Source organism: Jatropha curcas, chromosome 9 (genome assembly GCF_041381405.1).
Source record: "Jatropha curcas cultivar XTBG-Jc1 chromosome 9, XTBG_Jcur_1.0, whole genome shotgun sequence".
Classification (NCBI taxonomy): domain Eukaryota; kingdom Viridiplantae; phylum Streptophyta; class Magnoliopsida; order Malpighiales; family Euphorbiaceae; genus Jatropha; species Jatropha curcas.
Window position 1 is genome coordinate 24926870 of NC_143159.1, and position 117631 is coordinate 25044500.

Sequence of the window (117631 nt, forward strand, 5' to 3'; positions counted from 1 at the left end):
TACAGCCATATACTTAAATTAATTTGCAACGATTAAGAAGATATATTTTTATCTCATAAATTTTACTATATATAATTGTCATTTTTAATGACAATCAACTTTTCGTTTGTAGAAAAATATTTTTTACAATTTCGTTGTTTAGAGCGTTCAGAAGAATAAATCAAGAAAAATCAAATCATGTTTAAGGAAAATGACGTTTCATTCTTAAAAGAGTAAAACATTTTTTAGCCATTGACAAATTTATTATAACCCTATAAATTTATTACCACAAGTTATAGTTCACCACCGATCATCATCAATCACCACTATCGGTTACTGGCAATTTTCATAATTTACTATTTTTTTATTTTTCTTATAGTTAACAATATTTTTTTAAAAAAAAAATATAAAATTTATATAATATTAATATTAATATTTTTATAGTAAAAATTTTAATATTTTTAATTAATTTTCAATAGTCATTTGAAAACTATTTTTTACAAACAAATGCAGGGTTAAGAGGACTTTAGCAATGTAATTTTTCTGTTGGGCCCGAAACAGTGAAGTGGATTATTATCATCGGTTATCATTATCAATTGTCATCCCACGCGGATCCCAAAAGCGTGCTGCAATCTCCTCCACACTATTAGCTGCTCAAGTCAGAGACTCGTTAAATAATCATAAGATGCTAAAAGAACACAGAATTGGGGGGGGGGGGGGGGGAAAGAAAAGAAAAGAAGAAACTATCTTCAGATACTAATGGTCAGTTTTCATAAAATAAAAAAAAAATTAAAAAAAAAAAAAACACAAATTCTTTGGGCTCAGTTCGGTTTCATGAAGCCCAAAGATAAGCCTAAAAAAAAAAGGCCTGAAAGTAAAATCGACCATTCAGTTCAGTTCGATTATTTAGAGCTGTTCAGTTTTGCTCCCCAGTTCATCTCAGTCTAGACCGAACCAAATGCTCATCTCTAGCCGCTACAATCCAAAATGGAAATAATAATTAACCAAAAAAGGATAATTACATCACTACTTCAATGTCAAAGTTTTATCACTGAATGGACTTCTCTTCATTCTTAGTTTTGATGGGGAGATTCACAGTAAAATACTGCACTGGAATGATATAATTTCCTATGAATGATTAACATTTCAGTAATTACGTTTCTAAAAAAGCACGTATTGAGGACTTACAAGACTCCAGTACTGCATATTTGTTGATCATGAATTCATGATTAATTCTAACAGAATTAAAGAAAAGGAAAACGTACAATGCTTTTCTTACAGTAATCTATATTAAATAAGTAAAATCCCAAGATAGCTGTAGGGAAAAAATAAAAATAATAGAAGCCTTTACACTGAATTTGGCAAAAGTCGTTATCGTTGTCTTGTTGCTAGCTTTCCAATGGAGTGTAGATACACCGAGCCAGAGACAACACTGAAAAAATAAAAGATGTAAACAGTATCAGTAAACAAAAACAGTAAAGCACCTTGCATTTGAACATTGCAATAAATAATACTACTACACTCCACGTGTATTATAAACAAGGCAGATGATGCACAGACTATAGTTAAAGCAGATGAAGTGTGTGCTATAGTCAGCTTACGTTGAGCCAAGGAAGAAAGCAAGGGATAGATGGAAGCCAAACAAGAAGACAGAGACAACTGCTGTAAGAAGCATTGCCACTGAAGTAGCATAGACCTGCATAGCATTTGAAAGTTAATTAAATAGAGGAACAACACTTCAAAGATCATAAATATGCTGCTGATCCATTTCCTTGTCTTTTTCAATACTCAACACCAAATCTATTAAGAGTTAAAATAATAAACAAGAGAAAAATCAGACCCAGTTTTCCTCAAGAATGGTACCTAATATTCCACCTTTTTTTTTTTTCACTGAAATAGCACAATATGATATTTTTGAAATCATACTGAATTCTAGTAGACAGAAAGAGAAGAGAAGATCATCTTTTATGGTCACTATCAATAATTAATACAGCCTTTATGGAATGAAATATCATAGATTTACTTTGCTTTTATGAAAATATTAAAAAATGTCTAAAAGTTCCAAGAGTATGTTTTTACCTTTACAATATTGTCTGCATACTTCATTACCATGGATACCGCGATGCCACTGCACAGAACATGAGCTATTATACATATCGTCTAAAGATGACAGATGGAATGCTTTAAAAAAGTGCCATAAATGTTCATCAAGTAGAAATATGATATATGCAGAATTAAGCAATCCTTTATTATTCATCAGCATTTTGCTTCTACCATAGTCGTGTCATTTATGCTACCAGTAACTAAGCTCATAGATTTGTTTCTCAAACACCTAATAATGCCAAGTCTTTTTTTCAATTTTTCTTTCTGTTAATACATTGGAGTGAGGATCTCATAAAGCAACGAATAATTTCTATAGCGGCATATATAATAGTAGTTTACAATGATTTAAAAAAAAAAAAAAATGAAAACTTTCAACCACAAATGGCTTTCTAACATCGCACCATATATCATTAATTATTACCAAGATTTCAAAATTTTCTCAGCAACCAAAAAATTAAATTTGCTGCCAAAAAGTGAACGATTGACAAACAAGACAAGCAAGAAAAGACAGATAACAAACCTGAGTGCATGATTGAGAATCATGAGAACTGTAACTAATGAGTATCCATGGAAGAACCCTCTGGAAGATAAAACATAAATATAACCAATTTACCATTGTGAAGAACAACAAAGCAATATAATTTATTATAACCAGGCTTTGAAAAAGTATAATCAAATCAGCATAATAAGGAGATCCTACAAAGTAAATAAAGAATTGGAGTTCAATCATAATCAAGAAATAACGGGAGATCAGATTTACTTGTTCAGCACTGCATCAAAATCTTGAATCACAATGGCAACAGCATTGAAGACCATTCCAAAGACATATAACCAGAAGTTCTGCACATTTATGTTTCTTGAAGGACGCTTTTTAATTATAGCCTGTCAAAAGCAAAGTTATATTGAGCGTTTATGCCATCCAGAGGAGAAATTCCTTGATCGAGAGAATTCTTAATGTTTGAAATTAATAACTAACTATTCAAGCCAATTCTTGGTCATAGCTGATGAAAATATGTAACAGATAAATTAATATTCTAAACATCAAGCAAAACTCCAAGTAATAAAGGCAGAAACTCTCTGGACTTGAAAACACACCTCAGTGTACACTCCAGCAAAACCACTTAAAAGGGCCATCACCTGCAAAGGAAGCGCTTATTACTAGCCCGACAAATGAATAGGCAGAGCTTTTTTTCTATTTCAATATGCTGTCTTACAATGGACTAAAAGCCTAAAAATGTAAAAGACTCACAATGGCCATTATCCATCCTTGATAAGGAGTTTGAAGAACATGATCAGAACTGCAAAAAAGAATGACATTTTCTACAGCAGTCATTCAATTAAATCAATAAAATAATTTGAATTTGAAATGAAGTTTATACTATAAAGAGGAGAGGAAAATGTCAAAAGGCCCATCGGGCCTTAAGCTACAAGGGTAAGAAACCTATTTCACAAAATCCCGAGCTACATCCCAGCTTAACAGCTTAACAGCATTTGAACAAGGGACCTTCATTCAGATCATTTGTTCCATTTTATAACAAATAAACGCCTGTTTTAACACTTGATTCTCGATCATGGTCATTATCCACAGATACATTAATTGGTAGCTTAAATTTTATACCCAATTTCCAAAGAAAATTCATTATCCTATACTTGACTAAAAGCCAGGTGCATGTTTCAAACATACACATTGTGCATGTCCATCAGTGAGGAAAAAAAAAAGTGGAACAATCATATAAAACTAGAAAATGAAAACAGCACAGTGATGAAACTTACGAAGGGTTCAACTGGGCTGTGGTACATCCTGCACATAATAGAATGAAAGCTGCCCATTGAATCTCACTTAACCTGAAAACAAAATTAGAACATACAATGTGCATGAATCTTGTAAAACCATTATTATTTAAGTGTGTCTTCAGCTTAAGTAAATATTAACCACCTCGTCTATCTGCTAATCTTTTTAAAATATGTTCCACCATAAATTATAATATTCAGGTACATGGTGCAAACTGAAAAAACTTACTTTCTCTTAAGTATCATTTGATATAAAACACCAGTGCTGATAATGTTAAGGTTCTTGAGTATCTGGTAACCCGGAGCATCTACATAGGCAAAGATGTAATACTGCCACAAAATTACAAGGAACAAATGATAAGGCCTTTTGAAAGAACATCCAAACATGAATGTCCTGTTATTGCTGATAATTAAAATCAAAAAACAATTAGCATAACCCACCTGGAGCAAATTCTTGACTAGGTAAAGTGCTGCAGGAATGGGATAAACACTAACTTCATCAAAGGTGGTAGTCAACCTGGATGAATAGAGAGATTCACGAAACATGAGACATTGCACAATTCTAAGTAATTTAAGTCAAGGAACAGTACCACTAATAGACACAATGAGCAGGCAATAATATTGCAGTTGTAAAGCCAATCAAGTTAATACTATAGATGTGCAAATATTTGAAAATTTTCTAATCATGATAGCAGAAAATATTATTCATGCATGACAAGGATATAGTCCCATAATATGTTTGTCTGAAAAAGAAGAAGAAGACCACTTGAGATTTTAGTGGAACAATTGTTTTTACATTCTGCTTGGTTGCTTCTTTGTCATAATGTAGTCACACAAGGATGCCCTTAACTTACAGCCAAACAAGCAATAAGGAAATTAAAACTATAACCTCACACAAGATGGTGAACCATTGAACTGTTTCAATCATCCTATGGCATAAAAAATTCTCATTATTGCAAATTTTCTCAAGAGGGGAAAATGAAATCGCAAATTAATAATAAAAAGATGGTAACCTGTTATCGTTTGTAACACCTTCATTTTTCCAGATTCTTGCCAAGGCAGCAAGTGATAAGACACATTTCAAGGTCTCCACCTATCCACAGAAAGATAGATAAAACTCTAGTATCAATAGACTTGGACAGTATATATTGGGAATCACCTAAGAGTGTGCCTGTGTGTAAAAGCAGTTCTTAACTGTTGTTTAAGGAGCCGCTTCTGATCTATATTTTTTTTATCTCAAATGAAATATATAATATGCTCACCAAAAAATTTGCTGTAGTAACACTATATTCATACTTTCCAGCTCTCTTGGACCAAACAATAAGTATGGCTTGTGAACTTGTGAGAATAGTCAATGCAAGTGTAACAATGGTCCTATTCCAATGAAGAAAAAGCAAAATTCACACAATTAATTATAAGAAACACAATACACACTTCCTTAGTTTGTGCCAAACTGCCAATGATAGTAATAACTATTATTAATATCAGATCTTACTTGCATTTCCACTTCGATCTTTCATTGGAGCCTCCTGCCAAAGTACCCGCATTACTTACAGGAACTGCAATTCAAGGGCAAATAAGCACACCGAAACGACAAAATTTTCCAGTTAGATCTTGAAGGAGCAGTTATAATACTCGAACAGCAGCAAGATTAACATAAAATGTTGGAAAAGAAAATGCACCTGAAATAGAATTGTTTCTTAAGTTCTCTATGTCATCACCAGAAGTAACCTCATCTTTATCCTACAAAGATAACGTATCATAAAATTTTTAGTACTATACATCACATCTCTCTTCACTTAAAAAAATGCAAAATAGTAAGAGCTATCCATTTTAATTTTCCACTAATTAAACTAAATACAAACCATTAACACTGTTCAAAACTATCCATTTCAAAAAAAAAAAAAATCTGGGAAAATGCAAATCAATGTCGAGTTCACTAGAACTGATAGAAGATAAACCAAGAGAATTAATTAGGATTTGATTTCTAGTACAAATTAAGAGAGAAATCGAAAGAAAGCATACCTCGCTCTTGATTTTCCTGTACTCCATTTCTTAAACAAAGCAAATTTACACGCAGATCTCTCTCAGTTGGTAATGTAGAAAGTGGAAATCAACGTTTCTATTTCTTTTGAACACTTTCAACTTCTATCTGTTGCAGAATGTGTCGGTGATTTTCGCCATATTCAAAATTGCAAAATCAAATAAAAGAAGGATGCAAGTCTGAGGAGGAGAAAATTGTGCTGTGCGCTTGAAAACTCGGACAGCGAGAGTAAGGAACGAGAAAACAATTGGAACTGGAGATACGGGGAAACGACATAGTTTTTGGCAGTAGCATTACGACTAGACCAAACGACAAAAAAATAAATAAATAAAGCTAGTACAAACATTTCAGATTTTTTTCAACTTTTTTATTTTATTAAGGGTAAGTTACTATGAAATCCCTGAGGTTATGCCAAAATTATTAATTTATGCTTACTATTTGGAGAATTTACTGCACAATTTTAAAGATTTAGTCTTATTCAACTGCTTAGTCCTCAATTCCAAAAATGTGAGTTTTTTAAGTAGAGAATGGATTTTGGAGGGGTATTTATAAGGAAACATGGTAGGTGAGGTTGTGTGCAAGGCAGCAAGCAATGTGAGATTTGGACTACAAGAGTTTGAAAAATGAGTTAAAAAGAGTGTTTTCGAGTGATTTTTTTTTATCAGGGACTGGCTAGGGGGTGGTCAGCCATTCCTGACCGGTGGTCAAGGTCGGCCTGTCGAAGCTAATTAGCTATCATGGCCGACCATCCAGGGTTGACCGACGGTCAAGCTTGGCTAACTAGTAGTGAGGACCCCTATTGGTCAGTAGGTATGGTTTGATTCTAATTTTTGATTTGGGTGATTCAAGGTACAATTCAACTCCAATTTTAGCTCATGATATATCTTTGAAAAGCTCTAGATATCGAGTTTCTAATCCAACTTGAATGATCCAAAAATTTAATCTATAACTCGAGATATAATCCAAAGTGTGAATAGAGGTCACTTTTTTAGTTCTTTTAATGTGCAGTAATTTTGTGCTCATGATTCCGGCTCATTTAAATTCTAATTTTTGCCTGTAATATACCATTGGAAAAATATTTTTTAGCATTTTCTAATGGTATAAATTATGTTCTAAAATCCAATTTGTGGGAAGTGTTATGTTGAAAGAGTAAGCAAAAATCACATTTGTCTACTAGGTTAATCTCCGGTTTTCGACGGAGTCATTATCGATTTGAACTACACCTTTTGTGATCAAATTTTATTAATATGAGAGTGTGAAAAGCACGTTCTCACAATAGGTAATGACATATGAGCATAAGACTCCAGATAGTTGTCATGCTATACAAGAGCATATTTTACCTTGAGTGACACCATAAAGCTATTTTAAGCATTGTTCGACTGGAAGTTTTCTCAATCTAATGGACTTCGCACACAAGTATTCTAGGTCCAACCAAATCATTCCATTTCTCTCTTTTTAGCCTATTAAAATAGTTCCTTTTCATCAATGATGTCCTAATTTCTTCCAACATCACAATCAAAAGACGTTGTCTTTGCTTCTCTAATATAGCCATTAAAGGTCTCAACATTCAATTCAATAAGCAACTCAATTCAAGCTACAGTACTTGCTTAATTAAGTCCTACACTGCAAACCAATTATCAATCTAAGGCAAAACAAAGCTAAAATATTTCGAACTACATGGCTCAAAGGCCTTAAGCGGCCAAACAGGCTGTGAGCCAAAATTTTTCAAGCTATGCTACTAGAAGGCCTTAAGCAAGCAGACAGGCTACATATCAAGATATTTTGTGCTACTCACTCGAAGGACTTAATAAGCAAGCGAATAGGCTTTGATCCTAGCCAAAAAAAAAATGGCTAAGATATTCCAAGCTACATCATTTGATGACCTTAAGCAGGTGAACAAGCTACATGCTAAAAATTTTCTGAGTTGCGTTGCTTAAGGTCTTGAGGAGGCAAAAATATTCCGCATCGAGATATTTCAAGCTGCATCACTTCAAGGATTTAAACAGTCGAATAAGCTACGAGACTAAGGCAAAACAAAGCTAATATATTTTGAGTTATATCACTCAAAGGCCTTAATCAGGTGAACATGCTGCAATCTAAATATTTTCCAAGTTACATCGCTCAAAGGCCTTAAGAAGATAAAAAAGTTTATGTGCAAAGACATTTTGAGTCATGTCGCTCGAAAGCCTTAAGCAAACAAATAGTCATGAGCCTAAGGCAACACAAAGCTAAGATATTCCGAGCTGTATTGCTCGAAGGCCTTAAGTAGGCAAATCTACTATGAACCAAAAATTTTTGAGTTACGCTCCTTAAAGGCCTTAAGTGGGTGAATAGGCCTTGCCAAAAATTTTTGAGTGATGTCGCTCGAAGGTTTAAACAAGCAAATAGGTTATGCACTAAGATTTTTTGAGCTATGTCGCTCAAAGATCCTAAGCAAGCAAATAGGATACATGCCAAAAATTTTCCAATCTATGTATAGACCTTAAATATATGAAAAAAGTTATTATCCAAAAGATTCGAGCTATATCACTCACCTGTCCGAGACCTATACAAGCAAACATGTAACAATCCTGAAGCAATTAAAGACCAGTACTGAGCCAAAGTAGCTCACTCCATTAAAAATAGAAACTTAGTACATTGCCAAACAAAGGCAAACTAGATACTAAAACAAAAACTAGACACTAAAACAAAAGATAATACTTCAACAAAACTTAATGTTAATTTGGACATAAATAACCTAAACATACGAGGATAAAACGAACTTATTAAGAGTTATTTTATTATTAACACATCAAGATATAATGTAGTGGTAAATGCATTATGACCTGGCAATAGATCCAGTTTGAATCCCTCCTTCCCCAATACTAAAAAAAAAGAGTTATTTTATTATTAAAACTTATCATAAAAACTCCAAAATATGTTAGACAAAGGTAGAAAGGTCACTTAAAATTGCAAGTTTGCAACAGAACAACATAAAAGCCTAAAAAATTAACTATATAATAACTAAAATAAAATCCAAATAATGAATTTCCTTAACATGAGAAAATGAACGGTTCTTCAATTCATATATAGAACACAATATATATTTTACATGCTATTTATATTAAATAATAAATGTATAATAGAAATTAATAATAGAGAAATAGAAAAGTCACTTAAAATTATAAGTTTATAATAAAACAGCAAATAAACTATAAAATTACTCATATAATAACTAAAATTAAATCTCAAAAAACTATAAAATTCATTACATAAAATTAATATTAAAGGAATAGAAAAGGTACTCATAATTCATAAACTAAAGAAAAATTAATTACATAACTGAGATTAATAATAGTGAAATAAAAAAAAAAAGTCACTTAAAATTGCAAGTTTACAACAAAACAACAGAAAAACTACAAAATGCATTACATAAATAAAATTAATATTAGAGAAATAGAAAAGATACAAAAAAAAAAAAAAAAGAAAAATAATGTTTTCAAAGAGATCACTCCACATAGAATGAGAAAGTATTTCCTTAGCATATATATATAGTTTGACTTAATGACAAAAAAAAAAAAAAAAAAGGCCTGACTTTTGCATTTTTTTTTTTAATTTTGACTAATTTCTTTTAATTGTTCATTTAAATAGAACGCTTAGCGATTATTGAATGCTTGTGGAGCCAACTTTTAAAATTGACTGCATGTCAATAATTTTTTGGACCGAGAGCGGATAAAGATCAAAATTGATATTTTTTTCGTTTCAAAAAAATAATTCACTTTCTATTTTCACACACGGATTAAGAAAATAATAATTATTATGATTAAAGAATAATTTTATTTATATAACTTCTCATTATGCCATCTTAAAAAAAACACATGGACAATTAATAAATTGAATAATAAATAAGAAATAATGAAGGTTATTGAAAATAAGATAAAATTTAATAAGGTTATAATAAATAATTTAAAAATTAACTATAATGCAAAAAAGGAAAATGGACTATATTTTGAAACAAACAGGAAAGATGAATTATCTTTTTGAGACGGTGAAAATATAAAATAATAAGTCCAAAATTAAAAGAATTGGTAAAATTAAAAAAAAAAAAAAAAAGGCAAAAGTTGATTTTTTTTTTTAAGTGATTAAGACTTAAGAATCTTGCAAGAGAATTTTAAAATAGTTTATGTTTATAGCTGACACAATCTCAGAAATTGTTCATTTTTCCGATTAATTTTCCCGCAGGCAACAGTGAAAATTATGTCATTCCAATTTGGCCAAATATATTCCGTTTTTGTTTGAAAAATAACTATAAGACTAAAACCTTCTTTAAAAAAGAAAAAGAAAGTAGTGTAAGATTAAAACGATTTCACCAAAACTTCATAATATAAATGCTTAAATTTCTTGGGAGGTTACAGAAATGGAGGTAATCCTCTCCCTTAATTAAAGCAAATGACTAAACTAGCTGGTATATAGTCCTACTAATTATTATTCCCGGCAAAGTATGCCAAGGGTCCAACAAAGGCAGCATTAATATAAGTAGCAGGTTCTGAGTGACTATAATCAGATCGTTCATCGGAAAAATTATCACTCTGATCTGGACCACCCACAATAGCTCCAGTTAAAACATTAGGGTTAGGGCTTGATGAATAGTAATAAGGTTGGAAACCACCATCACAACCTATTGCTTCTTTGTGGCTTGCAATTGAAGGCAGTGAAGATCCCCTGTGGTGAATTCTCTCTGGAAACTGAGTCCCAAATCCTACCATATAAGACATTTGTTTTGGGTTTTCCCCAAGTATGTAATCCACCTATAAGCCGCCAAAAAAAAAAAAAAAAAAAAAAAAAAAAAAAACGAAAGTTAGCAAGTTGAACTAATGAATTGAATTGAATTAATTCTTCTAAACCTAATCAAAAGGGTGCAGTGACTTGCCTGTCTCTTTGCTAGGTCTAACAGGGAGTCAGGGGTGACCAAGAGACTGCCACAATTGAAGGTTTGCTTTGTAGCTTTCATGTACTTGGCATATGTTGTGAGCAAGAATGTTATGGATGTCACATATTCAAGGTTACTTTGAGGTAGCTTGTACATGAGCCCTCCTGCCATTTCATTAAAATGATTTAGCCAATACTTTCACATTTAAAAAAAAAAAGACAATCATATATGATCCGATTGATTTTTTCACTTACGAAAAAGAGAGATCTCGAGTTTGAAGATAAAAGCTTTTTAAAAATATATATATATAAATCAACTTATGCAGGACCCATGACTCTTACGAGGAGATATTACACAACACTAGTCCTAGATAATAATTCCTCTTCCGTTACAAGTAATAATTGGCCACCCCTTCTTTCGTAATGTTTTTTGGTACCTTTTGTATATTGCGTAGTAGTAGAGGGAGAGTTGGGTAAAATCTTGCACATGAAATTTTCTGCTTCTACTTTATACTGCTCAAAATCCTTATTATTGTTGAGCAGAGCTATCTGCAGAGGAAAATAAAAGAAAAAATTTTAGAACAAGAGTTTTCACTTTTAAGTTCATAATTATTTGAGACTTACACTTGATAAGAGAACATGAGCACCAGCATATTTGTTGTCCCAACTGAAAACATCTGGTCGGTCATCAGCTCCCAAAGATTTTATAAGATTGTAATATTCTGTTTCATTTGTTGCCTTCAATAGCCATGCTGCTCCCCATAGTAGTTCATCCTGCAATTATATCCATTACAAAACATTAGATACCAATTTTAGTTCTAGTCCAGTAGGCCGGGAATACCTCCGGCAATACCAAAAAACATGGTAGCTAATCTTTTTACCTTATAACCAGAATATGAGCAATAAAATGGGCAAACAGCTGATCCAAGAGAATCACTATAAGCACCCTTATATTGCAATGCAAATTGCAAAACATTCTTTGCTGTATTCAGAAGCAACTTAGAGTAAGTTGGATCATCCGTTCTAAAAACAATAGAGGCAGCAGCTAAAGCAGCAGCTGTCTCGCCGGCAACGTCAGAGCCGGGATTGCGGGCAGAGACAGAATAGACAGAACGGACAGTGTCCATATCTTCAGGTCTTTCCCAGCACTTGTGATCAACATTAGGGTCACCTACACCAACATAGAGCTTGCCTGGAGTGGCTCTAGCACATTTTAGTAGATACTCTGTCGCCCATCGGATTGCTGCCTTCGCATTTTGTAGTTCAGAGCCCATTCCATTACCATATTCGAGAGTCCCCCATGATAGGATTGTAGTAGTGAAAGCCATTGGGAAATTAAATTTTACGTTATCTCCAGCATCGTAGTACCCTCCTGTTAAATCCACCTGGTAAAAAAATAACAAAAACCCATCATTAAAACTGGTAAGTGGATATTGAAAATTGGTAATTAAGTAACTTACTTGAGCAAGTGAACCATCGGAGAGGCCAGAATTGGACCTCCAAGTGATTTTTTGTGAAGTGGGAAGTCTCCCTGACCTCTGACCTTGAAAGAACAATATGGATTTTAGTAAAGCATCCTTGTAATTGGGACTGCATTGGACAAAACCGAGCAGAAAGAAGGAGAAAGAAAATAAAAGGCAAAAAACAACTCTACTCATTGTTGTTTTTGGTATCTTAGTACCAACAAAAATGTTTTTGTTTTTTCGTTTTGTTTAGGTTTATGTTATGACTTTGATGCAACAATGGCATGGGCTTTATATAGGAAAGTCCTGTTAGGTCTTCACACAAACCGAAAATCAAGGTTTCCAAATTCATGGATTGGTTTCTTTATTTGACTTATACATATATATTTCCTTCTTTTCATTTGATTGACAGTTTTTAATTTTTCACGAGAATTAAAAAAATGATTAAATCATCTTCGTTATATAAGTTAATTAATACTTAATATATTGAGATAAAGTTCAATGTAAATATTTGGACAAAAATAAAATTAGAATAAAATAATTAACTACTTTAATGTTATAAAATTATTGTCTAAATAAAATAAAAAATTCAAAAAAATTAAGATTTTAAAATTCTTCTGTATTTTTTCTTACTACCACAACTCCACGCATCGATCTTTAGATGTGATACTATTTTTTGTTATGATTCGTGTGTTCATAGTTACCACTCTTTATAAATATTTTTTCACGAATTACAACTCTAACTTTATTAGAGATCGTCAGTTGTTCCAATGTGTTTTATCACTTTAGAATTCAACCTTTTAACTCTTTATTGCTGTTATGTAATGTAACAATTTTATTATTTTTGTTATTTTCTAATGTTTGAAAACTAGATTGGACTGATTAATCTGCGAACTTTGGCTGACTTTTTTTAGTTTGGTTCGATTTCAAAAATCAGAAAAGCAAAAACCGGGTTAGAGCAGTAAAATCGGACCAACCGGTAGGACGCGATCTTTTTTGGAAGGTGGTTTTTTTTTAAGTTAATGTTTAAAGGCGGGGTCCATTCCATTAAATGGACATTATTTTTGTAACTCCTCCGTGCTGGAAACCAATTAATTATATTCATGAAAAAGCACACGTGTCCTTCATGCAAAGATCAATATCTTTTTACCCATAAATATTTTTTACGTAAAAATTAAGTAAATGGATAAAAATATAGCCTCTATTTAGATAAATAGATTTCACAAAATTTTATAAAATTTATTTATTCAAAATTTTGATATCGTAAATTTTATTTATAAATTTAATTTATAAATTTGGATGTAACTAAATTAAATTTTAAAAAAATATGAAATTTCTAAATAAATTTTATAAATTTAAACAATTCAAAATTCATTTTCCTAATTTAAAAAAAAATATGCTAAAAATATTTAGACAATAAAAACAAGTGAATTTCAGTTTTGAATTTATTCCAAATATGAAAAATCATTATACCAAATAAAACATTAATATTATTCACCATGAGATTTTATTTGCATCGTACCGTGATAATGTATTTATTTTCATTTACAACAAATACAATATCAAAATATAATAAACTTAAATTAAGAAAATAACAGTAATTCAAAAGATAAAAAAAATTCAAACGCTCCAACATGCAAATTAAGTTATTATTGACTACGTACAAAGATTAGTAAAAAAAAAAAAAAAAAAACTGATCCTATATCCAACCATGCACGGGTTGATGGTTTTTTTACATTAATGTGAGCACTTCTGTAAAACACCAAAAATAATAATAAGCAAATTACCTACTTTCACGCATATAATTGTAGATCTTCGTATTTACTTTGTCCCAAAATATAAATCATTTAAGTTTTTTTATAGAAATTAAAGAAATAATTAATTCTCCTAAATTATAATAAAATCAATGTTAATTTGACCAAATTATCTCCTATCTCAAACCAAGAGTTATTTGTTAAGGTAATGATTGTATTTAATGTAAAAAAGGGTAATATTGTAAAAATATCTTTTATTACTCCTTAAAATATCAAAACGATATATTTTTTGGGACAAAATAAATACCTAAAAATGACTTGTATTTTGGGACAAAAGGTGTATCAACTTATTAGTTTGCCTTTTGTTTTGGTTCAAATAAGAAAAAAAGCTTGAATTTTGACATTTTTACAATTTTATCTATTTTTTTAATTTTATTAATTATTACCATGAAATATTATTTCTTTTAACAATTTATAATTTTCCTTCATCTGTGCCTAAAATTTACTAATCTGATAATTAAATGGGTTCCATAATAAAAGTCAAAAAACGAAAAGACATGAACTTTGATATTTTACAATTTTGACCAAGTCAATTAATTCCGAAATCCAATAGGGGTTCTTTAAAAGCCAATAAAATTCTATTTTCGTCTGTAATTACTGCCTCTACTCCATAATACTTATCACATTTGGAATTTCACGTTCCTTCAGAAAATGAATAAATGTGTTTAAGCTACAATAAATTATCGAGTAAATTGACTATATTACCCATAATTTAATACTAAGTTTCCAAGAAAATCATTAGATGAAAGTAATAATTATTGGTTATATATAAAGGGTAAATATGAAAAAAAAAAACATTTATTACTTCTTGAAACCACAAATGTGACAAGTACTTTGGAATAAATTATTTTCTCAAATATAACAAGTACTATGAAACAGAAGTAGTACATAGCATGTTATTAGATAAGGTGTACTCTATCCGTCTCAAAAAGATAGTTTATCTTTCTTTTTTTGGTTTGTTCCAAAATATAATCAACTTTCATTTTTTACATTATAATTAATCCTTAAATTGTCTATTATATTCTTATTAAATTTTATCTTATCTTCAATAACCCTCATTAATTCTTAGTTATTATTCCTATATAATACTTCATTACTCATGTGTTATTTAAGATGCACATAATAGAAAAGTTATATGAATAAAATTTTCCTTTAAATATATTTTTTAATCTGTGTAAAAATAAAAAGTGGACTATCTTTTTGGGACAGAGGAACTATAATTAATCCTTTTTGGAAAATCAATAGAAGATATAGAATTTAGCCTTAAGGAGTTTTTTGTAATTTTAGAAAATTAATACAATTATTAATTATTTTTTAGTGAAAAATCCGCTCGGCGTTGATTAAGTCGTGCACAGAGCTCACTTGTTAAGTCAATTAGTTAGAGCATCTCCAATGCAACCATGTATTGCTCTATTTTATTTGCCACGTCTGAAAAATTGAAAGTTATCTTCTCCAATGCAACTGTCTTTTTGGTTTGTGAGTCTGATGTGTCAAAAAGAAAAATACACACTGTTTATCACGCTCTCTATTTCCAGAAACTCTATTAGATAGCATGATTCATATGTTCATTTTTTTTCTTATTTATTCATTTTTTCTTTTTTTTTTTTTATTTTTACGCCTTCTCTTTATTCGCGCTCAAACTTTTTTTCGCGTTAAAACTAATTTCTTCTTCGCGCTAAAACGGAAAATATGGAGTTGTTTTTCGTGTTTAGGCAAAAAAATATAGAATTATGGTTGGTTGTCCATCTAACAAATTATCAATACTAGAGGTGCCAAGTACGAAATAAAGTGCAAAAGAAAAGCCCTAGCAATTGGATCAAGGTAATATTTTTTCTTCATTTTAATTCTTTTATTAGTCTTTTGTTTTAATTTGATTATCGTTGTATGATCAATATGTGTAATCAAATAGCTCTAGAATTAACCTCAAAAATTAATGTAAAACTAGCTCTCAATTGTCTTTAGAGTTCCTTTTTTTTTTTTTTTTTTTTTTTTTTTTTTTTTTTGCCACCTTTTAAAAACTCGTCTAAAATCCATATCTCTCTCCTCTTGCACCCCTCCGATTGTCCCTGTGATTTAAACAAATAACTAGAAAGCATGAAACACACAAAAACGGAGTTCCAGCATTGTTTCTCCTGGCTTGTTAAGAAACTTATCTTTTTATCTTGCTTTGGGCTAGATTTCATATTGTTCAGTTTCCGACGAACATAGTTTCATATAAAACATATGAAGTTAACGTTGCAAAATTATTGTTGTTCTTTGTTTGTATTTGTTTGAGTTGATTGTCATTTGTCACGCAGCTCTGTAACAGTTTGTTTTTTGTTTATTATATTTTTATACGTTTAATTTTAATTACATATAGTTTTTGAAAAATAAAATTCACATCATCAGAGAAAGTTTTAAAATAATCAGGAAGCATTTGAAGGTATTTTTAAAATCTAACAACTATAAATGTACATTCAGCCACATTATCACCTACAGCTTCTATTTATTAAGATATATCAGTCACAATCCATGGTTGCAATTGAAGATACTCTTATATTAATAGGTTTTGGACTGCATATGGATGGCGAATATAATTGTTTAAAAAAAATTATAAAACTAAAAGTGAAAAATATTACTGGGTTGTTGATACAAAATCTATGCATTTCCGTGTTGAATAAATTAAAGTTATAATAATTTTGTAAATTTACTTTATTAGAATAAATAATGTTTTTATGAAGTTCAAATATTTTTTTAGAAGTGTTGAAAAAAATTTTATGTGGTGTTCGGTTCAATTTAATCAATTTATTAATGTGTAAAAGTCAAAATAAGTGCAAGTGCTAAATTTATACTACAAATTAATGAATCATTTAGCCTTGAACTTTTCAATGATATCCAATCTTTTCAATTATTTTAAATAAATTTAGAAATTGAATTAGTTTAAAAAATCAAATCTGACCTTTTTAATTCCAATAAATAAGTTGAGGTGGTATTTGATACTCTTTTTATCGAAAATATAAGTCTTTTTTACTAATTATTTTATCCCAAAATATAAGTTGTTTTGAGTATTTTAAACAGTAATAAATAATATTTTTTCAATATTACCTTTATTTATATTATATAAAATAAATATTTTTATGAGTAACTATTGATCTCGAGATAAATGATAATTTAATTAAAATTACTTTAATTTTATTATAAGTTAAAATAAAATTAAATCACTTATATTTCGAGATAGAGAGAGTAATCAAGTAATCAACTATTATCGAAGTTCAAATGTCTAGGTAATCCTGCAATGGATAAAGACGAAGTAATTTATGAACAAAAATAGAAACGTAAGTTGCATTAATTTTGGTAGTCGAATTTCAGTTATAAAAGGCGTTATCTTGTTGCATGGAAATATACACCATTTGACTTTTACAGTAAATAACAAAAAAATATTAATATGATGAAATCATAATTTATTTTATATTTTTTCAATATTTCCTTACAATTTTTTTCTAAATTAAGAATATAAAAGATAATAGTAATAAATTTATTGGTAAATATATTAAATAAGAGTATATAAATATGCAAATTATTATTTTTTTAAAAGTCAAAATAAAACTAATTTGAAATAAATAAAAAAAACCTATTTTTATGCTTTCATCTCACTTTCATCAATTTTACAGATAGATGAAAGAAAAATAAAAGATGAACTCTTTTGATAGGGAGGAAAAAAGGTTACGTGTTTAAGGTGTACTCACTATCAGTTTTGTGGCAAACTTTTTTGAAAATCGGGTAAAACTATTTTTATTAAATAATCGTAATAAATTTATAAGTCCATTCTTTGAAAATTTTAATTTTATTATTTTTACATAGATAACAACTTGGCATAGAAAAATGGAATACTATTAGAAATAATGCTATGAAATTTATTGATTGTCAAAATATTTTTTAAGGTAACTTAATATGATTTGTTATTAACTTTTCTATTTAAATACAAGTTCTATTGGCTAAAAAATAAATAAGATTGTCAAAGAAGAAGTAACAAATTAGATTATATATTAAATAAGGTAAAAATATTCCTATCGTTTTTCTTTATTTTATTTAGTTTTTTTTCTAATAATTTTCAAACCTATAATCGTTTGGAACAAAATTTGAATTTTGTCTCTCAAATCTGTAGATCTTGAGTGTTTTTGCTACGCTTTTAGTGGGGTTATTAATTTCTTTCATTTCATGTGGTTATTTCTCACTGTTGAGGTGTTTGTTTTTATGTGGATCGTTTATTTCCGAGGTAGTTTGAAAGACAAGATGAATTATTGGTTGCTTATAGTTAGATACTTTAAATCTTCAAATTCGGGTAAGTTTCATTTATCAATGGAGCCTGGTAGTATGACATGTTCCTCCATTAAAGTTTGGTATATTAAAAAACTCTTCAACGAGCGTCAGTTGTAACAAGTTTTAGAAAAGACAATATTCGATACAATATTGTACAAGTCTTTTATAATAAACACACTCTCGGATTCTCTCCATATGCTCTCTATTCTCCTTTATTTCTCTCCCTAGTTTTTTATCATTTTATAATACGTTATCAGCACAATTTCCTTCTACTCGTTGCATGGCTCTTTTGATCAAATCACTTAAAGAAAGAGGACAAGTTATAGTTTGCAACAACCAAAGTTAAGGTTAGTGTTTTCAAATTTGGTTACACTCAAAAGGTAATTTATTTTTATATCTCTATAATTATTTCAATATTATTCATGATTTAAAAGAAAAATTATTAAGTAGCAATTATTTAAAATTGGCGTATGATAAGATGCGATATTTTATGGTTATGTGTTTTTGTTTGGTGATTAATTGTTTCCGCAGTTGCTTTGACTAATCATATTGAATCAACAGACCTAAAAATTTTAAGTACCAATGTCATCCACTTGCTTTGAAACAATCAGATATTTGTTTCCATTAAGTACCAATTATTTGTTTGGATCTATTATTTTAATTGATTATATTAATTGGTATATGTTTTAATTAAAGTTGGTGGAAAAGAACGGATAATAGTTCTATGATTTTTCTAGTATTGCAAAGCTATTGTGATATTTTAATTCCATGTTTGAAAGCTACTGTGATGAAATTGCAAATTGTTTTATGTTTTGATTTTGAATGTTGGACAATCGTTTGCCGCAACAGTTTTGAACAATAATTATACCAATAACAAGAGAATATGCCTATATACAAGGAAAGATATTCCTGTGCATCACTAAACATGGGATTCATAACACATCGTGCATGGCCATTATTTACATATATACAATACACGTTGTGCAGGTAATGTAGCAAGTGTCAAGATTGACGAACAGTAACAAGTTGATGACCCTATGAAGTTTGATTGCACATGTATTCATAAATTAATCTTTTTACTTGTTAATTTATATCTGTATGTTTACATTATTTGCTACATATGTCTATATGGTATAATCTTGTCATCTTGATAATTAAATTATTTATTTTCATCTTATTATCTAATATAATTAGATTCATGACATTAAATCTTATAGATCTTGAATTTATAACCCTTGATATTATGGGCACGAATTATTTATTATGGATATTAGATGCTATGTGTCTTTGAAGACACAATAGAGAATATAAATTACAAATTTATAATTGAAATATTTTCAAAGGTAATAATTCTCTTCTATTGAATATTTGAAAATTAAATATTTGTTTGTTCTTTGAAATGGTTGAAAAAAAAAAGGTATAATTACTAAAGACTTATCAATCAATGGATGCCCCTATATTGTTGCAAAGCTTGTAAAACTGTAATTTATTTTAATTTTGCAATATTAAGATTATTGTCTTATTATTATAATTATTGCTATATATTGACATAAATTATCCATGTACTATAAATTTTGAGAATTGAGTGATTTATTTTTAAATATAATTAAGATATTACCATTATTATTATATTTGGAGCCAAATTAGCCCTTGATCTAAATTGTCAATGATATTTATACCTCGAATATGCTCCTGAAGTAGCAATATCGAGAGAAAAATTTTAAGATATATTTTGAATTTATTTTATATCTTTTTTATCATTGAACAAAATAAACAGATCTTAATTAAAAATCATGAAGCTCGTCCAACGATATGCTCCATTCCTTGAAGTGAATGAACCATATATAATAATAATGGGCGTGGGATGAAACATTCTCTTTAGTGAATGCAATAAATGGACAGGACAATAAATAATGACAAAGATACAATTGTCATTAAGAATATTAATAAGATCATAGTTGAAGTAATGATTGTAGCAATTATTGTGGCCACATAACTGAAACGACCCGAAAATTTAATTTCGTAGAATTTTCATTTAAAAACTAAATTTTTTATTTCAACCAATGAGATTATACCAGCTAATATTTTATTATTGCTAAACTGGACCCATAAACCAATTCAATTTTTCGAAAACCAAGTGGAAAACTCAAAAACCAAGCAAATCGAGCCAAATCATTAAATTAGACCAAACCGGTTCGAATCGAACCGGAATGGTCTAGAAGCCCCAGATTTTTTTTTTTTTTTTTTTTTCCTTTCTTTTCTTTTTCTTTTCTTCTTCTTCCTCGTTCCAGCGTCGACCTCACCTGGCCCTCTCCTCCTCCCGTTTCTTTTTTTATCACCGGAGACCAGCGCCACGCCATGCTGTCGCCTCCACGCCGCAGCGGATTCCGGCCTCCCTTCCTCTCTCCTCTTTCATTTCTGGCGCACGCAGAAGGCGCAGGAGAGCCGCGACTTCCTTCGATCGGGAAACCGCGTCGAGTCTCCTGCTCCTCGACTTTCCGGCGACACCAGCTCATCACAGGCCCTCTCCTCATCTCTAGCATTTCTCCAGCCACCATCCTATTCATTTCCGACCAAGTTAGCATCGACAGGATTGGCTTTTGAACAAAGGAGCTGCTGCCGATTGTTTTAACCAGAAAATTTCGATTTCCGGCGTGTATCGCAGCTGGGTAAGTCAATTTCCAACCTTCATCAATTTAGTTTATGAGCTCCTTGATTAAAGATGAAGGTTTTGAATCATGAATAAAACTATTGCATAAACCTAGACCCTAGCTCCTGCTGTCATACATTTTTTTAAAAGGAAAAATTTGATTCTCTAATTTAGTTTAAATTATTAGCTAAGTTAATGGATAAGTGTAGCATGAACAAGGGAATTTTAGTCAAGAATAGATATAGCATGATTATGACAGCAACATTATCGCTAGTACTTGATCTATTGCAGGAATTTATAAATTTAGCTACTGTTTAGGCGAATGTGAATAGAAATTTTGAATTTTTGCTCTTGAAATCGGTATATAAATGATTCCTATATTGGGATGGTTAGATTATTACGTTTATTATAAATCCTTGTGAAGAATTAAGCATTCTTTAGGTAAAAAAAAAAAAATAATAATAATAATAACTAGTTAGCTATATGGTCAAGTTCTCGATATCCTAGGAAGGAGGAATTGAATTGTTTCCAGTTTGAATGAGTAATAAACTGAATTTTTATTAAAAAAAAAAAAATGTGCAAAACCTGGGGATATATTATGGGTACTAAATTGAAAATCTTGAATTCTTTGAGCTAGCAGTAATCATTTAGTTGATTTCTTGAATTATAGTGTTTGGGATGAATATGCGAAGTCATAAACCAAGTTCTTAATGCGATATGAGCTCAAGTTTAAAAAAAAAAAAAATATATATATATATATATTTTTCTTGGGCACAGTAGCTATTTCAGGTACTTCGTACCATTTTAAATAATTGGTATGGAAACAGATGTATGTATATATAGTTATATTTTCAATACTCTTATGTTGGTTAGTGTTGGTTACTGCTTGATAGCAATATTCTTGCAAATTTAACGATTCAATTGTAAAACTCTTTAGCTATATCTAGAAGTGGTATCTTTATGTCAAGACGGAGAAATTTGTGAAGCTTTAGTTATATGTTTAAGTTTCGAGCTGGGCTATCTAGTAGAAGTATTTATTAAATTGTAATTTAATTGAAATGTTAGTTCTTAATAGTTAGTCTAGAACTTTAATAAATATTTAATGATATTTTACATAACTTAAGCAAAGAATTATTGATAACATTCCTAGATTAGTTGAAAGTATTTTAATTTGTAAATTATGGTTGATTGGTGTTATACTATTGGAGGCGGATGGGTTGTGTGTATTGATTGAGAAATATATAATAATACTGTGTTATCTAAACAGGTGGATAGTCCAAATTATAGGGGAGGTGCTGCCGAAATTTCGTTAGAACTTAAACTAGTTTTAATTAATAACATAATTAAAAAAGTTTATTTAGATTAATTCTATAACCTAATGCATAATAAATAGAGTGCTCTAATTATTTATTTATTATCTTTATTATTCATTTAATTATTTAAGTATTTAATTATTTTCATTGTTGTTGTTTATTGTTAATGGTATTTATTTAATTATTTAATTGCATTTGAGAATGGATGTCTCATTGTGCATTGCATTACGATGTTCAACTGATCAATATGTCTGCATTTGATTGCAATGTTTGATTAATTGTGTTGTGAAAATGCTATGCTTTGTTTGTGTGGAATTGGGATGAAGTGGACCACCATGGGTTTGTGAGGACGGTCTGTGATATGAATCCTGAATACGATATGATATTTGACCGTCGGCCGGAAAAATGGGAGATCGGCGCCCCCGTGTGCACCTGATGATATGGATTGTATGGAAAACCACAGAATGGCTTCTTGTTGTTGCGCACCTGATAATCTAGATTTGATTGTAGCCCGCAGGGTGGCCTCCTGTTGTGAGCACTTGATGATCTAGATTAGATGGAGACCACCGGGTTGCCTGCTGTTGGTATGGAAAAGAAAAGAGAGAGTGGAAAAACAATGAGAGGACTGGTCAGTGAGGATTAGACCAGTTGGCCGTATGGGGGATCGGCTCCCTGGTGCACATGTACGAGAGGGCGAGCCATGTGTGAGGACGGCTCGTTGGGGTTTCAGGTGGTGCCACTGACTAATTACCACTTGCTTGATTACTTGAAGGTGACATTACGTGTGAGTGCTGGTATGTGCCATTTGTGTGACTGGCTGCGTGAGCATATAACTAGTCGGATGACTAGATTGAAATGTTTACATATTTGTGTGACTGCGTGTGTTGTGCAATAATTATTACTCCTTAGAAAACTCACATGTCTTGTTTGATTTTTTTTTCAGGAAGTAAGTTTTTCTTTAATTCGATTTAGGCTATGTTTCTTCGGCGCAGGGCAATAGAGAAATTTTCCTAGTTCCATAATTATTTTACTATGTAATTATGTGTATAAAAAGCCATGTATACCGAACAGTTAGTGACTCCGCAGTTGTAAGATTTATATATATTTAGTCGTGTATTAACATAGACAAATTAATCCTGTAAGCCCATATTAGAATGTGATGTATTGTAAATTGGGCCCGAACTATGGAATGCTGTAGGAGATAAACTTGGGCCGAGAAATAATAAAATATTGAGGTTTATTTTTCATAATCATATGGGCTGAATGTTGAAATTTATACCGAGATAATAGATTCTAGTGTTTCAGGCTGACTACGGGCCTCGGGGGCCTTAAGCTTACCTGGGCCCTAGTGCCGGTCCGGCCCATGGAATCGGGTCGTGACAAAGTTGGTATCAGAGCTTAGGTTAGGGTTTTAGGATACAACTGCGGAGTATAAGAATTTTCTTTATGTTGGGATCGGCCGTAACCAACATAAGGAAGGAAACTTTGTGATTTTCCTCTCTAGGGATGGTGGACGCACTAGACCCTATGAGGTGGGAAAACCCACACCTATTGTGTAGATCAATAGACTATAGAAGAAGTAATTTAAGGTTTGAAGTGAAAGCAGTAGACAATAAGATAAATCCATCGCAATACCTATAGGGGCTAGAGTTGGTATCAACCCTTAGGTTAGGGAATAGAGTAATACTTGATGGTAGTGGATTGGCCTGATCACCCAGTACACTACTTTTCATGTGAGCTCTATTCCTACAGTGAATAGGATAGTATAGAGAATAAATAGGTTTTTCATTTGTATGGCGGATTGATGAACGGTAGGTGATTAGGAATCGGTATTTTAGTATTCAGCCCGGCTACTGAATTTCTTTAGAAGTTATTCAAAAGATACTCTTTTTATTGTTTTATTTACTTGATAATTGATGATTAAATTTAAAACCCCATTTTAATTTTGAATTCAAATTGTGTTATGATAAATAATTTGAAATTGATTATTTATATAGAAAATTATTTTTTTGAAAGTTGTCTATTTATATCACGGGGCCAATTGAATTAGATCATAAAATAAAATGCTTATAAGGATAGTAAAATTTGAAAGAAGATTGGAAAAAGAAGAATAAGACTGGTGGTGATAATAATAAGTAAGTAGACAGTTAGTAGTCAAGTTGAGAACATGAACGCTGGAAATGTTGAGTAGCCGATTTTGGTATAGGAGTTAAGTGGCGATTAGATTTGGAATATAGGACTATTTAATGTGTAAAAGAGAAAGATAACATTAAGAATGAACTTGAATAGTTTAAGGGTATAAGGAATTTTATTAGTATTGATGAGTATTAGGTAAGTCGTGAATAGTGATGATTAGTAGTATGAAAGAAACCAAGTAGACAATTAATTAAGAAGAATATTTAATCTCCTTAGGATGAACTAATAGCAACATTAGTGGAATGAAAAGTTATTAGAAATATAAGAGCTAAGAGAGATGAAAGGTGTTATTATGAAAGTCAATTAGATGATAAGTTTTAGGGTAACTTGAGAGATTAAGTTAAAGCGAAAGTGATAGTTGAGTTGAAAGCATTAAAATCCTTGTAGAGGCATGATAACTGGTGATGCAATGAGATCATTAGTTTAGGAACTATCTAATAGTTGCACCAGTCTATAGTAAGAATATTATAGGGGAAGTAAGACTTATATAGGTAAGAACCAAGAGAGTGAGCTCAAGTCGCCCTGTGATACTAAAAGACAATGAAAGTTACAAGACGATTTTTCTTAAAAGTTTTAAATTAAAGAAATAGTTTTCGAACTTTTGATTAAACAAAGATGTAGTAATAACATATGTAAACTAAATGAGTTAATTCTTATTATAAGTAAATCAAATTTCAATTATTTTTAGTTTTCGTAAGCTATGTATTTAATCCTTACCAATATATTTTGCTTTCATAGAATGTGTGTTTTGGTTAGATTGATGGAAAAGCCTTCTGACATTACCATTGTGTATTTTCAACTTTATTGGAACATGGTTTTCATGGACAAATATGTAATAAAATTTAATTTTTCAAATAAAATTAAATAATCTTGAGAAAAATATGTATTATTATTATTATTATTACTATTATTATACATGTTACTGCTAAACTCGGTTTTATTGAACGACTTTCTAAGGATTTCAGTAGCTGACTGATAATAGAAATTGGAGGTTATAGTAATAGACTTAAGTTTCCTGTGAGTTTTAATCAAGTGACAATAGATGTAATAGATGGTTGAACGAATACATTCTGAGTGTGATGGAACCTTGTTTACTAGTTTAAGCGGTTTGAATTATCATGAAACCTCTCATTCATTTATTCTTGAATGTCAATCAAATGATAATTTGTTTGTTAAGTATCCTTACATGCCTTCTTTTCTAGTTGCATTCCTATTTCTTGCTCATTTCTAAAATTCGAGGACGAATTTTTATAAGGGGGGCAGATTGAAACGACCCGAAAATTTAATTTCGTAGAATTTTCATTTAAAAACTAAATTTTTTATTTCAACCAATGAGATTATACCAGCTAATATTTTATTATTGCTAAACTGGACCCATAAACCAATTCAATTTTTCGAAAACCAAGTGGAAAACTCAAAAACCAAGCAAATCGAGCCAAATCATTAAATTAGACCAAACCGGTTCGAATCGAACCGGAATGGTCTAGAAGCCCCAGATTTTTTTTTTTTTTTTTTTTTTCCTTTCTTTTCTTTTTCTTTTCTTCTTCTTCCTCGTTCCAGCGTCGACCTCACCTGGCCCTCTCCTCCTCCCGTTTCTTTTTTTATCACCGGAGACCAGCGCCACGCCATGCTGTCGCCTCCACGCCGCAGCGGATTCCGGCCTCCCTTCCTCTCTCCTCTTTCATTTCTGGCGCACGCAGAAGGCGCAGGAGAGCCGCGACTTCCTTCGATCGGGAAACCGCGTCGAGTCTCCTGCTCCTCGACTTTCCGGCGACACCAGCTCATCACAGGCCCTCTCCTCATCTCTAGCATTTCTCCAGCCACCATCCTATTCATTTCCGACCAAGTTAGCATCGACAGGATTGGCTTTTGAACAAAGGAGCTGCTGCCGATTGTTTTAACCAGAAAATTTCGATTTCCGGCGTGTATCGCAGCTGGGTAAGTCAATTTCCAACCTTCATCAATTTAGTTTATGAGCTCCTTGATTAAAGATGAAGGTTTTGAATCATGAATAAAACTATTGCATAAACCTAGACCCTAGCTCCTGCTGTCATACATTTTTTTAAAAGGAAAAATTTGATTCTCTAATTTAGTTTAAATTATTAGCTAAGTTAATGGATAAGTTTAGCATGAACAAGGGAATTTTAGTCAAGAATAGATATAGCATGATTATGACAGCAACATTATCGCTAGTACTTGATCTATTGCAGGAATTTATAAATTTAGCTACTGTTTAGGCGAATGTGAATAGAAATTTTGAATTTTTGCTCTTGAAATCGGTATATAAATGATTCCTATATTGGGATGGTTAGATTATTACGTTTATTATAAATCCTTGTGAAGAATTAAGCATTCTTTAGGTAAAAAAAAAATAATAATAATAATAATAACTAGTTAGCTATATGGTCAAGTTCTCGATATCCTAGGAAGGAGGAATTGAATTGTTTCCAGTTTGAATGAGTAATAAACTGAATTTTTATTAAAAAAAAAAAAAATGTGCAAAACCTGGGGATATATTATGGGTACTAAATTGAAAATCTTGAATTCTTTGAGCTAGCAGTAATCATTTAGTTGATTTCTTGAATTATAGTGTTTGGGATGAATATGCGAAGTCATAAACCAAGTTCTTAATGCGATATGAGCTCAAGTTTAAAAAAATATATATATATATATATATATTTTTCTTGGGCACAGTAGCTATTTCAGGTACTTCGTACCATTTTAAATAATTGGTATGGAAACAGATGTATGTATATATAGTTATATTTTCAATACTCTTATGTTGGTTAGTGTTGGTTACTGCTTGATAGCAATATTCTTGCAAATTTAACGATTCAATTGTAAAACTCTTTAGCTATATCTAGAAGTGGTATCTTTATGTCAAGACGGAGAAATTTGTGAAGCTTTAGTTATATGTTTAAGTTTCGAGCTGGGCTATCTAGTAGAAGTATTTATTAAATTGTAATTTAATTGAAATGTTAGTTCTTAATAGTTAGTCTAGAACTTTAATAAATATTTAATGATATTTTACATAACTTAAGCAAAGAATTATTGATAACATTCCTAGATTAGTTGAAAGTATTTTAATTTGTAAATTATGGTTGATTGGTGTTATACTATTGGAGGCGGATGGGTTGTGTGTATTGATTGAGAAATATATAATAATACTGTGTTATCTAAACAGGTGGATAGTCCAAATTATAGGGGAGGTGCTGCCGAAATTTCGTTAGAACTTAAACTAGTTTTAATTAATAACATAATTAAAAAAGTTTATTTAGATTAATTCTATAACCTAATGCATAATAAATAGAGTGCTCTAATTATTTATTTATTATCTTTATTATTCATTTAATTATTTAAGTATTTAATTATTTTCATTGTTGTTGTTTATTGTTAATGGTATTTATTTAATTATTTAATTGCATTTGAGAATGGATGTCTCATTGTGCATTGCATTACGATGTTCAACTGATCAATATGTCTGCATTTGATTGCAATGTTTGATTAATTGTGTTGTGAAAATGCTATGCTTTGTTTGTGTGGAATTGGGATGAAGTGGACCACCATGGGTTTGTGAGGACGGTCTGTGATATGAATCCTGAATACGATATGATATTTGACCGTCGGCCGGAAAAATGGGAGATCGGCGCCCCCGTGTGCACCTGATGATATGGATTGTATGGAAAACCACAGAATGGCTTCTTGTTGTTGCGCACCTGATAATCTAGATTTGATTGTAGCCCGCAGGGTGGCCTCCTGTTGTGAGCACTTGATGATCTAGATTAGATGGAGACCACCGGGTTGCCTGCTGTTGGTATGGAAAAGAAAAGAGAGAGTGGAAAAACAATGAGAGGACTGGTCAGTGAGGATTAGACCAGTTGGCCGTATGGGGGATCGGCTCCCTGGTGCACATGTACGAGAGGGCGAGCCATGTGTGAGGACGGCTCGTTGGGGTTTCAGGTGGTGCCACTGACTAATTACCACTTGCTTGATTACTTGAAGGTGACATTACGTGTGAGTGCTGGTATGTGCCATTTGTGTGACTGGCTGCGTGAGCATATAACTAGTCGGATGACTAGATTGAAATGTTTACATATTTGTGTGACTGCGTGTGTTGTGCAATAATTATTACTCCTTAGAAAACTCACATGTCTTGTTTGATTTTTTTTTCAGGAAGTAAGTTTTTCTTTAATTCGATTTAGGCTATGTTTCTTCGGCGCAGGGCAATAGAGAAATTTTCCTAGTTCCATAATTATTTTACTATGTAATTATGTGTATAAAAAGCCATGTATACCGAACAGTTAGTGACTCCGCAGTTGTAAGATTTATATATATTTAGTCGTGTATTAACATAGACAAATTAATCCTGTAAGCCCATATTAGAATGTGATGTATTGTAAATTGGGCCCGAACTATGGAATGCTGTAGGAGATAAACTTGGGCCGAGAAATAATAAAATATTGAGGTTTATTTTTCATAATCATATGGGCTGAATGTTGAAATTTATACCGAGATAATAGATTCTAGTGTTTCAGGCTGACTACGGGCCTCGGGGGCCTTAAGCTTACCTGGGCCCTAGTGCCGGTCCGGCCCATGGAATCGGGTCGTGACAATAACTAAGACTAAATTTTACCACCAAAAGTGGTACAAATAACGTGACATATGTGGATATTGATTATGTACTTATTGTACACTAAAATATTGAAAGACAAATTTGACTTCGGTAGTAGAAAAATATTTAAAGGCTCTAGAAGAGCAAATATTTAAAGGCTCTAGAAGAGCTAGTATTACTACCAAGAAAAATGAATGCATAATGCATTATTTCAAAGATGTTCTCAAAACGGATATCACATAGAGATAATGATCGAAATAAATATGGTTGTAAATTAGAAGTTTGCAAATCCAAGTACTTTATTATTTCACATGATCAGTTTTGGACCATCCCGATTAATAATGATGCAAAAAGAAAATTTAATCCTTATATGAATATTTATTGAAAAACCAGAAGTTTCTTCAATTGTAATGAATTTTTCATGTTTAGTTTATTTTTAAAGCAAATTAATTATTAAGCAATCACCAAGAGTTCAAATTGAACTGTTTCTATTTTCTAGAATATATAAAGGAAAATTATTGATAAATTTATTTGGATATATTATGGATGCATCCAAAAGATAGTTACATGATTATTATTATTAACTTACAACCTGAAGTTACCAGAAGTCTGCATGATTATTTGCGCAAATAATTTGATTAAAAATACAATTTTCATATTATGCTATTAAGACAATTTATCTTGAGAATGATAGTGAATTCACACATCGGCCTTTAACGATTATTGCATGTGTTGATTGAAATAATTATAAAGCAACTTGTTGTTGCTTTTATTTATGCTCAAAAATAATTTAGTAGAATCATTTATACATGATTGCAATTAATTGCAAGACAATTATTATGAGAACGAATCTCCCTATTTTAAGAGGGACATGCTATTAAATTTAATAGCACTTACCCGCATCAAGCCAATAAGTTATTATAAGTTCTACTTTTTATAATTGGTTTTTAGATCACGAACCAAATATTACCCATTGAGAAATATTTAAATGTGCGATATATGTTCTAATTTCTCCATTATAGCGCATTAAGATGGATCCTCAAAAGGAGGTTGAAAATATATGTCGGGCAATGATCTATAATTAAATATTTAAAGCTTTTGAATAAGAAATTTATATATGTCAAATTTGCTAATTGTTATAGATCTCGATATTAGGGGAAGAAAAATAAGCAGTTAGAAAAACAATTGATTGGAAAAAAATTATTGTTATTATATCTTGATCCTTCTCATACAAGGTAGTGTGAATTTAAAAGTTTTAAAGATAATTCATTTGCAAAATGTTGCAAATTAGTTGCCAGATATATTTATTAGATGAAAGGAGATAACTAAATCTCACGTACTAGCTAAAAATGCTCCTATTAGAATTAAAATTCCTGACGGACAAACTGCCTATGCTAATGAGTCTAAGGCACGCCTGAAGCGTGGTAGACTAATTGGTTCCAAGGATAAAAATCCTAGAAAAGGAAACGAGCAAATATTCAAGATGGTCAAGCTCTAGAAGAGCAAATTATGTAAGAATTTTCTAGACATGACTAATAAGTTTTCTAAAAAAACTCAGATACCTAAAATCAATAAATGTTATGAGATCTCTATAAATTATGTCATGTTAGGACAAGTATAGAACTGATAAAAAATAAACGTCGACCATATTTTGTATATAATATAGCGCCTGATATTGTGAAAAAATGAGGATCTTGAGTTTAGTCTATTGAGAATATAGATATATAATTGATTAGCCAAAAATAGAACAACGCATATGATATTTAATTTACTTGAAAAGTAAATTTTGAAAATTTAATATGGGCACCAAGAGATGTCAAGCTAGTAGAATATAAATATGTATTTGTGTGAAATTGAAATGGGGTCATGAGATGTAAAGCAAATTTGTTGCACAAGTTTTTCGCAAAAAACTGACATTGATTGTGAAGATAAATACCCTCATATGGTGGATGCAATTATAATTTTATATTTGATTAGTCTGACAATTTATGAAAACTCGAAATGCGTCCAATGAATTAATGGATGCCTATTTATATGGCTAACTTGATGTAGATATCTATATGAAAATCCCGGAAAGATTTTAGTTGCTTAAAGCATAAAATTAAATTCTAGAGAAATTTATTCAACTAAATATTATAAAGCTCTATATAGTAATAGAATATTAAGGAGCGATAAGGTACATTATTCTAGAAATCCCCAAGGCAGCCGATTTGAGTAAATAATTGAGGGATAAGGCTGATTTATAGGAGTGATAAGGTTTAATAATTAAAGAATATGTGTTGTAATAGGAGTCCTAGAATAGCTTAATTCCTAGCAGAATATTAGTTTAAAAAGACAATTGCTTTTGTATTATGTTAGAAAAAATACAGAACATTCAATAATAATTACAACACTTTTCGTTCATTTTTTTCTCTCCAAATTCTGTTTTTCATCTTGGTATCAGAGCCTTTATGCTTCTGTTTTCGCACTCTCATCATGGCTACCTCTTCCTTGAACGTAAGCAACTTTGTTACCTTGAAGCTTTCGCAAACTAATTACCTGTTATGGAGGGAGCAGGTCATTGGTTTAGCTGAAAGCCAAGAACTTTATGATCATTTAACCACCAAACCCCCAACTGCTGTCGTTGGAACAACCAATTCTGAGGAAAACAAACAAACCAAGCTTGGCAAAAATCTGACAGGCTACTTCGAGGGTGGATTGTTGGAACGCTCTCTGAAGAGTCCTTGGGGTTAGTCATAGGTCTCGATACTGCTTATGCAGTTTGGGAGGCACTCAAGGAAGCCTATGCCAAAGATTCACAAGAACGTGAATTTACTTTGAGGCAGCAACTTATGTATCTACGTAAGGATGACAATGTCTCAATTGGCGATCATATTCGGAAATTCAAGTCATTATGTGATAATTTGGCTGCAATCGGTAAGCCAATGGCTGATCAGGAGAAGGTCTACTGTCTTCTAACTAGTCTTGGGCCAGATTATGAAACTTTCACCACAACTATGTTGAAGCCGCCTAGACCATCGTATACGGAGATGATCTCACAACTCCAGAATCTTGATCAATGGCAAATGTGGTTCAGTTCTTCCCAGCCGACGCACCTGGCATTTTACTGCACTTCTTCTCGCAACAATAATCAAGGGCGCAGTTGAAGCAATGTGAATTTCTCTTCAGCCGGTAGAGGTTTTCAGGCGCAGCAACGTGGGAGCAAGGCTAATGGAGGCGCGCCTGAGTCGCAGCAAACACAGCTGAGGACGTTACCACCTGGTCTTCGTCGTATGACACCCGAATAAAGGGAACTGTACCGCAATGAAATCTATCAGGTATGTAATAAACAGGGACACATTGAGAAGATCTGTTGGTGGGTGATTAGTGCTGCTGATCAGTTGGCAAAGCTTCCACAAGCCTTGGCAGCCCTGACCTTGGATAACACAATTACGGACATCGATTGGACTGCTGACTCAGCAGCTACTGACCATATGGCTGCAAATCAAGGTATGTTCTCTACCTTAAATCAATATAATGATTTAGTAATAATTGGTAATGGTACCATGATTCCTATCATTGGAATTGGTGATTCATGTGTGGAAAACAATAGAAATTATATAAAGTTAAATAATGTTTTGTTTGTTCCACAAATGAAGAAGAATTTGTTATCTGTGGGAAAATTGACAAGTGATTATCCTATAAACTGTGATTTTACTAATAGTAATGTTTTCTTAAAGGATCGAAAGACAGGGAAGGTAATTTTGGAGGGCCCAAAGAAGGATGATCTATATATACTTCCTAATCGGCGTGCAACGGCGAATTTCTCTCAACGATTTCGATCGTGCAGTGCTGATATATGGCATCAAAGGCTTGGACACTCTCAAGCTTCATCTATTGTTAGGTTATCAAATAAGGGCCTTATTAGTGTTGATGGTCCACTTAAAATTAATAAGATTTGTGATAGTTGCCAATTAGGCAAATTTAGCAAGTTTCCTTTTACTACAAGTACAATTTCTACTACTTCTATGTTTGAACGGGTTCATTGTGATTTATGGGGTCCTGCACCACTTTTGTCTATTGCTAGATATCGGTATTATGCTTGTCTTGTGGATGATTATACGAGATTCATGTGGTTGTTACCTTTACGTGCAAAATCTGATTTTTTTACTGCTTTTGTTGCATTTGAGAATTATATTAAGCGTCAATTTGGCGCTGCAATAAAAATTCTCCAAACCGATGGTGGAAGTGAATTTGTTAATAAACAAATGGCTGAACATTGTTTAAAAACAGGTCTTGTTCATCGACTTTCTTGTCCACATACACCCGAACAATCAAGAGTTGTGGAAAGACGACATCGCATGATTCGGGAACTTGGAATGTCAATGATGTTTCAAAGCCGAGTACCCTTATTTCTTTGGGCTGAGGCTTTCACATCCGCTGTTTATTTGATTAATCGCTTACCATCATCTGCTTTAAATTTTTAATCTCCATTTTTCCGATTATTCAAAAAACATCCTGACTATTCAATGTTGCGGGTGTTTGGTTGCAAATGCTTTCCATACACCTGGGACAACAAAACAAACAAATTTGATCCTAAATCTTCTCTTTGTGTGTTTGCAGGATATACAGAGCAGTACAAGGGTTATAAATGCTATGACCCAAAACAGCGGAAGTTCATAATTTCTCAACATATCACATTTGATGAAACTGACTTTCCGTATAAATCAAAAGAAACTCCAGATTCTCAGCTTGTTCTTAATCTAATTGATTGATGGATTATGCCGTCGAAAACTGTCACTAATTCTGCATGCAATTTTATTCCAACGATTTCAGGAGGGACTGCTCAAAATCCTCAAGTCGCAGCTGATTTAACTGTCATGCGAACTCAGTCAGTTGATGCGTCTGGCGGAACGGAGGCTTTACAAAATAATGAAGAAACTCGAGTTGACCAGGAGCGGCAAGCCTCTTCCGACGAATATACTGCACAGCCACCGACGGAAAATCAGTCCGATGGGAACAATATAGACGTCGAAGCTGATTCGAATACTGAGGAGAATTATGAGGAGGCTGCACAATCTCATCCTCAGCAATCTTCAGAAAATAACACAGTCTCTGTTTCAACTGAAGGGAGTTGTGCGAGTACTGAAATTTCAGCAGCTGCTACAGATATTGGTGTAACAGAATCGGATGCATCAGCTCAACAGGCACCTCGACAGCATACTATGGTAACTCGATCTCAGCGTGGAATAGTGAAACCCAATCCGAAGTGTGCCTTGCTTGTTACAACGATAGATTCAATTCCAGCAGAACCCAGAATAATAAAAGAAGCAATTGCACATCCAGGATGGAAGAAGGCAATGGAGGAAGAGATTTCAGCCTTGAAAAAAAATTGTACATGGGATCTTGTGCCAAGAACAAGAGATATGAACGTTATAGGAGCGAAATGGGTTTTTAAAGTAAAGCTTATGCCTGATGGTACTTTGGAACGCTTGAAAGCTCGCCTGATAGCAAAAGGATACAATCAAGTAGATGGAATTGATTTTCTTGAAACTTTTTCTCCTGTTGTGCGACCAGGTACAATTCGCCTTGTACTTTCTATTGCTGTTGTTAAAAATTGGCAGGTACAACAGTTGGATGTCAAGAACGCATTTCTTCATGGCTATGTGAACGAAGATCTTTACATGTCTCAGCCCCCTGGATTTGTTGATTCATCAAAGGCGTCATATGTCTGCAAACTAAAAAAGGCGTTGTACGGATTGAAGCAAGCGCCACGGGCCTGGTTTGATCGCTTGAGTAAATTTTTAATTTCTCATGGTTTTATTTGTAGTTTAGCTGATCCATCACTTTTCATTTGCCATTATGGTTCAGAAACGTTAGCTTTATTGGTTTATGTGGATGACATGTTATTAACTGGGTCTAGTGATAAATTAATCAAATCTTTTCTGGAGCTTTTATGCAGTGAATTTAACATGAAAGATCTTGGTCCTATTCATCACTTTTTGGGAATGGAAGTTATAACAACGGCAGATGGGTTCCATCTTTCACAAACTAACTTTGCTCTTTCTATTTTAAAGAAGTTTCAACTGCAGGATTGTAAGCCAATGCCAAGCCCACAATACACGAAGCATGATTTCAAAGAAGCCAAATCACTGGCCGATCCTTTTGTCTACAGAAGTGCCATTGGAGCACTGCAGTATCTCACTCTAACGCGGCCGGATATTGCCTTCAGTGTCAACTATGCGTCACAATTTATGCAAGCTCCTACAACCTCACACATGAAACTCATTCATAGAATACTACGCTACATCAAAGGATCGCTCGAGCTTGGAATCAAAATAACAAAGGATTTGACGCTTGAGCTTAAGGCTTATTCTGATGCTGATTGGGCAGGTTGTCCCGCAACACGCCGTTCAACAACTGGGTATTGTACCTTCCTCGGCAAGAATATCATTTCCTGGTGTGCCAAAAAACAAAGTACCGTATCTCGTTCAAGTACGGAAGCTGAGTATAGAGCTATGGCACATACAGCAGCTGAACTCACATGGCTCACGTTTTTACTTCAAGAACTTCGGGTTCCTAGTTCAATTCCAGTTTTATATTGTGATAACTTGAGTTCATTGTATCTTTCTGTAAATCCAGTTCTGCATGCTCGAAGCAAGCACATCGAGTTAGACTATCATTTTGTTAGGGAAAGAGTTGCTCAAGGACTCCTCATTACAAAATATGTTCCATCCGCACAACAACTCGCGGACATATTTACCAAATCTGTCTCCAAGTCTGCCATTCGATCTGTCATCACCAAACTATGTCTCAGCCCTCGCCATAGTTTGAGGGGGGGATAATAGAATATTAAGGAGCCATAAGGTAGATTATTCTAGAAATCCCCAAGGCAGCCGATTTGAGTAAATAATGGAGGGATAAGGCTGATTTATAGGAGTGATAAGGTTTAATAATTAAAGAATATGTGTTGTAATAGGAGTCCTTGAATAGCTTAATTCCTAGCAGAATATTAGTTTAAAAAGACAATTGCTTCTGTATTATGTTAGAAAAAATGCAGAACATTCAATAATAATTACAACGTTTTTCGTTCATTTTTTTCTCTCCAAATTCTGTTTTTCATCTTATAGATTGCAGATAATGATATCCATGAAATATTGAAAAATGCTTGAAGCAAGCAAATCGAGACCCCGAGAAATATATTCAAGATTTCTATATGGATTAAAGAAATCTGAATACATTGGTATAATTGCTTTAATGATGTTTATGGCTAAGAAAATATTATATTATTTTATGATTATATTATTTTTATAATATTTTATTATTGAAAGCATACTTTTGATATTTACTTTATATACTATCATGAGTAAGGTGATCTCTTGATTTGTGAATATCTATTGAAAGGATATTTTAATAATATTGTTATATGTTAATGAATTTTTATAGAGATATTTGAATATGAATTTGTCTATTTGATTATAAATATTATTGGAACTCTTGAAGAGCTTTCAAAGATTATGAATTCCTTAAGGAAAGAGTTTGAGATGAAAAACATTGAAAATACAAAGTTTTGTCTTGAGCTGAAGGTCGAGTATTTCATAAATGAAATTTTGTCCATGAATCCACATATATGACTAAGTTATTCAAATGATTTTATGTGAATAGTAGTGAGATCACTTAATGAGAAGATGACCATTTTTCGACTTTGAAAAAATTATGAAGAATTTATTGGTCTGAAGTACCATATCTTAGTATCTTGCTAGTCATATGACTAAATATAAGCATTTTATAAATTTATTTGCAAGATATAGTTCTTCTTAAATGTGAAGAAATTGAATAGAGTTAAATATATATTTGTAAGATAGCTAAATTTATTTGCAAGATATATATGAGTTATATTATAACAAACATGAGGGGAAGTAAATATGCATTTATACTCTTTTTCCCTTTAACCAAGGTTTTTTTTCCCACTGGATTTTCCTGATAAATGTTTTTAATGAGGCAATATTTCAACTCATATTGAAGAAAAGAATAATGTACTCTTTTTCCATCATTAAGATTTTTTTTCCCACAGGATTTTTCCTTAGAAGGTTTTAACGAGACATATTTTTTGAAGAATGGACATCCAATGGGGAGTGTTATAAAATAAATAGACGTCTTATATAAGCTAGAAGTCTGTATTCTTAATTATTGCGAACTCTATCTTCCTGATTTGTGTAGGACTCTTTCCACTTATGTAACTATATATATGTGGTTTCGCATCAATAATAAACGCACTCTCGGATTCTCTTCATATTCTCTCTATTTTTATTTATTTTTCTCTCTAGTTTTTTATTATTTTATAACAAAATAAAAATTAATAGAAAATTATGTACAATATTATATTATAACTAAAAATTAATAAAAAAAATTACAACAGCATTTACCATGGGTCAGACCAACGTTAAAGTCCAAATAAACTTAAGGCTGTTGGGGCCTATAGTAAGCCTAGGCTAATATTTATTATTCATCAAGCCCAATAAAAATGTCCACAAAGTAAGCTCAATGTAAATATTTATCTAGCAAGTCCAATTCAAAAACAACTAATCATTTTTCCAAGGCCTGAATGTATATATATATATATATATCATTCATCAATTTTCATATTTCTCGGGCATGTATATATTCACGATAATATTCATTAGACTTGCCAATCAATATTCAAAACATGCTCGCACTTGCAGACTCAAACTCACTATGGTTTACACATTTTTGAAAAGCCTGTTACTTAACTAACATAACTATTGTAATTGCGGATATCACTCAAGAAGTTCCAACTAAATACAGATTATTACTCAGAACTAATAATTTCCTAAGCTGGCTAAGTGGAGGAAGGTGGAACAAGCTTCAAACAGTTGGAGAAACAATGATATGGATTCCTGAAAATTAGGTGAGCCAACTAATTATAGGAGATTACAAAAAGAAGAAAAATAATTGAGCTAGAGGTGAACACCTCAACTCCATGATTTTCCAAAGAAAACAAAGCCAACTTATTCACAATGTTTCTTTTACAACTTTAAGGAACCAAATACATATATCTCCAACACAGAAAAATTATCGTTTAGCAATGTCACATATTTTATAAGTATTTATCAAACAATTTCAAGTGTTCCATAATTTTAACATATTGGCCATACATATATTATCTAATTAAATATATCTTATATATAAAGTATCTCTTTTAAGAAATGCTATGTTTATTATATTTATGTAAAACCGATCAAATACTTATGCTTATTTTAAAGACAGTCATATAGATGCTACGATAATTATAAAAAGGGAAAATTATAATCGTATCCCATACTTTATAAAGAAAAAAACTATTTCGCCCTTAGTTTTTATTTTTTGCAAAGAAACTGTTATACCCTTGTATTTTTAATCCGTTAAACTAGATAGTTCTTCCGTCTAATATTTAGAATTTTAAAGTAAGGTCAAAGGAAAACTTGACCGTGTAAAGAGAGAGAAAATTTTTTTTCCCAAAATTCCCTCTTCTTCTACCTCTCTTTCTCTTCCATTATTCTTTTAGTCATCTTTATTATTTCAGTTTATACTTAAACTGGACAATATATTGATTAAAATGTTTAAATACGATATTGAACTTCATTCATGGTATTTTCGATTATTTTAAAGTTAAAAGAAACTTACTTTATTGCATTTATGGACCTGATTCTGGTGGACTATTAACCTCCGGCGGCACCTTTCTACTCCGGTGGTCGGATGTTGGAATGGATGTTTCATAGAAAACATATTTTGCGCAACAGACAAGCCCAATCAAAGCAACCCCTCAAATTTGGATTTTTGATCAATCTGATTTGGATTTCTTCTTCAATACTTTTTTGTGTTTCTTTGCTTCTGTGTTTTCTTGTTGGAATTTATATCACTATTTGGCATTCCATGATATTTCTTTATCAGCCATTATCATTATACTTTTTTTATTCCTTGTATTCTTTGTATTTCCTTATGGGTATTTTTCTTTAAAAAAAATCATGATGATTATAGCTAGTTGAAAGTGTTAGGCTATATATGCTGTTTAGTTTTCTGGGTTCAAGTTTAAACCTTGCAGGTGGTAAGTTTTTTAGCATCAACATTTTTGGTTAGCTCTAGAATTGAGAACTAAGTGCAATTATTGTAATATATTGTTTTTTTTTTTATTTGCTTCACTGTTCTAAAGTTTCTTTAGAAGTAGAAATTTCTATGGTTGAATCACTTCATTTCATCAAAAACATCCAAAATCTAATTTTTGAGAAATTAGAGATTGAAGAATGTGGAGTGAGGGTCAATTTCGTCATTCTAACACATTTAAAAATCACAAATATTAATCGAATGGGTAATATAGTGTAATGAAATTTAAAATACAAGGGTACAGCAGTGTAATTTTAAAAAGACAAAGGTAAAGTAAATTTTTTTTTTTTTTTTGGCCAAATATAGGAGTAATTTTCCTTTATAAAAAATAAAGATACCTGTAATAAAATATTTCTTTTATTAATGCTATGACGACTAACACTGTCAATTTTAACAGTCATATCAGGTGATTTTAGTATATTATTTCTTCTATTAATACTGTAAGGCTTTACACCGTCAATTTTAATAGTCAAATCAGTTGATTTTAGACCACAATCTATGGATGTTATAACTGTTATGAAAAACAAAAATAACTTTGGCATAATACCTCTAATGTAAGGGCTTATACCATCAATTTTTGTAGTCATATCAAATAATTTTAAACGACAATCGTGCAAAGACTGCAGTAATTATGAAAGATAAAATAAAAAATATCAACCGATAAAATTAAAAGAATCGACAAATTAATAAAGAAGAGTAAAAATTGAGGATTTTTGTAGTCATTTGGCTAATATTTATAAGTTATTTTAACACATTTATTGAACTGGCATTAACAAACATTGTTATAACAGTAAGACATATTATTTTAATCTTATTATTCTGTCATTAACAAACAGTACTCTGGCAATAATCTTTATTTATATTATTTTCACAAATCTATTGCTCTGACACTAACCGGTAGTCTTCTCTCTTCGGGCAATAACGCTAGCTACACCAAAAAAAGTAAAGAAAGAAACGAATTCATGAATTGAAATGCCTTGATTTGCGCTTTGGTGATCAGAAGAACTAAAAAGATTTTCCTATATAAAGCCCTCTGTCATTGTTCAATCAATGGCATAAGAGAAACCAAAAAACAAAAATATTTTTGCTCGTGTTAGTACTAACTAAAGGTACCAACCAAAAGCAAAAATGAGGAAAATCTCTTTCTGCCTTTCATTATCTTTCTCATTTTTTCTATTGGGTTTTGTCCAATGCAACCTCAATTACAACGATGCTTTAGCAAAATCCATATTGTTCTTTGAAGGACAGAGGTCAGGAAAACTCCCCCCTTCACAAAGAATCAATTGGAGGTCCTCTTCTGGCCTCAGTGATGGTTTGCTTGCCCATGTAAGTTAGTTAATTTTCATGTTCATTTATTTCTTGAAATTAGTAAAAATTGTTTTATGCATCTCGTTTGTGCGAATATAATATTAAGATTTTTTCATTTTTAAAAAATTTATACTTTTTTTAAAATATTTATGGGTTTTAAATATTTTTATTCATTTTTTTTCACTAGGTGGATTTAACAGGAGGTTACTATGATGCTGGAGATAATGTAAAATTTAATTTTCCCATGGCCTTCACCACTACAATGCTATCATGGAGCACTATTGAGTATGGCAGAAGAATGGGCCCTGAACTGCAAAATGCAAGGGCTGCAATCCGATGGGCCACAGACTATCTACTAAAATGTGCCAGAACCACTCCAGGAAAGCTCTATGTTGGTGTGGGTGACCCCAATGTCGATCACAAGTGCTGGGAAAGACCTGAAGATATGGACACTGTCCGTTCTGTCTATTCTGTCTCTGCCAGCAACCCCGGGTCTGACGTTGCCGGCGAGACAGCTGCTGCATTAGCCGCAGCGTCCATGGTTTTCAGGAAAGCTGACCCAAATTACTCAAAGTTGCTATTAAGTACAGCCAAGAATGTTTTTCAATTTGCATTGCAATATAAGGGTTCTTATAATGATTCACTTGGATCAGCAGTATGCCCATTTTATTGCTCATATTCTGGTTACAAGGTAAAACAATTGGTGATGTTCCGAGAGCTGTAATAAATCGTAAATGTAATATAATTAATGGCATTTCTAGTTATAGTGATTCTCTTTGAGATGGATGTAATTGCAGGATGAGCTACTATGGGGAGCAGCCTGGCTATTCAGGGCAACAAATCAAATCTATTATTACAATCTTGTAAACTCTTTGGGAGCTGATGACCAACCTGACCTTTTCAGTTGGGACAACAAATATGCTGGTGCTCATGTTCTATTATCTAGGGTATGTCTCAAAAAAACACAACTATAAGTACAGAACTATTTATGGTCTGAAAAATCTTGGGCTAAAACTTCTATATTTTCCTATGCAGAGTGCTCTGCTCAACGATGACAAGAATTATGAGCAGCATAAAGTAAAAGCAGAAAATTTCATGTGCAAGATTTTACCTAATTCTCCCTTCACAACAACACAATACACACAAGGTATCAAAACATTACAAAAGGAAAGGGATAATTCAATATTCCCATAAGTTGATTTAAAGAGAATATTCATCCATTTTATAAATTTATCACTTCTTCAATGTTCAAAATAGTGGCTAACCATTTCATTGAAATGGCAGGAGGACTCATGTATAAGCTACCTCACAGTAACCTTCAATATGTAACATCCATAACATTCTTGCTCACTACATATGCCAAGTATATGAAATCTACAAAGCACACCTTCAATTGTGGCAATCTCATGGTCACCCCTAATATCCTCTTAGGCCTAGCAAAAACACAGGCAACTCACTTCACTCTTTAAATTAGGTCTAATTAATTTGCTCTGTAATTCTATTTTTTTTAGAAAAAATTAATTTAGTATTTTACTTTGCCTTTTTCACCCTTATAGGTGGATTACATTCTTGGGGAGAACCCAATACGAATGTCTTATATGGTAGGATTTGGGCATCATTTTCCAAAGAGAATTCACCATAGAGGATCTTCATTGCCTTCGCTTGCAAGCCACCCACAAACAATAGGTTGTGATGGGGGTTTCCAGCCTTTCTTCTATTCAGCAAACCCTGACCCTAACATTTTAATTGGAGCTATCGTGGGCGGTCCGGATCAAAATGATTGTTTCCCCGATGAACGATCAGATTATAGTCATTCTGAACCTGCAACTTACATTAATGCTGCCATTGTTGGACCTTTGGCATATTTTGCTGGGAGCTGGAATTAATGAAAGTGCTTACAAGCTAGTTATGTTTTCTTTGTAAACAAGTCTTTACAAGGGAGGACCTTGGATAAAAAGATTGTAAGGCCAATTGTTAACTATTTTTTATATAATAAATTAGTTTAAACACTACAAGCCTAAAAGAATTCTAAACTAGGATTAGAAGTAGTCCTAAAATTTCTGTTCCAATTTGGTTCAATACGCTCGCTCTATGGATATTCGATTTTCCAAGGCCAGTATACATTTTAAGTGTCAATTATAAGTACTTAGGATTTTTATTTGTAGAAGGGAATAAAATCACTTTAAACATGTCTAAAAAAGATTTGATTAAACATTTTTGCTGCACTATCCAAAATTAAATCCAATAATATATGCATATTGGACCTTCAAGCAATTATAAATAGAGATGGTAATGAGTAGGGTTCGGATTGGATAGTGCAATACCCATACCTAAATTTTATTCCATACCCAAATCTTATCCCATACCCAAATCTTTATATCTTATCCGCTATCCTATTAGATAATGTTATATCTATTCCTTGATTATAAAGTTCTTCTTCTTATCATAATACTTCACTCAAATGTAATTAGAGTAGATTTTTCAGGCCCGTAATAAGTCTGAATCACTCAATTCAATCACATCTAATTGGAACACAGGAACTGTAAGCTCAAATTATTTTATATAACAATCTTGTGATTATACTATATTAGACTCAAATCCACTATTTAAATATTTCATAAATGAGGCCCGATTGCATTACACAATATTTATAATATGGGCTAACTAGTTCATGCTTTCATATAAATGCATAACTAAATACTTACATAAATTTATCAGTTATAATCCTATAACTGCGGAGTTCACTAACAGATAAATATAAATAAATTTTAGTATATATAATGATATAATTTAAATAACCACTAATTCTAAAAATTACTTTTCTAGCTCTGCGGGAAGGAGACAGAGCTTTAACCGAGACATAGAAGTATCTATTTTCTGAAAAAGTTAAACAAAAACATGTGAGTTTTATGAGGAATAATAAGTATTGCACAACATATGCATTCACACGAATATGTAAATATACTTATCCAGTTATCCGACTAATTATATGATCATGCAAGCAATCACACAAATGACATAATAGCATTCATACATGACACATCCTCTCATGACGTGTGCACCAGGGAGCCAATCCCCTGTACATAGTCGACCGGTCTAATCCTCATTTGACCAGCCTTCTCTTTTTTTATATACTCTCTTTTCTTTTTCATACCAACAAGAGACCACCCTGTTTTTTTCCATATCATCCATATCATATCATCAAATGCACACGAGGGCACCGATCTCCCCATACCTGACCGACAATCAAATTTCATATCTTATTATTTCCAGGACCGTCCTCACAAACTTATGGTGACCCACTTTATCCCAATTCCACACAAACAAGGCATAGTAATGTGACAACATAAATAATCAAACAATGCAATTAAATGCAAGTACATCAAACAATTAAATATCATAATGCAAGTGCACAATTAGACATTCATATTCAAATACAAATAATCATATAAGTAACAAATGCTAATAATATAATAAATGGTACTTGGAAAATAAATAAATATTAAAATAATTAAATAAGAAAGGATTATCCTAAATAAATTCTACAACCTATATACAATTAAATCTAATCTAAATTCTATCGAAATTTCAAGAGAACTTCCCCTAAAAATTTGATAAACCAACTCATTCATGGGCAATTCACAACAACTATCCCGTCCATTTTTTTATCATCTAAACATTTACTCAATTCACACGGCTCATTCGTCAGGCAATCAATCAATTTAAACTCCCACCTTCCTCCAATCATGCTCCAATGATAATATCAGCCATTAATATTACTATAATATTTCATTTTTAAATTTACATTTTTATATCATAAATAATCACTATTCTTGGCTTGATATTTTCACAACTATCTTTGACCTCAATTCATCAATATTTACCTAAACATCTAGGTATAATATACGTATCTCGATTTCTTTTTTTTTTTTTTTTTTTGAAAGAGCGTATCTCGATTTCTACTAACAGATAAAACACATTAAATATTCATATAAGATTATTTGCTAAATCATAAGCTTACCAATTAACAGCTTTAAGGTAATTAAATTGTTAAGTTGTTAAAATTCACTTTTAACAAGAACTAATTATAACTACTATTTTCTTAGATTGGATGCTTACATCAATATCAGAAGTGGTTAGGCCTTCCAAGCCTTAGTTTATCAGAACTACGCATCTAATATCCGTTGACCGACTAAACACTCATTTTACTTTCTTATGCACAACCAATTAGCTTTAGGCTAATCATTATCTAATTAACTATTTAAAACAATTATTCTAAATTTTCAAAATTAAGTATATTTATTTATCAAGGTTCTCGTTAACCTAACGATTAATTATTTATTTATTCGAAATCAACTTATTTAGCTAAAATTTTGAAATTTGAAATTTATACCAAAAATTAGGAACCGGGTGTTAGAATGTACCAATCAAAAATCAGGCTAAGATTCCACGATCCGCAGGAGGAGAAGGTGATTCTGTCTCTTGTGGCCTCGCCGGAGACTCGCCGGCGGGTCACCGGGCAGCCGCGTACGGTGGTCGGAAAGTCGTGGATGCTCGAAATTGAACGCTCTTCATACCATCTGGCTCGGTTTTCACTCAGGGGTCCGTTTTTGGCATTAGTTGCGCGAGATCGACCTTCTATCTGACCGCAGCGGCTCGACAGGAGCCAAGTGCCACCGTTGACATCGCCGTTGATCGACGAAAGGAGACCATGGCTCGCCTGTGTTGCAGCTTTCGCCTGAGTTACGAGCGAGGAGAAAACTCAACGTTGAGCAGTGGCTGGACGCTGGTGGCGCTGCTGCGATTCGCTCGAACGGAAACAGAGGAAGAGAGGAGCTGAGGCGCGACGGCAGGAAGAAGGCGGCGCAAAGACTCCGTCGGACTTACCTCTGGTGACCGGAAAAGAAGAAGGGAAAGAAAGAGAGGGGGAGGGCGGCGAAGGGCTGTCTAGACCCAGCCAGAAGAAGGAAAAAGAAGAAAGAAAAAGAAAATCTGGGCTTACAGACTATTCCGGTTCGATTCGAACCGGTTTGATCCAATTCAGTAATTTGACTCGATTTTTGCTTGATTTTCAGGTTTTTCACTTGATTTTTTAAAAATTCAAACTGTTTTACAAGTTTGATTTAGCAATAATAAAATATTCTTACTAAATTTCATTCGTTAGATTTTATAATTAAATTTGTTTCATTAATTATCCAAACACTCCAAATCACCACTATCATCATTATTTTAAATCATTATTTGTAAAACTGGAATTTAAATCAAATATTAAAATTGAATTTTACATTTTAAAATCTAAAATTTTAAAAATTTGACCAATTCAAATTCATATATAAAAACTAGGGTGAAATCATTTTGAACTACATTATATTAAAACAAAAATAAAGACAGTAATTGACAAATAAAAATAAGTCTGAGACAATAATTGATAAAATTAAAAATGATAGCTAAATTTACTAAAAACGTCATAGTACAAACATTTTTTTAGTGATTTAACCATATAAAAAGTAATTAAATAAGAGTTATTCATCTAGTTTTTGAAACCCAAATTTCAATTCATTTAGATTGTTAAACCCGAATTTAAAGGGGAAATTTTGAGGAAGACACGACTTCTGCCAATCCTCCCTGTTGCAATCCACCTTTCAATTATATAAAATCTATTTTTTCTCCCTTTCATTGAACCATTAGAAATTAATTTGCTTTGTTGAAATCAATTACATCTGATTTACAATTTGAAACAACACAAAATGGGAAGAGACACAATTAGCTAACCAAAATAGAATTTTATTTATTTAAACATTTCAACTGTGTCTATCAAGCATCCAGACTCTGCCGTTAACCTGGATTCTAATTTCCGCATAAGAACAATAGTAGAAAGGCTAAAATGTTGTACCAAAATTCCATTAAAAGAAATATAAAAGTCCTCACTTGGATTTTTCTCCGGAGGTCAATTAGACTCCCAGTTAAATTTTAGACTACACAATAGGAGGTAGTCTATCTCCCTTAAAACTTTTTTTAAGGATACATTGAGATACAGTCCTTCATATTCTAAAAACTTAAAAAACGAAAGTCGAAATCTTAAATTTCTAGAAATACAAATGTTGAGATGATAATTAAGGTAAACTTAGCACATCCTAGTTTCGGATGGCAACATAGACCACAATTTAGTGTCAATCATAGAGAAATATTTACAAAGGAAACAAAGCTGATAAAAAACTCCAATTACTTAGAGCTTCCACCAAAATATGCCAAAGGTCCAACAATGGCAGCATTAATATAAGTTGCAGGTTCTGAATGACTATAATCAGATCGATCGTCGGGGAAACCATCACTTTGATTAGGACCACCCACAATAGCTCCAATTAAAATGTTAGGATTAGGGTTTGCTGAATAGAAGAAAGGCTGGAAACCCCCATCACAACCTATTGTTTGTGGGTGGCTTGCAAGTGAAGGCAATGAAGATCCCCTGTGGTGAATTCTCTTTGGAAAATGAGGCCCAAACCCTACCATATAAGACATTTGTATTGGGTTCACCCCAAGAATGTAGTCCACCTATTAGGAAAAAAGAAAGTCAATAATGAAATTAATTTTTTTAAAAACATGCTTTCATAAAGTAAATTTAGACCTAACCAAAACGGTGTAGTGTAGTGACTTGCCTGTCTTTTAGCTACGTATAAGAGGGAGTTAGGGGTGACCATGAGATTGCCACAATTGAAGGTGTGCTTTGTAGATTTCATATACTTGGCATATGTAGTGAGCAAGAACGTTATGGATGTTACATATTGAAGGTTACTTTCAGGTAGCTTGTACATGAGCCCTCCTGCAATTTCATTGAAAATATTTTAAACATTTTAAAAAAAATTACCATAATTCCCTGCAATTATAAAAAGCATCAAATGGATAAAACAGACTCATATAAGTCATATTCCCTTTAAATCAACTAATGTGGGACACATAATTTTTATTAGGAAAGAGACAGTAGTTCTAACTAATAATTCCTCCACTGTTGTAAGTAAATATTTATTACCTTGTGTATATTGTGTAGTGGTAAAAGGAGAGTTGGGTAAAATCTTGCACATGAAATTTTCTGCTTCTACTTTGTACTGCTCAAAATTCTTGTCGTTGTTGAGCAGAGCTCTCTGCAGAGGAAAATAAACAAATTTCACTCCAAGAGTTTTGAGACCATAATAGTTCTGTACTTATAGTTGTGTTTTTTGAGACATACCCTCGATAAGAGAACATGAGCACCAGCATATTTGTTGTCCCAACTGAAAATGTCAGGTTGGTCATCAGCTCCCAGAGATTTTATGAGGTTGTAATAATACATTTGATTTGTTGCCCTGAATAGCCAGGCAGCTCCCCATAGTAGCTCATCCTGCAATTATGCCGTTGATTACATTACATTTATGATTTATTATAGCTCTCGAAACATCGGAAATTGTGTTACCTTGTAACCAGAATATGAGCAATAAAATGGGCAAACAGCTGATCCAAGAGAATCACTATAAGCACCCTGATATTTCAATGCAAATTGAAAAACATTCTTGGCTGTACTCAATAGCAGCTCTGAGTAATTTGGGTCAGCTTTCCTGAAAACTATAGACGCGGCAGCTAAAGCAGCAGCTGTCTCGCCGGCAACGTCAGAGCCGGGGTTACTGGCAGAGACAGAATAGACAGAACGGACAGTGTCCATGTCTTCAGGTCTTTCCCAGCACTTGTGATCGACATTGGGGTCACCTACACCAACATAGAGCTTTCCTGGAGTGGCCCTGGCACATTTTAGTAGATAGTCTGTGGCCCATCGGATTGCAGCCCTTGCATTTTGCAGTTCAGGGCCCATTCTTCTGCCATACTCAATAGTGCTCCATGATAGCATTGTAGTGGTGAAGGCCATTGGGAAATTAAATTTTACATTATCTCCAGCATCATAGTAACCTCCTGTTAAATCCACCTGGTGAAAATAACAAAACAAATCCCATTATGCTCGAGGCAATGAAACTTAGGAGAAATTGCTCACATTTGCGTACATATAGATGAATGCATTAAAAATAGTAATTCTTAATTTCAAGAAAGAAGTGAATAACTAAAATTAACTAACTCACATGGGCAAGTAAACCATCACTGAGGCCAGAAGTGGACCTCCAATTGATTCCTTGTGAAGGAGGGACTTTTCCTGACCTCTGTCCTTCAAAGAACAATATGGACTTCGTTAAAGCATCCTTGTAATTGGGATTGCTTTGGACAAAACCCAATAGAAAGAATGAAAAAGAAAACAAAAGGCAGAAAGAAAATCCCCTCATTCTTGTTTTTGGTATCTTTAATTAGAACCAACTGCCAACAAAAATGTTTTTGTTTTTGTTTAGGGTTATGTTATGTTATGACTTTGTTTGAACAATGACATGGTCTTTATATAGGAAAGTCTTAGTAGTTCTTCTCATCAAAGCGCAAATCAAGGCTTTTTCATTCATGAATTCTTTTCTTTTACTTTTTTATTATTATTATTATTATTATTATTTTCAGAGTTCTTTATTCCTTATTGTTATTGTGTAATAAAATATTGTATTATTTTTTATATCAGCTAATAGATTATGTTCAAAGTTCAATTATAATAAAATTTGCCCATGGAATGGATAAAGTAAGTAAGATGGAAATGCATATGGCACTCATTATGCCCTTACTTGACTCGAATATTTGGTTGGTAAATTTTAATCATAAAAGGGAATAAAATGTCTTTTTTTTTAGAATATACTTTAAATATTTTTCCTACTCCATCCAAAATTAAAATCTAATAATGCATGCATATTGGATCTTACAGGCAAATAGATTTTTAAGATTCAAATAAATAAATATATATATATTCTGAAACTTTATTAATAAAAGCGAAAGAAATAATCTAAAAACGGAGCGCATAAATACTTATCAGAAAATCTAAAAAAGAGTCATTTAAATTATATTATGAAACCTTGTTACAAGGGATAAATTTTGAGGAAGACATGTTTTCTGCCTATCCTCCTTGTTTCCCTGCACTTTTCAATTGTATCAAAACCCTTTTCTCTTCCGTTCATTGAGCCTATAAATTTGCTCCATTGAAGTTAATTACAATTTATTATTATTATTTTTTTTAATTTGAAAAAATCACAAAGTGGGAAGGGACCTAATTAAATCCAAGTGGGACCCAAAAAGGGTGAGTGTAGGACCCAAGTACCTAATACTTACAAACATACTCAAATCAGTCATGCACTAAATAGTTTCATACTGTTTGTTGGTGTGTTTGGTCAATTCCCGACCAAGATTAGCGTCTTATACCAAAATTTGTGCATATGGGTTTTGTTTAGAGGGAGAAAATGATCACATTATAACCCAAAACCAAAATTTTGGTTTGGGGCTCAAAATTTGCTCGTGATAATGATTTTTATTTTTTAATTGCAAGTCATATAAGCAATTTGTCTTGTTCTGTTATGGAAAGACATCTAAATAAAATTTTAAAAATTTATTTTTAGTTAAACAAAATTGTTGTTACAAAGTTCAATTAATTTCAATAAAAGTATTCGTTTTATTACCAACCAGTGCGGTCTGATTGGTCTTTTCATTACTGTGAAGATTGAGAGATCTTGAGTTTGATTCATATAGATCAGAAGAGTTTTCACCAATTTGGTGAGTTAAGGAAAAACTCCCCGCTGTTCTGTATAATTCATCATGTTATTTCGGCCCGTTAAATCTCTTAAAGAATAAAAAAAAATATTCATTTTGTTGAAAATGTTGATGGTGAATAATTATAATAATGCACTATAAAATTTAGAAAAATATAAAAGAAGTCAAAAGCAATTTTATGAAAGTAATAATAATAGAATAGAATGAAAATAAAATCTAAAATGGGGCCAAAATTTTATTTTCTTAAAAAACAAAAATGGAATTGAGGCTAGCCTAACGTGATGACTATTAACTGAAAAAACTGCAAAGAAAAACGGCCAATTATGACCAAAGTAAAATTTTAATTTCTTTATGTCAAAATTGGACGAAAAGGAAACGAAAAAGGAAAGACGAAGCGTGAATGGCGCGCTTTGATAGCGCTAAGAAATCCGGCGCCAAAGATTTAAAATTGAAATTATAAATTAATTAATTAATTAATTTATTTATTTATAAGGGGTGGATTTTGGAGATAAAACAAATCGGAAAATGGATGTTGCTTTTGAATAAATTGATTCTCTTTTGCTTCTTGGGATTCTATTTATTTTGCCTTGGTTTCTTCCCATTCTTTAGGACTAAGCTTTTACTTTCTTTTTCTTTTTTTCCCAATGTTTCTTGATTTATATTCTATCTACAATTCCGAGGCCAAAAAATTAAAGAATAAGATTCAATCTGTTACATAATACTTGTCATAGTTAAAATTTTACGTTTCTTGAGAAAATTATTAAATTTGTCTAAGTTATAATAAATTATTAAATAAATTAACTATATAATCTTTAATTTACTACTAATTTTCTAAGAAAATTATTAAATTAAAGTAATAATTATTCGTCATATATAAAATATAAATATTAAAAAAAAAATTTAGTACTCATTGAAATCATTAATGTAATAAGTATTTTAGAACAAACTATTTTTTTAAATATAACGAGTATTATGGAACGGAGGGAGTATGATATACTTTTTCCGTCCCATTTTATTTGCATGGTTTAACAAAACACGCGTATTAAGAATTTAGTCAACAATTGTCCTTTTTTTCCCTTAACTCATTAAAATATTAATAAAAGTCATTCATTTAATGAAAGATTATAAAGGTTATCATGGAAAAAATAATTATTTACATATACAAATTTAGAAACCTTGGATATCCAAAAAAAAATAACAATCAAACAAAATGGAATGGATGGAATATAATTTACTCAAAAATTATTTTTTTTTATAAGTATCACTAAATTTTACACCAAATGAGTTAAAAAAAATTCATTTTTTGACAAAAAAATAAAAAATAATATTTTTAACCGATAAAATTATTAATATTATTATAAGTAAAAAGTATCATTTTATTTTTTTATAAATTGAGTCTTTTCAATCATTTGATATAAAGTTAAGATCAACAATTTTTTTTTTTTAGTAAATAAATTCACTAGATAAATTGTGCTTCTTCAAAAGCTAAATATTATATACACTTGAGCCCATATTGTCAATTCATTTCCTCCAAGAATAATTAGCTAATTGCGTTTAGCCTACCAAGTTTTTTAGTGCTTTGAATTGATGGGACGTTATCCTCTGATTTTATTAATTTTGGAGTGTGAAACATTCTATTCACTAAATATTTTAAGTCGTATTTTCAAAGTTATTATTATTTTTTTTTAGGAATATTTTCAAAGTTATCATTGTTAATGTCAAAAAAGTAATTCGATAAAATCAAAAAGAAAGTGTTTAGAGTAGGATTATTGCTTTTATAAGTATAATAATCCTTTAATTAGAGTTCAAACTTGTAATTTTTTAAATAATTCAAAATACTTTAAATCAAATTTCATTGGTTTTTATTTAGGAAATTAAGTTTATTTAATAAGAATAGAAATTCCATTTTATCGATCAAAATTCAATTTCACTCGAAACGCTTCAAGAGTAATATTTTTGAATGATTATGTTAGGACTTAATTGCAAGACAAAATATAGCGTATCTTGGATCCCACATTAGAAGTATGAGATTTTAATGTAGCCAACTTCAACAACTAGCTTTTACGATATGGTTCTCCTAGTGGCAGAACTAGAATTTTTTTTCAATTGGTTATTTATTTAATTTGAGTTTTAGTAGAGTAAATTATATTAAAAACTCTAAAATTTTTTACTTAATATATATTTTTTTATTAATTTAATCATGTTTTATAAATATTTTTTAAAAGATGAATGAAATGGATTGCCCCCACTATGTATAATGTAACTCCGTCCTGGGTTCTCCTAAGATCATAATAATTGATATTAGAGCCAATCGCCACTTCTTCCACTTATAATTGAGCAGCGCGAACCTGACGCACAACCACCAATTATTAATTTGAATTAAAATATTTTTTTTATTAAACTTCTACAAATATAAATAAACTTTGATTGAATTCATTCACAAGTTATTCACCAACATATCATTGCTACTACAATTTACAATTTTGATTCTTTTCGTAGAAAAGGAAGAGATTGGATGTACAAACAACAAGAATTGCTACAATTAAATAATAAAATTTGAATTTCTTGAATATAATCCTTTACCAAAAAGACAGGAAGCAATAAGAGGGGATTGGCCCAAAGTTCAAGTTGGTAATGTTCAACTAATATCATCATTGATTAGGATTATGACAAATTGTAAACCCTTATCCTTAAAGTCTTAGTCAGTTGGACATATAAGTTTCTGTTTCAAGTTTCCAAATTCTTTTTCCTAACTAAGGTCTTCGATTTTTGACTTTAAATATAAATATTTGACGGAAAATAATATAACAAATCAATGAATTTAGACTTCAATAACATTAATTTTTTTTATTTATGATTACCTATATTCAAAATTTCACTCAACTCCAACTACATTTCATTTGAGTGTCCTAGGGACGAATCTCCCAACAGGATAATTTTTATATTTAAGATTTAAATCGAAACTTTTGGTTAAGAGAGAAAGAGTTATAACTACTTCATTAAAAATGCAAATGAGCCGAGTCGACTAGATACAAGTAGATAAATAGTAAAAATAATTAACAAGTCTAGATGCAAGTAGATAAATATATATTTTAAATAGATAGATATAATAGTAAAATTCTAAATAAATTTATGGATAGTTAAAATTCACATTTACCTAAACCGCTGGCGTCTCATCCATCTTATTGAAATTTTCTTCATCATCCTGTTTGGTGGCCTAACTTTCAATTTTACCCTAAACTTTTCAAATGCTTACAATTCTACCCTAAATAAATTTTTGTACCTTAAGCAATCTAAACTTATCAACCTAGTTATAATTACACTTTAATTTACTTTTAAGGTGCAATTGCACCCTAAAGGTGAATTAAAGCATACTGAACTTATCAATTTTTTACAATTTCACTTTAAAAACAAATTAAGGTTGATATTATAATTAAAATAATATAAAAATAGACTACATTTTTTATAGAATCCATTTTTTACATTGTTTTAATCAAAATTATAACCTCAGTTTACTTTTAGGGGGAATTGCAATAAATCGACAAGTTCTGGGTGCTGTAATTCACCGTTAGGGTGTAATTGCACCTTAAAAGTAAATTAGAATGTAATTGCAACTAAGTTGATAAGTTCAAGGTGTCTAGGCTATAATGGTTGATTTAGAGTAAAATTACAACTACTTAAAAAGTACGGGGTGAAATTGAAAGCTAGGTCCTATTCGGAGGATCATAATCATAATGACAAAATATTAATATAATAAGGTAAAAATTAATAAAATAATATCAAAATAAATGAATGAATAAATACATAATAAATGTTAACAATAAAACATAGAAAAATGATATTTAAAAAAAAAATGAATTTGAGTTTAAGCTCAGTATGTTTATCAGATGAGTTTAATAAGTAGATTTTATTAAACTTACCTAATGAACTTGAATGAGATTTTTTCACACCAAATGATTAACTCATAGGCAATTTGTCTCATCTATTGCCCTTGGACTTACCAATGACTTGTATTTTTTTTTTTTTTTTTTAAACAGATAGGGGAAAAATAAATTGGATGACAGTGGGACAAAATACTTAAATATATTAATAATTAATCAATATATTATGTTGTCTTACAAAAAAAAAAAAAATCAATATATTATGTACTCCGCGAAACACTAAGATAGCATAACTTCCTTGTAAAATGTGAAGTTCACTTTTATGTTAAGAGTTAAAAAGTGCAATTAAAGTGTTAAATAAATATTATTTTGTTACTTTTTATCATTAACTTATTAAGATATTCATAAAAATCGTTCATTAATAATGAATAATCATAAAGGTAATTATGAAAAAAATAATTATCTAAATATACGAATTTAGAAACCTTACAAATATTTTGAAATATAAAAAAAATAACATTAAAAAAATGAAACGAAAGGAGTATTATATACCGGTTAAAATAATAATGAAAAGAAAAGATAAAACATGTGAGACACATTCAAGGCTGTTTCCCCATAATCAACGTAGAACATTTTTTTTGATTATATATGTTGGGGATTTAGTGTTCTTAATTAATTTCAAAAAAAAAAAAAAAACTTTATTCAATTGAAACCTTAGTCTAGCAAAAAAATCAAAATTTTAAATTCATAAAAATAAAATTTAAATTTCATGCTTAGACTTTAAAAGATTGAATATATATATATATTGTAAATGGTTTTTGATTTTTAATTGAATTATAAATTGATAACTATAAAATATTTATAAGGAATTTCTCCTTTTTAAAGAAAAAATTAAAACTATTAATTGCTTTCATATATGGAAAAACTCTTTTTTAAATAAGAAAAATCTTAATTTGAATATCTAATTTAAGAATAAAAAATAATTTTATTAATTTAATTTTTAAATTTTCTTCTCACTTAATTTCTTAAAAAAAAAAAAAAAAGGAAGCAAAATCAGGCATGTCATCTGCAAAAATGTGCGAAACATATGCCCACATAATCATTTACCCAGCAACTATTTTCACTGTTTGATGTTAGAGATGGGGCTCTTATATTATAAATCTAGTCAAAAGCAGAAGCATAAGCTTTAGGGATAGCTTAATTCCAGGAAAAGTTATAAATTAGAATCTCTATGATCATAATTGAATATCTCTTCCTCATTAAAACAAAAATAGCTTGGATTAGCTTTAATATCACTTTGTTGCAAATTAAAACCTTGCGGTTTTTATTTAATTATTGGTTTAATCGGTTCTGATCAAGACAAAATTTACTATATTTTTAATTTGAAGGTCAAGAATTCAAATTGTAAAAACAATCTCTCGGTAAAAATAGAAAAATATGAGATTATTTTTATAGCGCTCATAAATATGAGATCATTTCGTATATTCAGTCACCTAACAATTAATAGATTTATTTTTCATTGCATTGTTATCTTTATAGCGAATCGTAAAATAAAATAATATATATATATTTTTTATAAAAAGATAAGGAAAAGGAAAAAAGAAGCTTGGATCGAAAGATTTGGACGTGAAGTACAAACTAATGTTTAGTTTTAGCCATAAAAATAAGTGAAATTGTATGCTTAACGTCTTTTTATAAATTGCATTGTGCTTAGTGTTTCAATTTCAGCTTCTAATAATTGAATTGCTTTATTATTACTCTAAGAATATTTTGAAATATAGATTTAATTTCTTTTAAAATATTGTTTGGCATCTTCAATTTGGCTGCAGGCCGTTTCGTGCACTACACAACAGGGAATACTCCTCCCCTTGACTCATTAAATTAGTGGAAACAATTTTAATCGAGAGAACTCGAATTTGAGATCTCCCTCTCCTCATATAAGTGAGAAGACCAACCAAACTACCACCTGATAATATTTCTTACATAGTGGTATGTATGATGAAAATATTTATTTTATAATAAGGTTATAATTCTTGAATTGTAATAAAATATAATGCAATAATTTCAGATTGTTATTTAAAAAAAAAAAAAAACATGTAATGCATGGACGGAGTTACACTAGAGGCAAAGGGGCAATGGGCTCCTTAAAATTTGAAAAAATAAATATTTGAATGAGTAAAATATAATTGGATCAGGGTATTATAGTTCTCCTGTTGTGCTTCGCTCGCTCCTCACTTGCATCCGTTCAACTATTCATTCTCATCCTCAGTTTCGTATTTCCCATATTTTCAGGGAAGCAAAATCCTCTACCGACTGGTTTTCTAAGGCTGCATCGATGATCCCGTCTAGAGTGCATTTCAACTTTTTTATTTCAAGATACTGTAGGAGTTGGGCATGCCCGACTTGCTGCTGGCTAGTTTTTCTTTTCTCCTTTTATTCTACCAAGAAATAATATATATAATTGTGTCTTTAAATTATGTCTAAATTGACACTTAATTCCCTTTATGTTAAAGAAATAATATGATGTTTCTAATTTATCCTTTATCTGACTATTAAGTCATTCTGTCAAAAAAATAAACTCTTTTTATTCAAAAATGAGCATATTCTGTCCAAAAAAGTATATTTGACTAACCATAAAAAGCTGACATTTTAGTCAGAATGATTTGAATATAAGACAGAAACATAAGTTAGGAAAGTTATAATTATTTCTCAAACATAAAAGATATAAGTGTCGATTTGCACATAACTTAAAACTCAGTTATATTTTTTCCCGAGTATTATTCCAAAAAAAAGCTAAAATCAATGATTAATTTTATAATTTTGTCCATTTTCTAATTATTGGTCATCATAGCATACTAACCTTGGTCTAATAACTACTGGTTTCTCTTAATGCTTATGGTTTAGGAAATTTAAGAAATTAATTTTATATTATATTATTTAACTTAATTATATATTATATTCAACGTAATTGTAGTGTTTAATAAATTAATTGATTATAGAGCAGAAACATAAATTTTTAATAGTATCTGATTATAATATTTTTATTATTATATTAGAGTATGATACTTTAAAAGAAAATCACTATTGCAAAACCATTATCGTTATTAATCGATCAAACTATTCAATTGTTCAACTAACATCATCTAAACAAGTTATAATTGAAAAACTTGAGCTTAATATAGAGAACATTCATTATGATCCAAAACGCGCAACCTAACATAATGAGCTATTATCCACCTAATGTCAGAAATCAGGTATGTAGAGCTTACTTACTAAAATATTCGGCAGTTGCCAGTGAGTATTTGATAATTTTTTACATTGAAAGAGAGATATTTGCAAATATTGAGAATAAAATTATGTGAATAGATTTCCGTTACTTAAAAATAGGCGATGAATATTATATTTTAATTCTAACAATTTATTTTCTTTGTAAGGTTTTTATTATTTATATTATTTTTATAAATTATATATTTTAATTGGAACCCATTGAATTTTCTGATTGCATCACTAATACAATGAAACCAAAGAGCTTTATTTTAAAAAAATGAAATACAATGCAATTAAATATTGTTGACACCCAAAAGCCAGCCCCAAATTAGAGGTCTGAATTGGTACAATTTGAAAAACAGTGGTATAGAGCTAGAACAATTCCAAGACAGCCATTTGGACCTAGAAGCCATAAATTGTAAATATTGCGTGTATTTATAGGATATTTTTGAATTTTCATATAGATTTTCTGGAATATGCATGCTTGCTTGGAAGACACTCTTAGATGCTGGATCAGTAATTTTCATTAGGATCAAGCCCAGCCAACGATTACTATTTATGCCTACAATCATGTCCAACCGGACCAAGCCCGAGTCTGCTTTCAACCTCAATATCCACTCTCAGTATTATTGTAATTTTTCCTTTTTCTTTTTTTTTTTCATGTTAAATGGAAAAATATATGTATTGCAAGACAAAAAAAAAAAAAAAAGAAAATAGAAAATCCCAACAAATAGTTTAGGCTTTTATACAATTTCTTTGTACATAATACTATTTAACAAACAACTAAGTTATCATAATGGTTGGAGCGTTGTGCTGAAGGAAAAGGAAAAGGAAAGGAAAAGATAGGTTATGGGTAAGATAATCAATTTGAAAAACTAATTATTATGATAAATTGGATATTAAATTATATTTTATTATTTTTAAACTATCCAACACAAAAAGTTATGGTGTTACTTTTTTCCGTCTGCATTACATCTTTTAATTTTTAATTTGACCAATTAAATTATTTAATTTGAAATTTATATTAAAAAAATTCAACTTATAAAATTACATTTATAAATTAATTGCATATACATATATTTCATACATATAATTTTATAAGTTAAAGTTTTTATTATTTAACAATTATAATTTTATAATTTAATCAAACTAAAAGTTGAAGATGTTGATTGCTTATTATATAACTCATTTCTCCACATTAAATACAACTCCCTCGTTGACCCACTAAACTTAGGGCTTATTCGACAAAATTAACTATTTTGGTAGCTGTTTGTTTTAGTAACGTTTTGTTGTTACCCATCAAACTTAGAGTTTGTTCAGCAATATTAACTGTTTTGGTAGCTGTTTTTTTAGTAACGTTTTGTTATTTGAATAACTGTCGCTGTTTGAGTAGCTTTTTATAAAACGCTACAAGATAAATGTTTTATGAAAAATTAAACGTTACAGGATTAATTTTTATAAAACGCTATCTTAACCTGTAAAAGTTAGTTAAAAAATAGCTTGTCAAAACGCTAAAAGCTACCTAAAAAGTTATTGTTGAATATAGCCTTAAACTATCTCTCTTGTCCATTTTTTCTTTTTCAAAATAGTGACTCTTGTTAGCCTTAATCAATCACTGAAATCTCTCATTATTGTTGTTTCCAATCTCATAAAAGGGTAAATGGCAAAAATTAAAACGTTAAAAACTATTTTAAAAACTATTACCGAATATAGCATTAAACTAACTCTCCCGTCATTTTTTTTTTTCAAGTCGATCACTGAAATCTCTCAGTTCTTGTCATTTTCGATCTCATAAAAAGGTAAACAGCAAAAGATCGATAGACAGCAGGAACGTGAAAATTTGTGAAAGAAAATAGGATAATTGCTGAAAAAAAAAAAAAAAGGAATAGACAAGTGTAGGGCAAAAGGGGGTTCTTTTGCTGCTCAAAAGGGGGAAGTAACTGTTATATGTGGGATATGGTTGACTATAAAAGAGATGAGGGTTGGATCGTGCATGATAGATAAGGGTTGGTGTGTCATTATTGCTTGGTAAATTGCACTATAAATGAGATGAGAGTTGAATTTTGCATGCTAGATAATTAGGGATGGTGTGTCATTATTAGGGTTTAGTCTTTACCTAACAAAAACGAACATTGTTTAATAAATTGCATTAAATGTGACTGTATTGCCTGAAATTTGTGCTGTTTTGTTGTTTCAGTTGCAGGGAATGAGTTGGATTATGACTTTCCACGTAATTATAAAATAATAACTAATCGCTGAAAATATATAATTTTTCGGTTTATCAAATAATAGATCCGATTATCAATATTTTCTAAAATTATCAATTTACGAATAACAGGTCTGGTCACAATTGTTTTGTATTATTTTTGAAGAGGTGACTATCTTTTGTAATATTGATGGTTTACAAAAGGGATAATTATATTAATGATTTCTAAATTTTTTTTATTATTTTAATGTTTGAACGAAAAATTTTTGTAATTAGATGTCCAACGAATTAATAATATATATACACACACATGTCAATTTCATGTGATTGCCATGCAGCACACATCCTTGTCATGTAATTGCTTAACAAGTTAATAAACACTACTACCATTTGCAACACTAATCTTGGTACATTATATACATTGTGTTCTTAGAAAAGCATTCCAAGTGTGTAAGATCTAGAAAAGTTATTTTATCTTCAAGTCAGTAATGTACCAGTTGCTATTATATATATATATATATATATATATATATATAAAATATCATCTCCAAATGAAAAAATCTAATTTGTCTCTTTTAATTTTAGTGTAATTGTTCAAAAGAATATAGAAATAATTTTTTTACTTTGTTAAAAGATTAACGAACTATCTATTAATTATGATCGTAAATTTTATGTCTGATCTAATTGAGTATTTGTATTGTAATACTTGATATTATTATTAATGAATTATATATCTCAAAAAAAAAAAACTAAAGAAATATATATAAAATATAAAATTATGATATAACATGTTATATTAGCAAACTATATAACAAGTTGAAAGATTTTTTTCACAAAATTAATAATATGCTCATAGACATAACAAAAAGTAAAAAAAAAAATGATACTCTAAAATAATGATTAATATATTACTTATTGTAATAGTTAATATTAATTTCTCATGTTTTAGTAATATTCACAGCTTTTGGTATTATATTATATACTAAAAATTAAATTAATTTAATTTAAATTGTTTTAAGAAAATATAAATTGGTTGATGAGTAATTTTATTTTAGTGAAAATTTATTTATCAAATTATAATAATATTTTATTATTTTATTATTATAAATATATTCTTTCCTTAATAAGTTATTTACTTATTCAATTTTTTATTTTATTATTTCATAAAAGGTTTTTTTTTTCTTTTTGGTAAATGCTGACAGATTTATTAATATAAAATATTCATAATATTATAATTTATAATAAAAAACTAATAAACAATTATATATATAAGCTAGTGACAAATTATATATTTATAAATTAAATTATATTTACTTACAACGAATACAAACAACGTATACGCAGATTCGAGAAAATTAGTGTCCACACTCTTTTCGAAATGAACAAATCTCTTTTCGGTTTTATGGTTGCCCACCTCTCCACGCTTCTCCACGGATAAAACTCTTAACCATGCATAAATCACCCGCTGAATTCAAGTGTGTTTTACCACTAAGTCATTTCTTATTGGTGAATTGAGTATTATTAATATTATTATACTTATAATTAAGTTGTTTAAATTTTTCCATAATTATTATTATTATTGTTACAAGACTTTTTATTAACTTCAACTATTACTATTATGTAACCCACAAGGTTACATATCTAAGTCTAAAAAAAATATTGACGAGAAAATTTAATTACAAAATGTTATTATTATTTACCAGTCTAACATCTCTAATTTTTCTCACCTAGATCAAATTAATAAAAAATAAATTTTTCTATAATGTAATATACAAATTTTCTATAAACTTTATTACTTTAATCTTCCGACTGCCTCAATTCTTTTATTTTGACTTGTCAAATACTTTAATTTATAAAATTAAATATGTTAAATGCATCAACTTGCAAAATCATTTTATTGAATACTTCAATTTGTAAAATTAAATTAATTAAACACCTTTAGATAGTTAAAAAAAAATGAAAATTATTGTTCCAAGGGTTATATATGCTAATTATGCGTAAAATGAAATTAGTATTTAATATATAAAAGCCAACAACCTTAAATATAGATGTTGTTAATGTAAAAAGATGTGTAATGTTATTAAAATTTATAAATTTAAATGCACAATAGGTAATTAATAATGTTCATGAAAATTAAAGTTGTAAAATTTAGAAGTGAATTTATGTATTTGATTTTTTTTAATTGAAATGAGAGCATTTTTTACTATTCATTGAGAAAAAATAAAATAAAAACAATTTTTAAAAATCTCTATTTTGATTGTTCCAGTGCATCAACGATACCATAGACAGGGCCAGGCAAGTCTATATGAGATCGACATCCTTGCCGTTTACCTGTTGTTATCATTATTGTTTAGCTTCCTTGCTATTATATAATGACAAGAATATCATAATTTTTTCTGCAAGGATCTTGCAATTCTAGTAGCTCGAGATGGAAGTTGAAATCATTTCAAAAGAGTTCATCAAGCCATCTTCATCAGCAACTCAACATCAAAAACCTTATAAACTCACCTTTTTCGACCAACTTCAGCCTGCAGTTTACTTCCCAGTCATTTTCTTCTTCCCCATGAATGATTCTAAATCCCATATCAATCAAACCCTAACCCATCTAAAAAAATCTCTTTCGGAAACCCTAAATCTCTACTACCCACTTTCTGGAAGGCCAAATGATGATAATATCTTCATCAGTCGATTCCAAGAAGGACTTCCTTTTATCGAAGCGAAAGCGAGTTGTTCCATGTCTGATTTCCTAAAGCTCCATGAAACTGAGTCACTAAACAGTTTCCTTCCATGTAGCCCCTACCACAAGGAATTAGCCGTAGAAATACCTTTACTAGCAGTTCAAGTAAGCAAATTTACTTGTGGTGGAATAGCTTTGGGCTGTTGTTTCTCACACAAACTCTTAGATGCAGCTACAGCTTCAAATTTCATAGCTAGTTGGAGTTCTTTACATCGAGGAGACCCCAACGGTGTTATAATGCCAGATTTTGAGGAGCCATCACTATTTTTTCCTCCAAAAATTCCAATTCCAAGAACCCAAATATCGCTAATGGATACACTATGTTTTGCCAAAGGCGATTACATTACAAGAAGATTTGTGTTCAATGCTGAAGCCATAGATACTCTTAAAGCTAAAGCAAAAGGCAATGAAGTTGATCAGACTGAACCAACCCGTATCCAAACACTGTCGTGTTTCATTTGGAAACATTGTATGGAAGCAACAAGGATGTTAGCACAATCTTCATCATCAAGTGCTTCAAACACATCAGTTTTAATTGAATCAGTAAATCTAAGGAAAAGGACAACGCCAGAAATGAAAGATGGGTCTAGTGGAAATTTGATTTGGGGTGCAGTGGCAATTGCAGACCCAAATGATACAAATCAAGAATTGCATGAACTAGTTAAAATGTTGAGTGAAGCTATTGCACTTTTCAAACCCGATTATACAGAGAGTTTTCAAGGTGATAATGGGTTTGAAACTCTGTCTCAGTATTTTGAAACGATAGAGTTACTCTCAATGGAAAATCCAGAAGTTTTTGTATTTACGAGCTGGAGTCGTATGAGTCTTACGAGGCCAGATTTTGGATGGGGAGAGCCTTATTGGGTTGGTGTTATGGGTAAAGTTGGAGATTTATCTAGAAATATGACAATATTTGTTGATGCAAAAGATGGAAAAGGGATTGAAGCTTGGATTACTTTAGATGACAAAAGGATGGAGATATTACAGCAAAATCCCGAGTTCTTGGAATTTGCCTCCGTATCCAAGGTTTTCTAGCATGTGAGGATGAAGACGACTAGTACAATATCAGTGTGGTTATAATATCAAGTTGCCTATAATAAAGGTCATATAATAATAAATTATAAAGAAGAATTTGTAATAGAAATTAATGCATGTTGTTTACTTTTATTTTAAATTTAAATATTTTAAATTTGTCATTTCTATCTTTTATTATGATGGATATGAAATTGTTTTATCTCAAAATCCATCAACTAGCCAGAAATCTATTAAAATGAAGGCTCTTAAACACTTGAGAAGTAAGCTCAAGGAAGAAGAAAAGGAAATGAATTAGTGAGTAGGAAGTTAACTAGGATTAATGGGATTCTTCAAAAAATCTTGTGATATAAACGAATTAATAATCTTATTTTCCTTCGCCAAGCTATATGTTCTAACTCAACGAGCATTAAGCAAGGCTTGAAAACAGAAGCAAGAATATAAAAGTTGTTTACATTTTTAACCAATTAGGGAGACTGGTTCTTGATTGGAAACCCTCATTGGTCTCTTACCATGCAACCAAAGAAGTCTCTCGGGAACAAACACAGCTCAGATCCTTGCTGTTTGTCCTTGGAAGGCATACAAGCACGACTTTTAACTTGAGGCAGACTTCACTTTGTTAAAGGTCAGCAGTGGCTTCCAAGCAACAATCTTTAACCAAAGTTAGGTCTATCTTAAGCATAGAAATTAGCTTGTCTATCTCTAGGAACAACTCATTAATATAGTGTTGAAGAGCTGAATCTAATCTAAGAGTAAATCAATTTTGTGCCTAAAAATACTTTTCTCCTACCTTTTAAGAACCATTGAGTGCTTCCCATCTAGATAGTAACAACACGAAAAACAAACAAGGGCTAAAAATTTTCTTGCAAATAGAAAAAATGTAAGACTCGTTGAATCTTGTCGTCAAAAGCTAAAGCATAGTTCATCTAAAGGATGGATCGACATTTACAAACTATATATATATATATATATATATATATATATATATATATATATATATAAATTCCCTAAAACCCCACAGATAATTTGATCACACAGTAAACCCACAAAAAAAATTTGATCGCTGTTATTGTTATCATACAAGATAGAGCGGGGAGTTAGAAGGCTTACCCCTATTATCTAAATACAGACCAAACACTTGATTTTCTTTTTATTACTTTTAATCCAGTTGCTGGAACTGGACTTGGTGTTGAATAATAAACTTTCCAGCCAAAACTATTTCCGAACATCAAAATGTTTAACCCATCCAACTGAACAGCATTAGATTTGCCTTTTTATATATATATATATAAAAAGGATATAGAATACAAATAAAATAGAAAGAAAAGAAAAAACCTGGTTGAGGATCAGTCAGAATAGGCTAAAAACAATTCACAACAATCAATCACTTGACGCATCATCCCAGACCCTATGGTTGCTGCTGTTCTGTACCCCTGATGAATTTGTATATTTCCATCCATTAACATAACCAAAATGCTTCACTGCATGGAATTTCTACTTTGAAAGTTCACATCCTCAATATCTCCTTTTTCATATGAAAAAAGGGAAACCAACTCATTATAGCAAGTCCAAAAGAGGCGGCTGCCCTGCCGCTGGTTTGGCATTGCTAGACCTCGAAGTAGAAGTAGCACCTCTTCCTCTTCCTCTTCCTCTACCAACAGCAGTTGATGGAGGTGGAGCCAATTTAGGTGCAGGCTGGTCATTTTTGCTGGAACTAAATATTGATTCAAGATCTGTTGATTTCTTTTCGTTATAAGAACCCAAAGTAGACATACCTTGATTCTGCTTTAAGAAACCAAGAGAATTCTGAGGATTAACGCCACTGCTCAAACTACCTGTATTCATTGTAGAAGTCCCTTGGTTTGGTTTCATTGGCTCAAATGAATTTTGGCCATTGAAGGCCCAGCTGTTATTTCCATTGCTCTGCAAGTTCATATTGTTGAGAGTGTTCATGTTCAAACTTGTAGTGTAATTGTTTGTCAATGATCCCATAGAGCCATTTTTGGAAATTCCTGATGGACTAGAAGCATTGCTTGGTCGTGGAGGCCAATCAGCAAAAGGATCTAGATCATCAAAACTTGAAGAGGATGATGTTCCTGTGTTCATTTGCTTCTCAATATTGCTTGACTGAGGTGTAACACCTGAAGATGATGCTCTAGGAGGCCATTCTATGTCAACCGGAGGGCATGATTCAGCTGTTTGTTGACCAGATACAGCAGAAATCAAGGAAGATTCTGATCTTAAAGAAGGCACTTGAATTGGCTGACTGTTCAGAACAGGAGTAGACAGTGGCTTGCCTGTTGAAGGCTGCTTTGTAGTTGTAGGTTCTTTTGGTACCGGACCCCAATCCTCATCCCATGAATGGCTGCTCTTTGGTGCAGGAGCAACACTTCCGGTTGTTTTGCTCGAGGCTTGAGACTGAACCCCATTAGAAAAGGGTATTGGCTTTACCTCTGGAACTCCAGAATCAGTTACTATTACTCCTCTTTTTTCTTCTATCATCCTATAACAAAGCCCAAAAATTTTAAGAAAATAAAAAGACAGAGAGGCAACTCACTAGTATATCCATGCACCAAACACACAAGGAATTAAAAGTCTCACTAGCATTAACTCCTTATCTAGTATAAATGAATTTGAAGTATCAAATTCATTTATAAATGATACAGTTTGGTTGATATGTCGTTTTCCATCAAATTGAATTTCTTGGGAGTGAAGTAAACATTTTCTTTCTTGCCAAACATAGAGTAGATCAAAGAGCATATATTTAACTAGCATGTGGATACAGATGGATAGAAAAGGAAGCTGTGGAGATGTATGATGCGACAAAAATATTGTACTACCTGAGGATATCCTTAACAAACAGCATATATTTGGCAAACTGTTGAACGTTTAATTGTTGGGCAGTAAGAAGAGGTGTAAGTAATGGAAGGACATGTTCTGCCACAAATGCAACTCCATACTGACAAGAATAAAGCAAAGCATAATGACCATGAGATTCTTCTATATACCAAAACTGAAGGAAAACAATGAAGCAGTAACACTGCATCTGTCAGTAGAATCTGTTTACCTGCTTGAGAATTGAATTTGCAACACCGAGGGTACACATAAGGGTGGGAGCAGAGCGGTCAACGGCTGTACAACGTTGAATTGTTTGCAAGATTTCCAGAACAGAATGTTTATCAAGCGTGTGAACAAGATCCCCAAGGCATAACAGAGCATTGACTCTTACCTGACAATAGAAACAAATCATTCAACATCTAATTAACCTCTGCACTTCACTGGAAAAGCATGGGTGCATTGTAAATCTCTCATCCGAAAAGTAGTTCACCAGAAAACCTTTTGCGCATAGGTATTCATAAGGACAGTTTCCAACTTCAATAAAATCAATTACATTCATGGAAAGGACAAACCAGTAAAAATTGAATATGAAAATGGCAAATAAATAAGCATGTATACCGCAGCAACAGTTGTTTTAAGTGCTAAGCCATGAACACGAGGCAAAATTGATTGTTTTACCAGCTGCAAGAAAAAATAACAGAAAAGGAATAATAAGATATAAAGAAAAAAAACTTTGGCATATCATATCCCATCAACAAGAAGACAGTACAGATGTATCTGATAGGGCTGGTTTTTCTTTTTCTTTTTTTTTTTTTTTTCTAGTGGTCAGTGGCCAAACACACAACAATGCATGTCAAAGCAGCTGGAAAAGGAATATTATAAAAATAACCATGCAAATGCAAGGGTAAAATGCTAAGTAGTCTACCTCTCTTCAGCATACGTTTAATCAATTATTTATATATAAAAAGAAAATCCCAGTTCAGAATGCTTCATGAAAACGAATATACAGATATAAACGCATGAATGTACGATATTGACTATGTATACACATGCTCATAAATCCATACCAATGGCAGTCACCTGAACATCAAGTTGCTTAGCAAGAGAGGTAGATTTTTTCAGGACTTCTTCTTGAATGCGTGGATCAGTATCATCATAAGCTTGAACAAGCATAGGAAGGACATGGGACACTAAGTTCTCCTGGCTAGTCTACAATAATTACAAAGCAAAAAACATTAGCGTGGAGTATAATTCATTGTGGCAAACATTTTTATAAATGCTATCAAGGTAGAAAGGGGCAGAAGGCATGAGGAATATGGTACAAAAACAAATATGCAACCCCAACAGGTGATTTAGCCAAGATGCCACATATGGAATAGCAGAAAATAAATAAATAAATCAGTATATCCATCTCAAAATATTTTTTTTACAGCAAGTTCTTCCCCTATGGAGAGGAAACTAATGGAGCACATTTTCATTATTTGAAAGCACTAAAACAATTCGGCAAAATACCCTATAGAGCCCCCTAAAACCTTGTGGCTTCAGAAGAATAAGTAAAAAGGTATTGATGTCCTCCAAAATATAAAAATGGTCCTAGGAAAAAGAATTTTGAACCAGCATTTTTGCATCAAGCTGCTTTTAAGAGTCATGCCTACAATTATGAGTGTAAGCCCCAAATTTTTTACCATTATCACTCCTTAGTTTAAGAGATTTGGTGAAGAATATACAAATACAGCCAAGAAACAGGAAATTCAAAAATTAATTACTTGAAATTTGTTGACAGAAGAAGCTTTCCATTATTATTATTGTTATTAATTTTTCATTTTGATATTGGGAGAAAACATTTCCCATGCTATCTATTGTTCTTCATCCACAATTAGTATCCCAAATCCCCTTGCATTTTACAAGATTGAGGGTACAAAATGAAAAAACAAATGACTTAACGATTTTATTAATTACAAGGCCTATTAAGATATAACATTACTAACGAAGCCTAATCCCCATCAACAAATAGAAAAGAAAAAAGACCAGCATAGCCATTTTAATTACCTTGCTGATAATGAGTTCAGCACGCCTCACAAGCAGCAGCAGTGTCTCACCTGAAGCAGTACTCAAGGCAGGAATGAGAGCTGGAAGTGTCGACAGCTCGAAATCATTTTTATCCTACAATGTAATTGGAAACTTCATATTGTTTTTCCAACTAAGCAACAACCACTTTCATGACAACAGAAGTAAATATATAAATTTATAGAACAAACAGGAAATTATAGTAAAACTAAATTGAAGAAATGAAGAGATTGGTAGAGGAACATTTAGTATGTCCATGTTATTATTAAGCATATATGGATTACTATCACAGATCTCACAGGTAAGACTGTCAAAAGAGTAGATACAGCAATATCCAAGCTGTATATATTTGCCATGACAAATGATAGTTAGAAAGTTGTTATGACCCATTGCCAATAACTAGATTGAGATATAAGTCAAGAAGTAGCTGCAGTAACCTACAAAAAGATATGGGAAATAAAACAATGGAAGAAATGAGATATCTGCTTGAGAGACATCATTAAGCCCATTCAACAAATATGACACTTATATCAATGCTGGTATGAAATGTTTAACCACACCATTTAATACAACTAGTCAGCCACCGAGAAAAACTAAATTCTGTAGGAAATAAATAGGAAGAACAAAACAACATCAATAAGCCAACCATTGACCTGAATAACAATGATGAGAGAAACAGTACCTGAGACTCTGCTATAGTGAGAACCATGGGAAGAATCAGTGGTTGCATAACCATATTCCTAAGTTCTGCACACAATGGTGGAAGCACCTGCAAGAAAATCTTGTTTACTGACATTGTTTTTTCAATTACGATGAGAAAAGGAAAAAGATGAATAAATGTTTCCCGTTATGCTAAATGAAAGAACAGCAATAAGAACTGTCAATGGGAAAGCCAATCTGTTGCCTGACTTTAGCATTGCACAACCAAATGTGCATCTATGTCTATGTATTTTAAGCACACAAGGGTAATGCTAAACATGAATGGTAAATGGTGATGACTAAAAATGCTAAGGCTATGTTTGGGAAATGGGGGAAATGAGAGGAAAATTTTAAAGGATTTCATTTTTACCTTTTCTGAGAGGAGAGAAGACAAGGGGAAATGAAAATGGATATAACAAAATAAAGAAAAAATCTAAATGGAGACCATAACAAAATACTCCAAATTTTTGGGAAGAAAATAGATAGAAAACATCTAAAATTATGAAACTACTACCAAAACAATCATTTAAAGTTTAAAAGCAAAGGGTAAAGTGTAAGTCTACTATTATAAAATAATTTTCCACACATTTTCATTCCTTTCATTTTTCTTCCAATCTAAAGAAGTGGAAATATACCTCTCATTTTTCTTTTCTTCTATCCTTTTTCCTCAATGAATTTATTCCCAAAGATAGTGTTAGTTATCCTTCACAAAAGTTTTCTTTTGTTAACAAAAATCAAGCTGGGTCTGCTAATGTCTATCAGTCAAAGATCTTTATAATGTAAAGGTATGCAAACGGACGAGAAAACATTGAATGATACATCAGATCAACAGAAAAAAAAAAAGGAAAAAAAAAAAAAAACAAACAAACCTTATACCGCAACACACGAGAGTCAAAATCTTTCCACATATCTGATAATGCTTTTAAGAACTCAGACTTCTGCATGTTATCTCGTTCCTGCAAGAAAACAAATATGACATTAAATATCATTTCCACCACACCTTTTACTTCATTTTCATTCTTTTTCTTTTTCCTGTGAAATTTCTCCTAAAGCGGAGATATCATGTGATTAATCCCAAAGTATGAGCCAGTCAAGATATAATTCAATAGCATACAAGCATGTGGTCCAGGAATCGAAGAGCACGCAACCTAGTGTCATTCCGGAAAAATGGAGATCCTGCAAATAGAACATATGGATTATGACAACAATACAAATATCAAGAAGAAATAACTTAAGCAAAGAAGCCTACTGTATCTGTCATGTCACAGGCATCAATTATGTAAATAAAGTTACATCCCTTCCCCAACGTTACCAACTCTGATGCAAGAAGTTATTTAAATTTCTGATGCAAGAAATATAAAACATCAGAACATAGCATTATATAATACAAAAACAGAGGAACTGGTGGCCCCAGGCTTCATCAATGCTATTAACTAAATGTACAACAGGATACAGGTACTTGAGCAACCAAAGAGTAGTTCACATCATATGACAAACTCCATGGGGCAGTTTGTCCTATTCAGATATTCAGGACCAAGAAGTTCTGGATTCTATGCCCTGAAAGGAGGACGGCTGGAATGCCAAAATACGTCTATTATTGAATTCACCCAACCGGATGTTAGTATAATGTTAGTTTACTATTGTAATTAATTGACTATACTGTTGTAAGATAGCTGTAAATAACCATCAATTAGGAGATAAATTAGGCATCAATTAGGGAGCTAATTCAGGCTGTAAATGTCAACCATATTAGGAGACAATGGGCATCAATTAGGAGAGATATTAGGCATCAATTAGAGAGCCAATTAAGGCTGTAATTGCCAGCCATAATTAGAAGACAATGGGCATCAATTAGGGCTGTAATTTAGGAATTTATTCCCAAATTTGTGGATACTTCAGTCTATTTAAACCCAATCAGCTTGTGGGAATTGACAAGCAAATTTTCTATCAAAATTCCATTGAAATACAGCAAGTTTGTCATGGTATCAGAGCCTAATTAGGCAATTTTAGAGCTGTTCTTTTATGAGTTTCAGCTTTGTTTTTTGAAGAACAAAGTGCAGATTCTGCTGTCTTTAATTCTGCAGTTTCTGTTTCTGCTTTCTTCGTTTAGTTCATATCTTTGATGAACTCTCGGTCATAGAAATTCTGAATTTCTATTTGGAGGTTCTCTTCATTTGGAAGAGATTCTGGTGGACATTTTTCTGCAACTTTCTGGCTGTAGGATTTTCATCTTGGTGGGTTTGTTACTTCTTCTAGTAGACCTGCTCCTGGTTGTGTTATTCCTAATTTTGCATTTCTGGTCTCCTTGTGCTATTTGAGATGGCCACATCAAACACAGTTGAGAGTTTTCATGTTCGTTTCACCAGAAAAATTACTCTTCATGGGAATTTCAGTTCCAGCTCTTTGTTACAGGAAAAGAACTGTTGGGCCATATAGATGGAAGTGATCCAGCTCCTAAAGATGCTAAGGAGTTGCTTCATTGGAAAGTTAGAGATGCAAGAGTAATGACATGGATTCTGGGGTCAGTTGACCCTCTTATTGCTTCTAATCTGAGGTCTTCTAAAACTGCAAAAGCCATGTGGGATTACTTGAAAAAAGTCTATGATCAAGACAATGCTGCAAGACGTTTTCAATTGGAGAGCGATATTGCTAATTATTCCCAAGGAAATCTCTCCATTCAGGAATATTATTCTGGTTTTCAGAATTTATGGGCTGAGTTTACTGACACTATTTATGCTAAAGTGCCTGCAGAATCACTCCCTGTACTTCAAGAAATTCATGAGCAAAGCAAAAGAGATCAATTCTTAATGAAGTTGAGGTCTGAATTTGAGACACTTCGCTCAAATTTAATGAGTCGTGTTCCTTCACCTTCTTTAGATATTTGTTTTGGCGAATTACTTCGCGAAGAACAACGTTTTCTCATTCAGAACTCTCTCCAACAAGAAAATACTGTCAAGGTTGCTTTTGCTGCCCAAGGAAGAGGAAAGGGTCGGGATATGAGTAGAATTCAATGTTATAACTGCAAAAATTATGGCCATATTGCTGCCAATTGTGGAAAGAAGTTCTGTAATTATTGCAAACAGTCAGGACATGTCATAAAGGAGTGTCCGACACGGCCTCAAAATCGAAAATCGAATGCTGCCCCAATTGCACCAAATAATCTCACTCATTTTGCTGCTCCAACAGTTTCTACAACTCCCTCTTCAGCTGCTGAACCTGTGATTCTTACTCCAGAAATGGTGCAACAAATGATTATTTCAGCCTTCTCCGCCTTAGGACTACAAGGTAACGATACCTCCTCCTCCTCCTCTCAACTTTGGCTTGTTGATTCTGCTGCCTCAAATCATATGACAAACACATCTAACATGCTTACGAATGTTCGCAAATATCATGGTTCAACTGAAATTCAGATTGCAAATGGTAGTACAATACCTATTACTGAGATTGGAGATCTTAGACAATGTTTCAACAATGTTTTTATATCTCCAAAGCTCTCAACTAAGCTTCTTTCGGTTGGTCAGTTAGTAGATAACAATTATGATGTGCATTTCTCTCGTAATGGTTGTCTTGTGCAGGATCAGGCATCGGGGACAGTAATCGCGAAGGGGCCTAAAGTTGGGAGACTATTTCCATTACTATTTTCCGTTCCTCGTATCTCTTCATTTTGTACTACAGTTATTAGTAAAAGTGAACTATGGCATAGACGTTTAGGTCATCCTAATCCTGTTATTTTGTCTCATTTATCAAATTCTGGTTTATTGGGCAATAAAGAATTCCTTGCTAAGGTTCCTTTTGATTGTTCCACATGTAGACTCGGTAAAAGCAAAACTCTTCCTTTTCCTTCTAATGGTAGTCGTGCTGTCCAATGTTTTGATATAATTCATAGTGATGTCTGGGGCATTACGCCCGTTGTTTCTCATGCTCAATACAAGTACTTTGTGACATTTATTGATGATTACAGTAGATATACATGGGTATACTTCCTTCATTCTAAATCTGATGTATATTCTGTTTTCAAGACCTTTTTAGCCTATGCTGAGACTCAGTTTTCTACTTGTATTAAAGTATTACGATCTGATTCTGGAGGAGAATATATGTCTCATGAATTTCAGAATTTTCTTCGTGAGAAAGGAATTGTCTCACAACGTTCATGTCCTTATACACCACAACAAAATGGAGTTGCTGAGCGTAAAAATCGTCATCTTTTGGATGTAACTCGAACTTTGTTAATTGGATCTTCAGTTCCATCTAAGTTTTGGGTTGAAGCCTTATCTACTGCAACTTATCTAATTAATAGAATGCCTTCTCAGGTATTAAGTCTTGACTCCCCATATTTTCGTTTGTATCATCAATATCCTAATTATCATGATTTACACACATTTGGTTGTGTTTGTTTTGTTCATCTACCTTCTCATGAACGTCATAAACTTTCAGCTCAATCTGTTAAATGTGCATTTATGGGTTATAATTCTTCTCAAAAGGGTTTTGTTTGCTATGATTCCACTTCTAACAAATTTCGTGTTTCTCGAAATGTTATTTTCTTTGAGCATCAATATTTCTTTCCTAATCTTGCTAAGTCTTCTTCTACTTCTCCCATTCTTCCAATTTTTGAGGATTTACCAATTGTTCCTAATCGGTTTAAGCCTGGATTTGTGTATGGAAGACGTCAACCGACTATGCCTCTTCCTGAGACTGATCCCTCATCTGTGTCTGATTCTCCTGAATCTACTCTGCGTCGCTCTACCAGAGTATCCCGACCTCCAAGACGGTATGGTTTTTCTGATAATCCTGCTGGATATTCTGCCACTTTATCTGATATTTCTATTCCATCTTGTTACTCACAAGCCTCCAAGAATGAATGTTGGCAAAAAGCCATGCAGGACGAACTTCAAGCTCTTCACGACAATCATACATGGGAAATTCTTCCTTGCCCTCCACATGTTAAGCCCATTGGATGTAAATGGGTTTATTCAGTCAAGCTTCGTTCTGATGGAACCTTGGATCGATATAAAGCTCGATTGGTTGCCCTTGGCAATAAGCAAAAGTACGGAGTGGACTATGAGGAGACCTTTGCTCCAGTTGCAAAGATGACTACCGTCCGTACTATTATTGCAGTTGCTGCTTCTCAGGGTTGGCCTCTTCATCAAATGGATGTCAAAAATGCTTTTCTTCATGGTGATCTTAAAGAAGATATTTATATGACACTTCCATTGGGTTTGCCTTCCTCATCTTCAACACATGTGTGTAAGTTAAAAAGGTCTCTGTATGGACTAAAACAAGCTCCACGTGCCTGGTTTGACAAGTTTCAGTCTACCTTACTTCAGTTTTCATTTGTGCAAAGTAAATATGACTCCTCTTTGTTTCTTCACAAGAGTTCTGCTGGTTTTGTTCTCCTCCTTGTTAATGTAGATGACATTATTATCACTGGCACTAACACATCAACGATCCTCACTCTTCAACAATCTCTTCAAACTTCTTTTAATATGAAGGATCTTGGTCCACTTACATATTTCTTAGGGCTGGAAGTTCACTATGATTATTCTGGAATATTTTTGCATCAACACAAATATACTACAGATTTGATTACTTTAGCAGGCCTTCAAGATTCATCCCCAGTTGATACTCCTTTGGAATTAAACGTCAAGTATCATAGTCAACACGGAGATCTTCTTCCTGATCCATCTCTTTATCGGCAATTAGTTGGCAGTTTGAATTATCTGACTATTACACGGCCCGATATTTCTTTTGCAGTTCAGCAAGTCAGTCAATTCATGAGTACTCCGCGTCACTTACATCTGGTAGCAGTTCGTCGAATCATTCGCTATCTTCTTGGCACATCTTCTCGGGGTTTATTCTTTCCTACTGGCTCTCTCGTACGCCTTGTTGCTTACAGTGATGCTGATTGGGCCGGTTGTCCAGACACTCGTCGCTCTATAACTGGTTGGTGTATGTTTCTTGGCGATTCTTTGATATCTTGGAAAAGTAAGAAACAAGACCGTGTTTCAAAATCTTCTACTGAGTCTGAATATCGGGCTATGTCCGCTGCTTGCTCAGAGATTGTTTGGTTACGTGGGTTACTTGCTGAAATTGGATTTCCTCAGCCTCATTCTACTCCTCTGCATGCTGACAACACTAGTGCCATACAAATTGCTACAAATCCAGTTTTTCATGAACGTACCAAACATATCGAAGTCGACTGTCATTCTATTCGAGAGGCAGTAGATACGGGTGTCATTTCTCTTCCACATGTCTCCACTGCTCTTCAAATTGCTGATGTATTCACTAAATCTATGACAAGACAGCGTCATCAATTTCTCGTTGGCAAATTGATGCTTCTTGATCGCCCAGCATCAATTTGAGGGGGGATGTTAGTATAATGTTAGTATACTATTGTAATTAATTGACTATACTGTTGTAAGATAGCTGTAAATAACCATCAATTAGGAGATAAATTAGGCATCAATTAGGGAGCTAATTCAGGCTGTAAATGTCAACCATATTAGGAGACAATGGGCATCAATTAGGAGAGATATTAGGCATCAATTAGAGAGCCAATTAAGGCTGTAATTGCCAGCCATAATTAGAAGACAATGGGCATCAATTAGGGCTGTAATTTAGGAATTTATTCCCAAATTTGTGGATACTTCAGTCTATTTAAACCCAATCAGCTTGTGGGAATTGACAAGCAAATTTTCTATCAAAATTCCATTGAAATACAGCAAGTTTGTCACCGGAGAGTACCCATTCTTATCTAGAATCTCTAATCTATCTAAATCGCAAGGGAGAACATTTGAATATACCAAAAAAGTACATGGTTAATACTTTCTTATTTCCCAAAAAAAAAAAAAAACAAAGGACTAATGCTTTTTATATATATTATATAACAAACTAATCCAACTTTCATCTCATTACCTACAAAAACTAACCTATTCATGCTTTACACTTTTTTTTCTAACTATGTATGTTAACTAAATATGAATGTATTATATTCTACTTTTAAGTGCCTCAGCTTGTTTTTAAGTTTACAATGGTGGGGCGGTTCATGTTTGGTTTTTAGCAGGGTTCAAGTTTATTCAACTTGAAAGGATTAATGTCTCAGAATGGTATCTTAAGGAATAGTAGGTATCAAACGAGAGACCCTGCCCCTGGAGCTTCGCTCAAGTGAGGTGGTGTTCTCAATGGATATTCCATTGTGTAAAATCCTTTTTTTATTTTTTTTTTTATTTTTTTTTTATTTTTGGGATTGAACTAGAACAATCAACCACATGGTCTTGGAATCCTTTTTTAATTTGAACTTAATCAGATCAGTCAACCCCAATAATGGTATTCAATTAACTAACTTTTCATCATTGTCTATATTAAGTTAGTATATTGATGCCAGGTACAACTTTGACTGCGCTTTTTTTTTTTTTTTTTTTTTTTTTTTAAATCTTTGTAACGGTACATTGATAATTGTTTTAGTTATGTTTAATATTCATGAGCATTGTTTTTGTCCTTAATACTGAATAATAAATTTTCCATGAATTTGACTCTTCCTCTGCCATGCATCTATCTTATTTCTTGCATCAAGATTTTCTTTTTTTTTTTTTTTTAACTTTTCTTATTCATTTACCTAGCCTGATGAATGACAATTTTGCATGAATTTAACTTGCTACACTGAGTATTCTAGATGTGCTGTCAATTGTTTCCATATGTTTTAAATTTTATTTTTAATGCAAACCTACTTATTTATTGTATATTATACTTTACAATATGGTAAAATGTATACTAGTCTAGATGTTTTTATTCCCCTACAATTAAAAATAACACTAACTATTCCTCAAAAAAAAAGAGAGAAAAAAAAAAAAAACACACACACACACACCATAACTAATATACCATAGAAAATTTAATTGCTAACCTACAAATAACCTTACTGATAAAATACTACATATAGCATGCTATATTGATTTTTATTTTTCATTTTTTTTAAGGAAATCCAAAATGAGTTAACTCAGAAAGGATATCATGTAAACATTCAATTTGAAAAATAAAAAATAAATATATGGAAACTCATGGACACTAGGACACAAAGCAACACCAGAAATTCAAGGAAGACTGCCAACTACATAATTTATACCCATATTAAGGCTGGATCTACTTGCAGACACACAAATATATAATCTATTAAGTTTCAATCGTGTTGATTTGTTTAAGCATAAATTATCATAATTTAACATACGATGACATATTCAAGTGCTAGAAAACTATTCTATTTAAAATACTAATAAGTAGACATATTGGTTCAGAAAAGTTAACACCTAAGACAATTTGTTTACCAACAATAACAAACCGGGAATGGCAATAGGTGTTTATCATTATGATTCTTGACTTCCAATAGTTAACCTGCATGTGGTGATGAAAACTAAGGCAATAAAGGTTTCTTTACAGGTTTCTGATTTATCCATTCCCTGATTTGTCACTCTCAATACTTTCCCTTTGGTTTACCAAACTCAAATAATAGAATGGAAGTTTGAATCTCATTTTTGTTATCATGTTCAGAGTAACCAACATGCATGTTATTACTTTTTATATGGGCCTAATTCAAATAATGTATGAGATCCTTTTCCAATTCTCATTTTGTAAACAGAACTTTTCTATTTTACATTAAACCTCACCAGAAGCCAGACATCATTATTTGAAAACAAAGTGACCAAAAGGAATATGCATATAGATGGAATGAAAAATAAATAGATAGATCTGTTCGCTCACATGAAATGGTAAAGAGGATCATGTTTTACCTGTAAAATCCATTGCTGTTGGCCTGAAAGATTCATTTGCAGAGATCATCCTCTGTAGGTCAGGAATTAATTCTTGAGGAATAGACGAAAAAGTTTCACTGGATAAGTAAGTCAAGGTATTCATGTACTGCACAGAGGAAAACAAGCATTATCGATAGAATCAAAAGAGAATAATAGAGAATTGTGACAACGTAAAGAAATAAATGAAGTTAAAAAAATGGGATAAAATAATTCATTTTGATCTTCCAACAAGAAATTCTGACCAAATGCACTTAATTATAAAATTTATCAATTCTGACACTTCATTGATAACAGCATAAGGTTGAAATACCGAAATAATAAACCAGACAAAGTTCAAACACTAAATATATAATTATCCATAAAGAAAATCTTTTTTCAAATAAGCACATATAAAATTTATAATTAATCTTCATGTGGGAGAAAAGGCTAAGAATTAAAAGATACCATTTTGACATTGTTGTGGCAGTCAAACAAAGGCTTGTGAGCAATCAAGTGGTAGGCAAGACATCCAAAACTGAAAATATCAGAAGAGCATCCAACTGAAGGTGATTTGCTACGAACAAGTTCAGGTGCAGTATAATTCAGAGATGGCTGAAGAGGCAGCATAGAATCCTCGACATCATATTCCTGAATGATCAAAACAGAAGCCAGAAATAATAGGTAAATGCAGTTAAGAAAATAAATACTTAAACCATCTATGCAATGAAAGCTAATGGATGAGACTTCATGAAAAGTAAGAAAATAATAGATCACATTCAAACACAACAGGCACCTAAGTTCATGAAAGACTAGGACACAGCTTCACAACACTCGGGGAAACCCAGAAAATTACTTGAGAGATTCCAATATGTTATTAGAAGGAAGAAGGCAAGAGATTTTTTACAGACCTAAAATGTATACAAATTAAAGCTGAGAGAAGGTCAATTTAAGATGGCCTGACCATATGCAAATGCAACCTTTAAGGGTATAAGTCTTCATGAAATAACTTTCTATGGAAATTATTTTCTACAAGAAATTTTAAATTTGGGATTTGGTTGTAACATGAAAATTAATTAATTGGAAAGTTTAAAGCATTTGGTGTAAAATGGAAAATTTGACTTTTCTTCAATAAAGAAGACCACAGGCAGATTGGAGTTACAAAGACTCCTCATTTTTCTTTATAGTTGAATATAGGATTAAATAGCACAAAAAGAAAAAGGCAAATTCTAGTGATCTCTGGCAATTGGTGATAGCCAATGCCCAATGGTGAGCAGATATCATTGGCCCTTGGCAATGGTCATGGGGTCACTTTTCATATCCACAGTAGGTTCTTTCCTTTCTTATGTATTTGTTAAAATTTAGAAAATGACTCCCTAGTTTGAAAATAAAGGGTGTTTTCTTACAAATGACTTATTTTTCCCTTGGCTGGGGACAAAATTTTGAGTTAGATAGCTGATTTTCCAAAACACCAGAAAAAAATGAGAAAAAAAAATTCCCACAAAAAAAAAAGAGCCTGACAGAATAAAGCAAAAATGTATTGGGAAAGTGTAGAATTGGAGATTAAGGACAAGGGTGAGGCAACAAAATCAAGAACATAAACTAATGCAAAATGCAACTCACAGCATAATGAAAGGCTTGAGAACTAGGCAAGTCGCCTGAAGCCTGATCTGTTGAGATTGCAAAACCAAATCCACCAAGCTTCCATGCCCCACTTGAAGTGATTAGGACATTCTGCAAATTATAAGATTAGGATTAGTTATGTAAATGTATAACATTACCATACATGATGTTCATAAAATTCAATCCACATTTAAAATAACAACATATATAATGTAGAAAGATAAAGGAATTGTAGGAATAATCTAATTTCAAAAAAGGGAAAAAAGGAAACAAAGATAAGATATTCTGTTTGTCCTGAAAAGTACAATCATCAAAATTCTTTACCATGTAGCCTTTCAAGCAAACAGTTTAACTTTTGAAGGTGCGCAAATAGTTTAATTTATATGCGAAGTTGTAGCTTTTGATATGGTGATATTTTGTGAAACGTTATTAAATATTGAGAAAACTTGCATCTTTTTCCACTTCTGATGCAATGGCTAAATTATTTCTTTCTAATTATCATTACTAATTCTATTTAAGTTCTTGTAATTGTATTTTGAAATTAAGTTCTTGTATTTAATTTTTAGTAGTTTAGGTTTCAGTTTTCTTCTGTTTATGCATCTATATTGACTTCAGGATTCTTATTCTAGTGATGTTGTCCAAGTAAAAAACTAGGATTTCTACTCTCATAAATAGGATTTCAATGCACTTTATTGAGGAACATGGTCAATTAATTCTGCTCTTTTTATTCTCATGAAACTCTAGAATAATCTTTTTCTTGTGGAATCAAAGATGTTTAAGATATATGTGTGATCTAGCTTTGTTTCCATGTTTTCTCCATCAATCACATAGCATATTTCGCCATTTCCAATTTTAAAACACCTTGCACCTTTCACATATGTGCACCACTTTAGCCTTAGTGCAACTATGAATAACTATGCTTCCACATATTGTATCCTAAAGATGTGTTTTTTTTTTTTTTTTGGGGGGGGGGGGGGGGGGGGAACAAAAAAAAAGTGGAGCACATACCTCAGGTGATATAGACCGGTGAATGAGACGTGCATTGTTATGGAGAAAATCCAAGGTTTCTGCAATTTGGAGTAAACCATGTTTCACTTCCAATAAACCCATTTCCTGTACAAATAGATAGTATTTAAGCACTTTCCATAGAAGAAGAGTTACGAAATCTTTGATAAAATAAATGCCACTGGTCTATGAACATTGAGATTGTAGTTTAGTGTCAAAGGCAATAATTTAATTCCAAAAGATAATAAAGATAGTTTACTATGTAACCAGAATACCATACTTGGGTAAAAAATAACAGGAACATCTGAATTCCTATACAATATAGAGATAACCCTGCAATCCTAGGCCTTGATTGTCCAAAAGAGACTAGAAACACAGTCACAACAGTCAATGATTGTCAGAACGACTATGCTATTTGAAACCTTGTACAGAGATTTAGACAGAGTGCCAAGAACTTATTGGACATGCTACAGGGTGCTCAAAGATGAACCGGTTGAAAATATTCATGCCACAACAAAGAAAGCAAGCATGGAGAATGAACTTGTTATTGAACAGTCACTGGCCATATAGCCAATGAAAAGGCAACTCTCGAGCACAGTCCCAATGCAAAAGATGTACTTTTGCTGATTAATGCTAAAATATGATGCCATGGGACAATGAAGAAAGAAGGCATCATGGAGAATGATTATCCAACAAAGGAATAATTATTGCATGATAAAATGCTATTTTATCTTGGAGTTTACAGCAATATGACAATTCTATCATTTAGATTATAAAGATGACTGCGTATAAAAAAAATAGCTAGTTTAATGTTTCCTAGAAAGAAAAAGTTATCAGCAACTATGATACAAGAGACGAGGGGATATGACAATGATGTTACCTATAGGATCAAAAACATGATCGATAAACTGATAAAGTGTACGGGTGGCAATTTGAGGATTTATGTTGTGCTTTTGTTGTGTAAGGATGTAAGTATGAAACAATTTGAGTGAATACAAACATAACATAACAAACTTGTTGTCATAAACATGAAGACAACCCAGTAACTAAATGGGTAATGTAATGCAACACAACATGATAATGTTAGTGTCCTATTAGGTTCGTGTTGCTTCCAATATCGCCACCTCAACAAAAAGGGACAAGAGTTTTCTGCAGTTTCATGATGCTAGCTAAGTTGAAGAGAAAATTTTATTGGACAACAATTTGCATAGCTACCATCAGTATGGCAGCAAGTGTTGGAATGAAGAAACAACGCATGTACATAGCAGAAACAAGAATGTTTAATGGATGCATGAACCTACAAGAATTGATACAATAAAGAACAAATACATACTCTCTTCGTCCCATAATAATAGTCTAATTTGACTTTGGCAGGGAGATTAGGAAAAGACTTTCGAATGGAGTATTTTTGTTAGTTTATCAATTTTCACTTAAGAGGCACAAAAATTGATACGAGTTATTTGGAGGGTATTATTGACAAAATAACCTTTTGACTGGTTGACTTTAAACTAAAACTGGAAAGTGGATAATTAATTTGGAAAGTCCCAAATTGGTAATGTGGACTATATCATCTTGGGACAGATAAAGTATATAAGGGGAGAATGGAAGCGGCAGTTATTAAGAAAAATTTGAGAAAGGGACACTCAGATGATTTAAACATCTTATGTATAGACCGACAAATGCACTAATATAGAAGGCTCAACACATGCAGACCATGTCATAGAAATTGAGAAAGGAAAGGGCAGGCATGAAATGACTTAGAGGGAAGTAGTGAATAAGGATCTAAAGACCTCAAACATTCATGCAACTATTGCTCTAAGCCAGTTGGAAATGAGAAGATGAACCCATATATGCTGACCGACTAGCTTGAAAAAACAACTGTTATGAGAAAACACAACAATAAAATTTCTTCCACGCTCAAATAGTAATATGTGTCAGTTCAACGAGGAACATAGATCAAATTCTAAACGGGAAAAATGAGGTTGAAAGTCCATTCTCAGAATAATAGCAATAGTTTCAATCTTCATAAATTCTTCAATCACAAAACTCCCTTTCTAATTAACTAGCAATAGGATACACATTATGGCAGCACCAAGTAGACTGCAGCATGTAGCAAACAAAGAATCACAGTTATCTGCTCATCAAGTTATATGATTTCCTCAACAGATTATAACAAATTAAACTGCTAATCAGGATTCTTTTATAAATGACGAAATCATTTGAATTAGTTCCATAAACAGGGGCATTGCCACCTGTATACAAGAAATATGCAAAAGAAAGACCCATGAATATCTTAACTTGTATTTTATTTCATCAACAAAATCATAGCATTGAAACTATACAGTAAGTTCTCTCAATTTATACATAGTAGTCTTTACACAATGAAAATTTCTTTTTTTTTTTTCTCCAAATAATCCAAAACACCACATGTAAAAGCGTCCTCCAAAACTTTTTCCATCATCTCTCAAATTGCTTAGCTATGCCAAACATCTAGAATCCACAATGACAATGGTCTCCACGCAAGGAAAATGTCAAAGGCCACAAAGTAAAGGCAGTAAGATCACTACAAACACCATTGACTCTTTTCTACTCATAACATATCATTTTCAGTATGTGAAATGTATCTTTATCAAAGTTTCTACTATGTGATCTACAAAGAAACATAATGGCAGGATCCTCAGAATTTTCAAATGTCAACAAACTTTATACTGCTGCACCAAGAATCAGATTGTTTATCCCACTTATATCTTTGGAAAAAAAATGCATAAAAACAAAACTAATATAGCACAGAATTCACTGCTAGATTAGAAATCTCATTCCCATGCGATACACAAAGAACTTAGAAGCAGACAAGGAGGAATGGGACGTGGTTTACAGCTTACTGAACTGTCTAATATTAATATTAAGTACTGAAGTATTTGAAAATGAAGCAACAATATATCACGTCAAACTATAACTCTAGATGAGAAAATATAAGAAATTGATCTATTATTAAAAGTTTGAAAATAAAAATAGAAGAAATCCAAAGTCTCATGTAGGCTTTCCATATATAAATCCCAAAACAATATCTGAAATTCATGGGAGAACTAATAAAATGAAACAATTCAAAATAGTGATTCACTGGGTGCCCAGAGAAAGATATCTGGTCATTCACACCAAAGAAATATATGCAATAAGCAGCACATAAAAATTAGAACAACTGAAGTCACATTTACAGAGATCGAATTCAGCTTGGTCTCCAATATCAAAAGGGAAATTTAAAAATCAAGTAGTATTAACTAAATAAAACTTAAAATATTCAAATTCAAGTAGCCGCACCCCAAAATCCAAGCAAGCCATTGACTTGAACTTACCATTCCCTTCAGCTCTTTTGGCACCTTAGCTATATTCTCCACATTCCCAAGCGCATTGGCCACCGATGCAAAAAGCGGTTCCGTTACCATTGCAATAGCATTCTTATTCTCATCCATCGCCTGGACCACGTGGACCACTCCAGGATGCCTCAGCCTCACCAGCTTCGCTGCATCAGCCCTAATCACATCCAAAAACGCGTCCTCCGCCACCTTGGACAGTCCCGCGCGGACACGCGCCTCCGATAATTCTTTCTTGTCCAGCACCCAAACACAAACAGTGGGATACTGGTGTGCATGCGTGGACTCACGAACAGCCTTACCGGAGTATAATTTCCAAGCGAGTCCAGGCCCAGCGGAGCCGATCTGGTCAAGCAGTTGATAGTCCTGCAACGGTTTAGGACCTGTTACTTCCTGTACGGTGGTCTGTACGGTCTTCTCGATCACTGCTGCCGTTTTGGCAATTGCTTGGGTTAGGGTTCTCATGTTCAAAGACATTTTTGCTTCTTTTAGAATGCCACCAAATTATAAATCAATCAATATGTATATACAAGAGTGGAATTACATATAATATACATATGTGGGAGGTTTTTTGGGCGGAAAGAGGAAGAGGAGGTGGCGGCGATGATGGCGGTGTTGGTGGTGGAGGTAATTCAAGTCCACTAGATCAACAACGTTTGTTCATCTTTTCCTTTCTCTCCAGCTCTCTCTCCCTCTTTCTCTCTCTCCAGCTTTCTTTCCTCTGTAAAATTTTTTTTTATTTATTTTTAAGAATAATTATCCTTCTTATTATTTCTGTTTTGGTCGTTTTTTATATTTAATTTCAGAATTTATTTTTCGAGATAAAAGTATTAATCTCTGTTTTTGGTTTTTTTGGTAAACTTGAGTCTGTCACACGTGGGGCCCAGCTAGGTGGTGGGTCAGGTTGGGCAAGCCCCAGTGGACCTTGTAGAGAGTGGACACTTTGGAGCATCTCCTGTGCAAATGTTGATTGCTTTCATTTAATTGTCACATCCGAAAAATAAAAAAAAATTTTGAAAAACATTTTTCAATCTTAATATCTATTTAAGATGCCAATATGTCAAAAAAATTAATAAATATTGTCTAATACATCTTCTCTTTCTAGAGGGATTTTTAAACAATGTTAAAATTTATTACGCTTATATAATTATTTATAATTTTTAATATATCAAATTTTTCTTGTATATTAAGTTTATTACTTTTATTAGCCATTGACAATTTTAATTAATAATAAAGGAGTTAAAATTCTTTAATTTGAAATCAAAATAATAATAAAAAAATAATTTATACTTCAAATTTTAAATTTCAAAATGCATGAATAACGCATGAGTTATTTAAATAAATAAAACATATTAAGTTTATACAAAATAGAAAACAAATAAAAAAGGAGTAGTTCAATGGAGATGAGATTAAAATGTTTATTAGATTTTATTAAAATAATCATATTAGGTTTTATTTTACGCGATTTATTTAAAGTATTTAGATTCAACCTCATAATCATAGAAGTCTATTTGATAAAAATAATTAAAAAGCCTAATTAACTCTCGTTCCGTATGTGACAAGTTAAACTCACTCTTGTTCCGTTTGTAACAAGTTTTTTCCTATTGTTTTATATCTATCTATCATCGTTGTTGGTGATTCAACATGGCTGATTTTGGCAATCAAACATGCTCTATCGAGGAATTGTATGTGTGGCTGTCTATGGAGGAGAAGCAAAGTAGGCTGGAGTTGGCAGAGGATGGGGATAAGGGGGCGGAGGACACTAACGATTCACCATATTGTGTTGTTGGCCGATTATTAATAGAAAAGCCGGTTAACTTTATTGCTCTCAAAAATACCATTGCATCAGTATGGAGGCCAATCAAGAGAATGATAACAAAGGATTTGGGTAACAATGCATTTGTGTTCCAATTTATCCATCCGATGGATTTGGAACGAGTTGTGAAGTGTGGATTGTGGAACTTTTCTCAAAACTTACTGCTTTTGAAACACCTTCCAATCGATGTTGATACAAAACAGGTGGAAATCACTAAAATCGACTTTTGGTTTCAGATTCATAACATGCTGATAGGTTACAAGTCTAAGAGGCTTGGTAAGGAGGTCGGTAATTGCATTGGCACTTTTATTGAGGCTGATTCGAAGAATTTTACGGGCATTTGGAGGGAGTATATGAGGATCCGAGTGAGCCTTAATATCCATAAACCATTGAAGAGGAGGATGCAAATAAAGAAGGCGAGAGGAGACTGGATTTGGATCATATTCAAGTATGAAAGATTGTCTACTTTCTGTTTCTTCTATGGGATGCTTGGTCATTCTGACCGTTTTGCAAGATTCTAATTGATCATCCAGATTTTCGGAGAGATAAGGTTGCTTATGGGTCATGGATGAGAGCAGACAATCGGAAAACGTCGAATATAGGGGAAAGATGGTTGTTATTGGAGGCAACGATGGTTGGTGTATTAACCTATGGAGTAACAAGGATGCATCTACCCCTTGGAGTGATAAGGTTGACTAATAAAGACTGGAGCTAGGAGAGATAAGGTTGGTTGTAATTCAGCTATAAATCTGTCAATTATTCTTGGTTTGAATTAGTCTGGTGATAAGAGCTTTTAAGGGTGATAAGTTCTGTTACATGGGATAGAGTCTAGCAGATTGTTTTCCATTATTCTCGCCATTCAGTTGTAAAGTAGTCTATTTAAGTATACGACTACACAGTTATTTATTGTAAAAAAAAGGTATTAAATTAATACAAGCAATACACATTCTTTCTTTCTTCTTCTTAATTTCTTCGTGGTATCAGAGCGGGTTAATTTCCAAACCCTTCCAATGGCCTCCTTTTCTCTAAATGTGACAAACTTTGTTACCTTGAAACTCAAACAAACAAACTACCCCTTGTGGAGAGAGCAGATACTAAGCTTAGCTGAGAGCCAGGAGTTGTCAGATCATCTTGTGAAAGAATTCCCGGAGGCTCAGAAGTTTGTTGCTCCTCCTACACCAATTCCTGAAGATTATCAACCACAGCTTACAGATAATTTCAAAACATGGCAAAAGTCAAATCGCTTACTTCGCGGATGGATCTGTGGAACCCTAAGCGAAGAGTCGCTTGGAAACAATTTTCTCTGTTTGGGGGGCTTTGAAGGATGCTTATGCACAAGACTCCCAAGAGAGGGAATTTACCCTAAGACAATAATTGACTTATTTTCGCAAAGATGAAAATAAGACTATAGCAGAACATTTGCGTCTCTTCAAAGAGATTTGTGACAGTCTTGCCGCAATTGGCAAAATGGTACCCGATAACGAGAAGGTCTTTTGTCTTCTCACAAGCTTGGGACCCCAATATGAAACGTTCACCACCACAATGCTCAAACCACCACGTCCAACCTACAACGAATTAGTCTCTCAGCTGAAAAATTTAGATCAGCGGCGAAACTGGTTCTCAAGCTCATCTGACTCGACTTTGGATCAGATCTCCTCTCATGTCGCATTCTATGGAAATCGGCAGAAGCAGTTGAACTCTGGCTTAAATCGAGGCGGTTTTACCTCCCAGGGCCAAGGGTTCCAAGCGCAACAACAAAGTGGACAGACTCAATCCAAAGGAGCTTCAGGTTCTCAATGCCGACCACCACCAGCAGGTCAGCGACGTATGACAGCAGAAGAGCTGGAGCTGTATAAAGATGAAGTTTGCCAGTATTGTGAAAAACCCGGTCATGTTGCAAAAATCTACTGGTGGATTCCTAAAGCGTCACAAGAAACTCTTCCTTATGCTTTAGCTGCTCTGACTTTAGACAACGGAGTCGTGGATGCTGATTGGGTTGCTGATTCAGGAGCCTCGCATCATATGACAGGTAATAAATTTATGTTAGAAACTGTGACAGATTATTGTGGCTTAGACTCAATTACTATAGCTGATGGATCTTCTTTGCCTATAAACGGAGTATGTAATGCTTTCATTAAACAAAAATATAATTTACATGTTTCAGATGTTTTACTAGTTCCTGAGTTAAAACAAAACTTATTGTCTGTGAGTCAGTTAACTTGTTGTCTGTTGATTCTGAATTTACTAATGTGGCTGTTAATGTGAAGGACCGGAAAACGGGGCAGGTACTTCTCACAGGACCAAAGAAACATAATCTGTATAAATTGTCGAGTGCGCCCGAAGCTTATTTTTCCAATCGATTTAAAGCGGGTACTGCTGCAATTTGGCACCAAAGGCTGGGTCATCCTCAAGCTTCAGTTGTTTCTATTTTGAATAATAAACGTTTAATAGATGTTAGAGGTTCTTTGCAATTTAGCGATTTATGTGATAGTTGTCAAATAGGGAAAATGAGTAAATTTCCTTTTAGTTCTTCTATTCATTCTAGTTCTGCTGCCTTTGATAAAATCCACTGTGATTTGTGGGGTCCTGCGCCTGTTTTGTCCATTGCGAAATTTAAATTTTATGCATGTTTGGTTGATGATTTTACTAAATATTGTTGGATTATTCCATTAAAGCACAAGTCAGATTTCTTTGTTGTCTTTCTTGCTTTTGAAAAGTTTGTGTTACGTCAATTTGGTAAACAAATTAAGATTTTTCACTCAGATGGGGGAGGAGAGTTTGTTAACTCCAAATTATCTTCTCATTTTCTTGCCAATGGAATTACACATCAAATTTCTTGTCCATATACACCTGAACAAACAGGAATGGTTGAACGACGTCATCGAATTATTCGAGAATTAGGAATGACCATGTTATTTCACAGTCACTTGCCTTTATTTATGTGGGTTGAGGCATTCCAAACTGCTGTGTTTTTGATTAACAGGTTATCGTCTTCCTTCTTACATAATGAAACTCCTTTTTACATGTTAAATGGTTATAATTTTGAGTATAGTTCGTTGCGTGTTTTTGGGTCCAAGTGTTTTCCCTACATTTGGGACACTAGGCGACATAAATTGAGTCTTGCCTCTGTGTGTTTGTTGGGTATAGTGAAAAACATAAAGGTTACAAGTGTTATAATCCTAGAACTAGAAAGTTTATAATTTCAAGGAATGTAAGCTTTGATGAAAATGTGTTTCCGTTTAAGTTCTCCTCTACTGATCAGTTACATGCTTTACAGGTTATGAATCCTTGGATTCAATCGACCTCCAGTTCAGATTCGATTAAGCCCGATTGCACCTTATCTATTCCAGCATGTTCTGATGAGCTAGATGTCACAAGTTCAGCTGCTGGTTGTGTTTTACAAACACCAATAGCTATAAACAATGCTTTCTTGCTTCCGTCTTTGTCTTGTGATAACACTAATGAACCTGCTAATGTAGATGCCTCTGCCTCTGCTCCTGTTAATGTTGATGACTTGTTACCTATCTCTAATGTTTCACAGGAACTTCATCTTGGTGCTGGACATACAGAAGCAGCTGATGTACCTTCTAGTACAACTGAGATTTCTGCTCCAAGTGATACAGCTCTTCCTGCGCAAACAGCACAGACGCTCCAAGTGTTATAACTAGAGCAGCAGTCTGCGTCTTCGCAACAGGTGCTGCCACTGGATCAGCAGGCTGTACAGTCTGAAGTTATGCCGCAGGCATCAAATCAGCAGCTTGTTTCTGACCATAGTGAGTTTTCTCTTAAGGCTGAGCTACCTGTTGTTGAACCATCACATGCAGCTTCACCAGAAGGTATGGCTTTCGATAATTCTGCACCTACACATACTATGATTACACGGTCTAAATCTGGAATAGTTAAACCAAATCCGAAATATGCCTTGACTGTTGAGTTGTCTCCCATAATTCCGAAAGAACCAAAATCTGTTAAAGCTGCTATTGCACATGATGGGTGGCGTAATGCTATGATAGAAGAATTAGAAGCTTTACATAGAAATCATACTTGGCAATTAGTTCCTAAGCAAGATAATTTGAATGTCATAGGTTGTAAGTGGGTGTTTAAAGCTAAATTAAAACCTGATGGAACCTTAGATCGTCTTAAAGCCCGTCTAGTCGCTAAAGGTTTTCATCAACTTGATGGCATTGATTATACATAAACTTTTTCTCCTGTTATTAAACCTGGGACTATTCGAACTATTTTGTCTGTTGCTTTAGTTCGAAAATGGCCTATCCGGCAATTGGATGTTAAAAATGCTTTCTTGCATGGTTATATCACTGAGGATTTGTACATGGAGCAACCTCCTGGTATGAAAAATCCTGACAAACCTTCTTATGTCTGTAAGCTTCAGCGTGCTCTTTATGGTCTTAAGCAGGCTCCTCGGGCTTGGTTTGATCGGCTTAGTAAGTTTCTTTTGGATTATGGTTTTTATTGTAGTTTAGCTGACCCTTCTCTTTTTGTGTTTCATTCGTCGTCAGATATATTAGTTCTATTAATCTATGTTGATGATATGCTTCTTACGGGGTCTTCTTTAGATCTTGTTCAGTCCTTTATACAGGTTATGAGCTCTGAGTTTTTGCTGAAGGATCTGGGGACTATTCACCATTTTTTAGGGATTGAAGTACAACCCACTTCTTGTGGTCTTCATCTTTCTCAAACTCATTATGCTTACTCTATTCTGGAACAGGTGAATATGGTTTCTTGTCAACCGATGCCTACCCCCTTGGCCTTGAAAGGCTATCCAGATGCAGATTCTGAATTCCTTGCTGATCCTTGTCATTTTCGGGGTATTGTTGGGTCCTTACAGTATCTTACTTTGACACGACCTGATCTTTCATATAGTGTTAACTTTGTCTCCCAATTTATGCACTCTCCTACCATAGCACATTTCAAATGTGTTCGTCGCATCCTTCGATATTTGAAAGGAACGATACACTTCGGTTTACATCTTACTTCCACTACTTAACTTGATCTTTATGCTTTTTCATATTCTGATTGGGCAGGGTGTCCTGAGACACGACGTTCTACTACAAGGTATTGCACATTCTTAGGAGCAAATATCATCTCTTGGTGTGCTAAGAAGCAGTCTACTGTTGCCCGTTCCAGCACAGAGGCTGAGTACCGTGCCATGGCTCATACTGCCGCTGAACTCACTTGGCTTGGCTACATTTTGTCTGATCTTCGAGTTCCCTTGCGTCAACCTCCTATTTTATTTGGTGATAATATTAGTGCTTTGTTTTTAACTGCCAATCCTGTATTTCATGCTCGTAGTAAACATATAGAGTTAGACTATCATTATGTACGAGAACGGGTTGCCCAAGGAGCTCTTATTACCAGACATATTCCTTCCTCCTTACAGCTGGCTGATATTTTTACCAAGTCAGTACCCAAAGCTCGTCTTGCTTCTTTTCGTCACAAACTATGTCTCCACATTCGGCATAGTTTGAGGGGGGATATTAACTTATGGAGTAATAAGGATGCATCTACCCCTTGGAGTGATAAGGTTGACTAATAAAGACTGGAGCTAGGAGAGATAAGGTTGGTTGTAATTCAGCTATAAATCTGTCAATTATTCTTGGTTTGAATTAGTCTGGTGACAAGAGCTTTTAAGGGTGATAAGTTCTGTTACATGGGATAGAGTCTAGCAGATTGTTTTCCATTATTCTTGTCATTCAGTTGTAAAGTAGTCTATTTAAGTATACGACTACACAGTTATTTCTTGTAAAAAAAAAGGTATTAAAATTAATACGAGCAATACACATTCTTTCTTTCTTCTTCTTAATTTCTTCGTGGTGGCTAGCATAAGGAGGAAGTTGTCCCAATGGAATCTGATCCAGCTATATTTTCGGACTAGGACTCTTTTCAAAAATCTTCAAATCCCATAGTTGGCTTGGAAGTATTGTGTGATAAGGTAACTAATGATAGCGTGCATGGTAAGGAATGTATTGTCCTTAACCAGTTTAACAAGGAATATGTGGATGCGTTAATAGTGGTGGACCAAAAGTTTGGAAGGGGTGCAGCAAGAGATTGTGGGTGAGGTGGACAGTAATGAGGTTTTAGAAAACATAGAAGAGGCACGTCCTAGGGTCCAAGCCTGCCAAGCCCAATGAGTTCCTTATGCTGGAACTGTCGTGGGCTTGGGAACCCACAGACAGTTAATGAACTAAAAGACCTTGTGTCTTTAAAGGAGCCTAGTGTTGTGTTTCTCATGGAAGTTCTGGTGGGATGGACTAAGGTGGAGAAGGTTAGGAAGGTGTTGGGCTTTGTGGAGATTTTCATGGTTAATCCTGTTAGAAAAACAGAGTAGAACAGAGTTGCTGAAAAAAAAATAAAAAGAACTAAGAGGAATTTCAGCAAACCGCTGGTGTGCACAGAAAATGTGAGAGAAGAATCAGATACCTTTCCATTCATCAAATGCTCTTTAAATACAATCACAGCATAACCAAATCCCAAATTACGTGGACACAAATTATCTCACGTCAACAAGAAAATAGGGAATCAAATAACAAATATTGACTTATTAAAACAGAAAATTAATATCACTAACTAAAAATAGATAACGTGCAGAGATACTTTGCATTACTCTCTAACATACTCCTCCTTAATGCAAAAATCCATAACTCCTAGCTTGTCTCTGAGATATGCAAACTTCTCAAAAGTAAGAGCCTTTGTAAACAAATCAGCTACTTGCTCTCTTGTATTGCAAAACTCTAGCTGAATACTTCCTTCTGCAACTTGCTCTCTTATAAAATGATGGCGAATATCAATGTGTCTTGTTCTTTGGTGATGAACTGGATTTTTCGCCATCGAAATTGTGGACTGATTATCACAAAAAATGATTGTTGCTTCTTTCTGCTCAATCTTCATATCTTGCAAAATTCGTCTAAGCCAAACTACTTGACAAGCTGCTGCAGTGACAGCCATATATTCGGCTTCCGAAGACGACAAAGCTATAGATGGTTGTTTTCTTGAGCTCTAGGATATGGCACTAGACCCAAGCAAGAACAAATATCCTGTAGTACTTTTACGGTCATCCAAAGAACCTGCCCAATCACTGTCAGAAAAACCATACAGTTTAAAATTTTTTGAGCTAACATAGAACAACCCATGAGAAGAGGTTCCCTTCAAGTATCTTAAAACTCTTTTCGCAGCACCAAAATGAACCTTGTTTGGACTCTGCATAAACCTTGAAAGGAGACTGGTTGCTTGCAAAATATCCGGACGACTCTTCGTTAAATAAAGCAGACTTCCCACCAAACTCCAATATAACTGAGAATCTACTTTCTCTTCTCCATCATCCAAGTAATATTTATGGTTTGTGATCATTGGAGTTGTGACTGAATTGCAATCTTTCATATTATATTTAGAAAGGAGATCATTCACATATTTTTGTTGTGAAATGAAAATTCCAGCCTTACACTGGCTCACTTCCAATCCCAAAAAATAACTCATCAAGCCCAAATCAGTCATATCAAATTCAGTCACCATAATCTTCTTAAATTCATTGAATAACTCAATGCTATTTCCTGTATAGATTAAGTCATCCACATAAAGGCAAATGATCAACACCTCATTGTCTGCTTTTCTCTTAACATACAACGTGGGCTCGCTTGCACTCTTTTGGAAGCCATTTTTACAAAAATATGCGTCAATCCTCCCATACCAGGCCCTCAGTGCTTGCTTGAGGCCGTAGAGAGCTTTCTTTAATTTGTACACTTTCTTTTCTTCACCAACAATTTCATAGCCCTTAGGTTGCTGCACATACACTTCTTCTAAAATACCATTTAAAAAGGCTGATTTTACATCAAACTGAAAAACTTTCCAGTTAAAATAAGCAGCAATAGCAAGAGTAGTTCGAATCGTGTCAAACCTTGCTACTAGAGAGAACGTTTCTTCAAAATCAATGCCTTCATGCTGCATGTATCCAAGTGCGACTAACCGAGCTTTGTATCTCTGAATAGACTCATCTGGCCTGTATTTCAGCTTGTACACCCATTTCAGCCCCACTACTTCTTTACCGAATGGCAAGTCAACCAACTCCCATGTTTTGTTTTTTTCTAATGCATTCATCTCCTCATCCATTGCATTTTGCCATTCTGCAATTTTTGTTGCTTCTTCAAACTTGCTTGGTTCTTGATAGACCACAAGATAACATTCATCAAGTTGTCCATAAATCTCTTGTAGAGATCTCCATTTCCGTGGAGGGGTACTTGTTAAAGACGATGATGTTGAACTAGAAGGACTGGAAATAGGAGTATTTGAGAAAGAAGAATCTGAAACACCATTGTTGCCTTCATTTTGAATTTGTTCAGGGACAAAATCCTCATCATTTGGAAATACATTTACTCCTGGCTGCACCTCACTCCAAATCCATACACTTTTCTCATCAAAAACAACATCACGACTTATTAGCAATTTTTTTGAAAGAGGATCATGGAAGCGATACCCTTTAGTTTCCATACTGTACCCCACAAATATGCATTTCACACTGTTTTCATCAAGTTTTCCTCTCTTTTGAGATGGCACCAACACATAAGCAACACAACCAAAGATTTTAAAGTGTTTTACCTTTGGTTTCCATCCATTCCAAGCCTCAAAAGGTGTTTGATTTGATAGGGCTGATGTAGAACTTCGGTTCAAAATATAGGCAGCAGTATGAATGGCTTCTGCCCAAAAGCTTTTTGGAAGACTTTTGGCTTTCAACATACTCTTGGCCATCTCCACAAGACTTCTGTTTTTCCTCTCCGCCACACCATTCTGTTGGGGAGTATAACTGGCTGTAAGCTGCCTCTGAATTCCAAGATCTTCACAGAATTTGTCAAATTCTACAGAGACAAATTCACCTCCACGATCTGTTCGCAAGATCTTTACTGCATTGCCGCTTTGTTTTTCGATCAAGCTTTTAAATTTCTTGAATGTTGACAGCGTCTCTGATTTTTCTTTAAGAAAGAAAACCCAAGTCATTCGGCTATAATCATCAACAAAGACAATAAAGTACCTACTGCCATTAAGAGACAAAGTGCGCATCGGACCGCAAACGTCGGCATGTATAAGTTCAGCTGTTTCAAAAGCTCTCCTGCTTTTGCCCTTGGGAAAAGAGTCTCTATGATGTTTCCCAATCACACAACTTTCACACACGTCACCAACAGAATTTATGACAGGTAATCCATCCACCAAATTATTTTTAGACATTAAACTCAAGCTGTTAAAGTTTAAATGTCCATACCTGTGATGCCACAACCAATCATCATCTTCCAATGACACTGCTAATGCTTTTTGTTGGTCATCAAAATCAAGTGGAAATATATTATTTTTGCTCATTGGAACGCGAAATAACATATTCTTTTTTGTTTTATCTGAAAACACAGTGCAAGAGAAATCTTCAAAAAGGAGTGAATACCCTTTTCTCATAAATTGACCAACACTCAAAAGGCTTGAATCCAAATCAGGCACATATAGAACATCTCTAATCTCACAATCATTCAACTTCACGATCCCTTTACCATGAACTTGACGAACCGTTCCATCTTCTGTTTTAATGTTGGATTTGAAGGACTTATCCACACTAACAAAAGCCTCCAGATTAGCAGTCACGTGCTTACTGCTACCACTATCCATATACCACACATTAGAATCACATTTTCTGGTAGCAAAAGCAGCAAGAAATAAACTCTCTCATTCATCATTATTTTCTTGCTCAACTAGATTAGCCTGATTTTCTTTTAGCCGGCAATTCTTTGCTATGTGACCTTGTTTCCCGCAATTATAACATGTAAAATTACGGAAACGAGTTTCACCTTTATTACTTTCAGTGTTGTGATTCTGACTCTGGCCACCGGCTCGTCCCCCTCTATAACCTCTGCCTCCTCTTCTTCCTCGTGAAGAATGTCCACCACGACTGCTATGGCTATTGCCATTATTCTCTGCTTCTTTAGATAGCTGCAATTTAGTGTGAAAAAGTTTTTCTGTGTCACCTTCTTCGTAACCACAATGCCTGTCTTCATGGGATTGTAAAGAACCCATCAACTCATCAATAGACAGGATACTTAAATCCTTCGATTCTTCGATTGTAGCAATGGCAGATTCATATTTTCTGGGCAAACTCCTTAAAATCTTCTCCACAACCTTTTGATCTGACAACTCCTCCCCGTACTTTCACATTTGGTTTACAACTTCCATAACTCTGTTGAAGTATTCATGCATGGACTCACCATCCTTCATAACAAAGCAATCAAACTTTCTACGAAGTGTCTGCAGCTTTACTGTAACTACCTTCTCTACACCTTGGTAGTTATTCCGGAGTATATCCCATGTTGCTTTCGCTTTTGTTGCAGCAGAAATTCTCGGGAAAATAGCATCATCTACAGCTTGTTGGATGAGGAAAAGAGCTTTATTATCTTTCTTCAGTAATTCTTTAAGAATTTCTATAGATGCTCTTTCGTTGTAGCCATTCTCTACGAAATCCCATAACTCTTGGGAGAGAAAAAGAGTTTTCATTTTGATACTCCAAATATCATAGTTGGCGATTCCTCGAAGAATTGGAACAGAAGGTTGTGAGAGATTAATTCCCACTGAATTACAAACCATCTGGAAGGGAACCTGGGACCTATTAGTAAAACAGATTAATTCCTCGGAGTATAACCCGGGCTCTGATACCAGATGTTAGAAAAATAGAGTAGAACAGAGTTGCTGAAAAAAAAATAGAAAGAACTAAGAGGAATTTCAGCAAACCGCTGGTGTGCACAGAAAATGTGAGAGAAGAATCAGATACCTTTCCATTCATCAAATACTCTTTAAATACAATCACAGCATAACCAAATCTCAAATTACGTGGACACAAATTATCTCACATCAACAAGAAAATAGGGAATCAAATAACAAATATTGACTTATTAAAACAGAAAATTAATATCACTAACTAAAAATAGATAATGTGCAGAGATACTTTGCATTACTCTCTAACAAATCCAGTAGGGCATAGTGGAGGTTTAGCACTACTTTGGAAGGACAAACAAAGTTGTTCATTAATTAGCTATAGCCAGAATCATATTAACGTGAAAATTGATATCGTCGGTATTGCACCATTATGTTTCACAAGATTTTATGGAATTCCATATCATAACCATAGAAGGAGGTCTTAGCAGTTACTTGAGTCGCTTAAATGTAAGTCTTCGCTTCCACGGGTTATGGCAGTGGACTTTAACGATTTCCTTAGTCATTCAGAGAAGGAAGGACAGATCAATCACCTAGCTTAACTTATTCAGGGATTTAGCGAAGCGGATGATAATTGTGAACTTGTTGACATGAGTTTTGTGGGAAATCCATTCACCTGGGAATGTGGAAGAGATACTGTGGCATGGGTCAGATAGAGGCTGGATAGAGCCCTTAGCTCACAGACCTGGAATAGTTTATTTCCTAATGCACGTCTCTTTCATCTTAAGGTGGCAGGTAGTGATCATAGTGCTTTGTTTCTACAGTTGGGTGTGTCTTTTATTCGTTACATTAAAAGACCATTCAGGTTTGAAAATGTTTGGTTATAGGAGCCAAATTTTCAGGAAGTGGTTCGGGGGGCTTGGATGGTTGGATCTGGCTTGGAATTAGGAAATCAGATTCAATAATGCGGAGACTTTTTGAAGAAGTGGGGTGATTAGAGGCTTTTGTTTTTTTGCAAGAAGCTTAAAGAGAGTCGGGAGCAAATGACGAAGCACAAGAATAAAAGTGATGTGGTCTCAGTACAATTACACCAAACTGCTAAGGATGCATATATGGAGGTTTTACGTCAACAACAAATTTATTGGCAACAACGTGCTAAGCAACATTGATTGCAAGAAGGGGACAGAAATACTAAGTACTTTCATACGATGGCTTCTATACATTGTAAGAAAAGTACAGTGATGCAACTGCAGGATTCATTAGGTAATTAGCTATCTTGGGAAAATGGACTTGGGGACCATATTGTGCGAGTTTACAATCAATTATTTACTTTGGAGAAAGGTGATGACGAGACGGTGCTGGAGTGTGTTAAGGAGAAAGTGTAGCCGTTTCATAACGATCTTCTAGCACAACCTTTTAGTGGTCATGAGATTCGGGAAGCTATGAAAGGTATGCACCCAGATAAAGCTCCAGGGCTGGATGGCTTAAACCCAGCGTTTTTTCAGTGTTTTTGGCATATTGTGGATATCATGACAGCATGTCTTGCATTCTTAAGTTCGGATGGTGAATTACTAGGTAAAAATCAAATAAATATTATTTTATTGCCAAAAAAAGGTAATCCTCGATTTGTTTCTGATATAAGACCGATTTCACTATGCAATGATGTTGATAAGATTGTTAGCAAAGCCTTGGCTAACAGAATGAAGTTGTGTCTTGTTGATATTATATCTGATAGCCAGAGCGTTTTTGTTTCGAGTTAGTCTATAATTGATAATATCATGATTTGCTTTTGAGGTTAGGCACTTTTGGAAAAGGAAAATGCAGGGTAAAGTTGGGGTGGTTGCACTTAAAACGGACATGAGTAAAGCCTATGACACGGTGGAATGGGGTTTTCTTCGGCGATGAATGATTAAGCCTGGCTTCTCAGTGGATTGGGTGGATAAAATCATGCGGCTGGTTACTACGGTTAAATATAATACTTTGCATGATGGCTGTAAGTATGGTCCAGTTATTCTAGGATGGGGTTTTACGACAAGGAGATCCAATTTCCCCATATTTATTTATCATATGCACCGAAGCTCTTTCTACGCTTTTGGAAAAATTTCAGTCTGCAGGACAGCTCCATGGTTGTCAAGTAGTGAGGTCGGCTCCTATGATTTCCCATTTGTTTTTTGCTGATGACACTTTTTTTTTTTTAGAGCAATTCTCCCTGAGGCTTATGTTTTTAAGCATTGTCTCTTACTCTATTAGAACGCTTCGGGACAATTGGTAAACTTTAATAAGTCTGAAATTTATTTTAGTGCAGATACTGACACCAGTTGTCAGGAGGAGATTTGTGGTCTGTTGGGAGTCAAATGTGGAGTGCAAGCTTCGAATTATCTGGGCCTCCCGTCAATAGTAGGAAGAAAGAAGAAAGATGTCTTTTCGTTCGTAATAGACAAGGTAGTGAAGAAACTCAGTGGGTGGGGGAGAAAAGTTGCTTTCGCAGGCTGGAAAAGAAATATTACTAAAGTACGTCGCACAGGCGATTTCGAATTATCTTATGAATGTATTCTTGCTTCCATTGGAAGTTGTTGATACTATAGAAAAATCCATGAACAGATTTTGGTGGAGAAGTGATGGGGAAAGCGGTTCAAGAATCCACTGGTTTTCTTGGACAAAGTTATGTCGGTTGAAGGAAGATGGTGTCTTCTATCTCAGTTGGATGCTTTAGTCTCCAGATTGTATCGTGCTCGATATTATGCTGTTGTTCCCTTACTTCAAGTGAAAATGGGTTCTAACTCAAGTTTCATATGGCATAGCATTCATGAAAGTCTTGATTTATTGCAGAACGGGTGTGTGCATCGTATCGGAAATGGTCGGCATACTCCTGTCTATGGTTATCCATGGCTACAAAACATAGTTAGTCCATATGTGACATCTGAGAATACATGGGGTATGGAGGAAATTTATGTGGCAGATTTGATGGTAAGGGGGAGGCGGACATAGGATGAGGAGGGTTTGGTTTCTCTTGTTACGAGTTTAAAAAAAGCATTAATAAAACAAATGCCGTTGAGTACAATGGACAAAAATGATGGATGGATGTGGTGATGGGGTAGCAAAGGTTCGTATACAGTTGGTAGTGGCTATCAGATTCTCTATAAAGAAAGGCAGGTCCAGAGCTCCATTGGTGGGAATCTATGGAGTGCGTTTGGAAATGTGATGTGCCAAGCAAAATTAAAAATTTTATTTAGAAGCTGTTGTCGGTTGCCTGCCAGTTTTAGTAGCCTTGAAATCACGGCATATAGTAGTGGAAACCAAATGTCCATCGTGTGGTGTTGAGGAGGAAAATGCTTTGCATTTTATTTGGAATTGGCAGGTGGCGCAACAAACATGGTGTCAATCCTCTGTTGGGTGGTGGACAGGGGTCCAAAATGTGCATGCATGGATATCTACAGTGCTAACTAATGTACCTAGGAATGGCCTCAATTCAGTCTTTACTATAGCCTGGGAGTTATGGTGGAACAGGAACCAACTGGTTTGGAATAATAAACCAACAGGTGCAAGTGTTATCTTAAGAAGGGCTATGAATTGTGTGCATGAATGGCAGGTGGCCAAGCAAAATAATGTTGCTTTGGGTTTGTCATGTGTTCATAGGTATCCTAAGTGGATTGCCCCTGCTGAAGGTAATGTGAAGCTAAATATTAATGCAGCATGGAGTGAGGATAGCAGGAGAGCTAGGATTGGTTAGCTATTGCGTGACAGGATGAGGGGTTAGTTGGGAGGTGGAAGCTGTGTGTTTGAGGGTGTTATTTCAGCAGTTATGGTTGAGTTGATGGGCTTGAGGGAGGCATTGAGCTGGCTTAAAAACCAAGGGTGTACAAGCCATATTGAAGTGGAAAGTGATTGCCTCGTAGCTTTACAGGCTATTAAGAATTCAGTTTCTATTATTTCTTATTTTGATGCTTTAGTTCATGATTGTAGAACTCTATTGGATGAGTTCAATTCATTATCACTTTTGTTTGCTAAGAAATCAGCAAATCAATGCCCTCACAGCTTAGCGAGGGCAGCTAATTATTTGTCTGGTTTGTTGGAGTAGGGTCCTGTCCCTCTAGCTTTTATTCAAGATGTTTTGATTTTTGATGCCAATAATATATAAACTGCAGTTCATTCAAAAAAAAAAGAAAAAAAGAAAAAAAACCTAATACTCATAAAGTTCAAGACATTTGGTTTAAGCAAGATAAACATATTAAGTTTATTTTAGGCCAATGAATTTAAAATATCTATCTTTTTATTTATTTTACTCAACTCTAGATTAATGGTTTTCTTAAATCCTATATCTCTCTTTAGATTAACGGCCCTCAACAATTTATATGTCCACCCATTTAGTTTGACGGTTTAATCTATATGTCAAGACCAGCTTCGTACCTTATAAATAAATAATTCAGTTCGATTACTCGTTTTCTAATTTTGGTAATTCAGCTAAATTTTTGTTTTTGTTTTTTTAGTGCGTTTCTGGATTTAGTAACTGAAATTAAATTTTTGTAGTTTGGTATCATATGATGTTATAGTTTTTCGTTTGGTTCGGTTAAACTCAATGCTTTCCAAGAGTAGCAATATATATATATATATATATATATATGCTCAATTTAGGAGATGTTAGCAATATTATTATACCATTTTAGTTAGCTTGGTTGGTAGCTTAGTAGTCAATGGATAATTAGTAATTAAGTGATTTATGTTATGTATTTGTACATATACCCTTAACATTAATGAAAATAATAAGTGAGAAATTATTCATTCGATCACAAATCGAACTCAAACTCTATAAACTTTGCAATTTTACTATATTTTAATATTTCTATCAATTTTACTTAAATTTCTAACTTTTTATAACAATAACACCCTCAATTACAACTAAATATAAAATTATAAATAAAAAAAGCAATTTCATCCCTTTTTAAAAATATTAGCTCAAAAGATCGAAATATATTTTAAGATATTATCTTTATTTTTTCACTTAATTTTTATTGTGTTATAACCACAAATTTTTTAAAACTGACGAATTAATTTGGTTTAATGATAATAAAATATCATTATAAATTTGACTCCTAACATAAGTCAATTTATCTTTTATACTTTAGTTGGCTATACTATTTTATTGTGGAATAAATTTAAAAAATAAACAATAAAATTAAAACTATAAAATCCTTTGAATATTAATTATATTCACATCTAGTGGCATGGGTAGCACGTTTGTAGATTTAAAAATATAAATATTTGAGACATGTACAATTAAAATAATTAAAAAATTATTTATTTAGTTTGTATTAAATGAACAATAACTTAGACTATATTATCAATCAAAAATTTAAATGAAGTAGGATTTTTTTATCATTAAAGTATATATAATATGTAAATAAAATATGTAATTGAAAAATAAATTTTGATTAATTTAATTTTTATGCCATGCTTTGGGATTTTTCAATAAGTAGCAGACTAGTGAAATATTTTCAAATTTAATCCATATAACATCCACGGGGCAGACTAGTAAAATTTTTTTCAGTGTTACATGATTTCAATTTTTATTAGACCAAAAGAAGAAAATAATAAATCTTGACCAAACTCATCCTAGCAAAACTAAAAATATATACAGGCTCAAAATTGAAGTTTTTATTATAAAATAATATAAAACTAGAGAGAAGAAATAGAATCTTACTAGAGTCGTACACAAATTAGGAAGATAGAGTTCGCAATAATTAAGAATACAGACTTCTAGCCCATATATAATATCCACTTATCTCATAACACTATCTCTTATATGTCCATTCTTCAAAGAATACGTCTCATTAAAATCTTATTGAATGAAAAAGAGTACATTATTCTTTTTTTCTAAATACGGGTTGAAATACTGCCTCTTTAAAGACTTTTACCAGCAAAATCCAATGGAAAAAATCTTGGTTAAAGAGAAAAAGAGTACAGTGCGTATTTGCTTTTCCTCATAAAAATAGATCTTGAAATATTTGAGTTTATGCATTCTAATTTTGTAAAGCATCGATCCTTCAAAATTTGTAGTAGAAAGCTTGTAGCAAAAAACTTGCAGTAGAAAGTGCTAATAAATCAACAATGTTATCATTTGCGTGGTTGAACTTCTGTCATCATTCTTTTGTAGATCATGAGCAAAAGAAGTTTGTAATATATGCTCTTCTTATTTTCCTTGATATATCATTTCTTTAAGAGAGATGAGTGTACGAAATATTATCTCCAAATATTAAAGGAATTTCCCTAAGGATAAATAGACTGCACGTACTTCGAACAAACACAATCCTATCTTTCTTCATAAGTTGCTAAAATTTCTACATGGCTAAAAGAAGTAGTAATATTTCATTTCTTGAATGTCATGAAATAATTGTACCTCCACATGTGAATGGATGACTTGTTTATGATCTAACATAATATGGATTAAACAAGTAACCTGCATTTTCGTAACCAATCAAAACTGATTTTGACATGTTAGTTATAATATAACTCATATATATCGTGTCATAGAGATGTTAAAATATATGTTTAACTCCATTGAATTTCTTTATATTCAAGAAGAATTAAATCTTGCTAATTAAAATTTACAAAAATCAAGTCAAGTTTGAGTAACAAGATATATTAGCACTTTTATTGCACTAAGATGTGGTACTTTAGGACCAAGAGTTCTTCATAATTTTCTCAAAGTGAAAAATGGTCATCTTCTCATCAAGTAACCTCGCTGTTATCCACATAAAATCATTTGAATAAATTAGTCATATATGTGGATTTATTGACAAAATTTTATTTATGAAATGCTCGATCTTCAAGTCGAGACAAAATTTTATAATTCCAATATCTTTTATCTGAAACTCTTCCTTTAAGGAATTTATAATCTTTGGAAGCTCTTTAAGAGTTCCAATAATGTTCATAAACCAAATAATGACAAATTCATATTTAAATATCTCTATAAAAATTCATGAACATATAACAATATTATTAAAATATCATTTCAACAAATATTCACTAATCAAGAGATCATTTTAGTCATAATAGTATATAAAGTAAATATCAAAAGTATGCTTTCGATAATAAAATATTATAAAAAGAATATAATTATAAAATAATATAATATTTTCTTAGCCATAAACATCATTACGGCGATTATACCATATGTATTGAGATTTCTTTAATTCATATAAAAATCTTGAATATATTTTTTGGGGTGTCGATTTGCTTGCTTCAAGCATTTTTTTAATATTTCATGGATATCATTATTCAATAATCTATATAGAGCTCTATATAATTTGATTGAATAAATTTCTCTAGAATTTAACTTTATGCTTCAAGTAATGAAAATCCTTCAGGAATTTTCATATAAATATCTATATCAAGTTAGTATATAAATAAGCGGTCATTAATTCATTTACACGCATTTAAAATTTTCATAAATTGCCAGACTAATCAAATATCAAATTATAATTATATCCACCACATGAGGATATTTTATCCTCATAATCAACATCAGTTCCTTGTGAAAAACTTGTACAATGAGTTTGCTTTATATCTCATGACTCATTTCAACTTCACATAAATAAATATTTGTATTCTACTAGCTTGATATCTCTTGTTGCCCCTATTAAATTTTCAAAATTTACTTTTCAAGTAAATTAAATACCATATACGTCATTTTATTTGGCCAATCAATTCTATATCTATGTTCTCCAACAGACAATACCTCATCATTTTTCACAATTTCAACGCATTATATTGCATAAATATTATTGACATTTCTTTTATATCAGTTCCATATTTTTCTTGATATGATATAATTTATAGAGATCTCATAATCTTCATTGATTTTAGATACTTGAGTTTCTTCGAGAAACTTATTATTCATGTCTATGATTTTTGCTAGAATTTATTTTCTAGAACTTGACCATCTTGAATATTTGCTAATTTTCTTTCATTTTATTTTTATTTTTTATATTTGGAACTGATATACCATGCTTCAGGCATGCCATAGATTCATTAATATAGATAGTTTGTCCTTTGGACTTCAATACTAATAGAAGTATTTGCAGCTAGTAAGTGAGATTTAGTTATCTCCTTTTGGATCAATGAATATATCTTTCAACTAATTTATAATATTTTGCAAATGAATTATCTTTTAAATTTTTAAATTTACACGACCTTACATGAGGATCAAGATATAATAATGCTAATTCTTTTCTAATCAATTATTCTTGTAACTGCTTATTTCCCCCCCTAAAAGTCGGGATCCTAACAATTAGCAAATTTGGTCATGTATAACTTTCTTATTTGAAAATTCTAGATATTTAATCGTAGAAATAAATCAATACCCGATATATATTTTCAACCTCATTTGAGGACCCATCTTAGTGCATTATGGTGGAGCAATTAAAACATATGATGCACATTTAAAATTCCTCGATGGGCAATATTTAGTTCCTAATCCAAAATCAATTATAAATAGGAAACCTTATAATAATTTATTGGCTTGATGCGAGTAAGTGTTATTATATTTAATAGCATGTCCCTCTATAAAAATAGGGAGCTTTGTTCTCATAATAATTGTCTTACAATAATTGCAATCATTTAATAAATAATTATATTAAATCATTTTGAGCATAAATAAAAGAAACAATGGGTTGTTTTATAATTATTTCAATTAACACATGCCATAGTCATTAAAGTCCTGATGTGTAAATTCATCATTATTCTCAAGGTTAATAACATAATCCAGAAATTGTTTTCTTAATCAAATTATTTGCACAAATAATCTTGCAAACTTCTGGTTGCATATTGATAGTAATATTTGCAAACTTCAGGTTGCAAGTTAATAACAATCATGTAACTATTTTTTGGATGCATCCATAATATATCCAAATAAATTGATCAATAATTTCTCTTTATATATTCCAGAAAATACAAATAGTTCAAGTTGAACTCTTGGTGACGCTCAATAATTAATTTATTTTGAGAACATACTAAGTATGGAAAATTCATTAGATTTGAAGAAATTTCTAGTTCTTCAATAAATATCCACATAAGGATTAAATTTTCCTTTGTTGCATCATTATTGATCAAGATGGTTCAACCGATTATGTCAAATAATAAAGTACTTGGATTTGTAAACTTCTGGTCTACAACAATATTTATTTCAATTATAAATATCTTTGAAATGCTGCATTGAATTCATTCCTTTAGGTAGTAATACTTGCTCTTTTAGAGCCTTTAAATATTTTTCTACTATCAAAGCTAAATTTTATCTTCTAATATTTTAGTGTACAACTACATAACCAATATCCATATATGCCACATTTATTTATATCGCTTCTGGAGGTAAGATTTGTTCTTAATAACTCATGTGGCTACCGCAATTGGTAAAATCATTATTTCAACTATGATCTCATTAATATTCTCAATAACAAGTATATTTCTGTCATTATTCATACTCATGCCCAATATCATATATTATTGCATTCACTTCAGAGAATGCATTAGATCTAGTTGGCTAGACATTGCTACATCCATATATATATTATTCCATTCACTTTAAGGAATGGAGCAAAATCTAGTTGGGGGACCTCATGATCTTTCTTAAGATTTATTTTGCTTAATGATAAAAAAGATATAAAATAAATTCAAAACATATCTTAAAATCTTTTCTCTTGATATTGCTACTTCAGGAGTATATTCGAGGCATAAATGTCATTGACAATTGTAGATCAAGAGTTAATATAGGCTTCAAATATAATAACGGCAATATCTTAATTATATTTCAAAATAAACCAATCAATTCTCAAAATTGGTAGCACATTAATAATATATGTCAATATATAATAATAAAACAATAATCTTAATATTGCAAAATTAAAATAACTTATAATTTTACTATCTTGTAGCGATATATGCATCTATTCATGATGAGCTCTTGATAATTGCACCTTTCTTTCAAAGTATCCCAAAAAACAAGCGAATATTTAATTATCAAATATACAATAGAAGAAAATTATTGTCTTGGAACTATTTCAATTAAATTATTGATTTCTAGCCTTGATTGTATCTTCAAAGACATATAGCATCTAATACCTCATAATGAATAAATCGTACTCATAATATTAAACGCTATAAATTCAAGATCTATAAGATTTAATATCACGATAATAATTATGTTAGATAATAATATTATAAAATAATTCACCGAAATAGAACATCATATAATTATTAACTTGTCATTGTAATTCAACACAGATCAAATATAAATCTCAAGATATACTTAATAAAAGATATCAATAAATATAATAAACAATAAAATATGTTTAATATTACGAAAAGATAACATAATAATAAAGCTTTTGATTTTGAATGATATACTGGGACCTGTAATTCGATTTTCAATCTTTTTTTTTTGGTAATTAACACAAACTTTATAAATAAAATTTGATAAAACACTAAGTTTGGAAAATGATTTTCTTTTCCAATCTTTCGTTTTCCTTTTTTCTTTTTATTCAAATTACTTTTTATTATTTAAATCCAACTCATATCAATAAAATTCTCAAGAGGTATAAACAATTATCTTTTGGATGTAAATAAACTTAAACACATCAATCTTAACTTTAATTGTCGCAAACCATAAATCATCATCTCTTTAAGTGATTTGATCAAAAGATTTTTCTTTAAGCAATTTGCAAAAAAATCAAAGCAGTCAAATAAAATTGTAGTGATAGAACGAATCATGTCGATAACGTGGTATAAAATAATATAAAATTAGAGAGAAGAAAAATAAGGAATAGAGAGCAAAATATGAAAAAAAAATAGGATATTATATTTATTATTGATGAGAAGCCACATATATATATAATTACATAAGTAGAACTCTCATAGATTTCCACACAAATCAGGAATATATAGTTTACAATAACTAAGAATACAAACTTCTAGCTCATATAGGATATCCACTAATTTCGTAACGGTTTCTAAGTTCTCAATATCATAAACAATAATTTTATTTAATTTTTCTTTTTATCAAATTTGGGAATAATTAATCAATATTTCCTTTATTTTTAATTTTCAAAGTTTTAAAATTTGGAGTTTGTATTTTTTTTTTTTTTAGTTGTATTGTTTTATATTCTTTAATTTTTTAGATTTTCTTATAATTACATTGACAAATCATGGAGTATAGTATATTACCCTAATCTTGATGATGAAAACTATATTTAAATTACCACAAGAAACCTATTTTAATCAAAATTCAAAACGACCACTAAACTCTTTATTTTCACATGATAACTGATTATACAATTAATAACTAAAACACCCTTTTCCTTCAAACTATTTCTTTAGGAATAATTTTTAATCAAAAGTTAAATACCAAAGTACTACTACAAAAATATATAGTATTTTTATTTAATTTTAAAAATTAAAAATTTGAAATTATAAAAATGTATTAGTCAATCATATTTTGTGCACATCATTAACTTGAATTATTTTTTAAATGAAGAAACCTAATAAGCTGAATTATTATTTAGTCTATTATAAACAAAATATATTAATTAGGACTTTTTTTTTGAGTATTGAGGGAGGGAGAATTCGAACCCAAATCTATTGACAGGTCGTATATGCACTTACTGTTAAAGTGTGTGAAATTAGGATCTATATTTTGAAAAACAAATTTAGTGATCTTTTTATAATCTGCTTTATCCATTTAATTAGCAATTCCGTTATACTTTTAGTTAAATGACATTGAGATGTGTAATCTATTTATTTTAGAAAACAAAATGCAGTCATTAATTGTTATGTAAGAAAAGCAATTGGGCTCTCTCCCATCCTCTACTGTCCAAACCTCACCGGATTTAAGTGGCCCCATCCTCCATGGTTGGATAGTCAACTCTTTTTTTTTTTTTTTTTTAATTTTTAATTTTGATGAATTGAGGTAGTTCACAATATATTAAAATGATTAATTAATATAAAGTTTTATTATGCAAATGTTATTATGCAACTCAGATCATGAAAACTACTATATAAATATATAAAAATTAAAGCACAAAAGTTTACGTGACACAATTTTAAAGTATTAAGATGTTATACGGCAAAAAGTTAATCTATTACGTTGAAAATAATTTTATTATTTTAAAAGTTATTTTAATATAATTAGTAGGGAACTAAATTAATATCATTAATAATATTTTTATTTTTTAAATAATTAATTAAATTAATAATATCATTATATTTTAAAAATTTTCACTTGCTTTTTAAAAATAATTAATATTTAATCTCTTCATTTTCCTTTTTTCCACTGTTATAGAATTTTTATAGATATCTATTTTAATATAAACACAACCTTAAAGAAAATTAAATCGTACTTTCCAAATCAAGGCAAACTTCATGAAATTTTTTTAGTTTTTGTGAGTTGTGGAGGGAGATGATAGTACTTCTCAACCCATTCCAAATCAAGGCAAACTTCATGAAATTTTTTTAAAAAAATTTAATGTTTATTAGATTTATATTTGAATTTTAGATTATTTATTCAAAATGAATTCAATAACTAATATTTAAAAAGATTATTGAAAAATCTATTAAAATATTTATAAAAATTTCAAATTTGAAACTTAATTATAAACTTGATTTATGTATGTATATGTCAATATATTGACTGTTCCGCAAGAATATGGGAAAAAATTATTTTATTTCATTTTTTGGACATTGTTAATAAAATAAATTGGATTTTTGGATTTTTGAAAATAATTATTAATTATAATAAAAGTAGGATTTTTATTTTAAACATTATATAACTTCCGCGTGTGAAGCGCGGGAAGACGACTAGTATAAATATATAATTTTTAAAACTTAAATGCTTATGTAGCAATATATTAGAATATGAAATTGATGACATAATATTTTATTTTTTTCATTATAATTAATATTTTTTTCATTTAACAAAAATTACTTTTTTATGAAATAATGGAGTTACAAACTAATAAATTTGATGAATGATTTTATTCTAATTAATACTTTTTACATTTGATATGAGTTTTTTATTAAATAGTTTTTATCTTTCCAAAAAAAAAAAATAATGGAGTTATAATAGAGTCATAATTAACAAAAATAAATTAAATAATATCGTTACATTAACAAATAGAATTGAAATATTAATTTCAATTTACTAAAATTTTATTTCATTAAAATTAAATATTCTTATATCTCATCTAATTTGAATATATGAGAACTTTAAAGAGAAAAAATAATTAATTAACTATATCAGTTGAATTATAATAGTTTACTTACAACTGTCTTAATTAATATTTCAATTCATTACTTGAGAAATTAAAAAAATATTCGAATTTATTTTTTATTTTTTAATTAAAAATAAATAAATAATTTAAATTAAAGTAAATAGATATAAATTATAATAATTTTTTTGAAAATTAAATTAAATTTAATTTTAAAAAATATAAAATTATACGGTACACGCATCGCGCTAGATACATGACTAGTTAACGCTAAAAATTACATGAAAACTAGATAATAGCATGTTTAAAAGAAAAATACTAAAATCTATCATGTTTAAAAGAGTCAAAACACAAGAATCATTAAATTAATTTCTAAGAATAGGGTCTGTTCGGTAAATTTTTAGTTGTTATAATAGTTATTAGCTAATTTAATAGCTGTCAGTTATTTTATTAGTGGTTAACCGCTAAATATTAGTTGTTAATAGTTAATAATTATATAGCGGTTTAAAATAAAAGTGTTCGGTACAAATAACTGTTTGATTAGCTGTTTGATATAAAATGACAAAAAATGATATAAAAGCGATGAATAATATAAAGACAAGTAATGAGCATAGATGTTATAAAGAAATTATAAAACGCTAAAAATTAATGAAAAAAACATTTTATAAAATACTGTCTTGAACTCTAAATGCTAGAGTAGATATTATATTACCGAACGTTATAATTAATTAAGATAGTGTTTTAACCTTATTAAAAAACTAAATACTACTTCAAATGCTACTGCCAAATAGGGCCAAAAACCTTATGATTATATAATTTATTATTATTTAAGAACTAAATAGTAATTAACTTGCAAAAATAATTGAGAATATTTTATATTGAAAATAGTTCTTCTTAAAAAAAAATTTAGGCAAGATTGTATCCGAATTCTTCTATATCTGAGATGTGTTTAATGAAAACTTATTTAATTGATAAGATTCGAATTTTTACTTAAACTAGATGAAGGCCCGCGTTGTGTGGGTTGCTCTATTTACCGTAGAATATACTTTATTTTGAAAAATTTTTCATTGATAAAGTTTACTAAACGAAAAATAAAAATAATTGGAAGTATTTTAAATAAAAATGATTTAAGCTGAACTTGTTTAAATTTTCAAGTTTTTAAGTTTATAAATATAGCTCAATTTAATGTTCCAATGATAGAACAATACACTAAAAATATCATATATTTTTTTACCCCAAACTAAAAGAATAATAACTTGTAAAAACAAATTAAATAATAAAATGCTAATTTTTAGATAGAATATTATAATAGTTATTCTAAACGAAAATATTGCCCAAGAATTATAACATTTGATATCTTGCATAATATCTCATTAACACCTTACAAAAATATAAGTAGAAGGGAGCTCCTATTGCCACATACAAACAAGTTATGACCATAGTCTAAGAACTCGGATTTTCCAAGCTCTCTCCCCCCAAAACTTATGTGAATGTGTAATCTATTCATTTAAAAAACAAAATGCAGTCATTAATTATTCCATAAGAAAATAAATCCGAATCATTTGTTGATTTCTATATGAAAATCCCATACCGAGTGAAAATTAATTAAATGAAATACTGATAAGTTATTGGAATTGGCGATTTAATTGCCAAGCCAAGTAACGCGGGCTTGTTACCAAGTGGGGCATTCAGTGGCTAATCTATCAATGTCGATCACTTCCGATCCTTTCCCCGGTCTTCCATCTTCTACGGTTGGGTAGCAACTATCGTGTGTCATCAGAGAAGACGAAACTTGAATGGCTGAAGTGTCACCCATCCTCCATGCTTGGGTAGTCAATTTTTTTTATTAAAATGATTAATATGGAATATAAAGTTTTATTTAGTTAAGTTTTATTTTAAAATGATATAAGTATTTCTGATTAGGAATAAGCATTCGATCAATTCGTTTCAAGCCAACTCAAATCAACTTAAATCAAACTAAAAAAAAATCATTTATAAAGAAAATTGAACTAAGTTGAAGTTTTGCACAAAATCAAATTAATTTAGGTTTAATTTTTTTTTGTTTTAATTTATTTTTTATAAAGTAAAACATCTATGGCGCTCAATAATGGGGTGGTCAATGATGTTTTTAATGTCGAATTGATAAAGGATAACGGTCAGAATCAATCAATTGCCTAGTTCACTTCTTAGCCAAGATGAGTTTTTGATAAAATGCGCAATTTTATCAATATTAAAATTTTAAATGTTTCATTATTAACAACTAACATCTTCATAGCTAAAAACTAATTTTTGAGCGAATCGAAATTTATTGGTCCGACTACACTCGAAATTTATTGGTCCGACTATACTCGCGCGGGACAGGCTATAAAAAGGTGAGACGCTTTCTCTCGAGCGTTTAAAATTCATTGATCTAAAATCTCTGATTAAAGGAGAAGAGATATCTGTCACCGATTTCATCTATTAAAATTTTTTTATATTAGGAATAAATCCAAGACCTCTATTTAAATTTTACTCGCTTTCTTATTGTTATTATTAATTTTATTTTCTCATGTTACAGTCTCCAACGTTTCAATCCTAAATGTAAGTTAATGCACTTACCTCATTCAAGACCAATAAACAATTGCTTGGAAAAAATCTAGAAAATTCCTTCTTCATCTGTGTAAGGAAATCAAAAGAAAAATTAAAATATGTATTAATATTATTGATCCTTAACAAAAAAGAATAAATTTGATGGACAACTCCTAGGGAACTCAGTTCCGACAATGATTTAAGGTTACATTCTACTTCGATAAAGAGCAGAGTCAAATGAGTACCCTAAAGAATTACATATTCGTTTGACTTTCTAATCGAATATATAAATTACCTTGTGAACTTGTGTATAAGAGTGTTGTGCCCTTCAATATTTTCGAAATGACTCTGTAATTTCCTAAATTTGATTTTTTATAATATACACACATATGCCGACTTTATAAAATGAGATGTGAAATATACGGGTTAGGTGACATAACATCTTACTCATATGCCATATCATCAAATTTGCTCAATTCTCTTGTCACCAAAAACAAAAAACTTGCTCACTTCTCTCTCGATTCACAATTCAGTACCGGCAAGATACAATTACACGAGCCTCACACGGCCGATGGGAAGAATCCATGGAATTGGATTTGTTAGTTTGCAGTCGTCAACAATTTTCCATTAAATTTCTTTTTGTCTCATGTGTTCTTTTTAACACCAACTCTGTTCTAACTCCCTGTGGAAAAAGTGAGAGACAGTAATAGCATTTGAGTTTTTTGGCGGTAGCGCAAATCTGCTCCGGCAAGGCAGGTAGATCTATAACCAGCATGAATCCTAATAAGCCATCTCAATATCGATACGGAACCCAACTCTCAAACCTTTCTAGACCCATCAACTTGTCCACCTGAAGGTTAGTTGGCAAGCAAATGCTTGAGATTTCCAAGGTTTGCCAAGAGTCTCGGTTACAGGTTTTGTTTACTGTATAATAGCTTTGTCGGATCTAAAGAGTCAAGAGGTGGCATCCAACATGGCAACATAATTACAAAATATATTGATATTAATCCATGTCAACATAATTACAAAATATATTGACATTAATCCATGTCATCACGTCGTGCGATTCATTCAATGTTTTCTATTCTTGCCAAGTATGTATATATTACAAAAAATAAAGTTTGGGGAGCCACGTGGTCATTTCAAAAGTATAAGAGGCTACAAGATTTTTACGTATAAATTCAGAAGACAATTTATATATTTGGCCAAACTTTCCCTGAATCAACCGTTATTAAATAGTTTTAAAATATAAAAGTGTGTTTTTACACACTGCGGCTTAGCTTAGAGAAGCACTATTCCAAGCAGAACAATTATTTTTATTATCAGTAGTATTATAGAAGAAATTTACTGATTGGGTGATTTCCATATAGTTCCCACATCGGATAAGAATTAATTAAATCTAATACTATAGATCTATTAAGAGGTATATTTCTTCATATATTTTCTCAATTTATCCATGAAATTTGAAATTTATTTGTAATTTTCTAAGATTTTTGATAATTTTTCAAATAATAAATTAATATCATTTTGAAAGTCAATTAATTTTAACAACAAGAAATCCATATAACATTAAATTGAAGAATAAGCAAAAATTATAATTTTTTTTGTTTTGGTTTTAACCATCTGTTATCCGAAGTCCATTGGTCCGGATTTGCGCCGAGGAAGCTTTCTCAAAGGCAAAGCAATCTTTCCCGAGTGTTTAAAGGGACTCCAGCTCTCTCCTGAGTATTTACTGAGTATTTAAAGCAATCTTTCCTGAGTGTTTAAAGAGACTCCAGCTCTCTCCTGAGTGTTTACTCTCTCCTGAGTGTTTACTGAGTATTTAAAGGAACTCCAGCTCTCTCCCAGCTGTCTCTCAAGTGTTTAAAGAGACTCTCTACCCAGGGCTCAAAATCAAGATAGGACTCAAACTCAAGATTTTTGGTTAACGAGAAGAGATCTTGCCATCCCATCTAACCCATCAGGGAAGATCATGCCCTCAGCCTACATTTACCTTGGATTATTGCCTTTCATTTCTGAAACTTGATACTCCAAAAAGAAGCAATTAAAGGAATCAGATATCATAAGGTAAGAAGTCTCAACTCTCTATGTTATCTCTTGCTGCCATGCATAAAACTTTATATGCGTGGTTCAATCTCAACAGGCAATTGAGATAAGCATCACTTTCACAATAAAGAATCAGTGATCCAGCAAACTCGCTTATGCAGATAATTCTGTCAGTAAGATTTTCGTAGCTGCTCCCACAAATTACTTGTCAAAGGTCTGGTCCAAATGAAAGATAATTGGCTCCTCAATCGCGTTTCAGATCTATAGCATAATTCAAAATCAACCATCCTCAGTAAAACTCAAAAAAGTCATGTCCTCTTCTATTTCTCTGGATAAGATATAAGAAACCATCACATTTTACAGATCAAAGAGAAACTTACAGCATGCTGACATTCATCCATAGATTGATGAGCCGGAACAGAAACAGAAAGAAATCAGGTGCCCTTTTTATGTCACCAATAGTCATTACAAGAGCACATCCCATTTCTGAATTGGTGAAAACGGTTAGAATCTCTAACAACAATTTCTTTGTGAAGAAGATCTGAAGCTAACTTCATGAAGTTATGACAGTCCACACAGATTCGGATATTCTTCATGATTTTTATTGCAGTTTTTCCACTAGGTGAATTACCTTCATTCATCAATGCAAATGCCAGAGCTAGCTTTTCACTATGATGGTACAACTGCTCTTCTTTATGCTCCTCTTCTATGTCATGCAATGCCAAGCTCGTCTCCGGCACATAGCCTATCTCCTTTAATTGCCCAATTAGAAAATCAAGCCTGGAGCATATGGTCTTTCTCTGAGGATGCCGGCTGCCTCCAGCAGCAAAATCATGCACCATATTACCAATCTCAATCCAACTTAGACCAGGTTCCTTTCTTACTCTAGAACCTTTCATTTCTTTCCTAATTATCCCTGCCTCATTGTAACTACCTCCAGAACAATAAATGTTTGACATTTGCACATAGCCTAATGAATTTCTGGGCTGCAACTCCTTCAGTCTATCTGCCGCTAACTTGGCCAAGTTTGCGTCACCATGCTTCCTACATGAGCCAAGCAGTGCACTCCAAACCACAGAATCAGGCTGCATTGGCATTCTGTTTATAAGTTCCTTTGCCTCGACAACACGCCCAGCTCGGCCAAGAATATCAACCATGCATGCATAATGATCTAATTGTGGAACAATGCCATGTGTATCAAACATTGAGTCAAATATCTTGATCCCTTCTTCCACCTTTCCAGCATGGCTGCATGCTGAGAGGATAGCAACCATAGTTGCAGAATCAGGAGGGACATTCATTTTGGAAAAGAGATGCAATGCTTCTTTAGCTTGGCCATGCAGGGCATAAGACTTCAGCATTGAATTCCAAGAAACTAAATCATGGTATCTCATTTCATCAAAAACTTGCTTGGACAAGGAAATGGAGCCACACCTTGCATAGGCGTGGATCAAGACATTTGCAAGCACTGTGTCACACTCAAACCCAGCTTTTATCACTTGTGAATGAATGACCAAAGCATGCCTCACAGTCCCAAGACCTGCACAAGCTTTTATGACGATTGAAAATGTATACCAATCTGGAGCTAAATCTTCCCGTTGCAACTGATGAAACAGAAAGAGTGCTTCTTCAGGTTCCCGTTCAGCAAATGTTGTTATAATGCCAGTCCATGAAACTATATCACGACAACAATCTGTCTCTGAAAAGAGCTTGTAACAATCAGTAACCTCTCTACCAAGATCTGAATAAGCTTTCACCAATGCAGTTGCAACTTCAATTTGCAACACGAACCCACTTTTGATACTAACACTGTGCAATTGAAGACAAAGTTTAAGACCCACATCAACAGTATCACTATAACTTTCACTCAACGAAGAACAGACACTAAGCAGCGTGGCACGATCAAAACCAATTGCTTCACTATGCATTTGCCTAAATAGACTAATAGCTTTTTCCCCAAGTTTTCTGACATGAAACCCTGCAATCATTGAGTTCCAAGAAACAATATTACGAACTTGTAAACTCTCAAACACATTCCAAGCTTCATCTCTATTACTGCTATCATAAAATTTACTATACATGGAAATAAGTGCATTTCCTATATAAACACTAGAATCTAAACCCATTTTCATAGCAAGTGCATGCACTTGCGCACCATATTCATAGTCACAACATGTAAGCACACTTGTAAACGCAAATTCATTTGGTTGGCAATTCATCAACATCTCAGTAAACAAAACACAGCAATTATAGGCTTGCCCCTGTTGAGCATAACCAGAAATGAGAGCTGTCCAAGAGACAACATTTCTTTCAGGCATTTCATCGAATAGCTGGTGTGCGTAAACCAAATCCCCGCATTTCGCATACATGTTGATTAGATGGTTTGTCACAAATAAGCCTAACGGATAGTTATGATTAGTGAAAAGCATGTGCTGGTGTAAGAGTATGCCTTCTTGAAGGTATCCATGGCGAGCACACGCATTAAAGAGAGAGGTATAGCTATATTGGGAGTAGGGTAGTGGTGGAAGTGATGGTGCATTGTAAAAAAGAGAGAGCGCTTCATTAACTCGGCCGCGCATGGAAAGAACGCGCAGCTCGTTGAGAAGGTTGTTCGCGTTGGATGTTGTGCTCCAATATTGAGGAAGACTGCTGGAGCTGAAGGTCCGGAGGGAGAAATGCCACGCGCGAATGTTCGCTCGTAACATTACGAAAGTGGCAAATGGTCGATCGAACTGTAAGAGCCGTTTAAGGGACCAAAACCAAAGTGAGTCGATATGAATTTGTAACAAATGCCATTTTTTCAGTCAGTATAGCTTTTTTCTGTCCATTGGACTTATAGATCCTGATGTTTATGATTCGGTTTGATTTGATTTAAAAACTCTATTTAAACCAAATTTAGAGTAATGGTTTGAAAAAGTTTAAATCAAACCAAAATTATGAAGATACTCGGTTGAATTTAACTTATAAAAGTGATTTGGTTTAATTTAGCTCGGTTGATGATTTAGCGGCAGTTTGAAAAGAAAAAGAAAATTTCAAACCTAACAACCGAGTCAAAACTGTTACTCTCTCTGTTACAATTTAACAGACAAGGTGGAGTTTCTTCATAATCAAAGTCAACGGATGGATGATATTTCTCTCCGTTGTGGTATTAGCTAATCGATGCAAAAAATTTTTGCTTGTGGGAGTGAAAACTCTATATTTTCAGTGTAAGTTAAAACTCCATTCCTTCTGGTATTCATTTCAATTTGATTTCTGTCTTTCTGATGGATATGTAAATTAGGTTCCTTTCTTTCTGATTGCTTACGTTTATTGGTTCCACTTCCAACCTGTTTGAGCTTCGTTCTCTTTTTCAGAAGGGAGGTGATATGAGAATTCTAATCTTGTTTATTTCTTTGTTTGTTTAATTGTTTAATATGTGCTAATTAAAGAATTTATTAAAAAGACATGGATAACATATACAATATTTCTTCTATTTATTTATT

The 117631-nt window shown here is 32.3% G+C and overlaps 11 protein-coding genes and 4 long non-coding RNA genes across 15 annotated transcripts; 8 read left to right on the plus strand and 7 right to left on the minus strand.

Moving 5' to 3' along the window:
* Nucleotides 1-1070: 1070 nt before the first annotated feature.
* On the minus strand, nucleotides 1071-6197 carry LOC149493894 (CMP-sialic acid transporter 4-like). The gene is made up of 15 exons (XM_089725529.1): nucleotides 5899-6197; nucleotides 5556-5616; nucleotides 5369-5432; nucleotides 5136-5247; nucleotides 4887-4966; nucleotides 4315-4390; nucleotides 4103-4203; nucleotides 3856-3927; nucleotides 3332-3380; nucleotides 3178-3219; nucleotides 2843-2964; nucleotides 2603-2662; nucleotides 2059-2107; nucleotides 1581-1675; nucleotides 1071-1411 (listed from the first exon to the last, which is right to left on the minus strand). Exons 1-15 carry the CDS (start codon nucleotides 5923-5925, stop codon nucleotides 1351-1353), a joined length of 1071 nt encoding a protein of 356 aa, XP_089581655.1. The 5' UTR covers nucleotides 5926-6197; the 3' UTR covers nucleotides 1071-1350.
* Nucleotides 6198-10260: 4063 nt separating this feature from the next.
* LOC149493895 (endoglucanase 9-like) lies at nucleotides 10261-12532 on the minus strand. Its single transcript, XM_089725999.1, has 6 exons — nucleotides 12286-12532; nucleotides 11707-12210; nucleotides 11450-11599; nucleotides 11263-11374; nucleotides 10827-10990; nucleotides 10261-10704 (listed from the first exon to the last, which is right to left on the minus strand). The coding sequence occupies exons 1-6, from the start codon at nucleotides 12481-12483 to the stop codon at nucleotides 10375-10377; spliced, it is 1458 nt and encodes a 485-aa protein (XP_089582125.1). The 5' UTR covers nucleotides 12484-12532; the 3' UTR covers nucleotides 10261-10374.
* Nucleotides 12533-20404: 7872 nt separating this feature from the next.
* LOC149493896 (uncharacterized) lies at nucleotides 20405-23614 on the plus strand. Its single transcript, XR_016322621.1, has 2 exons — nucleotides 20405-21070; nucleotides 23308-23614. It is a non-coding gene; the product is annotated as an uncharacterized LOC149493896 (long non-coding RNA).
* Nucleotides 23615-24708: 1094 nt separating this feature from the next.
* On the plus strand, nucleotides 24709-29040 carry LOC149493897 (uncharacterized). The gene is made up of 2 exons (XR_016322622.1): nucleotides 24709-26498; nucleotides 28734-29040. It is a non-coding gene; the product is annotated as an uncharacterized LOC149493897 (long non-coding RNA).
* Nucleotides 29041-31647: 2607 nt separating this feature from the next.
* On the plus strand, nucleotides 31648-33638 carry LOC119370254 (retrovirus-related Pol polyprotein from transposon RE1). The gene is given in 2 exon segments (XM_089726383.1): nucleotides 31648-31819; nucleotides 31822-33638. Coding segments are annotated over 2 exon segments (1989 nt in total).
* A 6739-nt stretch (nucleotides 33639-40377) lies between these two features.
* On the plus strand, nucleotides 40378-42635 carry LOC105637827 (endoglucanase 9). The gene is made up of 6 exons (XM_089725840.1): nucleotides 40378-40638; nucleotides 40808-41311; nucleotides 41418-41567; nucleotides 41656-41767; nucleotides 41905-42068; nucleotides 42177-42635. Exons 1-6 carry the CDS (start codon nucleotides 40441-40443, stop codon nucleotides 42504-42506), a joined length of 1458 nt encoding a protein of 485 aa, XP_089581966.1. The 5' UTR covers nucleotides 40378-40440; the 3' UTR covers nucleotides 42507-42635.
* Nucleotides 42636-43378: 743 nt separating this feature from the next.
* Nucleotides 43379-45752, minus strand: LOC149493898 (uncharacterized). Its single transcript, XR_016322514.1, has 2 exons — nucleotides 45045-45752; nucleotides 43379-43497 (listed from the first exon to the last, which is right to left on the minus strand). It is a non-coding gene; the product is annotated as an uncharacterized LOC149493898 (long non-coding RNA).
* A 771-nt stretch (nucleotides 45753-46523) lies between these two features.
* LOC105640312 (endoglucanase 9) lies at nucleotides 46524-49009 on the minus strand. The gene is made up of 6 exons (XM_012224598.4): nucleotides 48723-49009; nucleotides 48068-48571; nucleotides 47846-47995; nucleotides 47648-47759; nucleotides 47277-47440; nucleotides 46524-47172 (listed from the first exon to the last, which is right to left on the minus strand). Exons 1-6 carry the CDS (start codon nucleotides 48918-48920, stop codon nucleotides 46843-46845), a joined length of 1458 nt encoding a protein of 485 aa, XP_012079988.2. The 5' UTR covers nucleotides 48921-49009; the 3' UTR covers nucleotides 46524-46842.
* A 13044-nt stretch (nucleotides 49010-62053) lies between these two features.
* Nucleotides 62054-63401, plus strand: LOC105640323 (akuammiline synthase 2). Its single transcript, XM_012224608.2, has one exon. It carries the CDS (start codon nucleotides 62054-62056, stop codon nucleotides 63395-63397), a length of 1344 nt encoding a protein of 447 aa, XP_012079998.1. The 3' UTR covers nucleotides 63398-63401.
* A 1031-nt stretch (nucleotides 63402-64432) lies between these two features.
* LOC105637836 (SCY1-like protein 2 B) lies at nucleotides 64433-84514 on the minus strand. The gene is made up of 14 exons (XM_012221470.3): nucleotides 83757-84514; nucleotides 80407-80511; nucleotides 79399-79509; nucleotides 78244-78426; nucleotides 77779-77905; nucleotides 70113-70174; nucleotides 69868-69954; nucleotides 68982-69068; nucleotides 68282-68395; nucleotides 67313-67441; nucleotides 66851-66913; nucleotides 66462-66623; nucleotides 66235-66353; nucleotides 64433-65897 (listed from the first exon to the last, which is right to left on the minus strand). Exons 1-14 carry the CDS (start codon nucleotides 84249-84251, stop codon nucleotides 64952-64954), a joined length of 2790 nt encoding a protein of 929 aa, XP_012076860.1. The 5' UTR covers nucleotides 84252-84514; the 3' UTR covers nucleotides 64433-64951.
* On the plus strand, nucleotides 70499-72877 carry LOC149493899 (uncharacterized). The gene is made up of 4 exons (XM_089725902.1): nucleotides 70499-70615; nucleotides 71220-71297; nucleotides 71392-72283; nucleotides 72574-72877. Exons 1-4 carry the CDS (start codon nucleotides 70499-70501, stop codon nucleotides 72609-72611), a joined length of 1125 nt encoding a protein of 374 aa, XP_089582028.1. The 3' UTR covers nucleotides 72612-72877.
* A 904-nt stretch (nucleotides 84515-85418) lies between the features above and the next one.
* On the plus strand, nucleotides 85419-86111 carry LOC105640334 (uncharacterized). The gene has a single exon (XM_012224619.1). It carries the CDS (start codon nucleotides 85419-85421, stop codon nucleotides 86109-86111), a length of 693 nt encoding a protein of 230 aa, XP_012080009.1.
* Nucleotides 86112-95304: 9193 nt separating this feature from the next.
* Nucleotides 95305-96216, minus strand: LOC149493900 (uncharacterized). Its single transcript, XM_089726384.1, has 2 exons — nucleotides 95902-96216; nucleotides 95305-95781 (listed from the first exon to the last, which is right to left on the minus strand). Exons 1-2 carry the CDS (start codon nucleotides 96214-96216, stop codon nucleotides 95305-95307), a joined length of 792 nt encoding a protein of 263 aa, XP_089582510.1.
* Nucleotides 96217-97800: 1584 nt separating this feature from the next.
* Nucleotides 97801-100335, plus strand: LOC119370344 (uncharacterized). Its single transcript, XR_005177884.2, has 2 exons — nucleotides 97801-98424; nucleotides 98588-100335. It is a non-coding gene; the product is annotated as an uncharacterized LOC119370344 (long non-coding RNA).
* Nucleotides 100336-113603: 13268 nt separating this feature from the next.
* On the minus strand, nucleotides 113604-117158 carry LOC105637842 (Tetratricopeptide repeat (TPR)-like superfamily protein). Its single transcript, XM_020681431.3, has 2 exons — nucleotides 114530-117158; nucleotides 113604-114410 (listed from the first exon to the last, which is right to left on the minus strand). The coding sequence occupies exon 1, from the start codon at nucleotides 116852-116854 to the stop codon at nucleotides 114602-114604; it is 2253 nt and encodes a 750-aa protein (XP_020537090.2). The 5' UTR covers nucleotides 116855-117158; the 3' UTR covers nucleotides 113604-114410; nucleotides 114530-114601.
* Nucleotides 117159-117631: the final 473 nt, after the last annotated feature.

Bases quoted from the DNA above. Each gene is read 5' to 3' on its own strand.
- LOC105640334 (XM_012224619.1), top strand. From the start codon at position 85,419: ATGGCTGATTTTGGCAATCAAACATGCTCTATCGAGGAATTGTATGTG.
- LOC105640312 (XM_012224598.4), bottom strand. From the start codon at position 48,920: ATGAGGGGATTTTCTTTCTGCCTTTTGTTTTCTTTTTCATTCTTTCTA. The intron at 47,996-48,067 runs GTAACACAATTT...GCATAATTGCAG, and splicing joins GCTCATATTCTGGTTACAAG to GATGAGCTACTATGGGGAGC. The intron at 47,173-47,276 runs GCAAGTCACTAC...TTTTCCTAATAG, and splicing joins TATACGTAGCTAAAAGACAG to GTGGACTACATTCTTGGGGT.
- LOC149493894 (XM_089725529.1), bottom strand. From the start codon at position 5,925: ATGGAGTACAGGAAAATCAAGAGCGAG. The intron at 5,248-5,368 runs GTAAGATCTGAT...TCATTGGAATAG, and splicing joins AGATCGAAGTGGAAATGCAA to GACCATTGTTACACTTGCAT. The intron at 1,412-1,580 runs GTAAGCTGACTA...TTATTTTTTCAG, and splicing joins GCTTTCTTCCTTGGCTCAAC to TGTTGTCTCTGGCTCGGTGT.
- LOC105637827 (XM_089725840.1), top strand. From the start codon at position 40,441: ATGAGGAAAATCTCTTTCTGCCTTTCATTATCTTTCTCATTTTTTCTA. The intron at 41,768-41,904 runs GTATCAAAACAT...TTGAAATGGCAG, and splicing joins AACAACACAATACACACAAG to GAGGACTCATGTATAAGCTA. The intron at 42,069-42,176 runs GCAACTCACTTC...TCACCCTTATAG, and splicing joins TAGGCCTAGCAAAAACACAG to GTGGATTACATTCTTGGGGA.
- LOC105640323 (XM_012224608.2), top strand. From the start codon at position 62,054: ATGGAAGTTGAAATCATTTCAAAAGAGTTCATCAAGCCATCTTCATCA.
- LOC105637836 (XM_012221470.3), bottom strand. From the start codon at position 84,251: ATGTCTTTGAACATGAGAACCCTAACCCAAGCAATTGCCAAAACGGCA. The intron at 70,175-77,778 runs GTAAAACATGAT...TTCTATTTGCAG, and splicing joins AACAGCAATGGATTTTACAG to GATCTCCATTTTTCCGGAAT. The intron at 65,898-66,234 runs GTAGTACAATAT...GCTTTGTTATAG, and splicing joins TTTGTTAAGGATATCCTCAG to GATGATAGAAGAAAAAAGAG.
- LOC105637842 (XM_020681431.3), bottom strand. From the start codon at position 116,854: ATGTTACGAGCGAACATTCGCGCGTGGCATTTCTCCCTCCGGACCTTC.
- LOC149493895 (XM_089725999.1), bottom strand. From the start codon at position 12,483: ATGAGTAGAGTTGTTTTTTGCCTTTTATTTTCTTTCTCCTTCTTTCTG. The intron at 11,600-11,706 runs GTAAAAAGATTA...ATATAATTGCAG, and splicing joins GCTCATATTCTGGTTATAAG to GATGAACTACTATGGGGAGC. The intron at 10,705-10,826 runs GCAAGTCACTGC...GGCGGCTTATAG, and splicing joins TAGACCTAGCAAAGAGACAG to GTGGATTACATACTTGGGGA.
- LOC149493899 (XM_089725902.1), top strand. From the start codon at position 70,499: ATGGGGCAGTTTGTCCTATTCAGATATTCAGGACCAAGAAGTTCTGGA. The intron at 70,616-71,219 runs GTTAGTATAATG...TTCTGGCTGTAG, and splicing joins TTGAATTCACCCAACCGGAT to GATTTTCATCTTGGTGGGTT. The intron at 72,284-72,573 runs GTAACGATACCT...TGTCTTGTGCAG, and splicing joins CTCCGCCTTAGGACTACAAG to GATCAGGCATCGGGGACAGT.
- LOC149493900 (XM_089726384.1), bottom strand. From the start codon at position 96,216: ATGGTTTGTAATTCAGTGGGAATTAATCTCTCACAACCTTCTGTTCCA. The intron at 95,782-95,901 runs GTAGTTACAGTA...CAAATGTGAAAG, and splicing joins ACTACCAAGGTGTAGAGAAG to TACGGGGAGGAGTTGTCAGA.